Source organism: Corapipo altera, unplaced genomic scaffold (assembly GCF_003945725.1).
Source record: "Corapipo altera isolate COAL_440 unplaced genomic scaffold, ASM394572v1 2b, whole genome shotgun sequence".
Classification (NCBI taxonomy): Eukaryota; Metazoa; Chordata; class Aves; order Passeriformes; family Pipridae; genus Corapipo; species Corapipo altera.
Genome location: NW_020884874.1, coordinates 31,268,339 through 31,412,517, shown reverse-complemented (window position 1 = coordinate 31,412,517; position 144,179 = coordinate 31,268,339). Strand labels below are relative to the sequence as shown.

General features: G+C 41.0%; 4 protein-coding genes and 1 pseudogene across 6 annotated transcripts in view; 3 read left to right on the top strand and 2 right to left on the bottom strand.

Moving 5' to 3' along the window:
* The first annotated feature begins 23,676 nt into the window (after positions 1–23,676).
* LOC113942852 (plasminogen-like) lies at positions 23,677–40,856 on the top strand. Of its 2 annotated transcripts, XM_027633989.1 has the most exons (12): positions 23,677–23,808; positions 26,494–26,629; positions 27,243–27,349; positions 30,215–30,329; positions 31,351–31,514; positions 32,032–32,161; positions 32,274–32,392; positions 33,598–33,760; positions 34,620–34,750; positions 35,584–35,743; positions 37,186–37,376; positions 40,022–40,854. In XM_027633989.1, the coding sequence occupies exons 1-12, from the start codon at positions 23,760–23,762 to the stop codon at positions 40,087–40,089; spliced, it is 1,533 nt and encodes a 510-aa protein (XP_027489790.1). In that variant the 5' UTR covers positions 23,677–23,759; the 3' UTR covers positions 40,090–40,854. The 2 variants fall into 2 exon arrangements, with proteins under 2 accessions (XP_027489790.1, XP_027489792.1); XM_027633991.1 differs by lacking the exons at positions 30,215–30,329; positions 31,351–31,514 and having other exon boundaries at positions 40,022–40,856.
* Positions 40,857–51,131: 10,275 nt separating this feature from the next.
* On the top strand, positions 51,132–77,045 carry PLG (plasminogen). 2 transcript variants are annotated; one of them, XM_027670089.1, is made up of 19 exons: positions 51,132–51,264; positions 54,550–54,685; positions 57,026–57,132; positions 61,429–61,543; positions 62,379–62,518; positions 63,113–63,230; positions 63,353–63,471; positions 64,393–64,555; positions 65,101–65,231; positions 66,004–66,169; positions 66,891–67,057; positions 67,991–68,139; positions 69,540–69,633; positions 71,147–71,267; positions 71,989–72,063; positions 72,948–73,088; positions 74,200–74,306; positions 75,170–75,315; positions 76,270–77,045. In XM_027670089.1, exons 1-19 carry the CDS (start codon positions 51,216–51,218, stop codon positions 76,429–76,431), a joined length of 2,406 nt encoding a protein of 801 aa, XP_027525890.1. In that variant the 5' UTR covers positions 51,132–51,215; the 3' UTR covers positions 76,432–77,045. The 2 variants fall into 2 exon arrangements, with proteins under 2 accessions (XP_027525890.1, XP_027525884.1); XM_027670083.1 differs by having other exon boundaries at positions 63,110–63,230.
* Positions 77,046–77,665: 620 nt separating this feature from the next.
* On the bottom strand, positions 77,666–105,926 carry SLC22A3 (solute carrier family 22 member 3). Its single transcript, XM_027670099.1, has 12 exons — positions 105,770–105,926; positions 105,290–105,733; positions 96,068–96,171; positions 93,951–94,105; positions 91,398–91,563; positions 90,285–90,402; positions 85,525–85,622; positions 85,173–85,387; positions 83,179–83,287; positions 82,822–82,934; positions 81,837–81,936; positions 77,666–81,087 (listed from the first exon to the last, which is right to left on the bottom strand). The coding sequence occupies exons 2-12, from the start codon at positions 105,701–105,703 to the stop codon at positions 81,030–81,032; spliced, it is 1,650 nt and encodes a 549-aa protein (XP_027525900.1). The 5' UTR covers positions 105,704–105,733; positions 105,770–105,926; the 3' UTR covers positions 77,666–81,029.
* A 20,946-nt stretch (positions 105,927–126,872) lies between these two features.
* On the top strand, positions 126,873–139,116 carry LOC113942840 (annotated as a pseudogene).
* A 3,540-nt stretch (positions 139,117–142,656) lies between these two features.
* LOC113960063 (solute carrier family 22 member 2-like) overlaps positions 142,657–144,179 on the bottom strand; it is a 10,255-nt gene continuing 8,732 nt past the window's right edge. The window contains exons 10-11 of the mRNA XM_027669412.1: positions 143,290–143,389; positions 142,657–142,800 (exon numbers count right to left, since the gene is read on the bottom strand). Coding sequence (XP_027525213.1) covers positions 142,740–142,800; positions 143,290–143,389 — 161 coding nt within the window. The 3' untranslated portion in view covers positions 142,657–142,739. The remainder of the gene's footprint in view (positions 142,801–143,289; positions 143,390–144,179) is intronic.

The following is a 144,179-nucleotide window of genomic DNA, read 5'->3' as shown; positions in this document are numbered from 1 at the left end:
TTCCAGGTGGCATCTAACACTCTAGACTAAGCATCTTTTTTCATGGAGCTAGGAACTTCCACAAGTGAAAGACATTTTAATAAGCCCCTGAGACTCCAGGCAGAGCCTGCCTCTAGAGAGACTGGGTACTACTAGGCTTTGCCGGGCACTTTCAAAGAGTTTTCAGCACAGACTTCTGTTTGGAAGTCCTATTAGAAAATTTAAGTTAGAGAGAATTTACTCTAAATTCTGTGAAATTTTAGAGTCTTGTAAATGACAGCTTATCCAACTCCTTCCCAATTTACCTCAGTCCTTGCTTTTATGTTTTCACCAGAGCTGTAGGAGTTAAAAGCAGCCTTCCTGCTTGGAGTGGTATGTAGGAGATAAGCTTTCAAGATATACAAATTTACAATGAACTTTGATAATTTTTTATGTATGATGGCATGATACAATTCTCCAGTTGCAGAGAACTAGATTGAAGGTCTTTTTCAGTCCTGTATTCCTTATCATGTAACGCTTTTATAGCACAGACAACTGGAGTTGAACATGCAGAGACCATAATTCTGCTCAGAGACACTGTCCCTGATTTTCAGCAATATTATCTACATTTTAATTAAATGAAATGAACATGTTTAGTAAGACAAGAGTGCCTTTTACCTTTCCCAGCACCCAGTACAAACGTTTAAATATTATTTTGTAACATCTTACATTCCAGGTCATGTTTGGAGATTGAAAAATGGAGATTGGAACAGAGGAAATTATTAACTTCATTGGCCACATTTGTTTGCTGATGCGTAATTCCTGTGGGAATCAATAAAAGTTTAGGCACTCACAGACACAGCTTCTAGCCCAGTCAGCTAGGCCAAAAGGGGGATTAAGAAAGCTGTCTTTCTCTTGCATTTCTATGCTCCAATAATATTTCTTTGCCCTTGCATTTGAGTTAGTAAAGTTAAAGCCAGATATTTTCAGTATCAAGTTTGTGAAGTCAAATTGAGATTTTCAGATTTGTTGACAGACTTCCAGTCACTGAAGGAGCATCAGACCTATGGTACCTGAGAATTGCAAAAATCAGGGACCTTTATTAAGTCATTTGACTATTTTCTGAAAATGGTCATATGTAGATTTCAAACACAAATGTTAATAACTTTGTTCCACATTAGAGACCTTATGACATCAACAGAATCTGTAGGTGTAACCTTTTTCTTGAGAAATATCTTTTGCAGTGGCTGCCACAGGCATGAAAATGAGTGCCATGCTCCTAACAGGCTGCTGCAAAATTCTCTATGATTTAAGGAGGAGGTTAAGATATAGAACTCAAGTACCACAAAAGTGGTATCAGGCTTGAGAAATTAAGCTGCAATCAAGCTGGTGTGAAAATGGCTGGCTGGAAAAGCACTAGAGGAACTGCCATATTTGGATACCCTGTTATCCAGGGTCACTATCTCTTTATAATTGCTTTGGGGGAAAGGATAGAGTGTAGACAAGGATGTCTTTCTGATGTTCTTAGAATTAGAGTTTTAAAAGTCTTAAAATGAAGTTCTATTTCATTTCAGCTAAAATAACATCTATTAAACACCACTGAAATGTGGATCTGCTCCTGTATCTGCTTATCCTCTGCTGGTGAGGCCACACCTGGAGTACTGTGTCCAGTTCTGGGCCCCTCAGTTCAGGAAAGGATATTGAGGTGTTGGAGCAGGTCCAGAGAAGAGCAACAAGGCTGGTGAAGGGACTCAAGCACAAGTCCTATGAGGAGAGGCTGAGGGAGCTGAGGCTGTTTAGCCTGGAGAAGAGGAGGCTCAGGGGAGATCTCATCACTCTACCACTCCCTGAGAGGAGGCTGTAGCCAGGTCGGCATTGGTCTCTTCTCCCAGGCAGCTATCAGCAGTAGGACAAGCAGGCATAGTCTTAAACTGTGCCAGGGATGATATTAGAAAGAAATTTTTTACAGAGAGAGTAATCAGACATTGGAATAGGCTGCCTAGGAAGGTGGTGGATTCACTGTCCCTGGAGGTTTTTAAGATAAGTCTGAATGTGGCACTTAGTGCCGTGGTCTAGTAACCGTAGCGGTGTTGGATCAAGGGTTGGACTTGATGATCTCGGAGATCTTTTGCAACACAGTTGATTCTATGATTCTGTGATCTGTTGCTAAGAAATATTTCACAATTTATCAATCCTAATTTTAATCCTCCTCTTTTGAAATCCAAATGTTTTAAAAACAGTAAGAGCAAAGGCACAGAACATTCACTCTTTTCTACTACTACATTTTGATGACACTTTATTAGGCTTTTTTATTGCATCTAAAAGTAGAACTAAAATAGACTTTATGAGATTAAAATATAATTTTCAATTGCCTAGATCTTGCAGGGAAATGTAATCACATTTACAAAATGCTAAGCAATTTGATAAACTTTTAAAAGGATTTATATTGCTTTTTAGTTTATCCGTAGAAGTTTTGGGCATTTGGGGTAAATATTTCTGTGAACATAGTACACAATCAGCTTTTGTGTAGCATCAAAAGTGTTAGTGTGTTTTCCTTTAGACATTAAAAAGCCTATTTTTTTGTTGTAGCTGAATTTTTAAGGTACAGCAACAAGCATATCAATACATTTTGTACAGTTATTTAATAATTCAGAAATACCCTATGACAAACATAATAGAAAAATGATAAAATATAGCTCTGTGGGTTATTAAGAAAGTTATTTTATCTGATCATCCTTATTACTTCCAGTTATTGCAGCATTGTGCCACTTAAATATTTTTGATTAATCCATTTTCATTTCTAAGAGAAATGTCTGCAAATCAAATAGATCAGTTTATTTTTATTCTTGTCCTAATCAATTTTCCTCTGCTATTCCTGTGCTTATAATGAATACTTTTTGTGTTGAAATCAGTTTTTACATTTTTATTTTGATGTCCTTGTCAGATGGTTTAAGCCACATTTTCCTTTTCTTGCTGTTGCTTAGAGATTCAGTTAATTCTCACTTCCTCTTGAGTATGCATCCCACACAGATTCTCTTCTGTTCATCTTGAACCAGCTAGATTGCACATTTCTTTATGAGAAAAAATGAATGAGTTGCTGAACTGGAACTATTCCGAAGCAAAAAGGAATTTGAGATTAGAGATGCAGAGTCACAGATGGCTCACACATTCATTCTTTATAATCCTGTAAGGGGGTGTTAGAGAAGTGTTCTGCCTTACTGTTCATGTATTACCAATGTCCTCCGTGCTATCATGTTTGATTAATGCATAACTTTGCATATATTTATCCTCATGGTTCCTCTGTGAACAAGACATTTACAAAATAAGAAGCTAACATGCAAGTTAGATCTAACATCAAGTGAGATCTAAAATGGAATAGCTCTAAGTCTCAAGACATTGATTGGGAAGAACATTCTGCTATGCCCTAAGGTAATATTTGTCCTGAGAAGCAATACTCTGGAGGCTCTGTCTTTTCCCTGTTTTCTCCTATGTTTCTCACTACCTATTCCAGCAACACTACCCTGTACCACTCCCAGGACAATGAGCTTTATTTAGTTTGTCACCATTAATGAAAATGAAAGAAATAATTTTTATAATAATGCTACACAGGAAGCTGGAGATAAAGTCACATGCTGTCAGAAAGTGTAGCGGGAGAACAGCTTGAACAAAACAGCCTATTGCTCTTCATTTGTCCCCTCTTGGTTTCAACAGGGCCTTCATGTTGAAAATAGGACAACTTTAATGAATTTCCCTGTATAAGTACTCTTATTTTATTTTACTCTAGAATTTTATTTTATCAATGGTGGTGGAATGACATACATGCTTGTGTAGGACCAAGGTTTGAAATTTCCTAAATATGTTAAAGCAAGTGCAGAATGTCAGTTAGGAAAGACATATATAAAGTGATATTGATTCGTCAGCAGTGTATTTTGTTTCAGTTTATCCTCTAGAGTACAAAAAAAAAAAAGAAAGGAAGGGGGAGGATATGAGAGAGGAACAAAAGACAGAACTCTGAAGGAGGTGCTATGCCTGAACTGGGTGAGCAGCACACTTCACACATCAAAGTTTGTTCTTCTCATGTTTGTCTAAATATTATGAATTATCCTTTTTGAAATATCCATTATTAGTGTGATTTAAGCAATTCTATACCATAGATTATCGAAGACAGTTACTTATTGCTGAGGTTAATTTCTAATGAATAATTTCCTCCACATGTCTCTCACTCTTTTAGCACAAAAGTAAGCAAGCCAGATATGTTTTTAAGACACTGTGTAATTAGTCCCATTTTAATTAAAATGGTATCATGTGCTTCCAGTTTTGTGGTTCTCATTCAAGCAAAACACTCACTTGGAAAAAATAACATTCACACATCCTTAAATGGGCACAGGATTTTGTTAGTTAGGTAAGAGACAGTGCATGAAAAATGAAATTGTAATAGTATCATTACACTGGTGAGCCTTTTTACACTAGTATATTAATGTTACTATCATGCAAGAAGGTCTATTTGCTCTTCAGGTAGATTCACACAGGTATGATGCTTGTGTTACTGGAAACTCTCTGTTGTTTGGTCAGAGTCCTCTCTCTATATCTTCCAAAAAAATCAACGGTTTTTTATGCAAACCTCTTTTAAACTTTGTAGGTCAGAAACAATAGGTATGACAATAAAAATCAAATAGATCAGCTGCATGAAAATATAGAGGAGTACTGTTACCCTTTGAGACTGTTAAATTCCCTATAAACTGTGGATATGTGTCTGGTGGTTTTTAGGGGCACTCTCATGGCAATAGAGAGATTTTTTATGACAGCTTATCTTTTGGAAAAGTATTCAGGTAGACACATCAGATCCACAAGGGGAGTATCCATTTTCTTGGCTTTCAGGTTGCATGAACTAAGCCACAAACATTTTGGGGGAAAAAAACAAACAAACCAACCAGAAAAATTTACTTATTCTGTAAAGGTATTTTTCTGTTAGAGCTTTAGAGATGAAATTTTTGCTCATGTGTAGTTTGAAGAAAACTACTGCAAGAAACCTGATGGGAATCAAAATAGACCATGGTGTTTCACAATTGGTCTTAATACTACATTGAATTACTGTGGCATCCCAGAATATAAAGGCTAGAGATATACATTTCTTCCATTCTCCCCAATATGTTTTCTACTACAATTTTTATTTTCTTTTGTAAGTGTGCTGGTTTTGACTCCAGTGATTTCAATGGCATGGGGTTTGATGGCCAAAAACTCCACACAACACACCATATTTGCTCTCCTGAGTGAGCACCATAACAGATGGAATCCAAAGTCATGGACAAAATTAACTCAATGGACATTTTGTGGGAGATTTGTGGACATTTTATGTGCATTTTATGGGCATTATACAGGGGTTTCCATGGAGTAAGTGAATGGTATTTTTTTATTATATCAAAGCATGGGAAAGGGGATGGTGATTAATGAAATTGTATTGGATAGTGTGGTACCTGAGCATGTGTAAATGCTACAGAATAAGGGTGGAGAATGTGCTGGTTTGGGCTGAGGTAGAGTTAATTTTCTTCAAAGAAGCTGATGAGGGGCTCTGTTTTGGATTTGTGCCAGAAACAGTGTTGCTAACACAGGGCTGTTTTTGTTATTGCTGAACAGGGCTTACATAGAGTCAAGGCTTTTTCTGCTTCTCACCTCACCAACGAGTAGGCTGGGGTGCACAAGGAGTTGGGAGGGGACACAGCCAGAACAGCTGACCCCAACTGATCAAAGGGATATCCCAGACCATATGGCATCATGCTTAGTTCATAGAGCTGGGGGAAGAAAGAGGAAGGCGGGGAAGTTTGTAGTGATGGTTCTTGTTTTCCAACTGACTGTTAGGCATGACGGAGCCCTGGTCTCTTGGAGATGGCTGCACCTGCCTGCCCATGGGAAGGGGTGAATGAATTCCTTATTTTGCTTTGCTTCCACGTGTGGCTTTTCCTTTGTTTATTAAACGGTCCTTATCTCAGCCCATGAGTTTTCTCACTTCTACTTTTCCAATTCTTTCCACCATCCCACTGAGGGCAGAGGCTCTGGCCAAGTGCCTGTGTCATGCCTAGTTGCTGTCCAGGATTAAACCATGACAGTAAGATATATTTAAGTATGAGACAATATTCAGATCGTTCTGTGTTTGTTTTATTATGAATCAGGGATTTGCTTTACATATGAATTTAGAGCATTTTTATTGTTAAGACTGAATTTATTCATATGAATCACTAGATTGTTGTAGTTTGATAAAGTCCAGTTACTGTGCATAGAAGAAGAGACTTTGATTTGGCTTCTGCTAAGGGTGGGGTTTTTCTGCTTCTCTGTACCTGCAGTGCTTCTCCTCATACCTTATTTTTATCCCTTTTTCTCACTTTCTCCCACTCTCTCCAATATTGTTTTTCCAGCTGACTTTTCAAATTTTTCTTTCCAGTTTCTTCTTCAGCCTACTAATGCTACATTCTTGAGCGTTATGGAGTGAGATCATGTAAAAGTCTCTACTAAAACTCTGCTAAGCACCATTAATTGTTTATTGATGTTATGTGCATGCTGCAAAGCTTTCTCAGTCAGGAGTAGAAAGTAGAGATTTTTGATCAGAAGGGATCTGACACTGAAGGTTTTAAGTCTGCTGACTGACAAATGAGAGAGTACTACTTTTCCTTTTATCTGCAAGTAAATATAAAAATATACCAGAATGGAAAACAATTAAAGATATATGGTAAAATCAAACTGCTGGGCTCCATGTCTCTTATTTCATGTGAGTGGGGGGGAAGTGAAAATGAGGAGGAAAAAAAATAAAAGGATAACAATCTTTTTTTTTTAAATCCTGAACTATCATCTCCTAAATCTTACTTACAAAAAATTTTATTTGAAGAAATTTTAGAGCTGTATGTTAAGGTTTTGCTACCCTAATACAAACAAATGCTGTGTGCCAAAGTGAAATTGAAATGCAAGTGCTCCTACCAAGTACCATCTGTTGTATGAAGTCGTTCCAGACACCTCCAAAAATGCCTTCTGGTCTTTAGTCTCAAGCATTCCTGTGACTGCTTACCACTCTGATTTTTCTAAATATTTCCTGAACATTGGGGGGAAGGGGAGTTATTTTTTAAATTCAAACTAAGAGAAATTAAGGGACTGGTTTCTCCTGTTGATTATAAATGCTGATATGTCAGTGCAGAAGCTTGGATTACCATGGATCACTTTCTTTCACAGGAAAGAAATGCCAGCCCTGGAGCTTGGTGATGCCACATTGTCACAACAGAACAGTAAGGAGTTTCCCAAATGTGTATGTTTGTTTTGCATTTTTTGTGTTTTGTTAGCCAATTACTTTCCACACAATTGCCTTACAGTACTCAAAAGTAAAAGAGAGCATGCTTCATTAAAAAAGAAAAAAAAAAATCATGTGTTCAGACATTAAAAATTACTATCCAGTAATTTTTTCACAAAAATTACTATCCAGTAATTTTTTCACAAAAATCAAATTGTGGACTAAATGTAGATGAAGAGGATTCCTTTAAATTGCACTTGAAATTCTAAGAGTTGTCATTACTCTTCAAGAAAATATTGAAGAATATCAATTCAGACATATGGCAAAATAGCTGTCTGCTTTCCAAAACCATATCTGTACAAATATTTGCAAGAGCTTCAATAGCCTTTAGAGTGCTTTAGAGAGCAATAGATGGAAGAATTGAACAGTTCATCATTCATCAGTGGCCTGGACTGCGTTTTATATGACAAAGTAATCATAATGTCTAGCAGGCCTACCATTAGCTGTAAACTGTAATGGAAATGATAAGACAAATAGAGTTAATTTAACTGACTTCTTTTCAGCTTTCTCATCTGTAATTTGCCCCAAATCCTTCCAATGTGTCGTTACTTTTTCCCATATAAATCTCTGTTCAAACCTGCCAACAGTTCATCTCTTATTTTATGTTCCATCTTAAATTACACTTTTTAAACAACATTTTTTTTGTGTGCGTGAAATGTTTCTGTTTGTGAAACTGTTGGAGATTTTGTCACTGTTCTGATTCAAGATGGAGAAATTAATTGAGCTCTTTTAAATTCTTGGGGAGAGGAAGACCATTCCCCTCACTGTTCCATCTAGTCATCACTGTCCCATCCAGTTGTCGTGGTGCAAGAGCTTATGTGGGGAAATGCTCACTGAATTCACTGCCAGATAGGAGTCCCCACTCAAATTTACATGCATATGTGTTCATGGGTCCTTGGACCTAAAAATTATACAGGATTTACCTGTTTTTCTCTCAATTTCTGACAAAGAAAAAGAGAACATTTTTACTTTTGTGGTAGACCCCTACTTAGGAGAGATATGGTTCAGTTTAAATGGGAATTTTAAAAAAAAAGTGTATTTTCTGCAGTTGTATATATGTTCTTATGAATGTCAATAGACAGGAATGCTAGGTCATCGGGCATTGCTTAGCCAGTCAGAACATTTGTGCAGCCCACAGTTAAGACTCAACATACATGGCTAGGTTTTATCAAGAATGAAATGGACAGTTGCACTGCTTACTGAAAAAGTCCCTAGACTCTGTTAGCCCAAAACTATGTCTTGGCACTATGTGAGACCATGCTAGCCAGCATGGGCCAGAGCTATGCCAGGGAATGTCCTAATGTTTGAACAGCTTGCACCATCACGAGACAGTGTGTAAGTCCAGGCTCTGGCCACATTTAGTTTACTAGTATAGACGTTGTCTTTGTCCCCTCTTCAACAGACAAAGGACATCCTGATACTGAAATCATTACCAGTAAGGCTGGAAGGACTAGGAACACTGCAAGGACATTACAGCATGGGGATGAGTGAGGTACAAGGAAAAGACCATATATTTACCCAGGGAGTTTAGAGTACATCCAGCTCTGGGCATGGACAAAGATCACCCTCTCAGATGGGTTGTAGACATAGTCGCTGAGGAGAAGACAGTCTTTCGTGCAATTTTCTGAATCAGCAAGGGAAAGCATGATCCTTGCACTGTGGCAGGTTATACTAAAGGTCTGGCAAGAGTGGTGGATGATATAGGATTGGGGAGTGTGCTAGGGTAAGGGAGATGTCACAAGGTAGAACCACAGATTAATGAAAGCAAATTCAGAGACAAAAAGAAACTTTAGCTTTTCCTCAAGTTCACAGGATAAAAACTCTCAGTGAAGGGGAAGAGGAAGCTAAAATTCTCTGGAAAAGGACAATGCAGTTAACAAAACATTTGAGTACTGCAATAGAAAAAAGTTCTCAAACTTAGTCTTTTTTATGCACTGTTATTAATATGCATAATAATTTATGACTGCCCATCTAGACAATATGTTACACTACTGAAAAGTAGGAGGGAACACAATTGTACCATATTGATTGTTGACCTTTGGAGGTTACATCCTCCTGCCTATCAAATGCACTTACCTTCAGCACTTGTCTCAGATTCTGAAGGAACTTGTACAAAATGGATTTGACTGTAATGTGGGTAGATGGTGAGATAGCAAATGCACTAAAAATAATTTAAGATATATCTAGATCCAATTTTCACCTAATACAGTGAACTGAGTTTAAACTCAAAGTATCATATATATTCCTAACCTAATACTACCTTCCTAATAAAAACAGTCAGTACACTTCCCTTATGACAAATTTTTGTCCTTCAACTCTGTGGTATGAAGTTTTTCATCCTAATCCACTGAGTATACTTATCTTCTTCTATCCTTATTGCAAGCCTATAGAAAGTACATTGCTCTTAAAGTTTATTTTTCCAGTTATTTGGCCCTGTCAGTATGTTCACTAATTTACTATACTATTGTTTATGACTGTATTTCAAGTTTCTGTTTGATTTTCTAAGCAAATCAAAATACTCTGTTAATCTTTGTAGTTCAGTTCTTAGATTATTGCTCAGGTGATATACGCTCTAGCCTTCAACTAAAATGTAAGAGCTGAGAGGAATGCACCATGCCTTGACCTTCCTTTTATAGCACTGAAATTACATGACTGCACACCCCATTATGCATTCCTTTTTCTGTTAACTGATCAGGAAGACAGGCTGGAGAAAAGGACCACCCCATCATAGCCCTTGACTCCTAAATTATGTAAAGATCTGTCCAAAAACTAATTAGCCATTTCTAATCAAAGATAACTCCAGAAACACGATGAGGACTCAGAAGCCAGCATCCCTTATGCCCCACCAGTGATCCTGGGCAGACCACTTGGATGCACGGAGGTCCTGTGTCAAGAGTTGCTTTGAGTGCCTCTGGGTGTAGGAGTATGAGCAAATGAAGTCCATAAGAGAATGAGTTTGAATGGGTAAAATCACCTCCTTTGATGTTTAGTGAAAGGAATCACTTTCTCCTTCCTGAGTTTTGTTACATTGATCTCCTGCTGTGCAGATTACAATGCAGTACAAGAGAACTCACTAACTCCTGTTGAGCACCTAGTGAGTGCTGCTGCACCACCTCAGAAGTCAGTAACTTCTGTGGATTTCAGTAACCATGAAATACAATACATGAACATACTACATCAGATAAGCTCAGGAGTGTCTGTTCCAGATGCTGCTAAGGCTAATTACTTTAGCTGCTGTATCTCGGTGATGTGGCTGTCCTCCTTTTTCACTCCAGAGCAGAGTTCAAAGCTCTCTTGGGTGAATCACGTAACTGGCAGAGACAGGTAGAGGGAGGGCAAGCATGATTGCAAGTGAAGAAATGCAGTCTGACTCATTACATTGTGTTTGCAGAAATAACCTCTCACACTGTTCTATAAAAATATAAAAAGTAATGAAATTATTCAAATAATGAAATTACATGAAATAAAAGTCCAGTCTTAGCTCCTGTGTGCCTCTAGAGCTTTTATAGAGTCATAGAATATACTGAGTTGGAAGGGACCCATCAGGATCATAGAGTCCAACTCCTGGCCCTGTGCAGGATTCCCCATGTGCCTGGGAGTGTCATCCGAACTCTTCTTGAACTCAGATAGGCTTGGTGCTGTGACCACTTCCCTGAGGAGCCTATTCCAGTGCTCAACCACCCTCTGGGTGAAAATTTTTTTCCTAGTATCTAACCTAAACCTCTCCTGACTTAGCTTCATGCCATTGCCTCAAGTCCCATCACTGGTCATGAGTCAAGAGATTGGTACTTGTGCCTCCACTTCCTCTCGTGAGGATGTTGAAGACCACAATGAGGTCTTCCCTCAGTCTCCTCTTCTCCAGGATGAACAAAGTGACCTTAGTTGCTCCTCATACGATTTCCCCTCAAGAACCTTCACCATCCTTGTGGCCCTCCTTTGGATGCTCTCTAATAACTTCATGTCTGCTCTATAGTGTGGTGCCAAACAAAAACTGCACACAACATTCAAGGTGAGGCCGCCCCAGCACAGAACAGAGCAGGACAATCCCCTCCCTCGACCAGCTTGTGATGCTGTGCCTGATGTCCCCCAGGACATAGTTGGCCCTCCTGGCTTCCAGGGCAGTGCTGACTCATATTCAATTTGCCATCAACCAGGAACCAGGACCCCCAGGCCCCTTTCCACAGTACTGCTTTTCAGCCTCTTGTTCCCTCGTCTATACACACAACCAGGGTTGCCCTGTCCCAGGTGCAGAATCCAGCCCTTGGCCTTGTTAAACTTACAATAATTGTGCTCTTCATTTGCCCTTGTACAGTTCTGGTGATATATTCATTCCACTTTTGTGCCTCCTTTTTTGCACATTATTGGTTACTGATGTACTATCACTAGCATATTCTTTCTTCCTCGGGAAGACAGTGGAGAACCTTTATTTTTTCTTGTCCAAGACAGTTTTTTATAGTATGGACTCACCTCTTGGGGTCTTGGTTGTGCCCTCCCAAAGAAACTTTCTGTCTTTGTCAGAGTTTCTAGTTATATTTCTCAAATTAAGAACATGGTTGGAGCCAACTGATACTAGGAATGGACTGCCCTCTCCTGGAAAGCAGCATGAATATTCAAAATATGAGATTTCAAGTGCATCACAAATAGCATTGCTATTATTCTGAGAATATAATGAAGTGCCATCTCTAAAAAGAAGACTGACAAGCTGTCTCAAAATGTCAATACACATACTAGAAATGTCAATACACTCAAAAAAATCATCTGCATTCATAGCTTTGGGAATAATTTTCACCCTATGTTTAACTAGTACTCTGGGCTAGATTCAAATGTATATTGCACAAGACTTTCATCATCCTGCTCTTCTCCTTACAGAGTACAGAATAGTTAGAAATAATTTTTTAACACTTCAAACTGCCTGTGGTTTGGTCACATTAGTTTCCTTTTTTAAAAAATGTATTTTTTGTTCATTTTCCCACAGAGTTAACAAAGATACCAAAAGCCAGCCTGACTCTTATTTTTCTTCTTCAGCATCTGTTTTCTAAATTCCAATGGCCAAATTTTTATTGGTTATATTATAATAAATGTACAATGTACAGTAGAAGGAGAACAGTGGCATAAGACAGGTATTAATATAAAGTAAGTTTATTAATGCAACAGTTCACTTGCTAACTGAAAACCAAACTTGCAGTTTTTATCATTGAAGTATCCACTTTATACATATAATTTTATGTAATGTGCATTAGAAGATATAGCCAGGAGACTCTCATTATCTTTTTTGATTGGATAGTAGTGTACTTTCAGCACTCGCATTCTTAGAAGACTAACAGTGGTTCAACATGAATTTTCCAAGTGTCTTGCCTTCATTATCTCATAAAGATGCAAGGCTAAAACTTCTCTATTACCTGACTTAAAAAGCTTTCAAAGTCAAAGCATTAAAGCTTTACAAAATTAAATGTCTATATCACTCCCCTAAAAATATCACCACTCTTTCATCTTAATCACGATGCACTTAGTGCTTATGGTTTCACTCATGTTCTGCTTAATAATCTTACATGTATGTAATAACAACTGATAAAACTTTTAACTAGGTCCTTCAAAAACTTGCCTTTTTTCTATGCTGATTTTCTCCACCATTTTTACTAAAAGACTTACTGTAAATAACAAAGACCATCAGTGCATAGATATTCCTTTTTACTTCTCATATGAAAATCCTATAAAATGGAGAGGTGGAGAGAGAAAGGGAAAAAACCCAAACAACTCATATAAACAAAAAATTTTTTGAAAACTGGAAGAATTTGACAAAACATGATTTACTCATCCAGGCAATTTTTACCATCAATAATCACAATTCAGTAAAGAACTAGATTAGTTTAAGATTACTAATCTGATTTATTTTCATGTAAATTTTTTTCATTCCATTTTGTCTTTACGTTATTTCTATTGTTCCCTGATGAGTTATTTCTCTCTTATACACTGGTTTAGAAGGCATAGGCTGCATAACTTTTTAGTTTTTCATATATAGGCAGAAATATTTGACCTGTCAGATATTCTATAAAGGATTTTATACCTTCTTCATAAAACCTCTCTCCCTGGTAGGGATATTACCATCAGTAATTAGTTTTATTAAGTATTACCCTGAGTTGTTGCAATGTCAGACTCACCTTTGCCTGTAAATTAAGCTTTCTGGTTTATCATGGTTTTGAACGTGAAACACGCAAATATTTTTAACAATTATTTTTAGAAGTTGCTGTTTACTTTTAATATAATTAAACTTAAAAAAAACCCCCAAACCGAATTCTTTACATCAGCTATTGTACGAAAGTCACAAAATTGTTCAAAACGCTGTTTCGCTCTTAAAAAGAAATTTTCTAGGATTTGCTTCCTTAAACCAGATATTCTTGCTTAGAAAACTTTGTATTAAATCCAATCAGGAGTTTGGTGTTCTATGTGTGAGATCACCTCTATTAGTGAGAAAATCAAAATCTGTTACAAGTCCTGCTTTTCTTAGAAAATTAATGAAAAAAAAGAGTTTAAAACAACATTGAAATAATTCTAGATGATGTGTAATTCCAGGATCAGATTAAAAGTGTTGATCTCTGAATATTTATTATAAAATGGAATTGGTTAGCAAGATCAGATTTCAGTACTCTGAATAAGCCTATACAAAAAGATTTTCTTAAAAGTAAATAATGTGCTCTTACAGTGTGTATGAACCAACCTGCTCTATCTCACCCCTGTAGATCTCTTGATTCTTCTGCTACCACCTTTATTGTCCTAACCTATTTTTATAACTGCTGTGGTTGTAAAAATTATATGAGCTTGAAGGCACAAGAAGCACTTACGTGCTCAAAACTTCTTAATTTTTTCAACTATAATAGTTGATCTAACAGAAAAATATTAACTCCACCTATAAATCTTGTCTTGCCCATGTTCTTAGATCATGATCACAGCATGAATAAGCAAATAAAAAACCTGTTTCACCTTTATTTGCATGCAGTGAAACTCTGAGAATAAGCTGTGCTTCTATGTACATTTTTTACTCCTATAACCCTGTCTTTATCAATGTGTTTACTGATGTGGTTTGACTAGCTAAGCTTTCTAAAGGAGATCTAGCCGTAGCCTACCTATGACTTTTTGCTTAAGATGTACATAGATAAATTGCTACTCTGACTGCTAAAAATGTGTACCCTGAAAGTGGATGAAAAAGCCTGGTTTTTGCTCAGTGCGAGGAACAATTTGTTCCACAAGCCACACAGCTGAGCTGTTGAATTTTAAATAGTTTTCTGATCCAGCTGCACACTATATTTGCCAAACATATTATTATAGCAATACCAAATATCCTTAACTCTGAATAAAAACCTAGATGCTGCTTTAATAGTAACCCTCTTTCCTCCCTTCTTTTAGCAGTAGGTAAAGTTGTTGAAAGAAAAGACATTTTTCAAACATAGGTAATAGTTTATCTCCCTGTGTAAAGGGTGATTAAAGCTAGAATGCTTTCTGGAAGGATTCTCAAGACGGACAGCTAAATTAATTTCTAGTTCACTAGATCTAGTTGGCTTGTTTTGCATTGTTAGTGGGAAGCCTGGGTGCAGAATAGAAATCACATTTGCACAATGTCTCTGAACATCAAGGCCTCTTTCACAGGGTACATAAGTATGCATTGAATTTGCAAATGTAGGGCTAAACCTTAAAAAGGCATTTAGAAGTCCCCAAATCTGCAAGTATTGCAGATGATTGAGGAACCACACTGCTTTCTTTATCATTTTCTGAGTGCTCTGTCCCTGGATGTGTTCTCACACATGGAGGTTTAATTGCAGTGAAAGAGGAAAGGGACATTTTCTGTAACTGTCCAAAGGGACACTTTCTGTAATTGTCCCACCTATAGGTAGACAGGCCTCTCCTCCTTTCACGACAAGCAGCCAATTTAGATCCTTTTTTACACGAATACCTTCTCCTAGTATCTGTAGGTGAGAAAAGACAGAGCTAAAGGTTATAGTTTTCAGATTTCTCCAGGAAAAAAAGCATAATGACTCAAGAAATAAATCTGCATAACCTGACAGTCTGAAACCCCAGAAGTAGAGGAGAGGCCAGACGAGAACCTGTGCAACAGCTGCACAGAGGACAGAGGATCGTGGTGCTGAGAAGCTGTTTGCTAACTCATCAGGGAAGAACGTGGCATGACCTTACGTCAGAAAATGGAGGAGAATAAAAATAGTTCATTACAGCATGGGTTGGCCAGCATGTCCTAATATAAAGGGCAGTAGCTTCTGCTGTAGGAATTTAATGTCAAATAAAGTTGTTTCCAAGGAAAATAAGACTGCTATTAAAAGAGACTATATCCAATAGTGTATATTCTAAAGTGGTTTTAGAGGTGAAACAGTGTCAGCTCTTGTGATTTCCTAAAAACACATGCTTTACAGGAAAGAGAGTACTAAATTTATTAATTTTTTTTTTTCCCTAGAAAGTTGCCAACAACATGAGCTAAGTTTCAGATTTGCTGGAGAGCAGGAGCTGGGGGTGCTTGAGATCATTTTAGGTTGTGTTACAACTGGACAAATGATATATTGTCTTCATTTTGCCAGACATTGTTAGCTCCTACCTTTGTTCTGAGCTGACTGCTGACAGTTTGTTTAAATTAAATGTATGTTTTCATCATATTTGTTTGATATTTATTTATGCTAGTGAATTTCAGTCACTGACAAATGACCTGTGACATCATATGCAGCTGATCACTGCCACCTCTATCAGGAAGAAAGGAGAGGTTTGAGTGGGACCAATCCTTAGATGAAGAGGAATAAGATTTCCCTCAAAGGGAAGCTTAGTTTAGGACAGAAAAATAAATTGCGACACAGTACCTGAGAAATATGGAAGAAACAAGGTAAATGTAGGGCTATGTAGTCCATACATTTTACATGTAAGATATTGTCCAGCGTTGTAGCTTGTTTGTTCTTATGTACAGTTTTGACATTTACTTTAAACCAAATAAAACGTACTAATAGATGTCACAGCAGATTTTTATCTCTTTGCTCAGTGAAATGTCTCCACAAAATGAGTAAGTTTTTCCCAAGGGCTGTAAGAGGCAATTGCACCAGTTCTCCCTGTGCCAGTCCAGCTCCCAGCCTGGCACCACGCAGGGAAAGTCACATTAGACGTAAGCATAGAAAAAAAATCAGGGAAAAGGTCCTTGTTGGTGATGCATTTGTGCATCTGTGGGAGTAAAGATCAAAGGCAGTCATGTATCCTGAACTTTCAGTTTCTTCACTGAATGAAACTGCATTTGCAGATTTTTCTCTACAGAAATGTCTCTGACCTTGGATTCTCCTGCAGAGCTGGATGATAGGTTGGTCTGGGGAGGCATCAGGAGATGCAGAGGAGAGCGATGACTGAGTTATGGTATGGGTGCAAGATGGAGATAAATAAGCTGCTGTTTCCTCATTTCCCTGTCCTGTAGCTGTCAGGTATCACCAGCCCTGACTGTCCCTGCCCAGCCACACAGGGCTGCGCCATGGCCCAGGACACCATGTCAGCCCCTGGGGCCATCAGCCCCTGCTCCAGCGATGCCACAGCAGGGCTGGTCTCCATCTCTTCACAGCCCTAATCAGCCATGGACCCCACAAACCCAGGCCCACCTGTGTGGCCTCAGCCCATCCCCAGGGATGTGCTAAATGCCCAGGGCTGGGGCTGTCCTGCTGACTGCCAGCTGCTCAGTCCTTGTTGGGGCGGGATGGGCCCTGGCTGCCAGGCCCAGCCCTGACAGACCCATGGGGAGTTCCTTAGGGAGCAAAACGGTTTTCTCCATGGTCCTTGCCATCAGGAAAGGATTTTCACCTTCCTGTTTGATCTCCTACTCCCACCTTGGTTGTCTTCAGGTAGTGATCCCCGCACTGGGGAGGGTGCCACAGGCAATGCACTAGAAATGCCTGTCTCATTCAGGTGGGGCCCACAGGGTGACCACTCAGGTCCCCAGCACAGCCTTCTCCTGGCTGAGCAGAGACCAGCACAGTCTGCAGAAGCTGCCACACTCTACATTCAGCCCTGTGGTACTTACTCTCTCTCCAGCCTTGTCTAAGCATGTTTCACAGCAGGAGTAAGATGTGAAGTAATCCTGGGACAGGCTTTTTTATGAACTAAATTTGTGGAAGTGAGCCCTTTGCCCAGTGTTTACTATCTGCCAGGAGGGTATATATCACCATGGTGTATATATCAGCAGGTCTCTGGCTTTGTCTGCAGCTACAATGAAAGTGCTCAAGGACCACTTATGGGAGAAGGATAAACAAGAATAACACTGTAAACATCAGGGATGTAACCCTTGTAGCCCTTCTTGCATTGCTTGCGTGAACACTCAGGTGGGATAAGGAGCAGCCTGGCCAGTACAGCTGGAGCACAACTGAAGGAATCAAGTCTGGGGCCACATGCCACAGGAGTGGCCATAAGACTGTGGCTTGGTAGAGGGCTATAAGACACAACATTCATCTCAATAATGTCAGCTCAGATACTAGTTCTCAAACACCTTTTTGAGGAACTATGGTCATACATCTACTTGCTTTAGCAATACTAACTTTTACATTAGTATGTAATCCATATGTATCATTTATATGAATATTAATTAATGTGTATTATTTATATGTGTTTTACTTGAGATGTTCTGGATATAGTTCAAACTTAGTATTGCATCCAGTCGTCTGAATGCATTTAAGAAAAGCTTACCATTATATTTGCTATATTATGTAAACATAACCCATCCAGGAACTAGTAGGAAATATTAGGCTTATACTGTTCTGGCTTATTTTTTGCAACTCTGCTATTCTATTTGATGCCTTGTTAATTTCCCACATACTTTAAGATATCTTATGAAAGAACTGTACTAAGGCAAAAACCTTTAGGTTAGACATAGAAAAGCCTTAACAGTAAGGATAGTTTTTAGCTGCTTTCCTGGGAAGGGTGTCCTGGGAGGTTTTTAACCTGTGGTTGGTTGTTCAAGCAGCAGTCACGAAGGATGTCGTAGACTTGATTCTGTTTGAGGGAAGGGAGACCAATTAGGTGTCTTCTGGGGACCCGTTTCCAGCCCCTCAATTGGTATAGTTAAGGGTACAAATTCACACTTTGTGTGTATGCAGTACGTTTTGAATTAAAGACTCAGTTGTTTGTATCCACATGCTGTGGAAGAAAATATGGGACCAAACACTTGCAGGATGAAGTGAGCTCTAGGCCTATGCCTCAAACCTTCCCCAAAGGTAGAAAACTATAAAGATCTTCAGTTTTGGAAGGATTTAGGCCTGGACAATCAGCTGTTTATGACTATGGACAAGAACATGTTTCCTCTGAGTATACGCCATTGCATACTCAGTCCCTTGGGTGGGTCTCATTCATATACCAATATATGAGGGTCATATAGACTAAAATGAGTATCAGTCTCTTATTTATCAAAGTCATTTAAGTCAAGATGTTTTTCTGAGCATTTTATTGTCTGATAATCCATTAATGGGCTATTCCAAGTAAGGAGCTTTCAGCAGTGCTGGGAGAATGCTGGTAATGCCTGTGGTGCTGGTGCTGCAAAGCTGGGTGCATGAGAGCCTGAGGCAGGAGACCAGCTGCTGGGTGAGAGCCAGAGCCCAGTTCAGTGGATGCCAGCAGGACATAAACTCTCCTTCATCAGCTTCAGAACTGGCAGAGGCAAGGGATCAGGCCTAAACAAGTCTGACTTGCATTTCTCATCATAGCTGGGGGGCACTCCAGCTGAAAAAAACTGAACTGTCAAGGTGAGGCAACTCCAGAAGTTGCAATTATGTTGTGAAAAGCAGGGGCAAATCAACTGGGGGCAGGGGAAGCTGTCACTTGCATGAAATGATGTTGCTTCTAGGCTCCTACTGAAGACGTTTTCAGAAAGGAGATTTCTGTGTGTTCCCAGAGTGATTTGAAAGAGAATTTCCTTCTTTCTTTGAAGAGAGTTATTCTGAACAGTCAGTCTTCCGGGGGCAAGGATTCAGTGCGCTGTATTCTTCCCAAAGGAAACTGAAGTGCTCTAAGAGATGGCCCACAGCACTGAATTGAAGCCTGCCAGCCAAGCAGGGCATGTAGATATAACCAAGGTGGGTAATGGGCACAGTGGGTAATGGGCACAGTGTTGTGGGAATGTGAGTATTTCAAGAACCACAGAATCACAAAATATTCTGAGTTGGAAGGGACACACAAGGATCATTGAATCCAACTCTGAAATGAATAATCTGGAGTACTGGAAATGCAATATTTCCTCTTTTCATGTCTACAAACTGCAAGAAGTATATCAGTGGAAAAGGTGCAAAAGCCATCCTACAGAAAAAGGAGGATTATTCCCATTGGTTATGAAGAGTTGCACTACATCTGTTTTGAGGAATTGTTTAGGTGTCACAAATCTAATTCACAGAATTAGAAGAAAAAGACAACAAAAAGGATTATCAGTTCAACCATCATGGCATAAGAACATGTACAGATCCAAAATGTCTGTCAGATATTTATCAAACCTGTTCCTGAAACTTCTAGTTGTGAAGATCCCACAACCTCTCCAAACAAAATTTCAGGTCTTCCCTGAGCCCCCCTTTCTCCAAACTAAGAAACGCCAGCTCCCTCAGCTGCTCCTCATAAGACCTGTACTCTGGACCCTTCACCAGATTCATTGCCCTTCTCTGGACACACTCCAGCACCTCAATGTCTTCCTTGTAGTACAGGCCCCAGAATTGAACACGGTATTACAGGTGTGACCTCATCAGTGCCAAGTAGAGGGCAATTAAAAATTTTTCAAGGCCTGTTTAAAAGCCCTCTGAAGTCATCAGAAATATTTATATTTGTAATGCTGGGGCCCGAAGAACAGACCCTGGGCCAAAGTTGACCTATAGATGAATCTTTCAACCTAATATTATATTTAGCCTAGTATTGTATTCAGCCATATATCTACTTATTAACCAAGATGCTGTATTAGCCTTGCTAATACTTTAAGAGTACACATTTATGCTTGTTAGCCCAGCATATTATTAATAATTAGCAAGGCTTGTATGCGTTATAAATATGTCTTTCTTTTCAGCCAAGGCCATGAGAGCAGTAGGCCTCACATGGCCACAGCTGGTTCATCTTTGAGATACAAATGAATCCATAGTTCTATATTTAGAGACTAGTCAAAGCCATGAGAGCATTTGACAGTAGTTGATCCAAACTGATTCCTGATTTTCCCCTGGCCCTGGCCAGGCTGCAGGGGAAAACCAAGGAGAGAAAAAACCCAGATTGTTTTTCCACACCCATTGAGTGATGTAAGCTGGTTTGTTTAACACTGTATAAGCTGGACCCTCTCACAGCAAAGATGGAGGCTTCACCCTACGAGTGGGCGCACTGCATAGGATTTCCCAGTTACTGGGAAGAGATTCTCCAATCCTTCACTGTGATACAAGCCTCTCCAGCTGAAGTGCAGTCTTCATGATGGCAATGGATTACTTAGGCTAACTGATGATGTATCTCTGTCTTAATCACTTTAAGATAGTCTTTGTAGTAATGATTAGATGCATTGCTAAGTGTATCCTTTCATAAACCACTGCTTCTTTTGTAATTCTTTACTGTTTTGCACTGTAGTAAACTTACAAACTTATTCTTTAAAGTTAGTGTCTATGTTCCTTCAATCTGTCCTCATTCCCAGGGCAAAACAGATTGGCAAAACAATATTCCACTGACAGAATTTACTGAATCAGTGGCTTGAAGTATCTCTGTGAATAACTGACAAGTCTTCAGAAGTTCAACACTTGAAGAAAGTACACACTCCAAGCCAGTGCAGCACAGCTGCATGGTGTTCCCTAGCAAAAGTGTAGAATGAGCAAGCATGTACAAATCTCTCCTTCTCCAAGCTGAAAGCATAATGAAAGTATTTTATAATTTGACACTTGACATTCAAATACGTTTTTTTTGTTTTCATTACTGCATAGCTCTATATCTGGTTTTTTTTCAAATTAAGAACATTATTTTGAACTTACCTCTCACTTATTTGTTTATTCATATTTATTTTCCTTTTCAAGGGAGTAATTTCTTCTCCTTTTGATTTTTCTAATTTTGATGAAATCTGTGCTAATTTCTCACAAAATTTGTAGAGTGTTTTCCTCCAAAGAGATGCCCCTATTTTTATTTGTTTCCCAGTATCTTATAGTGATAATACTACATTTGGCTTTTCCCCCCTCACTCTTTCTCATTCCACACTTGCATGCAGTCTTTTCTACATAGAGTATTGCTTTGGGAAAATAAAACTTTTGAACCTATTAACATTACACGAGTTCAAACCAATAAACTTTAAACGTATTGAGATAGGAAGGAAAAGGAGAATCTGAGAAAGAAAATCAAAGCATATATGAATAAAACAAATTTCCTTGTAAGCTAGTACTGTGATATGAGCAAGCTTGTGGACAAACATTGCCTGACAATGTATCGAGAGCGTGTACTGACATCTTTGCTTGTGCTGGGGGTTTAATGTCACCCACTTTTTAAAAAAACTATCATGTGCTGCACCCTTCTGGACATTACCAGGACAGCACATTCTCCAGAAACCACACAGAACATCAGGTAGGCATAGTTTTCATGAGCGAAGATGTGATTTCATTTATTGCTAATAGAAAATTGGCATAAAATATCTCTGATTTTGATTGTTCTAAGATTTAAATTAAATCCAACAGAAAAGGCTTACCATGCTATTTACTGTCAGATCTAGAGTAGTTTCAGACTTCTGCATCTACAGTCTATGGCATTTGCTACCTGAGGACAGAGCAAGTAACACTGTTGGTGACAGAAAAAGAGAGACTTGGCTCCGTGCAGTTCATATCCCTGCTCATCATGTCCTCCTGCATGTCTTGATGACCCCACATCTCTCCTATATTAAGCTGGGAAATCTTCAGATCCTGCATGCCCTGCTCACTCCCAAATGGTCCTCTAGTCCTGCTTCTTCTCATTCACGTCCCCTTAATGTCTCTGTAAGGTACTCCTGCCTTCCCTTAGGGAGCCTGTCTCTTCCATAGCAAGGCGTACAAGGTGGATGTCCCCAGGATTCACCTATGCATGTTCTGACATGCTGGTTGGAGGTACAGACCTGCTGACTGGCCAAGCAGAAATGAGTGGTGTTTGCTCCCACCATTAAGTGTTCTTATGGAAAGCAAATTTTGGTTTCTTTTCTCTGTCCAAGCACTGATTTCCTGAAGCCTTGTAGGAACATCTGAGTTATGCCAGATATGGTAGAGGTTGAATGATATGCTCAAAGAATGACTGTGGAGGTAAGGATATGGATGAGCTGTTGATGTGTTGGCCATAGACACAACACAAAAGTTACCAAGATCAAATACTTGTTTTCCTACTGGTGTCACTCCTTTTGCCTTTTCTGACTGCAGGTTACAAAATGGCTACCTACTGAGAGCCCTCTGCAGTGTCTCAGAGCTGAGGTAAAAAGGCCACTTCCCCAGCCCAGGGTTCATTTCCCACCTGTGCCCTGGAGGTATGTACCTTTTGACCACTCCTTTTACCCCAGATTACTTGTCTAGTCATCGATGCTCACAGGGATGTGGCTGTTTTACACGGCCTTTCCAGACCACCATTCTCCCAACACAGAAGAGAATATGTGGGACTCCCACCTTCTTCCTAACTGTCGTTCTCATCTGTCTTCCCAGTCCCAGTTGAAAGCTACACTGACTGGCCAGTTGAAGCTCCTGAAGGCACTATGGCTGGGAATACATGGCTTGCCTTAGCTGAGCCCCCTGGGGCCAGCAGAGGTTGTATTGCTGAAACGCATGAGGCATTCTGCATATACCCTGAGGTCTGGGCAGACCTGAGATATTAGTGGCTTTGCCTGGAAAGCAAAAGCACATCATACACTGAAAAAAGTGAATGCTGCCTCCTAAGTCATGAACAACAAAAACTAAACCAGAAATGGGAAAAAGCTGATGGAAGTAATCTTTCCTCCGGAAACGGCATTGGAGGTTGTTAAAAACAATTCTGATACAAAGTTAGCATTATCAGGATCAGTTTTTGGGGGACTGATTTACATGAGAGCATAAATCAGATGCAGTTCCAACCTAAGCAGTGCAGGTCTGTGACTGAAAATACTTTTGGAACCTAAAGCCGAATATCCAGGACTATATAGAATTAGGTTGTGACTGAGTCCCAGTACTTTCCACCACTGTGATCCCCCTGTGAGGCCAAAGTGAGGCCAAGCAATCTGAGAACAAAAGCATGTCCCACAAAACAGGAAAGTGCCTTCACATTTCCCAGCATCCAGTAGAAATGATTGAGTCTGATTTGGTAATCCATCCAATTCAAGGTTGTTTGAATGGCCACATCATGGCAAGGGGGAAACTGCACAGGAAAATGATTAACTTAATCCTCCTGCCTTGTTTATTTGATGCTGTCTCACTCCAGTGCAAGTCAATAAAACTTTGTGCACTGACACACACAACTTCCAGCACCCGCCAGCGGGGCCAAAATGAGGATTAGCAAAGCTGCCTTTCTCTTTCTGTTCTTGCTCAGCTCAGGTAAGAGTCCTTTGCCTTCTCCTTACCTAGGTGAGACTGGGACCTAAATACTTGCAAGTTCCATGTGGTGAAGGTAGGCCCCCAAATCCCTGTGTCACAACTTCCCTGGATGATGACGGATTCAGGGCTTGCTGGCCAGCAAAAGCTGCTGCTTAATAGAATGAGAGCTGTGGTTGTTCCCAGGTTGTATTTGTTAGAGACACCAGAAGAGCAGCAGCCTTGGTGTCTCTATTGGGAACTAGTGACTCCTTGCAAAACTGCCCCATGGCCAGAGATGGGGGCACCCTTGGGAAGCAGCCTGTGAAAGGCTTCTACAAAACCCATAGCAGTCACTGAGAAGGTTATCTCTAATTTCAGCAGGTTTTGGATCAAATGCTAAGCACAGTGATCATGGTTTTCACCCTTTATGATAGGAGTTTTAAAGCTTTGAAATGAAATATTAAAAAAAAAAAAAAAAGGAAAAATTACCAAGTTCCTTTATATTCCAGAAATTTCAAATTTTTCAAACACTTCTAATAAAATGTTCTCCCTTGTTTTGCTGAAGGCAGTAGTTAGGAGCTTACTCTTCAGTAACCTAGATCACCTTTTCTAAAAATATGTCTAGAATTCTTTTTTACAACTCCAAAAGAAGATAGGTGTCCCACTAATGGTAATATATGATTTTTAAACTTATCTACAAATGCTGTAAATTATTATTCCACATGTAGTTTACATTTCAATCAGATTTTAATCAGATACCATACTCTCTAGTACTTTAAAATTGCATATAATTCTATGGCATTTAAATGACTTTTAAAGAGTACTGTAAAATACATATCAGTGTAGTTTGTATGAGTTTCTAATAGCTCAGACATTTAAGGTCAGAATAACAGGAATATATCACTGGGTTGTAAAAGACAACTGATTAAGCGGGGTTTTTTGTTTGCTCATTGTTATCAGCTTTAGCTGACTTGCTCCAAAGTGACAGTACACAACTGCCTTAAAACCAATTTTTATGTCTTCTGGATCAGTATTGGTCAGGTCTGGAAAGATACATATATAAAAGAAAAAATAGGTTTGTTCACATATATTTGAATATTCTGTACAATTATTATGTGCCGTGTCTGGGTTTATAAAGCTTTGGACTTTAGTCAGACTAATACATTCCCTGATGCATTTTTTAGTCTGTTGTATTCTTTTCTTAATTTTTCATTTTGCAATGTTTTTCAGGCAACTAGCATCACCTTTTCACCTTTTCTTTTTTGTTATCTAAGCTTCTGCTGATCTGAATTATCTTTTAAGATGTGTCAATTAAGTTTGGAAAGCAGTATTTTCCTGTTCTAGTCCCCTGCAATTCTGGACCGTTGGCCTTAGTTAACTTATGAAAAAAATTCAGGAGAGGAAGCAGTGGGTTACTGAATCCGTCAGGAGAAATTAGTAGGCTGGGCTATTGGTGCTCCACATAGTCCAGCTGTAACAGTGGGATTAGATATGGGAGGCCTCAGTGTCAGGGATTTCTTAAGACACGTGGTTTTTATAGCATCGAGCCAACTCTGCAAACAGGCACAGAAGATGCTCTCAGGCAATTAATCATCTTACTTTCATTAGTGGCCCAAATACCTTTTATTTCATATGAATATGTGTCATATGGAGGTAGGTGATGGATGACCTATATGTTGTGGGAATTAATTACACTAGAGTGATGCTGCAGTGAATTGAGCCTAATATGAGAGGGAAAATGAAAGATTCACAACATTACCTGTGAGAATACTGTACAAAATTATGAACATCCTGTATCTATCAATAATAATCTAGCTTGAAAAAAATGAAATAATTGAACCATATCACTTGTGTAACCTTGTAACCTGATGCTGGAAGTGGAAATAAACTCTCATAGAATTTAGGAACAGAACATAAATTCTTTATAGACATAGAAGGAAAAAAATCAGTTAGTTGACAAAATCCATTGTGAGCAACAATGTTTTAGAGCTGTGTTAAATGTATTAGCAGATACCTCATATACATCTTATGCACATGTAGCTTTCAGATATAATACTACCAATCATTTACTAATTTAAAATCTTGGGTAAATTTGTTGCAACAGAGATGCAGCTGGACAATTTCACTAGTAAGTCTGCTCAACTCATTACAATAAAATAATGGTGGCCATTATAAAATGCTATTTAGTAAGTTTATGACTGTGGTTTCTTGCTCTAGAGCAAGACATCTTGGTACAAACAACTAGTTAGTGACCAATAAAACTGCAGTGAGTGCACAATCCACATGAAATGTCATAATATCACATTCAGCTAATTCATTCTTTTTCAAAACTTTGATATCGGTATCACTTCCTCTTTCTCTGACTGGTGTTGACACCACTTAGTTTCTCTCTCTCTGTCCCCCCTCACTCTTACTTCACATTTCTTGTTCTTAGCTTCAAACTCATGCATAACTCCATTCAGAACTGCTTCTCTACATGTTTTTTCTGCTGTTTTTTTTTTCCTATGGCATGTTACAGTCATACAGCTGTGATTGTGTTGGGAGACAGAAATTACATTAGAGTTTATAATCTTTTACCTAGAATTACACAGCATAAATAGTGTCTTCACCTGTTCAAGCTACATAGAAAATGGGACTCAAATTCACAGATCTTCTTAACTGCAGAATTTTCATTTTTAATGTCTGATTCCTTTCCTTCCCTTTTAGTGAAAGGAGATATACTGGGTGACTATATAAGAACAGATGGTGTTTGGATACTAACTCGAAATAAACAGTCTTACAAGACAACTAACGAAAAAGAATGTGCAGAGAAATGTGAAGAAGAAAGAAATTTTAATTGCAGGTAATTCCTGTTGAATCTTAAAATTGTGTCATTGTGGATGTCTGCATATCAATGGTATTTTCCTACAGTTGCTCAGAACCAACATCCCCATTCTGCTACAGCTCTGCCTACAGCCTGTACCTTTAGTTTGTGGCTTATCTTCACCCATAAATTACCACAGGATCAAGTAAAGAGTGGATTGACAATGTATTTCTCATTCTATAGTAAATGTTCAAGTTCCCACTCTTATTCATTTTATGGAGAGCTACTTGTGCTCTTTTGCTAGATGCTGGCTTCTTTCACAAAAGAAGAATGAAATGTTTCTAATCCATTGTAGGGAAAGATACTAACCTGAGCAGCTAGAATGCTGTTGATAATGTTTTGCCAATGCAGTAACTAGCTTCCCACACAATAACTTATTCATATATAGTCTTATGTCCTGAATAAATGAGCCACTTCAGAACAATAAAAAAAGCCAGACTCTAACTCAGTGTCTCAAATACTGAGTGCAGTATCTGAAAGAAAGAAATGGATACAGGACAGTGCTATTAAATTAAAAATGTATAGAACAATAATTATTAGTTGAATAATTTGTATTGAATTTAAAATATTGCTTTCTTCTCAATTTCAACAGGGCTTTCCTATTCACCAGGGAAAAGCTACAGTGTTTAACACTGGCTGAAAATGCTAAAATGTCAGTGATGTTCGCCAGCAGGGATGCAGTTCTTTATGAAAAGAGAAGTATGTATACAGTAAGATGCTACTCGTTAAGCCTATTTTAACTTCATCCTTGTGCTCTCTGCTGCAGTGCTGGAGCAAACTGCTGCAGGTGGTGACAGTTTCAGTGAGGTGGGTGAATGCAAATTTTCACCTCCTCCAAAATTATTCCATGGAAGACAGGCCTGGTGTCACCAGCCTCAATGCTCATCCCAGTGACCTTCCTCAACACATGTAATCTAGAAATTTAGTCAGAACCTTCAGCTTTGCTGCTCATAGCCCCATTGGAGCCACCTCTTCCTGCAGAAAAAAAAAATCCTAGCTTGGCACCCTCTCATGTGTCAGGATGGATTTGTCTTGTTTACTTTTTACACTTAGCTGAAACTGTAGAGTGAGGTACAGGTCTGTCCCCCTCTCTCCTAATCCTCTTGGAAGCAGAGCTTTTCCTTCCTAGCCATATCCAGGACTAAAGGAAATGTCACCACATGAGTCCGCTTCAGGAGGAGACACTGTATCTTGTTCCTCACACCAAGGGACTAGCTCATCAGCCTGTAGGTGCCTGTTATGGCAGGGGTACAAAAGTGTACAGTCGTTTTCCTTCTTTTTTTTGCTAGCAGGAATACAAAACCGTCTCATTCATTCTGAAACTCACAGCTACCACTGCCAGCATCATTGTGAGGTCTCTGGATAATCCAAATGGCAGCATTTTGTATCTGTAATGGCCCAAATCCACCTCAAACCAGAGATACTTTTTGGAAGGCTGTTAGAAGTGAGACTCACCTTCCTAGAAGCAAGTAACCACAGTGTCACCCAGCCTGAACTTGAATTTGTAAATGAAGACATTTAGTTTCCTTGAACATCAGAAAAGTTTTCTATCCCCACCACAGCTCCTCAGCACCAGGAAATAGATGCTGTAAAACTCCTCTCTGCTGAGATATGATGGAATTCGGTCTGCTGGGAAAAAGCAATCTCCAGGACAATTTTGTGGCTCTGCCACTCCTTTAGGTTCACAATGACTGAACAATCTCACCTCTACCTGACTCAGAACTTGGAGTTCATAACAGCTACTCTGGTCTCAATCTTTGCTAGAATTTATTTTCCTTGGAATTGGATTAATACCTGTGCAAAACATCTACTTTGACACAAAAAGTTTCATCCATTTGTGAGTGTAATAGTTCGTCTTTTTGTACTAGGCCACCCAATGTTAGACACTCCATTTTACCCCACCACAGACACTTTGGGATCTGTATGCAGACCATACTCTGGATTGTCCATAGTTACAAAGGCAACTCCATGAATATATGTCTGTCTGTTACTTTCCATATGTTAATGGCAACACCTCCTTGCTAATAATTGGAGTAATTCACAAAGTGGACTCATTCACTACATTATGTTGAGTCAGATTTCTCAATCCCACTTTCAAAAGTGCATTTCCCTTTGGTTCTAATTGGCCTCTTGAGAGTTTAAGAACCATGGCATTTTTACTAGCTGAGTGGTCATCTGGGATGCTTACCTTCTTGTAGGGGTAATAATCAAAGCTTTGGCACTTAGTCACTGAAACGTTTCTGAAGAACTCGGTTAGAGTCATCTCATTCTTTGCAGAGCATTTTGTCCAATCAAACTTTAATTTTGTCTTGACATATAGTTTGACTTTTGATCTCATCCTTCTTTTGAAGAACACAATCAGGGATTATAGGCGAGCAAAGCAAACTCCTGTACAGGACAGAAAACTAATTGAGAATATGGAGGCCAAACAGAAAGAAGCTATGTCACTAAAAATGCTCTTCAAGAAGGATCAAATACTGAGGCCTAAATCCGTGGTGGTCTCAATATGCCATTTGACCTGGAAAGATACTTGGTTGTTTTCCTTCCTGACCCAGCTATACAGTCTTCACCCCCTCTCCCTGGCTGTCAGATGTGTCCAGCTTTATTATTTAGACAAGCTAAAATAATCTAGGAGGAATCTGACAACATCAGAAAGTCCATGGGCAAGGCTATGGACATGCTGAGACTTGGGTATCAGTGTTGGAGTAGCAGTGACTAGACTTTTGGTCCCTCCAGTAGTACCCTGACAAACCAGGCAGAAGCTCCCTTTCGGCAAGACATGCAGCACAGACATTTGTAGTCCCAGCCACACATTGTGATTGCAGTAACTATTGCAAGGTGTTCAAACGAGGCTCAGTTTTTCCTATCAGATTGGTACCTCATCCTTGCTCTAACATTTCCATTTTATATTTTGGGGTTTAGGGAGATTCTTCTTGTGCAAGCAAATTGCTGGAAGGGGAAAACAAGATCACTACCCTTAATAACTTTAGATTTTCCAGTGTCTGTTGCCAATAAAAGCATCATCAACATGATTTGCATTCTTTCTTTCTTGGAATTCCACTGGAAAGGACCTGAGAGTCTGAGGCTAAGAGGAATCAAAGTTTTGGGGGCCATTTATGTGACAAGTGTATTTTGATAACTAAATATTTTCTTTCTTGAAGGAATAGTTACCTGACACCCACACTGCAAATGTGCTTGTGAACAATGCCTTTCAAAAAATCTCCATCTGCTGGTGAAAGACATTCCTATTTACCCCAGTATTATGATAGTAAAAACATGCATTTTTGCATGTCAAAACCACCTGTAATTTGATACAGCTATTTTCTTCACTAAATTTTATTAGCTTTGTAAAAATGCTTCAGAAATTTTTCTCTTTAGTTTGTAACTAATTTGTTTTAAATTACATTATAGAATCACATATGTTTGCATGTACAAGAGGTTCAAAACATTGGTAAAGCATGGTTCATCATGAACTGATGAACTTCAGTTATATCTGCAGACTTTCAATTTCAAGACGTGCAATGTTGTAACACCATTGAATTAACAAAGCCAATTCCATTTCAGTTTACCTTCTAGAATGTAAAAGAGGGACTGGGAAGGACTACAGAGGAACAGAAGCCAAGACCTGGAGGGGTATTCCATGCCAGAAGTGGGCAGAAAAAATACCCCACAAACCAAAGTATGCCCTTGTTTATATTTGTCTTTATGGTGTTCTCACACTCCTCCAAGCTTCCCCAACTTCATATGTATAAACAGCCTTATAGTGCAAGTTACAAAAGGCAGTTATCAAGTGACTTTTTAAGACAGCTTTATCTTCATCTGTCTTAATGCTTCTGACTCTACTGGCAGAGAACTGCAATGATCTGGAAAAGGAAAGTATTCATTGTCAGGTAGAGAAATTGTGTCTAAACGTGAGGTGTCTTAACCAGATGAAATGCTCCTATCAACACATGATGAAAATTTTGCTATCGGTGACAGTGGGATCATAATTGCCCTGTTTGGTATGAAGTGCGGAAAAAAAAGCACTGATACCCGTCCAGCTCTATGACTCCCTACCTGCCATACAGACAGTCAAGAAAAAACATTAAGAAAAGTATCCAAGGGCCAAAAGTACCCAATCAGGTAGAGTTTTCTCAGGGCTGGCTGCCACTGGGCTCATTGAAGCAAGAAGGGAAACAGAGATTCCGTTTCCTCTGATCTGTGTTGGAGTTTTATCCTAATGAAAGTTGGATACACTCGTTCAGATTGTTTAAAAGCCATTTAGTCTTCTCTGGTAAGATTACTGCAGGAAAAAGCCTAGTGTCACCTGCTTCAGGTCTCTGCATGATCTGGTGTTTGGTGAATAGTCTTTAGAAAAACACAGCTTCTGAAGTAGCTCCATTTATATAAATGCATGACAGAGCCACACGTCACAGTGAGCAGATTAGATCAGACGGATGTAAGTATTAAAGGCATCAATTGTCCTTTGAGACTGTCATAGTTCTTGCAGGCTGTAAGATCACTCCTTATTGGCAATTGGGACTTAGGGAGAAAGCTACTAATAATGATAGTTACGGAATGTTTTTTCAGTTTTCATTTATGGCTTACAGTTTTCCTCATTTTTACTGTGAATGAATAAAGCTCACAGCTACCTCAGCAAATTGGACATTTCCCTTCTGCTCCACTAAATTACTGGTATTAAAATAGAATTTTAATTACAGCTATACACCTCAAAAACACCCTAACGCAGGCCTGGAGGAAAACTACTGCAGAAATCCTGATGGGGATGAAAATGGACCCTGGTGTTACACAACAGATCCTGCTACCAGATATGATTACTGTAATATCCCAGAATGTGAGGACCAGATCACACACACCGGAGAAGGTATATTTACTTTTCACAGAATGAATTTAAGTAGTTAGTTTAAGTAGGTAATATTATTCCTGCTACTTGTTTGCGTTTAATTATTGCAGATTGTTTTCAAATGAGAACTTAAATCAAACCGAACATAAGAATTTCTCAACACAGATGTTTTTTCCTAATTATCTTGAGTTATCAAAGTAATTTTGTAAATATGGAAGAACTGAAATTTTTTAATCATTTGCTGATATTGTCCTGCTCTTATCCCAGCAATTTATTTTAAAGAGAGTAAAGATTGATCCAAGTGCTGTGTTACATACTGAACTCCCATTGCTATCAGTACCTACAGATACGTGACAAATTTCTCCCTCCAAATGGCACACATTCCTAAAGCATTTTGAATTTGGCTAGGCTTCTGAATTATTTTCATCACTAGCTCGAGCAAATCCCTCTTTTTCTTTCAGCATATTCTTCCAGGAATAGATCAGGATCTGAATTCATGGGCTGGTGCATTCCTTGCTTTTTTTTCCATTCTGCCTAGGACCTACAGCGGAATGCATGCAGTGTAATGGTGAGGACTACCATGGAGAAGTGTCGCAAACAGAGTCTGGGCTTCAGTGCCAACACTGGGATGCCCAAGAGCCTCATATGCATGGATTTACCCAGAAACAGTGAGTCACACTCAGCACTGAATTCATTCCTACGGAGCCTGGGAGACAGAGCCTAATTGCTTCAGCTGCCCATAACTGATTCACAAGCTTCTCTTTCATTTTCAATGTGCAGCTATCCAGAGAAGGATCTAAAGATGAATTATTGCCGTAATCCTGATGGTGAACTTCGGCCCTGGTGTTTCACTACCAGTCCAACTAAACGCTGGGAATATTGCAAAATTCCTCGTTGCAGTAAGTCTGATTTCCTGAGATCACTCCAGAGGGTAGCTCTTCTCATTACATAATTACAATTATGCAGGGAGGGGAAAGACAAGAAATCTCCATTCTGAGTAGCTTGAGGATACCTCTGTGAAGGAAGGAAAGTGCACAGTGATACGCAGAATCGCTCACTAAATTTCAGTTATGTAAAATCACGTAAGGTCAGTGAGGATGTAGTTCAGAGAAACAAGTTCAGGCCTCGAGGAAACACCTGACTTATCAGTGAGTGAGCGTAACCCATTGAGCTGAGCACACTAAATCTGGATATTTCCAAAGCACTGAATAAGGAGAGTAGCATTGCTATTTGTAGAACTGGATGGCACTTTTAGAGAAAAAAAAAAAAGTGTGTTTTTATCTCTACAGCTTGCTTTCTTATGCATCTGCACTTGCCAGTGCTCTAAGCAGTGGCATGTGTTTGCTGGATGTAGGTCTCTTCATTACAGATGGCAGAATAACTATTTATAGACTTCTGCATGATAAATTGTGAAAGTTACCATAGCATTTCTATTCGGTGCTTAAAACTTGAAGTTTAGGGAACATGTCAACCTTTTAGAGTCATACTTATCTCCTTGGGAAATTCTGTATACAAAGTATATATAATAGGTATGTGCTGTAAATTCATTTTCCATTCGCCCTCTGCAGGTTCTAGGCCTCTGATCATCACTCTTACTTTCTTTGCTATTCCCCACGTGCCAGACCACTTCACTTTCTTTCTTTCACTCTTCCTTCTGCCACACTTTCCCAAGTCACTGACTCCAGAGGCTCAGCTCTGAAGGCTGCTTTGCTTTCTCTCAAAATTTCTTCTTGTCCCTTTCTGCCCTTCCACCCTACTTGTGTGTATAATATTCATTTCACTTGGTTTTACAAGACTGTACAGGACTACTTACTGCCTTTCCTGTTCTGCTCTCAGGGGACTGCAGGCACAAAGTCTGTCTTGACCCAGCGAAGTTATTTATTGACTGCTGTAAAAGGGCAGACACAGGACATTTGTCTAGCTGTCCAACTGCTCGTAAAAATGTACTTTTTGGTTTTGACATGGCTTTTAACTCAGGTCACCTCTGGTGAAAGAAAAAAAAATTGCACTTTCGACATTACAGAAAATAAAGGGGGTTTATATATTTTTGAAAGTACTATTTTCCTTGCCTTCCCTCCCCTTCATTTGTGTTTTCCTGTTACAGCTACACACCCACCAGTCTCTGGCCCAGGCTCCCAGTGTCTTTCAGGGAAAGGAGAAGACTATCGAGGAAGGATAGCCATCACTGAATCAGGAAATGTGTGTCAACGCTGGAACACACAGTTACCTCACAAACATGGCTGGATTCCTGACAGATATCCCTGCAAGTATGCCGAACCTCATCATTGTAACAAATACCAAAGAACATAGTTATTCCTTATTGAATCAGATGCAGAGACAAGAGGAGCCCAGTTGCTCCTCATTTCTGCTGATAAGCTATTTTCTTGCTGTTTGTCAGTGCTCATTACTTCTGTTCAAGTCTCGTTCTCCATCTTTTTCTGCATCCCTCTTTATTCTCATATATTTGTCTCACCTGTCTGACCCACATCTCACTGCAAAGTTATAAGTAGTTACTACTGAAAATCCCTTGGCTGTGTTTCAGCACATTTTCACTGCATTACTCTTCTGAAGAGTGATGCTCCAAGGTCAACATGCTCCAATACATCCTTTTGCTCCAAGGTCAGAGGAACTGGGTTTTCAGAGAATTATCGATGTGCAAGGGTAGCTGGGACTGACCTAGCTTATTACTCTGTATTTTGATCCTGCAAGTTTTCTTGGGCACGTGAAACCTTGTCCACTATCACAGGGCAGAGAGCAGCATGCACTGGTGCTCCTATACACTTCCAGGATCAGTCTGCCACATCCAGCCTTGCCTGGTTATTACTGTAATGTCAGGTACACCAATGGCTTGTGTTTCGAAGTCAGCTTTTATTGCTGTACCTTGACCTCAACAACAAGAGTAGAATGCAAAAGCATTGAAACAGTTCTTCATATATCTTCAGCATTTAGACTGTAAATTTGAAGACCATTAATTAGTCCCAAAACAGTGATGCATGAGGTAATTAAGCTCCAAAAAGAATAAATATAACTACTAAGTTGACTTCTGCATGCAGTAGTTGTTAATAGTCATGCACAAAACTCTTCTGGATTTCCATGAGTAGTTTAAAGCCAGTGTTTTTGTTTCAGGGGCTTAGAGGAAAACTACTGTAGAAACCCTGATGGAGAGAAGAGACCTTGGTGCTACACCATCAACAGCAGCGTTAGATGGGAATATTGCACAATTCCTCCCTGTGATGGGAGAGAACAAGAGAGTGCTGGTATGAATAGTGGAGTGTACTTGAAATAAGGACTTTAAAACACTGAGAGGTTTATTGTTTCTCACTGTAAATGTATTAAATATTTTTTCAGTCACTTTATCACTGTTGTTAATGCTTGTCTGCCTGGCATGTTGCAAAACCTGCCAAATATTGAACTGTCAGTGGTTAAGAAAACACAGTGAAGGATGTAAATCACCAGGTGACCCAACAGAAGAATTACTGGATAAAAGAGGATTATTTTTTTATATTCCTTTTTTTTCCCAAATGTAGGGCAATTATAGCAAGTTCACTGAAAAATTAAAATCAGGTTCAAAGACATGAAAAACTGCTAAATAAAAGGAACTCCCATTTTTTGAAAGTAGCCACAAAAGAGAGGACAGGAGCTTCCAAAGTCTTATTTCCAAATCAAAATCACATTGAAACATTCATTCATTTAAGGACAAAAAGTAACAAGAACGTCTTAGTGCAATAAAAAGGATAATGGAGAGATTGAAGCTTAATATAATGTCTGTTTGAGAAATTTATCATGGTCAAAATCACCAGTATTTCATCTGTGAGGATTTCTCATGTGAACTTTCTTATCTTTAATTCTAGCATGTTCACATATACCAAAATGAAACCAAATGGTGAAGCCTTCACTGAACAACATTTAACACATGATGTTAAGCTATGAAAGTTTTCTAAATAACTTTGGAAATGCCCTTCTGCTGCTGGTTGTTTGTATAAATGAGTCATTCCTTTTTGTCATCCTGTGTGTTTGATGCTTTCTTGTGCTTACTCAGTAAGAACATAAAACTATGACGCAAAAGACCAGTTTCTGTTGTTTGCTGCAGATGTGCCTATACAGGTTCCCCTGACAGAGGAGTGCTACCGAGGCAAAGGCCAGAGTTATCGTGGCACAACTTCTATCACTGCATCAGGAAAAAAATGCCAGGCCTGGAACTCCATGTTCCCACACAGGCATGAAAAAACCCCGGACAAATTCCCAGATGCGTATGTTTATCTTACCTTTTCTCTCTTTCTCTGAGAATGACTACTGCTTGGTTTGCATTATCTTTGTACATCTACGCTTTAAAACATTCCTAGGGAATGTATCTGTGAAAGAGATTTTTTCCAAGACATAGAAACATTTTCTGTTAATCTCATTTTTAAAAACTAATCATCTGAATTCTGAGCAAAATATAGCTGTGTCCCTTTACTCTTAAATCTGAGCTTCTGTAACCAACAGCAGGAGACTTGTATCCAGAGTCTGGGCAGCTGCTGAAATATGTGGTTTGTTTATGAATTTAAGACTTTTGTGGTGGACTTTCTCATTTTTTAATCTTGGTAGAACACAGCATTTATGATGCAAAACACACTGTCAGATACATTATGCTTTGAAATACCATCAAAGTGTTCTTTACAGTTGGAATTGTGCACCCAGAATTGCATACTGAATTTTCCCCCTTTATTTGTCTTCTTCAGGCTGAAAAAACTGTACCAGCAGTGACTAGATCAGTGATGAGCTAGCCATAATCACTAATGTGTCAGTTTTTAGTAAGGGTAGGAAAGCAACAAGATTTCAATTGCAAGAAAATCCATCCATTTTTTTACGTTTTTTATGCTATCACCCAAAATAATTAGAATTTTTCAGTTATATTTAGACATCAAAATACTGATGTATTGAAACTGGAACATCCTCAGGGGGGATGATGTCTTTCAAAAACATTTTAAAAAACTAAAATCAAATTGCGAAAAAGTGGAATTCATGTGTTCTATCATATTTGGAAAAAAAACATTTCAGTTCTTTTTTATTCTGTAACTGTGCTGTGATTCAGGATGGGGAAATACTGAAACTCTGCAAATTATTGAAGAGAGAGATTCTACTTCTCCCTGCCCCATGAAGCACAGACTTGGGAGTGGTTCCACTGAATTCAGTAGAAACAGGGTTTGGGAGCGTGAGAGGCGATCAAATAAGCACTTATTTGTCCTTCTTCTGAATGTTAAAAAGAACCCTTTGGCATTAAAAACCCAAAAATTTGAAAAGCATAAGGGCCCACCAGCAGTATGAATCTTTCTGCATATTTATTACTAATTCACACATTCACATAACTGTGTGTGCTTATACATATATATTGAGAAACTAAATTATTGGCATATCAGGTATTTATTTAGTTACTCAGCATATTGACATGGTACATCCAGAATATCAGCCAGTAATTGAATTATGTTTCCTTATGCATAAATGTATTCATGATTCTGATGTACATGTGAAATATAACTCTTCACCAGCATCACAGCCATAAATGTGTTTGCTATCAATAGGATACCTGCAATAAGTGAAAACAATAATAAATGTTTTTATCCTTATAGTACAGTTCCACAACTTTTTATCAGGATATTTCTATGCTTACTTCCAGTCTTACACAGCATGACTATTGACTATATTTTTGCAGGGATTTGAGGGACAACTATTGTAGAAATCCAGATGGTGACAACAGCCCATGGTGTTTCACCACTGACCCCAACACCTTATGGGAGTACTGCAATCTCAAGAAGTGTGATGATCATACACAAGAGCTCATACCAAATGATTCCCCCGCAACGATGGCGCAAGATATTGACCCGACGACACGCACCACATCTGGTAACAGCTGGCTATAAGTGTCACCTCCTGTAGAGTCTGTGGGAAAAGAAAATAGTAATCTATCAAAACAATTCTTGAGTGTTGTGGTTTAACCACAGCTAGAAACTAAGTACCGTACAGCTACTCACTCATTCCCCTATCCCTTCCTTGGTGGGGAGAAAAATAAAAAAAGATAAAACTCAAAGGTTGAGATAAGAACAGTTTAATAATTGAAACAAAATAACAATAACAATAATAATAAATATTGGAGAGGAATAAAACCCAAGAAACCCAAGTGATGCACTATACAATTGCTGACCAATGCCCATCTTGTCCCTGAGCAGCAAGTAGTGGCCCCCACTAGTTTAAGTACTAAGCATGTTTTTCTGTGGTATGCAATATCCCTGTGGCTAGTTTGAGTCAGCTGTCCTGTCCATGCTCCCTCCCAGCTTCTTGTACACCTTCTCACTGGCAGAAAATGGGAAACTGAAAAGTCCTTGACTTCCGGTAAGCACTACTTAGCAACAACCAAAATATAAGTGTGTTATCAACATTATTATCATACTAAAGCTAAAACACAGCACTGTACCAGCTACAAAGAAGAAAATTAATTCTATGCAAGCCAAAACCAGGACACTGACCAGGGCTGCAATGTAACAGTTACATCCCTCCAGCAGCTTTCAGATCTGTACAGCTGCATTTTGCAGCAAGTGCTCTTTAGTCAGTTCATGTCCTGCAGCCTATGTCATCTTAGTGTATTCTGAAGGACAACTTTTTCATCCAGGGGAATAAGAGGAAAACAGACCACTGTGATGTATTAATATAATACATCTCCCAGGATGCTGTTCGGCACCCTTACTGAAACCCAACTCCTACATCTCCTCTCTTCTTTATTATTATGAGGAAATACAGAACATTGCATATAACAGTACATTTTAAACTTTGTAAACCCCCTTTAACAATGACCACTGCGTCACAGTGATTCAGCTCACTGCCTACCTTGGTCTCTCAACGAACTTACTTATTTGAACCTTTATCTGTAATCCTTGAAACTTGCTTGACATAAATTTGAATTTTTACTTCCTAAGGGTTTGTGTGTATATGGGATAAACAACAACTTTATTAACCTGAGAGTTTTTGCATAATCGGGCAGAACATCGATTCCCACTTCCCCAAGGGCCTGCATGTAATTGGTAACCAGGAGAAATTCAACTCCATTTCAAGAAAAGGGCCCTTAGAGAACAAGTGTTGTGATGCAAGTGTAATTTGTTCAAAGCACATGAAGCACAAAGTATCTCTAAGTCTACATACATACAAGTTTACACAGTTTCTCTCATTCATACAGTTTTTTCATTCATACAGAAGTGGCCACTTTACATTCTCTCCTCACACATGCATACTTAGAATTTTTATTATGTGTCTATTTAAATCACATAGTTTAGGGTTTTGCAGTCGTTATTGGTTGTATGTTTTGCAATCTGTCACTTCTGGTAATCATGTTTGGCAACTGTACTTGTTTTGAAAATTTGAAAAGGAATTAATATGAAGAATATAAGGCTTAACAAACCTAAATGTCTTACCTGTTTATGCACATGCATTTTCTCTTTTCTCTCCCTTTTGTTTTTGTTTTAGAAAACCATAAGTTAATAAACTCAAAGATATATACACAAGTTACCTTCACAATATGTTAACATAACTTAAAACTTAGCATCTCCTGTAAACAACTAGACCAAGTTACCATCACAATAACTCAGTATATAAAACGAGTTATCATTACAACATGTTAACACAGCTTGAAATTCAGCATCCTTTGCAAGCAATCAGTTTAAGTTGTCTGTGGTTTCTAGAATGTGGTTAATTTTCAGCTTTTGTCCATCCATTTCTGTTAGCCGCTTTTTGCCTTTAGTAACAAACTTAACAAACATGTTAATAACAATTTAAACAGTCTCAGTTGGCTAGTGTGGAAAAAACAGATGTAGAGGTTAGGCAAACGCAGTTTCTCTGTAGCTTTATCTAGGAATGGCCTTTTGAAGTAAAGCAGTAGAAGTCATTTGATGGCTTTCAGTGTCTTTTTGCTTCAAAGTTGCATTTTGCTGGAGCTTGAAATAAAGGCAAAAAGTCATTTTGTGCTTTTATTGCCTGTTTACCTCAAGGTTGAAGGCTGTGTGTAACTTCATGTGCTGCGTGTTTTAATGCTGTAAGGGCAGAAGGGATCAAATACTTGTTTATCATTCTCAATGTTCATGTGAAATCTTTATATAAGTTATCAAGGAATCTTTTCACTTGCTGAAACAATTAAAAAACAGAGTAAAAACATTTAGAACATTATCTTAATAAGAAAATCAAACTCTTTACCACATTGGCACTAGAAGACTTTGCACTTGCAAATACAAAAGCAAGCGTTCAGTGGTCCCCATCATTCGTGGATATCACAGGAATCAGAAAAGTTTTATTCATTCTCACTGAAAGCAGTTTGTCTTGTTTGCTCTGGCAGGCTTCTAATGTCCTGGTTTTGTGGAGATAAACTCAAAAAGCAATTTTAAGGATTTTAGACAACAAAGAAAATTTTTCTTTCCCCATAGTGATGTAAGTTAAACAGTTAATAAGAGTTAAACTGGGTGATGGGGGAGATTTCAGTTTGTTATGCTTTGTTTTTCCTCGTCTAGGACAGGGACTGGGACAAGAACTGGAGACGACAGAATTTCTCTCCACCCAGTTGCCAAGCAACAGATGACCACTATTATGCAAGAAGCATCATTTTGGCTCCCGAAAGCTTCACTCCTCCCCCACCCCAGACAGGGGCAAAGAACAAGAAAATCCACCGTCCCCAGCTTCGAGAGACTGATAGTCCTGCGAAGGGCTTTCTTCTAACAGAGCTTCTATTAACAGATATAAATGTATTTAAGAATTTAACAACTTAAACAATTTCTTAAATGATTAATTAACAAGGTTGGAGATGCTTAGGAACTTTTAAAACACGTTATTTGAACTAAATTGTCACAACAACTGCTTCTATTCAGGTGTCCTTGAGGGTTTAACAACTTAACAAGCTCAACAATTTAACCAAAGTCTTGAGGAAACTGATGAAAACGTAAGAAAAGACCTTAAAGTTTCAATGTTCTTGCCAGAGGTCCTGAGACAGCAAGATACAAAGTTAATTTTGTATGCTTCTCGGGAGGCTCACAGCAAAGCGCTGTAGCGTTGAGTTGTGCAGAGTCTCACCTGAGCTATTTGCAGCTCAGCTTCGCTCTGTCACTGCACAAAGGGTGTGAGCTGTCCTCTCGGCCCCGGTTTTTTTTACTTGTTTTCCACCGTAGACGACAGAATTGCCCCCCCACAGGGGGTCTCTTGTCAGCGCCGGTTGGGGGCTGCTGTCTCCCTCTCTGCTCACGGCAGACCGTGCAGGGCTCTGCCATTTGTTGCAGTTCGCTCTGTCTCGGCTTGCCATGGTTTTAACACTTTGTTATGGAAGGGAAGGTAGTTTTTACCCTGTTTTTTTTACTGGTGGACTTGGTAATACCGGGTTAACAGTTGGACTCAATGATCTAAGAGGTCTTTTCCAACATAAACTATTCTAAGATTCTATGATACATTGGCAAGTCTGAAGACTAAGCCCAAGTCCAAGCACTAGCCTTAAGACCTTGTATCATAGATAAGATGCCATCCCAGGAACTGTGAAGCTTGCTCAGATCCAGCCATCTTTGGGGCACAGGCAAAATGAGTTCAAGCTAAAGGTTTTCAATGCCAGTAAAACCCTTACCTAAATTTTTTTCATAGCCTAGCATTAAAAATCAAGCATGTGGTCTCCTGGTGCCCAGCTCTCACTCCATCTATGCTGATGGTTGAGTATACCCAGGTCTCTTTGATCTGCTTTTACTGCAGCAGGAGGCAGTTTCTCATCCCTGCAGCTTCCAGCAGTGATGCTGGCATCTGTCCTCATTCAGTCCCAGCTCCCACAGACACATTTTTGGCCTTGCTGAGCTATATGCAAGGGGCGCCCTTCCCACCCCATTTGCCAGACACCACTTTTTAATAATCCACCTGTAAGTCAATGAATTCTTCTTCATGTGTGCATTCATAAAATTAAAAAAAAAATAAAAGGAATGGAACATGACCCAGACTCTGACTTTCACCATGAAAATTTTAGACATAGATTGTAGAGCTTTTTTACCCTCCCTGCGTTATTTAGCTACAAAACCGATGCTATGGAAATAATGCTTAAGAATAATCACTCTAATTCTACTGTAAGTCATCTAACTCATCAGAATTATTAAGATACACTTTTCTCTAGCATATACAGTAATTACTGGCTTTCCTCTCACCTTTTTCCCCTTTCTTACCTTGAAAGTTGTTTTTTTTTTTTCATTCAGCTTGCCACACGGTGGCAGCTGCTTCATATCTTCTAGTGATCACAGACACAAAAAAATGCTGCAAACCAGATTTCTTCTGGAAATGCATTAAGATGGAAAAATCAACAGACCATTGTTGCATTTAAGCAGTGGGAAAGAGGGTCCCGCCATGTCTTGCAGCTTGGTCACCAAATCAGCAGGGGAGGGAGAGCGGTCAGAATCCCACACCTAAATTTTGGGAATTCATCCGCAGCTCTACTGTAGTCTCTGAGGTCCTTGAAGGACCTTATTAAATCTTCCAACTTTTTTTGAGCTCGGATCATACCTAGCATCAACAAGTAGAGGGTATTTTACTCTGCAAAATGTTACTAAATAAATAAAAACAGATGCTACGTAATCTGAGCCATTGTATTGCTTTCTAGTTTTTCACCGTGGTGCAGTACCAATTGCTTATTTCAGTGTTAGCCTGTAATTACTTTACATTAATTCAAATTCTTTCAAGCCTAAAGTGTTTTCCGGGCAAGGAGAATTTTCCTGAAGCCAAAGCTGAATTTTCCCAAAATTTAGCTGGACTGTGCCTTTGCTGTCAGGAACTGGACGAAGGTATGGTGGATCTGCTTCTTCTTGTGATTAATTCCATCCACTCTCACCACCCTAGCGAAACTGTGTGCTGCGCTGTGCAATCAGCTAACCTTCCTAGGTTAGATGTTTGCATGGAAAAAACAACTACCCACTGCAGCGGGCAAAGGGGCATTTGGTATGGTTAACATGTCTGTGAGGCACTTGCACAGAAATCCAGCTCTCAGTTGTGGCACCAACAGTTCAGCCCTGACAAGAGTTCAGGAATTAAGAAATGTCTCAGAGGGCAAGGATGACTCAGAAGGATGGACAAGTGAAGCCAGGGTGCCACTGTGTGCCTTATCAGACTTGGCAGCTCGTGCTCCTGTGCACTCTGCAGCAGGGAGATGGAGAAAGAAAGGGTACCCGCAGGTTAGTCAAGCCTCCCAGAACCTGGAACCTGATCTGGGTGCTACCCAGAACAGTGGAAAAGGACTGCCACTGAAAGTGTCAGGAAAGACTGCGTTAGTATTTCAAGCAGTACTGCAGTGATCAAAGGAAATTACTGAGTGGGGCATGTTCTAGCAGAATCAAAAATCAACAGAAACACACCTGTTCCGTTAACTTCAACTCACCCAAGGTAGTTCCAGAATTTTTAGCAGTTGTTCCAATTTTCTGTGTATCACTTAAAAACATTCCACTTCCAAACAGAAAATGTATTGACCTAATAGCAGAAGAAATGTTCACTTCCTATGGACCTGTAATCTGAACAAGGATTTCTGTATTTTTTAGTCTTCCAGCTGAATGTCTGATTTAAAGTATATTATAAATCTTTATCTGGTATTTGAGTATTTTATTATTATTTTTATAAGGAACTCTGCAGAGATCAGGCTGTATAAATTTGTTTTGTGATTTTTTAAAAAAGCTACAGTTTAAAAAAAAAATTGCATACTCTGCTTACTCCTTAATATTTTCTATTAATTATTTAGGGTTTCCATTACACTCGTTCATCAGTTTCTTTTGCTCATCATGATACTGTTTGAAGAGCTGTTCCTTAACACAGTCTTTCTTAACAGCATCTTTTTCTTTGATTCCTTCCAGGTTTTGAATGTTGTCCTGCTCTCCAAGTTCCCATTTTCCCTCCATCCAGTCTACCCTTAGTTTTGTACCCCCACCACAGCCATAAGTACAGGCTACATTTTTAAAACATGTGGCCCATAATGTGGAGTTTCTTTCACTTTTACAGACCCAGGGGAGCTGGAGAGGGTGGTGGCTGTCTTCCACCTTTTTCCGTGTGATCAGCTGAACAGGCTGTTACAGGGTGACCATGCTTCAGCCTACAACCACTTTGGCAGCCTGTTGTTACCATTTACCTCACTAATCAACCTCTGAGACAGGGTTGGAGAAAAACCTGAGGTGTGAACTCAGAAACAGCTCCCCTTGCTGTGTCAACCAATGTAATACACGCTCTATTTGCACCAGTTCGACTCTAGTTGCACCAGTTTTTTGCTCAAGCATAGTACTCAGTGCATCTCCCCTAGTTCTCCTGTTGTAATGTAGCCCCAAAAGCTTTTCTTGAACGGTATGCTCAGGAAATTTGGATGCTTTCAGAACCTGTTGAGCACAACATTTCCCAGAGCACGTGAAAGCCTTGCTGCCATCTGGCACTTGCTTTCTATCCCCCATGTACTGTTGGCTTTGCAAGTTGTGCCAGTAGTGCTGTTCTTTAAAAAAACATTGGCACCAATTCTCTGCAATAACTGGCTGGACCTAGTTATTGTTCTTGGGGTTTTTTTTGGTTCCTGTAAGACATTCTTCAGGTCCTATGGGCACTGTCTAATGGAAATTTCTGGTATTTGATACTGACTTTTGCTAGTAGATACTGAACTGTGCCTGCTGGGTGTTTGCCCCCCGGGTGATGCTGTTGCCTGCAGACGTTTTGCACAGTCTGCCTGTAAGACACAGATTGCAGTAGCACAGATGGGCAACTTACTGCCCATGAAATCCAACAACCCCACACATTTGTCACTGAAATACTGCTGCTGTTTCTTGTAAACCAAAGGCTATTATTCTTGGTTTCAAAGCACAAAAAAGGCTATTCTCCCCAGACACTTCTTTTAGTGTACCTCTCAATACTTTTGGTTAGATTTGGGTTGACTGTCAGTGTAACAATTTTCATGTCATTATATATCACATTTGGAAACAGGATTTTTTTCCCAGGAATCCATCAGACTCATTAGGAGTCCATCCTCTTGCTACAGGATGTTCTCAAGGGCTGAAGACTGTCCAGCCTTCACTTTGCCATATTCTCCGAGTCTTCTTTAACTTGATTTCACAGTTGTTTAAGTTTTTTCTGTGTGTCGTCTTGTGACTTGGGGTATGATTTCAGCTTTTGTGAGAATGCAGTCTGGAAATCTTGCATTATTTTCTCCAGTTGAGGTTTTAACTGTTGTCTTGCAGCATGGGAATTTTCGTTTCACTATCAGTCATATGTCCTGGTTTAGGCACATACTGATATTTTACTTCTAGCGAGGTTTCTTGCATTTTCCAGTCTTTTGATGTTCCTAAATAATAAATCTATTTTTGTATTTACAGTTGACTACTAGGACTATGTCATTATCACTAGGACTGTGTCAATACATTGTCACAGAATGTAGGAACTTGGACCCTGATTCTAGTAGTAACACCAGCATTTTGTCATCAAATGGGACTCTGCATTCTTGGTGCACAAATACCATCCTCTTCGTTTCATCAGTGCTTCTTGGGTCTGCTTCAGTGCACTGTATGTTCTTACTCTGTCACACTTGCAAATGTACCATTGGATTTTTTTGGTTTGTTCTCCTATATTTTGTTTTCCTGTATTTTTAGCCTATAGATAACTGCATCATGACTAGGCTTCGTGAATGAAGATTTGAGAGATAACTGCAACACTCCAAACATTTCTGAGTGCTAGAAATGCTTTTTTTTTCAAGAAGGTATCTTACACAAGGTATTACAAGACTAATGGGTAGTTTGCTACTAGGAAAGGTGTTGCAGAGTTTGGAAAAAGTTATGAAGATAACTTCTTTTGCTTATAGCATCATCTCTTCAAGTTTTTGCCCCACTTTCATCCACCCTCCACCCCATTGTTTGTGATGAGCCTTATGTGTCTGCACTTCTCATGGCAAAAATAGAACATGATATGCTACAGTCTTTGGGACACATGGTGCATGTTAATGGTATATCTTTCAGAAATTAACTTTGCATTAAAATATAACAGGAACAAATGATAAAGCTCATCAGCAAATTTTCCATGATTTCTAATGCAAAATTTCCTGATCTTAACTCTGGAGTTTACATGAGAGTCAGGGAAAAAAGACTTAAGCAGCTTTTCCAGTGTTGTCTTTTGCAAATGCAAGCTGTGGAATCTAATGGCAAGGTCTTTTTGCATAGGAACATAAAAATTATTAAAGGATAAAGAAGTTTTATACAGCATCCATTAAACTGGAAGTGTCATAAACACTTATATAAACTGCTTGTAAACAAAGGTGTTACAGTAGGTTATACTCACATACAGAAACACATATACTCACATATGTGCGCTCACACACACACACACGTACACATGCAATTTGCCAAAGTATTAAACTAATTCTGAAGGTAATATTCTCATCTTGCTGAAATATTGTTGAAAATCTCACTGATTCAAATGGCTTGAAGTGATCAGTTGGACAGCCTCGAATGGAGTATTAACAATAACATTTGCTGCCTTGCCCTTTTAGCATTTCATTTTAATGAACAAGTTTAAACTGGTTAGAACATCCTTCCTTTATGCAAGTTAATGTTCCAAGAACAAGTATGGAAATAAACTGACATGTAAGTGACAAGCAGAAACTGCACTTGGAAATTTCAATATACACTTTGTGTGGAAAATGGAGGTGCCTTGTTCCTCTTTTCTGAAACTGTCAGAGAAGGAGCTATAAACATTCATCTTAGTGACATTTCTAGACAGCTGATTTCATCACTAGGTGGAACCACTAGTAAACACACCATTGCTGCACAGATCTTTGTATATAACTGTCTAAGTGTGTAGAAAAAGACCAAAACAGCACCTTAGAAATACCATGCATTTGCTGGGGTCTTTGGAGGCACTTGGACAACTATTGGGTAAAATGCAAAATCTCTCCACACATTCTCTCTCTGCTTTTCTAACCTGAAGTGGAATAGTAGTTATGCTTCTTTTCTTCATTTTCTCTCCCACATCCTGCTGCCAAATATCTGCCTCATCCAAGGACTCCCCAGTAACTCCAAACATTTTGAACAGAGTGGTCAAACGGTTAAATTGTACCATTAGGTGTGAGAGAGAGGACTGAGAAGAGTTCAACATCCGTCTCTCTGCATGAACAGCAGTCACAGCTGAGTCCTGTGATTTGGAACAGCAGAGACAGGAACTGCTTGCCTGCTAAACACAAAAAAGTGTAGCCATGACCTGCCGGGTACCAGTCTTTGAGGAGCCTGAGTGCAAACAGATACTCACTTTCTTTTAGTCTGTTACAAGAAGAAAACAGAACTAAACAGAAAAGCGGACACAGAGGTGGCATTTCAGGCCCTATGATGTGCTTCTTCCTGTTTGTGTTGTGCAGCCCCACATGTAGGCTGTGGCTAGCACTCACAGGCAGGGTGGTGATGGTAGGAGAATAATTAAATCAAGAAAGAACAAGTTTGCATGCAGGGCATGTGCTCCCACTAACAGAAAAATGGAGTAAGCTACAGCAGATCACTGCAGTAGTTTTGCGGAACTACTTCCCAAAGCAGTGCTAGTGCTGAGCACTACATGCTGGGGCACTCAAGCAGGACTTAAAGCTGTTCGCCCCATAGATCCCAGGCCCAACAGAGCCCAGCCACATAGATCCCAGCCCCAGTAGATTCCACAGAGTCACTCTGCTGTCTGCCATCCTTTAGCTCAGCTGTGGTTTCTCCAAAGTTCTCTATCTAGTATATGAAGAATGCTTTTACTCTCTTGCCTAGCAGCGGCATGATGAAGTTGTTCCTCACGTACAAAGAGCTGTAGCACACTATGTGCTAGGTGCTGACTGCTGAACTGGGCACTATTTGTAAGTGTTTACATCTGAATTCACTCTTCAGCCGCTTGCATGTGTTTTCTCATAATCACCTCCAGTAAAGGCTGCTATCAGATTATCTATGACATTTATGATCTTCACACCTATGTTAAAGGCAATTGCACAGTCCCCATTTTTCCAGATATTTTTTCAGTAATGCAAAAACCCAAGTGGCTAATTCTTTAGATCTTTCTACTGCTTTCTATTGCTCACTTCCTAACTTCTCTGCTTCTCATATGTCTATCTGACTTTATTTTGCTGCTTGCTTATATTTGGCAGCGGCCAGAACAAATGAACATTTCAAAAACTAAAGCTTTCACTGCTGGAAAAATATTGCCTCTCTATCTTCTTATGGTCACTGTCACTTTCCTTTCCTTGGACACCTTAGCGTCTAGGGTCAGAAATTGCAGAGATGACCTTATCTACGAGTTCTTCTGCCCTCTGTGTTCTTTCATGTGCAGAGCAAGGACAGGATGTATTTTTAACTTGGCTACCTTTTCCCTTTCTGAACCCCTTCCCACCTTACCTTCAGCAGCTCCTGCTGGTAGAACCCATCCACATTCTCTCTCTGGGGTTACTACCCAAAGTTCCCTCTGGCGCTGTGTACCAGGGCACTTTTGTTACTTGTTCTGGTTGTGTTTGAAAATAAAGTAAAAATACCTTCCTTATTTCCCAGCTGTCCATGGATCTATGCCATGGCATTACTCTTTGGAGCAATTGCACAAGCCCATTTAGTTCATGTTCCCCCCCAGTCTTGCAGATGTGCCCTTCCTTAGAGCTGCCTTTTGAGATTTTCCCTTCCTTTGAAGATTTTCAAAGGCAACTGAATCTTGCCTTTGGTCCTCTCCTCTTAGCAAGTAAATGATATCCAAATGGCTGTTTTCTGACATTTTCTGATTCTGAAATTTAGACAAATTAATGTTTATGTGAATTTATTCAAAGAGATGTACCCTGTACTGATGATGTTTGCAATTTCTTTCAGGGGGGATTTTTCTGAGCTTACAGTAAATCCAATTTCAAGGGTCAACTTCTATTTAAAAAGCCTCCTACTGTTGTTTATATTTTAACCACTATGCTAACTAATGTACCCTGACTCTGAAATAAGATCTAATGAACTTCCACCTCCAGGTGGGCCTCACAGTGATCAAATAAATGAGAACAAACACCACAAGACCAGAACTGGGGAAAGATTTAGACACTGTGTGGATCTATGAGGGAAAAGAAGAAAAAAGGCAAGGCACAAAAGGAGACAGATAAATCAACAGTTTACAAGAGATCCTTTCAAACACGATGCCTTGAGAGGTCACATCCTTGTCACAAGACAGCAGTGAGGACTGCCAGTCTGTCAGATGAAAGACACTTCTCCTGTTTTGAACTTTTCTTATGGAAAACTTACAGAATAATCATTTTTTTACCAGGAACAATTGCTGACATTATTCTCAAGTCCAGTTTTCCAGGATCAGATCCATTAAGAGAGATTAATAATATTTCTCCAAATCTGCATTATCATCTTTGAAAGAAATGGCAATATAAGTTTTCTATCCTTTCTTCAGAAATAAATCAGGAGCACCAACACCAGCATAGGTGCATTTTAATCAGATTCAAGGAAATGGTTGAGAGAAGTACCAGAACCAAGCCTAAAAGTGGCAACTGCTATAGGCTATAAGGAAGGAGTATAGGCTCTGAAGGACTATATGTAGCCCTTTAACATGAGGAAAGCTTGCAAAAGAGTTTGCTCACATAATGTGTGCAGATTTTCCCAGACTATCCTATACATGTGTTAACAAACCTTCGGCTGTCACAATTAGCTTCTTTGGTTTTGAAAACCAGTAAAAAAGCTAATCTGATTAAAATCTCTAATTCATAGCATTTGTCAATGAGTTTTACAAACTCAGTTAAGACTCAAGGCTTCTCAAACCTCTCCCATGTAGGACAAACAGCTGCACTCACCTACTTAGGCAACTTTTTTCTTAAACTTTAAAGACCAGATGTGCACCATAACACAGTGGAAATGGAGGTTACAGAAGCATGGGGAAGATGCCGGAGATGCTGAGGAGGGCAGGGTTGAGCAGAAAATAAATTTTGTATTGGAATAAGGGGAAAACCACTATCTGATAATATCTGATGGGAAGGAGGCACAAGGATTGGCGAGCAGATGCTGTCTGTAGCTGTGGAGAAGACAGTGGCAAAGGTATAGAGCAGGAGAGAGGGAAGTCAGGACTTAGAGGAAGAGTTGAAAACAGGGTTAAGATTGTTAAAAACATGTGGGGCTAAAACAGACTCGAATAGCTCTCAAAAGCCTGCTTACTAGTGAAGCCTATTTTGTATTCTGCTTCTTCATTTTATCCTTTCCCTATGAGCAATTGTTCCTAAAACCTGATAAACCTAATCCCACATATAATCGCACTATATCTGACCCGTTCTCTCTGTCACACTTCTCGTGTTTCCCTGAGCTGAGTCCAGCTCCCTTCAGCTCCTCTCTTGGGTCCATCTGCTTTGTTTCCCTGGACTAACATTAGTGGTATCCCAAGCCTCTGCAGATATACCATGTTTTGCCATTGTTTATATTTGCATTGATACAGATTCAATCACAGAAGACAACCAAATAACACGGTATTACAGGACCCTACAGGAGAAAAATAGCACAGGACCACAAGCAGGATGAGCTCTAGATTTTTCACATAATCTGTAAAATAAAAGCTAATCTGATTCTCATACTAGAATGCCTCTCTCACATATTTGCTCCTGCACTCCTAATTTTATCCCAAGCCCTCAATACAATGTAAATTCCACTTAAAGCAAACAGGATGACAAGGAAGTGGATAGCCTCATTAGTTTTTAGAAGGAACTCATGATTCTGTGAACTTTTGGCCTTCAATTGCAGAAGACTGAATTGCATGAGCCAGCAGTGCCCATTCAAGTCTGCTTTCCTTGTTCAGTATTTGTCCTGCTCCTGCCCCTGGTGAGTCATTAGCACATTTGATTCAGTAAGTTGTTTTGAAGCAACACCAGTGAGCTAACCCGCAAGAGAAGCCAAGAAATGGTGCTGCAGTGCAACTCTTCCAAGGTAAAGGCCACTTAGGAAACATAGAGTGAACTGATGTTGAAATCAGGATAACACACAGATGAGCAAAGTCTAACACCCTCACTGGATGAGTTCGTACATGCAGCATGAGGTTAAATGCCTGATAAGAAAGAACACTAAATTGCTATCCATGGCTCTTAAAGCTAATATTTAAGATTTAGAGTCAACTCTTAAACCTAAAGATTAACTAAAATGAAAATTAAGTCCTATTCCAAACAGAAATAAATAAGTCTGGGTCAGGAAGATATAGCAGAGAAGGAATTATTTAATAAACAAGTACAATTAAACTATTTTACAGAGTTACTATAATCTAGATTTTATAATCATGCTTACCCTGAGATTAAATAGAAGTTGTTCCTTATAAATCAATACAGGTATGCATGGCTGAACTTACTATTGGGACTCTAGTGTCAAGAGAAATTCAAATTTTGCCTGGACACATGATTTCCCATGCTTTCCATCAACATTATTTCTGTCTTTTCTCTAGCAGAGAAAGACCTAACCATTTGAGAACAAAAAATATCCTGCGAAACAAGAAAGTGCCTTTGCATTTGATAGCATCCAGTAGAAATGATTGAATCTGATTTGGTAATCCATCCAATTCAAGGTTGTTTGAATGGCCACATCATGGCAAGGGGAGAACAGCATGGGAGAATGATTAACTTAATCCTCCTGCCTTGTTTATTTGATGCTGCTTCACTCCAGTGCAAGTCAATAAAACTTTGTGCACTGACACACACAACTTCCAGCACCCGCCAGCGGGGCCAAAATGAGGATTAGCAAAGCTGCCTTTCTCTTTCTGTTCTTGCTCAGCTCAGGTAAGAGTCCTTTGCCTTCTCCTTACCTAGGTGAGATTGGGACCTAAATACTTGCAAGTTCCATGTGGTGAAGGTAGGCCCCCAAATCCCTGTGTCACAACTTCCCTGGATGATGACGGATTCAGGGCTTGCTGGCCAGCAAAAGCTGCTGCTCAATAGAATGAGAGCTGTGGTTGTTCCCAGGTTGTATTTGTTAGAGACACCAGAAGAGCAGCAGCCTTGGTGTCTCTGTTGGGAACTAGTGGCTCCTTGCAAAACTGCCCCATGGCCAGAGATGGGGGCACCCTTGGGAAGCAGCCTGTCAGAGGGTTGTACAAAGACACGGCTGTAATTGGTTTCAGCAGCCTTTTATCTTAGATTTGGGGGGTTTTCTCTTTTATTGCTAGGTACTGTGATCCTTATTTTGATTGTTTTAAAGTTTGCTAATGCTTGTACAAAAGAGAATCACAAAGAAAAGGAAAAATTCCTCTACACACTGCAATTTCAGTCATTTTCATAGCCACAATCTTAACAGGAAATTTTTCATTTCATGTGATAGGGAGGCCAAAATCTGGTCAGTGTTAGTTTTTGAAGTATTTTAAGTGCAAAAAGATATTTTGTGGAAGATAGTAGAAAAAGATTTTTAACACACAAGAACTGAATAGAACTCTTTGTATGTATGTATATATATATATATATATATATATATATATATTTGGGTTTCATAGATTGCCAATCTTGCAGAAATTTCAAATATAAATATTCTTTGTCCCGAAAACCTTAAACTCCAAAGAACTATGAGATTCAAAAAACACATCTTCTTTCAGGTATCCATATAACCACATTGTTGTGGTTGCAATAAAAAAATATAGTTATGAGTGTTCCAATGCATAGAAAAAGACTCAATAAAATAAACAAGCATTTCACATATGTAGTTATAAAATGTTTAAAAAGGTAACAGTTGGGAAAAGGTATGCGTATATTTTATCTAGAAATATTAGAGGCATACCTTAGCATAAAACCCTCTGGCTGTTATTTAATTTTAAGAATTATCATCTTAGTTTAAATTTGAGTTTCTAAGCATTGTTTTTGCAGAACAGCCTCAGTCAAATCAAATACCCTTCTCAAATAAATAATAACTTTATATGGAGGGAGTAATATAGAATTTAGACTTCTATGTGTACTACTACGCTTTTGATAAAGGACTTGCAAATCCTTTATCAAGTGGCAGTAAATATTTGCATTTCTGAACAAGATAATAATACATCTTTCGGAGACTTTAAAATTTCATAGATGTAGGAAAAATAATAGCAAGAAAATTTATTGCACATTTATGCAGATTGCATGTTTTCCTTTTTTTTCTTAAAATATTATGCTCTTCCACATAAATATAGCAGAAAAGGGGAAAAATGTTTTTATTAATCAAATCAATTATGATCCTGTCAATATTTCTAAAAGCAAATGCTGTAATAATAATGGAAATATTATTGCAAAATGTCAAAACAGAACAGAAATAGGGTTGCATGGAAGCTGTACCATAATAGGAGTCCTTTACTTGTTTTTCTCTTCCTTGTGGAGAGCATTGCAGCATCCCTATGATATTGTTTTAACCTAGTTTAATGTTTTCTCTCAAAACTAATTTCTTCCTAATGTTTTTGTTTTTAAATAACTAGTGGAATCAATGATTCCTCTGCCTGTCACATGAAATTTCAGTGTATTCTTCTATTTTTCAGCAGCTATCCTTCCATCCATACTGTTAAACTAACTGTCAAATCTTAGGGCCAAACTCTTCCCTAGTCTACGTGCAGAAAAAAACCCTCAGTAATTTCTCTGGTTTTGCAGCGGTATGAGAGGAAGCATAATTTGTCTTGTATCCCTATTTTATCAGCTCCAGCTTGTAAGTGCAAAATGATCTTTAAGAAAACACTCAACTGCAGGCTGAGCTATCTGTCAGATGACAGGAATTTGAGGCTCATGAGCCTTCTTCACCCTACAAGAATGATACTTGGGAAAGGGAGGAGCTGTTGCCTTTCCCAGCTGGAAAGACTCAGTGGAGCCCCTGGTCACAGGCCATGGGTATGAGTGGGACAAGGAGGCCTTTTGTCCCTCCTGCTGGCATTGGGCTATGGCCGAGACAGACAGGGGTCAGGAAAAATATAGAGAAGAAAGAAGTTCTTCTCTGGAGCATGGCTGTTATGTATGAGAGGGCAGTCGTGGTCTGGCTCATTCCTTGTATGCCTTTTATGCCTTTTATTCAGCAATTGCATAAAGCCAGGCACAAAAACATAGCTCAGGACTGAGATGTGCTGCAAAGACCATTGGCCATCTGTCTGTTTGGGGTTGAAACCACGCAGAACAGGTAACTCCCAGAGCCAAACATTTGTCAGAAGAGTCATTTGCTCATCTCATAAAAAACCTGTAAAAATCACAGGACTCATGCAAGTCTGTGAGCCTGCAGCTGGAAATCATGAAAGTCACAGTGCTGTGAACTAAAGATTCTGAACTAAGTGTTCAGACATCACATAGCTGTAACAGGGAAAGAAAATACTAAATGGAGAAATGCTTTATAAGGAGGACTGTACCTAAATATTTTTTGAGTTTAGCATTAAACATAGCTGTACTTTTTAGTATCCTATGTATTTCACACACAGCTGTAGCCCAGAGGTTGTTAGATGAATTTATTTACCAGTTTAATGTCTTGTGTTAATTCATTGCAATGGAGGACAACAGCTGCTACCTTGGTTATTAAGTAAATTCAATACAGAGTTACTACAAAAATGACAAACTGATCATCTGATAACTCCAGTGACCGAGGAGTAAGAGCTTTGCAAGAGTAAGAACCTTTGAAAAGAGATGACTCATAAAACTGAAGTCATTCTGAGTAGGTAGATACCAGCAACAGACACACATTGTTTCACATCTTTGAGTCCCGTTTCTCCACTTTCTCCAAAGTATGTGTGGCCAATACTTTCTTTTTGCAGCACCTCACTTTTTTTTGCTCCTTGGGTCACCTTCTGTGTTCCCATCACTTTATACCCTAGGTTTGTGGTACTTATGACTTTCACAATGATACAAAGCACTGTTCAAGCCACTTCTCTATTCCTCCTTACATCGGGTTTTCAGCGATGCTACCTTTTACCATACCACGAAGGCAAGATTTATCCATATTTTTTCACCATTAACCAAATTATTCTAGCAAATAAATGATGATGTTACACAACTAGGTGACAAAAAATTTAACATGAAAGTTCTAAATAAATCATGTCAGCATTAACAAGTTCACTCTTCCTCTCTTTTTCCTTTTAGTGCAAGGAAGCATCCTAGACCACTATGTGAGAACAGAGGGAGCTTGGCTGCTCAACCCAATGAAGCAAATTTATAAGACAAATAGCGAGGAAGAATGTGCAGAGCAATGTGAAAATGAAAATAAGTTTGCTTGCAGGTAATTTCCATGGGTTCCCATATATCTCTTGCATTGCAGATGATGGAACAATCTGCCTTATTTACCATCAGTTTGAGCTTTCAAGGGATTTCTTAGGAGTATGTGTGTTTGAGGTTTGCTGGAAAAACAAAATATGTATACAAATAGAATGCCTGGGACATATGGATGAAGACTGCAGAAACAGAGATATTAATAAAATTATGTTGAATTTTTATTGAAAAACTTTATGATGTCTTGTTGTACAGCTTGGCACACTGAAAACCAACTTAACATGGTTTTATCAAGGCTCTTGGGCTCCTTGTGCAATGAAGAGTCATAATTAGTTTCTCAGACATTAGGACAGAAATAATAGCAATAATAGCACTGCTTATGTTCATTGCATTACCTATCTTGCAGATAAATCCATTATTCTGACTTTTACTAGAATTTGGATTTACATACTATTTACTTTGAGGAAGAAATAGACACCTAAACCTTAATGATCCTAAACTCTACTTCCAGCCAAGCTCGCTCTCTGCACTTGCATTTAACCAGGCTCAGGGGGCAGGAAAGCACAAAAGGTGTTGACCAGTCTGAACCATTGGCCTTTGCTCAGGCTCCTACCCTAGCGGAAACTATTGCTCTGAGTCTAAGGCTGTACCAAAGCCTCAGAGCCCATTAAGCTCCAGCAGTATAGCCAGAAACTGGAGCAGTGAGGAGAGATACCCATTACTGCAGTGTGAGGCAGTCCTCAAATCTGGGGCAGGGGGGGTTTCTCTTCCAATTTTCATGAGTTCTTGATTTACTGCTTCTGCAGCACACCTTTTGAACTTAGCAGACTGACTGTCTGCAGGGCTGTTTCCACCACTTGGTTCTCCTTGGGGCTTTTATTCAGGGCAGGTATACCTGCTGACTTTTTAAATGTGCTGTGTAACTTTGTGTTTTAAATCAAAAGGGAAAATGAGACTTAAAGAGGTATAACTCTGAAGGATGACAGCAGTTTGCTGGCTGTGTGAAGTTACCACCCGTTCTCTTTGATTCAGTTTCCCCCCTCTGAAAACAACAGAGGGCAGAGCTTCAGTAGCAGATGGCTCAGGAGGGTAGGGAGGAAGGCAGAGAGGGCAAGTCTATATATTTACATTATATATTTACAGTTTTCAGGGGATTGTTTTTAATTTTGAAGCATATTCAGACACAGTATCATTCCTTAGCTTCTGCCTTGGATCTGAGCCTACCATCACCTGACACTGGAGTAACATCATGTTATTGCCTCCCTAGTAATTAATTATGTGAGATGTATTACAATCAAGCAAGAACAAGAGCTATTGGGCAGGAAGGGGTATGTGGGAAGAAAGGTAAATGTTAGGCAGAGTGTTCAGACCAGACCAGCACTGCAGTATTCTCACAACAGTGCTTCAGAGCAATCAGTTAGGATCAATACTTCAGACTTGTTATCCCACCTCAGTAGTGGGTTGGGCCATGCTCGTTAACTCCATCCCTACTTACAGATTTAACATTACTGATAGCTGGGTTTTATTGGGGGTAACAGCCTCTGGTGTAGTTTTGATGCAGGACAACCAGCCCTACCCAGAAAACTCATGAACATGGTTGTCAGCAATAAGCCCAGATGTGATCCCCCTCCTGTGGGGAGAGGCTGTTTTAATTTGCAAGTACAGACAGACTGGGGCCGTGCCAGCTGGTTTCAGGGCTATAGAATGTGCTTTGTCAGTATTTGCCTTCCTAGTATAGACCAACTCAGGCAATGCCATGCTGCTATTGCATGTTTTTGGGTTCAGAAAAGCCACCTCTAGGAATTACTTAACTTATCAGGAGGTTTCCTTAGATGATCCTGTAAAGGTTACACCATCAGCTCCAGTTCTGCATTCTTGCAGCCAAGGCACTTGCTGAAAAGACAAATGGCTGTGTCTTATGAAGTGCTTACGTTGCTTCATGTACGGTGATTCAGAACAGCTATCACAAGATAATTTAAGGTCCCGGATTGTTGTGTTTTACCTGCTCCTTGGTAACTGTATGTAGAATGTCTCACTCCTTGAATGACCACTAATTTTTTTTTAAATATAGTCAATGTGCCTTATGCATATATTCCCTTTATTCCTTGTTATAATTTGTTCTTGTAGTTCCCTTTCAACCTAAGTTTGATATGAACACTTAGGAATCAAAATCACCACTGAAAATGTGAGCTGCATTACTCAGCGATTTGAAAACCACACTCGATCTTAAATATTACTGAACTGTAGTGCTTGCTAAAATGATAACTGAATACTCAAAAAGGTGTTCAGGAAAATAAGCATATATTCAGTTACTGTTTCTTATATTGCTCTCTCCTCTTAATTCCAACAGGGCCTTCTTATTTACCAGTAAAGACCAGCAGTGTTTAACATTGTCTGAGAACACCAAAACAGCAATGATATTCAGAAGAACGAATGCAGTTCTTTACGAAAAAAGAAGTATGTCTATGTGTTTTTATATTGTTTCCCTGAGATACGCTTTTGTAGGGACTCATGTAACACTCGTGTAAATGGGGTCTAAGCCTTCACTGGGTCAGATGAAGTGTGTAGGTCAGCCCGTACCTCACAGCTGGGATTTGTCACATTGCTGGTATAACAATGGTACAGATTTTTTTGTTTCCCCAGATTAGTGCTCCACCATCTTTCCCACTCCCTAAATCCTAGGGTTCACAAGCAGGAAAGAGCACTATTGCTTGTGGAATGCAGAAGGTGCTGGGATAATGGAAATGCTCAGGAGTACCTTCTCTCCTCTTCTTTTGAACCAGCCAATAACCCATGTCTGCATCTTCTGTATCTCTGCTGAGGGGACTAGGAGAAGCTACTTCTGTTGGCAATGGTTTCTGATACAGACCTTTGCCCACAGAAAAACTGATGGAAGCTACCAAATAATTTCTTTTGTATCACTACAGAAAATTCACAGTTTATTTGGATGGGACTCAAATCAATTTTGTTTTAGTTTTTAAGAAGTATTGGAGTGTTAACTGTGCTTCAGCTAAAAATTATCTATTTTTATAATATTTTCATATTGTTACATGATGTTTGTACTCTTCAGTTAATGAATTTGGTGGCATTTTTGTCCTAATCTTATTTTTATGGCATAATTAAATGACATGGTGAATTTTTGTATTCTACTTTTAGACATATTTTATTGATGATCATCTTTGTCATAGATGAGGGTTATTTGACAGAAACGTATTTAGTTTCTAATACTTTCTGATAATAGGAAGTCTGTCTCTAAGAAATGGCAGCTATCCAATTTTTTATCCCCTCTTTTAATAATGTATCACCTTACACCAAATGCAGAAAAAACATTGAGGTTTAAGACTACTTTTTAATTACATGATCAAGCATGGAACTCTTGTTATATACAGACAATAAGGAATGTGATTTATTTTTAATGTAGCAGAAGTTCCATTGTGTTGTTCTTTGACATTAATAATACACAAGGGAGAAAAGACCTCCTTAGTGATCATTCAGATGTAAGATAATGTGGTAAACTTTGAATAGAATCAAAGTTTCTGTGTTAGGTGGATTCATGAACATTGGCCATTTGCTGGTTCATAACTTTAAAAAAATATTAATGCATTTGAGAATATTCAGAAATTGGAAAAAATATTACCTATCAAATATTGGACTACAACAAAAAAAGGCACACAGAAAGCTGAAACAAACCAGGTTCTCAGCTGCTGCAAATTATGCAGTTGTTTTGATAGACCAATTTTTAACCAAAAGTCAAGAATTACAATGACTGGAAGGTAAACTGCATCTTTACTTCTCTGATGACCTGTGAAGACTTGTATGATAAGATAATGTTACGTGTATAGCACCGGAAAGAAGTTTTTAGATAGAAGCTCAGTAGCTTTAACTGGATTGCATCTTAACATACAAATGAGATCTTGTTCAGACCTTGTGGATATAAGGAAAGTAATTTTTCACAGAAAGGGAGGGTAAACACTGGACCAAATTGCCCAGAGAGGCTGGGGAGCCTTCAGCCTTTCGTATATTTACTGGACAAAGCTCTGAGCGATCTCATCCAGCTCAGAAGCTGGCTGTGCTTTTTATGGGGGTTTGGACCAAAGATGACTGAGGGTCTTTTTCAACCTGATATTTTCTGAAGCCTACGGCCAGCTGCATTTTTTCTTTATATATATATATATAACTGAACAGGTAATTTAATGATTAGAAGATAACATTTTTTATTATATCCAGAAGCAGGTGGGAATTTCAATAAATCAAGTAATGCTAAGAAATCTTCTGCAGTTCCTATTGCAGAAGGAAAATGGAACAGATTGTCAAGTAACAAAGTTAAAAGACTGAGTGACTTATATCTAAATTATCATATTGGTTTTGCTTACTGTGAGGATCTAAACTGTGAGGATTTTGGTTTATTTTTGAAACATCCCTTGCATTTACTGAGGCTAGAACTGGTCCTGCAATATTCAGGGAGGATTTCTTACTAAATTTTTTGACATAGACCTTTAGTTTCTTGAAAAACAGAATCCCACCAGTAAAAGTGTGAAAAACTGTTGTTCGATGTGACCAAAATGTCCCAAAATTCCACCCCTACCTACAGAAACCAAAATATGGACCTTGGTATCATGAACATCAACAACACAGCCTATTGTGTATGTGTCAGATGGTTTCTCTGTTGCTCATCTTTTTGTTTGCAGAGAGTCTCAAATAATTATGTGTCCATTCTAATGATAACATCCATTTAATCTATTGTTACAGAACAGAATGGAAAAGGTAGCTTTTACCTAGGCAGATCACATCACTGTCTCCTGAAGCTGCTGCTGTTCTGATACTACAAGGAAATTCCTTTCATAAGTCCAGATGCTTTTGCAATATTATTGCTGAAACCAAGAGTATTTTTTCAGTTGAAGCAATTACTCAAGGAGACCTAGTTGCTATTTATCAATGCATTCAAAGGAAAGGATGACAATTAGTGCAAAACTGACAGTTTTAAAAGTTAATTTTTCCATGGTATGTACTATAAAAGAGAAAGTTAACTTTATCTGACTTATAGAAAACCTAAAAAGAATAAAAGATGCATTGGGAATTGTTATCTACATATCTCTTTGTAAATAGTTAACCCAAGGGACATGGGTTGAGCTTGGGGATCAAAGTTAGTCATTTGCCATCAGACAGAAAAGGCCCTAGAGGTTATATAAATGGTCAAAAGTTTGCACAAACAAAGAGAGTCAGCACTTGTCCAATTCAATGTTCAGTAATTGAGGGTTTTAATGTTATTTTATTGCAAAATTGTTTGAGGGATCCAAAAGACTTCCAGCTAAAGTTTCTAGAGTAAACTCTCCCCTGTGTATACATTGAAATAAAAGCATGACCAAAGGTACATCTCTAAATCCAAATCTAATCTACTTACTGACCCTTGGAAAAGCTAGACTTAATTTCAAATTCAAATATTCATTCTTTTCACTTTGGACAAGACAGGTCTGTCTAAAATGGCATTATTTCTCCAGATTTCTGTTAATATGCTTGTACGTCAGCTTTGTTACAACTTTGATGCTGAGAAAAACTGTTGCAAAACTGGGTCTCCACAAGTATTTTATTTGGACACTACCTAAAGACATTGAGACAAAACAGATCACAACCTAAAAGATAGATTGCTTCATTAGGGAAATGTTAAATGAGTTTCCTGCTTAGTTTTCCAACCCAGAGGATGTGTTGCCTAACAGTGACTGACCCTGACCTGCAGATGCAGAAGCTCTGAGGGAATATGCCAAGATCTGAATTCCTTCCTGAGTGAAAGACATGTCCTTTGCAGCCATCTCTCCCCTTGCAATCACAGGTGATGTTCAGTCCTCCCAGGAGAATCTTAGAGGCTGGGGTTGTGGTTGCTCCCACCTCCTGGGGAAAAAAATTACAATGTTAGGCTCTCGGTTCTTATTTAATTTAATGATTATTACTTTAAAACAATTTAATGTTTTAAGACTACTAACACAGACTCCAGACTCATTCAGCACTAAAATTCCCCTTGTCTTATACAGAGACAGGATTTCATTGCTAATTCTTTTAGTCCTTATTTTTCTTTTTTCATGAAGGTACTATTAAGTTCCAAAATATAAGACTGAAAAAGTGCATATATCATATGCACTTTCAACCAGGTATCCATTTCATACTGTACAGGAGAGAGTCATTGTTTCAGAATTAATTCAATCTCATTCATCACATAGTGAACTTTAATGAAAAAAATGTCATCTGAATTTATATGAACTTTAAAAAAATTGCTTATTTAAACTGGTAAAGTAGTATGTGTGAATCTGTGAATCTGTTTTGTGATCTTCAGCTGAATTCAGGTGACTGTTTAAAGGTTTGATTTTAATTACTGTGCATAACCATAACAACATCATAGGAGGTAAGAAAAAGAGAATGTTTCTATTTTCTTATAGTGCCTATTTAAATGTTAGAAGCATATTTTATTATTTAAACCTACTATAGCATGTTTCCAAAATAAACAGGTTGTGTTACACTTATTTCTCTGGAATTCTGGCATGGAAGATTTTGCTTTTGCATAAATTTTTCAGTCCCAATTAGTTCAATTTAGGCATCAGATAACTAGTAGGTTTTTATAATGTGAATTATTTTTGACAGCATAAGAAAGTCAAAATATGACTAAATGTATTTAAATATATTAACATGAAAATGGGGGGGTTTATGTGCTAGAATCCAATGGACATGTCATGATACTGATTAAATAAGCACATATCATTTCAGTTTATCTTCTAGAATGCAAGGAGGGAAAAGGAGTGGATTACAGAGGAACAGAAGCCAAAACTCAGAAAGGTGTGCGATGCCAGAAGTGGGCTGATAATTCCCCACATAAACCAAAGTAAGACCTTTTAATATCTGTTTATATATTTTCCTGAAATGTTGTTAAGCCATGCATATGTGCTAATTAGTCTTGTAAGCAATTTGTTTGGTATTAGAAATCTTCTTATAAAATATTTTTGTACCTATCTAGAATAAGATATTTCTCTAATCTGAATTGTAACTCAGAGACCTCCAAGTGGTGCTACATGATCAATAGAGACATTGTCAGCCTTAGCAGTTGCATTTAAATTTTGTGGTCCTTACACGACCAAAATACCAGATAGGTAAGCATGTGGTTCTGCTGAAATAAGAATTTTCCATTAATCTCATCAGGACTTCTCTCTTGGCCATAGGTATAACATGTGGCAGATGGGATAGAAGTACATAATTTTACCAGTGAATCCACAATTAACAGGGTAGTATTTCTTATATTTAATGAAAAACACCTAATTGGGTTTATTTAGTAACCTTCTATTTAGAATTTATAGTATTCAGACTACAGAGGACTCTCACATTCAGCAAATATCTTCTCCTTGCATCTCCCAGGGAACATGTCCCAGAGGAAACTATTCACTACACGCTACATGGTATCTTGACTGAGCAGTAATTGCTGGAAACCAAATTATTAAATGCAAGTATTAAAGACATGACTGGCCTTAGAGCCACCGTATTTCCTGAGGTCTATTGCTATGACACGTCTAACTCTTCAGCAATGGCACACATTAACAATTAAGAGACCTCTAAACACCAAGATCTACAAAACAGTCCTCAAATAAAGATTTAGTTTTTAGAGTTCTCAACTGAAGAATTGGGACACTTGCCTTATTCTGTAATCCCATTTAATTCTGTTCCAGTTATACCCCTGAAAAATATCCCAATGCAGGCCTGGAGGAAAACTACTGCAGAAACCCTGATAGCGATGAAAAGGGACCCTGGTGTTACACAACAGATCCTGATACCAGATTTGATTACTGTAACATCCCTGAGTGTGAAGGTCAGAATACACATACTAACTTCTTTCCATTTTTACAAGATCTGTTTTCAAGCATGTGAAGTTATTCAGATACTTTTAGTTTTAATTGAATATTTGTTCCAAACTTGAGTTTAGTTCAACCTGAAACTTTCTGAAGACATTTTCAACACCAAGAAGAAAGATATCAAAAGATCCTCAAATTAGCTATCCAAAATCTTTTTTTCCCTAGATAAAAAAATGGTATATGAGTGTATTCGCATATCATAGTCTTAGAATTCAATCACATGACAGTTGCTAGTGCAAAACTCAACAAAACATGACAGTAGCAAGGCATAGATTTTAAAATACGGCTTAGTAGTTTAAATTTAGCTCTTTTAAAAACTATAGTCTATTATGTTGGCTTTTTTAAATGAAGAACTATAAATGTAATCAATTAGCTAAAGGCATTTTACCAAGGAAAATAAGCTTTTAATTTTCAAAAAAAAAGACTGTCCTTCAGCTTTGTGCTTTGCTCAGGCTCTTGAGCTTCATGTCAGATGAGTATGACTGTTTATGGACCAATTCCTCCAGGGCTTTCTTCTCTCTTGTTTTCATTCTGCATTTTTCCTACAGTAGAGTGCATGCACTGCAGTGGAGAAAACTATCATGGAGTAGTTTCAACGACAGAGTCTGGGCTTGAGTGCCAGCGTTGGGACTCCCAGAAACCTCACTCTCATGGATACCTCCCAGAAAAGTGAGTCAGATTCTGTGATGGTCTATTTATTGTCCATAGTGGTCTGAAGACCACCCTGAACCTGACAGAATAATTGTTACAGCCATTAGTGACGTATCTTAAAACTTATTTTTCCTGTTCAGTTTTCCAGAGAAGGATCTAAAGATGAATTATTGCCGTAATCCCGATGGTGAACCTCGGCCCTGGTGTTTCACTACCAGCCCAACTAAACGCTGGGAATATTGTGACATTCCTCGTTGCAGTGAGTCTGACTTATAGACTTCTAGATACAATGACATCTAGATACAAAGAAATCTAGACAGCTTCGAATGAGGGTGGTGCAAGGACCTAGAACAAATAGAAGAGGCCCAAAGATAAAGGAAAGAATAAAAGACTGCTGAATTTTATCTCATAGAAAAGAATTAATCACCTTGAAATGAACCTTTGATAGCTCTTTTGAGGCTAGACTTTTTTGTCACAGGTGTTTCTAATGGTTTTACATGGTCACATCTCCCTTCCTTGATGTGTTTTTCCATGACCAGACATTTCAGCAGTTCTGGTGTTTCTTCTTGGTATTCCTCTTTTCAACAGCTTCACTCTTCCTGAAAATCCTTTGGCTTCTGTTTTGCTCTTCCAAATCAGTTCTTGACCTTTTCAGTTCTCTTTTTCCCTAAAGGCCTGTGGCTTACCATGATACTTTTCCTTGGGACTTCTCACGAGACCTCATCCTTTCTGTCTCTCACTACTCAAGAGTACTTCTCTTTTACATCTGTACCTACACCTGTATGTATCACTGATGGGCCTGCCCCTTTCACCCCAGTTTTCTTCACAGTATTACCACTTGCTTACTTTCCAGTTGTGTTCTGCTGGGGCTGCTGGCACTTTTATATCCCGGCTTTTGTATTCTGTAATGTATCTGGCTCCTGTAAAGGGGCAGATGCAAATGGTCTTCCAGTCACTGGACTGCTTGTGAAGAAGTTAAATGGGAGAATGAAAAGTTGAGAAATATATCTTTAGATCTTTTCTCTGCCTTTTGGGCTTTTCAAATATTGTGATATTTAAACCTGCAAAGAAAGCTAAAAAGCCCATGTAATTATAAATTTCGAAGTGTTTTGGTTAGTTGCTTTGGGTTTTTTACTGTCTAGAAGGCACTGATTAATTTTAGTTTATTTTTCTGTAATAGCAACACCCCCACCAGTTCCTCCACCAGGACGTCAATGTCTATCAGGAAGAGGAGAAGATTATCGAGGCACAATAGCTGTTACTGAATCTGGAAATACCTGTCAGCGGTGGAGTTCCCAATCTCCCCACAGACATGCTCGCACTCCAGAAAACTATCCCTGCAAGTAAGTGAAACGTCTCCGTTATTCAGTGTCTATGAGAAATACCAAGGCACAGAATTACTTCAGTTTTCTTCACCTATATTCCAAAGCTCTTCAGTTACACCCGCATTCATCACCTACTGGATCTCATATTTTTGAAATTTTTCCACATTTCTTTTTATTCACTTTATTCTTGGATACTAGTGTCTCCTTTTCTGACTTTCAAACTGCTTGATTGACTTTTTTCCCTGCTCAGGTGAAGCAATGTGGAGTAAGACAGTTATGATATTTTCTTGGGACTAGATTTTTTCATGCTATGTTCCTGCTGTGCTGCTCTTGGCCTCAAAGTACTAAAATTTCTTAATTCATCCATCAGTCTAGCAGGTGTCTGGTTTAGCACACCCAAAATTGCAATTATTCATATAGTAGATGACATCAGTAAATGACAGCAGCAATTACCCACTAGTAAATACAGCAGTAAACTGGGATGCAAGGAGCATTCTCCTTTTGTTCATAACCTTTGATAGATCTTTGTGAGAGACCTTTGTTAGCCAGGTTTCCTATTTCAGGGGTCTAGATGAAAACTACTGCAGAAACCCCGATGGTGAGAAGATGCCATGGTGTTACACCACCAACAGAACTGCCCGGTGGGAATATTGCAGCATCCCCTCCTGTGATGGGACAGAGCCAGAGACCCCTGGTAAGAACAGGAGACAAACAGAAGTGAAGGGTCATCGTGGTTTACTTTGAGAAATCTTGAGTGACTCTGCTCAGTTGTGTTATTGCTATCACTGCCAGCATTGCCATGTATCAGTTGAACACCTGGGTCTGATGTGGAGCCCAGACCGGTGTGTTCAGTCTGGTGGTTAAGTGCAGAAGGTTTTGAGTCACCTACTGACCCAGATCAGAAAAAATTGCAGTAACAGAGGTCTTTTCATTTTATCAAGCGGTGATTACCTTCACCTCTAAATTTTTAAATTCTCCATGGAAAAGTTAATCAGTTTTACATGCCAGTTCCTGAAAAATTCAATCTAGAGCAAAACCTAAGATAATTTAGGAGCATTGAACCAAGACTCCATGGAAAGCAATCAGAAGAAAACTCTCTTTACACAAGGCAGGTGCGTTCCATATGAGCCTGTGGCAAAGACACAGGCCATCACTTAGCCTGAAGAAGCAAGGGTAAGTGATAACATTCTTATATTAAGTATTTGGCTTGTTAGCTGAAATAAATCCACGTGCGTGACAGTAAAGTTGATGTACAAGTCCTCTAATCTGGTGTATCATTAAATTTTTACAAACATTTTTTGAAATCTTCCTTTTGATATACAGTCTGAAAAGAATTCTGCTACAGAGAGCATGCTGTGGTGGTCAGTGAAACACTCTGGCTTGTTGTGTTCTGTTGGCTTTCTGTGCTCATGTATACACGACAAAGTATTAAGATGCAAGAGACTGGTTTCTGTTATTCACTACAGCTGTTGATGTGCCTGAGCAGGCTCAAGTTACTGAGGACTGCTATCACGGCAATGGTGTGACTTACCGTGGTACAGCTTCTTTCACTCTCTCGGGAAAGAAATGTCAAGCCTGGAGCTCAATGTCACCTCACCGACACAATAAAACGGCAGACAACTTCCCAAACGCGTATGTGTATTTCCCATTTCCAGGTTTCACTGGGCAATGATCATCCATGAACTTGTTTTGATTTGTATCATCATTACACAACAATGATTTTAAAGCTGGGAAGGGAGTGTACTTGATAAAAATAATTTCTTCCTTTTCTTCTTTTCTTAATGTGGAAACATTTTCCATTTACCTTATCTTGAAAGGAACCACAGATGCCACTATTATGCTTCAGACTAATTAACTGTGTTCTACATTGCTTCTAAAACAACTAATAGTTATCATAAATTTTCCCTTATACTGAGCTTATTCATGAGTTTAAGTCTCTTTCTTATTGTCCACAGGTCATTAGAGCTTTGAGGAAGTTAAGTTGTTTTCTTATTCCTAGCATTTGTCATTTATTTATTCCAAAATGCAAAAAACTATTTCTTTTTAAAAGCTATTACTGTATTTGAAAAATTAAAAATAATAATATCTTTACTATACCTGTATGCATTTACTTATCTGGATTTTTAAATGGTATACTACTATAAGCATTAATTAATGAATAAGTACTTGGCATATTTTAAATACTCTGTCTTGATTTCTTTACGCTGGAAAAAAGATTTCAATTAGCAATGACAGAATGTACATGATAAATGATATATGCTAACTCTGTAATACACCTGCTTTCTAAAATGTTCTTTTGAGTTCTCCACAGAGCAGTGGCATGGATAGGAATATAATATCTTTCCATTTGTAGGGACCTGAGACAAAACTACTGCAGAAACCCAGATGCTGATGGCCGTCCATGGTGCTACACCACCGACCCTGGTGTGAGGTGGGAGTATTGTAACTTGAAGAGGTGTGATGACCATGAAGCACAGACTTTACCAAAACCACCTCAGACAACACTGGAAACAAATCCTGGTGAGAATACTTCCAGCTTCCCCTAGAGATGTTCATAACCAGTAAGCTGGTTTTTATGGAAACATCTTCACAAATTTTATGAGAATGAAATACAGGAAACTCTAAATGAATACAGAATCCACTCTCTTAATTTTCTGAGCATTCTTCTACAATTTTATAGCAGGGTTTCTGTATTTGATTTGGAACTAATATCACGTCTTTTACCTACTACATCTGGCAATACTGGAAACAGATGGCTACTAGTGTCCACACTACTATGGGAGAGCAACTAGCAAGGACAGAAAATGCAGCAGTGTTGGCATTTTGCTGACAACTGTTCCATGCATTCACATTTCCAGGGTTCCATTTCACATTAGAGGACAGCTGACTTTTTTTAATTCAGTTCATAGAATCATGGAATCAGCCAGGTTGGAAGGAACCTCTGAGATCATCAAGTCCAACCCTTGAGTAGATGGTTAGAGTACTGCAGCTTTCAGCTTTCTTTCTTTTTTTTTTTTTTTTTTTTGCTATGGCGCATTTTTCTGTTTAGAAGGCTAATAATTTTGGCTGAACATGTATTACTGCTTTTTACCTACTGTAAAATTTGTCATTAGACAGATATCAGTGTCTGCAAGTAAAACACTTTGTGTGTGCATAGTCTTTTGTAGTCCTGACTTCTGGAGTCATGAGGAGTCAACTAAATCTAAGCTTCTTTGATTTATGACTTCTGTGATAATGGAAAAAAAAAAACTTTTAAAATGCAAAGAAATTAAAATACCATTGTTAGGCACCGTAAACGCTATGTTGCCCTTCTTTCCTTGTCTACATATCATGTAAGACATGTAAGTCCTAGTAGTATTTCCTGAAATTTTTCTGTGCTTCGCCACCGTCAATTATGGATGTGGCCAAACAGCCCACAGCTAACAGTCATTTCCTTTTTTTCTTTCTTTACAGACTGCATTAATGGTAATGGTAAAGATTATCGTGGCACAGTAGCAAAAACTGCAAGGGGTAGAACTTGTCAAGAGTGGAGTTCTCAGAGACCTCATAGCCATGACTATTTCACTCCCACAACTCATCCAAGAGCAGGCCTGGATAAAAATGTAAACAACTTTTCATTGAATACTTCTTGTCATTGAGTTTTGGCTGTCTTCTTCAGGGTTCCTCAGCAAGCATTTTGTGGTCTTTGTTAATTAGTTTCTTTTCCTCAGTTCAATCCAAGAACCCAGTTGTGCTATTTCTTGCTGACATGGGCAATCTGTCTCTGTGGGACACAGAGACGACCAGAAGCTCTATTGAATGCTTCTGCAGCACAACCAAGGGTCTTCAGATGAGCTCTTGCTTTTTCTCACTACTGAGCGCTATTCAGACCACTCTCTGTGGGCAGAACCTCTGTCTCCTCTGACAGAAAGAGCACCTGGTCATAGATTTCAGTAGTAACAGCGACGGGTGAGATGGTGATGAATCCAATGTTCAATGCAAGTTCCTTGAGATATATAACTAATGGATTGTAGCCCCCTATCTTCTGGTAATTCCCTCTCCAGCCCTCCAGCTTCTGCCACAACCCATCATACAATGTTATACATGTACCAGGAGATCTCTATTTCTAACCTTCATCTCCAAAGTCCCAACACATGTACTCAGTACTAGTTCTCTAGATTTCCCTAATTTGTGACAAACTGTGTATGTGATATAAAGAGCTTGTTTGATGTTGCCAGATTGAACTATATTTTCACCCGGTACATGACTTTAGAGCTTGCTTTAGTCAATTATGTGATGGCATCATATACACTGCAATGAATTCCATCTCTGATTGGAGAAACTCCCTCTGAAAACCAGCCTGCCATAACTGCTTGGTTCTTACATTTGTCAGAGACTCTCGGTAGCAAATATTTTCTCCTTTTCCCTAAGACGTAGGATATATTTCAGGGTAGGGAAGGGAACTAGAAAAAATATGTGGTGGCATGCAGTTGTGTGAAGTGTCTGTGCTGAGCAGAGATCAGTCAGTATGCCCAGTAAAAAGCTAGAGTGATTGAGCTAACCAGGCACCCCACATCTGGGTAAACATTGGACCCTGCATCACCAGGTTGTGCTAGAGCAGCTTACACAATACTCACCTGCCCCAGAGTCATGCAGACAGACTGGATGTGAGAAGATCTCAGGACTGACCCTACTACTTCTACTAATTGCAGTGAAAGCAGGAGTAGTTTAGTGCTTTAGAAAACCTCATCTGGGGTCAAGATCTCCTACTTTTTGAGAGCTCAGAGGTCCAAGGTTGCATTATTGAAGCTTACTGTCTGAAGACAGTTGAAGAAATTTCATTTTTATTATCTTTTCCTAAAGTCACAGAGCAAACAGAAAAATTAAAAATAATTTGACAAAAGCGAATGAAAGTCACTTATAAAAAAGGAAGTAAGAAAAAAATTAATTTTATTTTGGAACTTTAATTGATAGGCTTTTTTATTGCACGGTTAATAGCTGGTGTCTTTGTTCTTTGTTACAGTACTGCAGGAATCCTGATGGAGATGTGAATGGACCTTGGTGCTACACAACAGACCCGAGAAAAGCCTGGGAGTACTGTGACATTCCCAAGTGCCGTAATTATTCCTTTAAAGACTAGTGTATCCTTTTTCTGTAACCTTTTATGACAACTGGAGGACATTCAGTGATTAGTCTGAAAGACTGATTGAAGTGCAATAGCTTTAGATTGGAAAATAAGGCTCTGGGGAAGTGATGTTCAAAGTCTGTGTCTGAAGTTTTAAGACTGGTGCTTGTTCTCTGAAAGCCTAAAATGTAGCACAAGATGTACCCCAGGGCACACTGAAGTTTATGGGGTTTTGCCATGTGTTTCAAAATAGAGTCATTCCAACAGGAATTTTCCCTGCTCCTACCTAGTCACCTGGCACAACTCTGTGTGTGGCGAGGCTGAGCAAGGCATGGTCTTATCCCAGCAAAATTTTTGCACTCCATGCTCACATGGCTCTGGTTCTATTCTGGATGAAAACCATATCAACCCTCCTCTGATACTGTACCATATCTGATGTCTGGAAAGTGCATCTAGCCCTAAATATTTAACCAGATGCCCTTGTCTCTGTTAGTAGTAATCAAGTCATTTAGTAATCTGAATGAGTTGGTACAATAAAGTGTAAAATGAGAAGGTTTTGCAACATTTTGGTTTCTAGTCCTTTCACGTCTGTCAACAACAAAAGCTATCCTAGGAAGAGAGGCAGTTTCCACTGAAAAGAAGGGTGACTTTCTTGCTGCTTTATCTTCTCAGCTGTGAGCAGAAGAAAATGTGCTCTGATCAAAACCCCAAAATGGAGCAAATAAGAAAAAGAAAGATATTCTATATCATGCACACAGAGTAGCTGTAAAAATAGTACTGCATTGAAAGTGTTTGACTGGGACTCTTAGGGGGGGAAATTATTGTATTCCATTTGCTGATTCACTTCTTTTTTAAATTAATAATTTTTTTGTTCAGATGTTCCTCTAAAGAACAGAAAAACCATGGTGTTTGCCGTTAATTTCATTAGTTAGTTCCTTTTGCTGACAACAAATTCTAAATTCTGTGTTGATAAGAGTCAGTTTTCCATGGCCAAACATGAACTACTCCTTTTGAAAACTCAGAGACATCTGAAGTACCAAATGATCCTGAGATAATAGTGGACAAAATTTTGTTCCAAAGAGACACAGTTGAATTTCACATTCTCTACCACCAAGATTAGCTTAAAACATCTACCAGTGCAACTTCTACATTGCTGGAATCTGTAAGAATACATTTAAAGATATTGGGAGAATTTATTTTTTTCTTTCTCTCTTTTTCCTTCTCCTTCCCCTCCTGTTTTTGGGGTTTTTTTCTATCTGATTATAATGTGTAATTTGCTGACCACTGGAACTGTATGTGAAAAAAAGTTACCCGGCATTTTTAAGTGATCCAGATGAAGGTAACCTAACAAAATATCAGTGGTACATGGTACAGAATTGCCTGAAGAGAATCAAAAGCTGAAGTGACAACTGTAACATGTTCACCTTCTAGTTTTCTGAGTTCATAGTGAATGAATAGCATATGCATTAAACTTCCTTATAGTGATTTTTTTTCTTATTCTGTAGCTCCTGCTCAGTATGAATGTGGAAAATCCAAGTTCAGACAAAAGTTGTGTGCTCAAAGGATTGTTGCTGGTTGTATTTCCCATCCACACTCCTGGCCCTGGCAGATTAGTCTCCGTACGAGGTATGGCCATTCCCCATTACATTAGACTTTGCATGCAAAAGAACATTGCCTCTCATATGATATTATAGTATGTGGTTGCAGCATTATAAAGTTGATTTTAATTTAAAAATAGCTCAAGGGTAAACATTATGTTTCATAATCTTAGATAGGTCATTTAGACAACCAAGAATGCTCTATTTTGTGACAAATACCCATCAGATCAATAAAACAACTAATTTCAAAAACATTTTTACTAGAAGGCAGAATGACTTTAAAACTGCCACTATGTTCTACAATAGAATCAGTATCCTGCGAGTAGAAGCAACAGTTTGAAGTATGGCTAGTACAGATCTTGATCATGTCAGTATTCGATCCTACTGGCAAAGTTATTAACAAAACTAAGAATCAAGGCTAGTTGCAGAGTTTTCGACTGTGATTAGAGCTAGAAAAAGCCAGAATCTCTGAAATGGTGAACCTCACTGCACACAAGGTTTTCCAGTAATAGGAATAGTGGTTAAGAGCAAAGATCTAGGTGTTTTCATACAAGGCTTTATAAAAATGTCCACAGAAGACTACCATCATTATAAGAAACATTGTCCAAGGAAAGCAAAATGTTTCTTATCGAAATTGTGGAATAATGTCTTTAGTTTGTAAAGGCACACATGTTAGAAAGATTACATGATTAGTTACAAGCAGAATTAACTTTCCCATCTGAAACCAATGCCTTTTTGCTCTATTACAGTTATGGCTTGCATTTCTGTGGGGGGACTCTGATAGATCCTCAGTGGGTTCTTACTGCTGCTCACTGCTTAGAAAAGTAAGTATTATTGTGGCCCACACCAACATCTTCTTATCCTAGATAGAAAATCACAGGAATAAAAAAAGAGACCAAATACCCGACCTGAGCTGGTTGCAGTTAAGAATTCAGTACTGCAAACAGTTGAGAATTGAGAACTGTGTGCAATTTTTGTTTGGCATAACAATGTAAAAAAAGCCATTAAACTATTAGAGAGCATCCAGAGGAGGGCCACAAGGATGATGAAGGATCTGGAGGGGAAGCTGTAGGAGAAGTGGCTGAGGTCACTTGGTCTGTTCAGCCTGGAGAAGAGGAGACTGAGGGCAGACCTCATTGCAGTCTGCAACTTCCTCGTAAGGGGAAGTGGAAGGGCAAATACTGATCTCTTCACTTTTGTTACCAGTATCAGGACTAGAGGAAACAGCATGAAGCTGAATCAGAGATGGTTTAGGTTAGATATCAGGAAAAGGTTTTTCACCCAGACAGTAGTGGGGCACTAGAACAGGCTCCCCAGAGAAGTGCTCAGAGGACCAAGCCTGTCTAAGTTCAAGAAGCATTTGGACAATGCTCTCAGGCGCATAATATGACTCTTGGGGTGTCTTGCATAGGCCAGGAATTGGACTCAATAATCCTGATGACCTCCTTCCAACTCAGCAGATTCTATAGTTCTATGATTCTAATTGGGCTGAGTCTATTTGTCATTCATTAAAGCTGAGTTTTGACTGAAAAACAGAGTGACCGTGATAACTTTTGCCAACTTGATTTCATGTGCCATAATAAGGGATTAAGTTTACACCAAAGCTGGCTATCTGGCTTTGATAGAACAAGGTGCCAAATAACATCATAAGTCATCTATGTTCTGGATGTGTGTTCATCAGCTCACCATGTGCAATCATTTCCAATAGGTCCTCACGGCCATCTTCATATAAAGTATACCTTGGATTACACAAAGAAGCAGCATTAGAGCCATCAGTACAAAAACTTGATGTGGAGAAATTGTTCAAGGAGCCACGCAGGGCAGACATTGCTCTGCTAAAACTCAGCAGGTACCCTTTCACCTTAAGCGTTCCTTTGTTCTGATGGGACAAGTTGACTAAAAAGTGGTTTCTGCTGGTGTTGCAGTAATGTGTGGCATTTCTGCAGACTCTGTTCAATTAGTGATTTAAGATCTTCTCTTTCTTGCCTTTCTGCAGAAGCGCCAGGGCTTCAGAAAGCGAGAGGGCTGCCTTGTTAGGGGAGGAGGGCTTAGGGACACTGACCCCAGGTGGCAATATGCTGGGTGCCAGCTGCTGGGAGGGAGACAGTGGCAGCAGAATAGGAGGAGATAATGCCTAGAGGAGCTTTCAGTGTTTCTACGTGCTTCTATTGTGATAAGGTAATGAGGATTGAAACATGCAATATTAGCACGATGGCGCTCCATGCCGTTTCTGTGCTGTGGTATGGAGATTTCCTCTTCCACCAGATCTGGACAGTGTGCAGGCAAAGAGCGTGTACGTTTGATGCAATACCCAGTATGGCCCTTCTTGCATCTCTTTTCACTCATCAGAAATGCTTTCTGTGGAACTGTGCAATCAAAAGGAGTATGTCCATAGAGCAGCAAGCAGATGTGAACATATGGTGGTTTGGCTTTGATTTGTGCGGCTGCAGTGCAGGTCCAAAACAGATGAAGGTTCAGTGTACTAATGTGGGTTTGTAAATGGCCTGTACCCACCCAAAGGCAAGTCAGATGAACTTAGGTTTTGCTGTGTGCTAAATGTCCCATTGGAATGTGAATTATAATCAGACTGGATGTAGGCAGAGCAAGCTAACACATTTAGCATGTGTTAAATGCCACTAATTCATACCCTTTCTAATAGCATTGCAATTAGGTTTTGCTGGCTATGCATTAGTCTAAGTCAAAGCACTCTCCTGGATTTATGTAGGTATTTTTAGTATCAAAATACTCTAACTGTTCTCAGTTTCAGACCTTTTCCTTGTGTGTATCGCTTTCTGAGGGATTTGAGCCTAAAACAAAAAAAAGTTTTGCACATCAGGAAAAACCCTTACCTGAAGCAAAGAATGTCAAGGACAGGTGGCTGAATCCATATCAAGTCTTTTTAGAAACCTGAAGGTGGTATCAAGTATAATTGTGCTAACGATTGTTCCTGTTTCTTACAGCCCAGCAGTCATTAATGATCATGTAATCCCAGTTTGTTTACCAAAAGAAAATACTGTGTTAGGAGGAAGAGAGGAGTGCTATGTCACGGGCTGGGGGGATACAAGAGGTGAGACAGCCTTAACACATCTAAAAGCTCAGTGTTTGGAGACTGGTATATACTTGAATCCAAAGTGTATTCTCTTTGTGCCCCACACAAGCTATTGATGAAAAACTCATTTCATCAAAATTCATTAGGTACTGCCATTCCTTCCACTCTCTCCTGCTGATATGGATTCTCCTAAACCACTCAGTGCCATGTAAACTGAAACCCTCTAAAGCAACACTGAAAGAGGAGTATGGGACCTAAGGAACCACTAACTCTTCTCTCTCAGTCCACTATGCTTTTCCTCAAAGTGGGCTTTTATCCTATCAAGGATAGTTTTTCTAGATTTAGGTTATTTCTTGATCACATAAATGTGAGTTTGCTTATTCTCTTAAATGATTTTTCCTCCCAGCCAGCCTGGTTCACATCTCAAACAAATACAAATCTCATTTTCAAAACCTCCCACTGGGTCTTGTTTGAGAAATGCATCAGTACCTTCTCTGCCTCCTTGCCCATCATGCCATTTTCAACTGTTTACTTCCTACCTCATCTCTTCCACAGAAAATTAAAATATAGAGAAATAAAATGGCTTGGGAATGGCTCCCACAAATTTCAGTGGGTACTGGATCCACATGGATATAGTGTGAAAGCAGGAAGGTCAATCAGTGCAGTGTAGATGTTGATGGGTGGTAGAGGGTGATAAGTACAATAATACTGATAATGCTTACTCTTTTTGGTATATCTTCATATTATGCATGGGAAGTACTATATACAGTGCATAAACACTATGGTATTTTACTGCTTATCCATATCCTGATGTTTGTTTTGTGAATATGATAATTGCCTTTGTCATTAATTCTTTTTTGGTTTTGTTTTCATTTGCAAAGGAACTGGTGGTACTGGTTACTTAAAGGAAACTGGATTTCCTGTAATTGAGAATAAAATATGCAACCGCCCTGAATTTTTGAATGGTAGAGTCAAAAACAGTGAGCTCTGTGCTGGGAATATTCATGGTGGCACAGATACCTGCCAGGTAAGAAAGTCTGTAAGCATCAGAGACACTGAGACTAGCTCAGTTGGTTGGAGCATGGTGCTCATAGTGCCAAGGTTGTGCGGTTTGATCCCTGTATGGGCCATTCACTTAAGAACTGGACTCAATGATCCTTGTGAGTCCCTTCCAACTGAGAATATTTTGTGATTCTGTGGTTTGATTGTAAGCACATTCAAATAAAATAGTGCTTTGCTTTCTGGACTATAGAGGCCAGGCCCAGAATTATCCTTGGGATGTGACCACGCTACATGGCATATAAGCTGAAAAAAGCACATGGATGCTGCTCTTTCCTTTCTCCCTTGTTTGCTGCTAGGAAGCGGGGCAGGCAATTTTCAGATAAGCCTGAACTACAGAGCACATGGTTACATACAGCTGCACAAGCCAGGTGTATGTGAGCCAACTTAGATTGACAAATGGTCTGATTTTTTTTTCTCAGATCACTTTACTTGCCTCAGCTAGACTGCCTCCAGTGTCCAAGCTAGCTCAGTTAACAACCTGAGATATCTCAGTTAGAAGTAAAGGAAAAATGCAGTGGAGCCTGCCATGCAGGCCAAACATGAGCCAAAGGAACTACTAATTTCCGAGTCTCAGTGCCACTGGATCATTTGGTAACAACAGGAAGCCCTGAAGATCTCAGAAAAAAGACGGAGAGAGGAGGTGCAGTTTAAGTGAATAAGGTCAATCAGATGCCTTCTCAGCAAATCCCCTTACTCCAAAAATAGATGTAATGCCTGGATGGTGTGAAGAGATGATTTTACAGAAGTGTTCAACAACATGCATAGAGAACTTGTGTCTGGCTAGAACTCCAGTGTTTCCTTATAACTTTTGCGGCCCTCACATGTAAGAGGTACTTCTGTTTCTGTGCCTCCTGTGAGAAGGCCACCCTTGCACATGGGTCTGTCACTGAAAGAATCATCCTGTTCTTTCTCTGTTTAGGGGGACAGTGGAGGACCTCTAGTCTGTCTGGACCAAGATAAATTTGTTCAACATGGAGTCACTTCTTGGGGCCTTGGCTGTGCCCAACCCATGAAGCCTGGTGTTTATGTTCGAGTCTCCAATTATATTCCTTGGATTCAAAGTGTAATGGAAAGCAACTGATCCTGGCTATGGACTGCCCCCTACTGGGAAGAAGTACGCACATCAGAAATACAAGATTCCAAGTGCAATAGTAAAGCTACAATCATTCGTAAGAAAGTAAAATAAATATGATCATCCATTTTAAATTGCCATAAATTAATAGTTATTGCCAAGAAATCCAAACGACAGTGTGTTACCCTCTTTCTATACGTTCTATGGTCTGCTATGTTTGGCAAGAGACTTACCCACCTCTGGATTACATGTCAAAAATCACGATCTTAACTGTAACTGGACACATGGATTTTAATTTTATATCAAGTTCTACAATGATGTTTTCTTCTAAGGTCATAATTTCCCAAGATGTTGTGCTTCCAACAAACGAAGAAAGGAGGAGAATTTTATTTTACGTGAATTGTCTGAGCCTCTTACCAGTTTGACGCTACAGCCCAAAGAAGAATCTCACACTACGTCTTATACGCATGTATAAGTTTTATTAAATACATCTTATAGCATCAAATATATGGAATGGAAAAAAAAAGAAAAGAAGCAAACACATTTGGTTTGTATTTTCATATTTTTTATTGACATGGACATCTATGTGTCAGCAAAAATACAAATGTTGCATCAAAGACATTAAGCAATGAATAAAAAATAGCCTCATCCTAAAGTTAGTCCATAGTAAAGTCAGAGAAATAGCTGTCAATCCATGCTGCAAGTAATGACAATGCATTTAACATTCTATAAAATTGTGTTGTCAATAGTACCCATTTATTTAATTGTATAACTTTATCTGACTACATAACTGTTAGATGTACATTTTTCTACTCTAAAAGAAAATCACGTACACATGTCTGTGGATACAAGAAATGAAAGCTTAAACCTTTAGAAATGCTTTCTAGGGAAAGCTCGACTCATACTTGCGAAAGTCAAACACTTGCTAGCTATGAACCCCTGCTCTCACCCTGCACCCCTTGCGTATCAGCTAGGGAGCACTCTACAGGCATGTGGGGACTCCTAGTTCTGCATGGGGTCCTTTCTGCATCCCCAGGGTGTGCTGAGTGTACTCCAAGTAACACAGCTACTTCCTGGGGTGGGATTTGTCTTGTCCATTTTCTGCAGTGAGGAGGTCCACTCCCAGGCATGCCAAGCTATGTGTCATTTTTTAATTGTCTTAATTTTTCGTAGGTATGTACATACAAAAGAGATGGGTTGCATCCCAAGAACATCCTCTTTTTTTTTTTTTTCTTTTTTTTTCTTTTTCTCCCCACAGCCTTAAAGGAAGATGAGAACTATAAAGCATAGTAAGGTGGCAGGATGATTTTTGAAGCTTTTACATCTGGAATCTGTTCTACATCTGGAGTCTGACTCTAGGAGATGCAATCTTCTCAGGGCATTGCCTTCCTGAGTGGGAACAGCTCTGATAAAGCACAGTGCACTCACCTATCTGGTCAGCAGTGTTCACTGAGCACAAATATCCTCCTGTATATTTTCCATATATATTCACTTTGATCACTAAGTTAGCCAAGAAATCTGTACAATACTTTCCTGACAAGAGAAATTCTGTGTTGCAGCCTGGTCTTTTATTTGTTAAGCTCTCAGTAGTGAATTCATGAAGGCGTGGTTAATACCTTGTTAATTCTCTGGCTTGTAGACAGAGAAACCAGTGGCCTTGCTGTCCTACCCAAACTATCTAGAAATGCCTGGACATGCCTGAGTGGCTACAGAAGTGCCATTTCATAGCCTTTCCTTCTGCAAGGGTGTCAGCGGCAATAAAAATTGCCACTTATCAGTAACCATTTGCACAAACTAGATGAAGTAACCCAGTATATTTGGTGGCAGCAGCACATTTGAGCAAATAGCACATTCACCATTTTGTTGGTCCAAGGAACCTCTTTGGTGGCGGCAAGAACACAGCTCCTGGGTTTCTGTGGTCAGGTTGTTCATGTGCCTTTGGTGATGGCAAGGTGATCCTTTGTCTGCTGTGTACCCCACATCTCTCACTGAGCCTCTAATGCAAGATAACTGTAACCTACAGTGTTTGGTCCCTACTTGAAGAGGTGCCTCCCACTGGGTTAGCAGGGTCACAACAGTCATTTTAGTGTCAACTCGTGCTCAGAAGAATACTGATGTGCCTCCTGAGAAGTTTATAGGACTTTCCCATATGTATAAAGTGGTTTGAGGCACATACAAATTTAGAATAACTTTTTTTTAAACCAGCATCCTGTACAGTAGTCTGCATAACCTGGTGCATGCACCTCCGTGCAGCTGGTTTCCCCTGGGGTTCCTCCATGCTGAAGCTCTCCCTCTGCTTCCACCACCTCATCTGTCCTCCCTCACCCACAACAGCTTAAACCCAACACAAAGGTTCATAGAGATGGGAGGATTTTTTGACTTACAAAATTCCTCTGTTAGGGATAAGAGTTAGCACAGGAGCAATTACCAAATACAAGGTTCACTGGAAGCCACTACCAACTATCATTTTAGCAGTCAAAACATATACAGAGGCTTTTTTCTGCTGTCCTTTACAAAATGAATTTTTAGCAAATAAATGCATCACATCTGATTGCTTCCCCCTGACTCTCTGAGGGTCATGCCTGCAGTGTGAACTGGCTGGGTGCAGGGAAGGCAAGGCTGAGTTCTGCACACAGGTGCCTGCACCCTCCACCCTGCACTGAGACACAGCACCTGGCCAGGGCAAGCCCGCAGCTTCCAGTTCAACACTGGTCTCTGCCAGTCAGCCTTGGGACATTGCCTTCAGCTATCTACAGAAGATTGTTGATGTAGGAGAAGTTTTTCCCCTGTAGCAGTAGCTCTAGTTTGGGGTTGTCTTCTAGATTAGCCAGATATATTGGGAGATGCTTGTTTAGTTTCATATCTTTCAGTCTTTACTGACTTCTGCTAAGCATCCCATTGACCTTTACTGTGCCTCAGAGGAAGTTAGAAACAGCCTTGAAAGACAGGCCTTTATCACTAACTGCCTAAAGTATGCAAACATTAGCCTGAGATTAGTATTAAAGGTCCTATTTTCCTCCAGCAAAGCTAGTGATAAGGGCAGTTGCTGTGAAAAGGCAGGGAGAGTTTGGAATTGTTGAAAGGCACAGTATATTCCTCACCACAGGAAATCCTCCTGTGAGGGCACCTGCCTATATATGTTCTTAGGATGGTGAGACTGGAGCAGTAATCATTCAGTTTCACCTACTGTAATGTAGTGCTACTTATTTGTGGTATGAACCTTCAAAACTCAGTCCTATATTTGTTTATGCCAAATAAGTTATTTTCTGAGCTTACATGGCCCTTTACAAGACCTCATTGACTTTCTTTTGTTTGTTTATTTCTCTGTTGGTAACAGGATACCTTTTGAACAACATATCTTTTCAAGTCCTTACAGGGAAGGGGTGTATTGTTTACCAGTCAGTGGCCAGGACCTAATGCTCGATGAAGGTCATACAGCAGAAAGGGAAGGCAGTCTGCCCCTGGTATCTGCTTGCAGAGCAAGAGAGTCAAGCTGGTCTGCTCTGTGTCAGCTTCAAACAGCTGGGATCAGCTAACACTTCCTTCTTTAACCAAAGCTCCTGTCTCATCCTTGCCCATGTTCCCAAGACACCCTTGTCAACAACCCAAACAATTTACCTCCAAGACAGAAAGATGATAAATAATAATAATGAACAGAATACAGAAATTGCAGTTACCTTGGCCGCGGTGAGGGTGAAGGAATTTGGTTTGTAGGGATGGGCAGAAAGCATGATTTAGAAATGCTCTTGAAAGAGGAGTTTGGAAAAGCATCCAACAGGGGAGAGAAGGCAGAAGCCCTTCCCTCAGACATATGGCAGTCACTGGCCAGGGGACAGGACAATAGAGTGTCATGTACCCCAGCTGGGTCTGGGGGAAGGCACTAATGAGCAGCAGGACAATCTGACCTGTAGAGCTAGTGCCCTGTGCGGGGTATGACCCTTACATAAAGCCATGGAAAGGTGAGGAAGAGGACTGCTGCCACATTTCAGAAAGCCCTTGAACAAGGAGAGAGGCAGGGCTTTTGTTGCAAAGGGTCCATGTGGATGACTATCAGACCAGAGAGACATTCTCCTGATGCACACTGCTGATTCCCACACCTCCCAATGAGAGAAAGAGCCACCCTGATCACTGCCCTCCTTCCTGAGCCATCATATCTTCTATTTGTCCAGATTCTTCAGGAGCAACTGAGAATGGGTTGAAGTACTCATCCTCTCCTCCTCAAAGTCGTCTACACCTTAAACTAGCAGTACCTTTTCAAACCCTCCCCATCCAAATGTGTAGCCTAACAAAAGAAATAAACAAATGGCTCCATTAGATAAAGAAATAAATAGAAGCTCACTGAGCTGGATAGTGCATCTTTTTACAGCTCTCTTGTTCTCTCCCAAGAACCACTTAGTAGTCTCTTCTTGCAAATAGCGTACTCAGAAAAAAAAGTATTTATTCCATATTCATAGAAAAATACACTACTTGTTTTAAATGTCCTTATGCTTAGAAGAATAATATGAAGTTCAATCCATATTCTGCAGCAGATTTTGAAGTGGTGGCAGGTGGAGAACAAATTCTGGATATGAGAACACAGTTCTTTGCTCAGTGCTGTCCTTCAAAGGTCAAATATAAGAGCTGGTGTCCTGGTGTTTCTTTTTCTTGCCACATTTTCCAAAATGACTGAAGAAACAGAAGGGGAGAGGGGTATAAATGTGCAAGAAGTAGGAAAATATGTAGTTCAAGTTGTAGTCCAAGCTGCAGTACTGAAACATTTACTTTTTACACAGAACACTTCCTCTTTCTTTAGTTTGCACCTTGAATCAGGCAAAAATTGTTGATGTAATATCCAAAGCCTCTGCTTGAAACATTAATGTATAGCACTATGTCCTCAAAATAGTTAGCCAAGGTGTAAATGTTCCCTGCATGTCTTCAGTGCAGTGAAGAGTCTCTCTTGCCCAGAATAGGAAAGCTGTGCCTACAACTCTTTAGCTATAAATCCATCTCATATATGACTTTTCAATGATGTCACAAATGGTGGAATTGCTTCCATAATAAAAGACCCTTCTTCATAAGATGTTTTGATTGAGGTAATGGATGGTTTTCTTGAGCAGAAAGTTACAGGCTATGCTTCGCAATCTCTCTCTTGCACACTATCACCTTCTGCTTCCAGAGATGCATAGGACAACTTTCTGTCTCTATGAGAAAAAGACAGATTTTATCCCCATGCATTTTTTTACAGCCTTCCTAAGTGGTACTGAAAAGTTCAGGTTTCTTTTGAGGAAAATGCCACTCACTCATAACATCAACCTAACTAGGGAATTTACTTTGACGCTCGGAAAACCTCAATAATTTGTGACAGTTGGTAAAGTTGGAGGAGAACATCCTCAGGAAACCTCACCCAAGTAAAAGTAAGAAAATATATCTCATACCTTGAAAGCTGCTCCACATCCTCCACTGTCTCTGGTAATGAGATTCCTTTTGTCTCTGGTAAAAGCAATACTAGGAGCCCACAGACAACTGCGAGAATACCTACAATGGACATTGAAGAAATACAAAAGCAATAAGAAAATTGTTACTTTTTTTATTTTCAGGGCTTATCTACTGAGAAAAGTTTATTCAGATTAAGTTTGAATTAAGATCTTTCAAGTGAATCCATTTCTGATTAACCTATTCTAGTCAAACACCTTCATGCTACATTAATTTAACCCACTACAAAATCACTTGAGGGCTAGAAGTTCATTTGCAGGCTGATTTCCCCTAAAGGGAAATCATAGGAATCAAAATTCTGTCTTTCCAATTTTCTTTTCAGCTAAAGTTGTCATTAGCACCAATTTCCCTTCTTAGTCTATTCTATTGATTTTGATTTTTCCCCATCACATCTGTCTGCTAGAAGTCTGGTTTAGCCACAGACTCCCATGTCCTCGTTGAAAATAATTTATTTTTTTTTCATAGAATTACTCCTCAGGGCTTATTTTTTTCCAAAATGCAACTGAGGGAAAGAATTTTACAGGAATAAAAAGTTATGGATAATACAACATCCATATTCATAACTGTACTTACCAAAAAAACTAAGTATTTTTTAAAGGTCATCAACCTCTACTCTTGGCAGTCTAAGCTTACTTTTCTGCAATTACAGAACCTAGCTGTAAGGTTTCTCAGTCTTAAAGCACCTCGCATAGTTTCTTTTCTGTTCTTTCAGCAAAGTTATCCAAGCAGACCTGAGCTCTTCCAGACTGTGCGGTGAAATCACACACATTTCACCCATTTGCCATTCAGCCTCTTGCTCTAGGCATGAAGGTCGAGAGGGGCTGGTCTGAGGGGAAGATGAGGCCACACACTAATTTTGCCCCAGAAGAAAAGCTCTGTTAGGAGGAAGATATTTAAATCGAAAGTACATTTTAAATCAGATCTTACTGAAAATAATTAGAGGCAGCTCCAACCAAATGGCTGCTAATCGGAAAAGCAGGAATGGGGCTATGATCCCACCTAGGTCACACAGACTTGAACACAGGGAAACACCAAAGTTTCTGGAAAAGACAAAAAGTACCAGATATTAGAGAGGTGCTACCAAACAGATTAACCAGCAGTTTAAAGAATAGAATGTAGACTTAGCTCCAAAATTATCTCATCAGCATATGCCATTCACACTGAGCAGTGGCTATTCAGCTGGGAAACTCTGGAGAAAATCAGGTTTAACTGAATAGCAGTGAAATAGGAAATGCAGAAAAGCAGAGGGAAAAGCTGAAAGATTAGTGGGAGCTTCTGACGTACCTCAGTGTTGTAGGGTACAATTCACTGTTCACTAGGTAGACGACTTCAAAAGCTATCGTGATGCTTAGTCTTCCCAGCGTGGCAACTGTCATTTTGAGCCATGGGATATCTGTTCATTCAAAAAGAAACACTACTGAGGTGTCCTTTGCCACACCAGCAGAGTATTTCTGAGAGCCCCAGGCCCTGTCAGCAGAAGTTATACCACAGGAACATTGGATCAGTACAAATCAGACTGAAAGGCCACTGCTGTAGATATCAATCTATACTGGCATTTATTGCTTTTGAGTGTCATGTGAGGCTGCTTTGAAGACTTATAAATCACTTGAGTTGACTGATTCAAGATGCTAGGGAGCATAACAGTATGGGTGGGAAAATGAACATTATAGCTTCCATCACCATGTCCAAATTGTGCTCTAGAAAGGAGCATTTATTTGTAGAGGGATATTATGCTGAGTCACCTCCCAAAGCCTTCTGACCATAAGGAAGCTACCTCTAAAACTGCATAGAATCACAGAATCATTTAGGTTGGAAAAGACCTTCAAGATCATTGAGTCCAACCATTAACCAAGCACTGCCAAGTCTACTGCCAAACCATGTCCCTAAGTGCCACATCTACACATCTTTTAAAAATCTCCAGAGGTGCTGTAGTAAAATAATTCTCCCTAGAGCTGATCACCTACTCTTTGTAATTTGTCTAGCCACTGCACATTAGACACACTCCTAATAATGCCACTCCTGGCCATCCTCCCCTTCCTTTCCTTGGTGCTTGTCTTTATACCTGACACAACTGGCACAGGGACCTGACGCTGCCCTGTTGGCTCTGCCCATCTCTCCTGGTTCTGCTCAGGCTCTTGTGGGTATGGTCTAAACACAACTAGGTAGACAGGGAGGCAAGTGAAAATAACATGCCTGAAACCAGTACAAAGGGGAACTTTGTCACTAGAGAGAGCTGCCAATGATTATGTTTTCTCAAAACTTCACTAGGAAGAACAAGAAAACATTTCAGTTTGCTCTAAACCAAAATTGAGACACTATTTCCCTTCCAAAACAACCAAACAAATCCCCATCAGATTTCATCCCATGTTGCAAGACACTGCCTTTGCCCTGAAAAGTTTTGTTTTCAAAATGTGTAAGAAAAGCAAAGGCTGGAAAGAACAAAATAAATCTACATTGTCTCCTTGGCATCCCCTCAGTCCATCAGATCCCCTTGGTGAGGGTGATGTCCATGTGGTTCCTTCCTCTGCCAGGGGACTCGAACTGTATGAGCAGCCCAGAGTGATGGGGCTCTCACAAGCTGCTGCTGCAGCTTTTTCCATCTGTACAAACAGGCTTTTCTTGAAAGCAGGAGTTGGACCTCAGGTGTGTCCCATCTGCAAGTATCTTAATCCCTAGGCTGCCCACTCCTTACCTTGGCAGGGTCCCCTCAGCACTTCACTGCTGAGAGAAGGCTGGTGGCAGCATGCTGCTGGCCCCAGGCCACCACTTTCTACCTCCCACTCAGGCCATATCACCCCCACACAATGCTCCTGCTCTAACCCTGGACCTGATGCTCCATGCTCAGCGCATGGTACGGCCCAAAATACATGAATGTGCTGGAGGAAGGTGTCCTGCCAGAGTAATTCCCTGATGGTGCTCTTTGTTTCCTTCTCTTGTGACAGCCCAAGCTCCAGCAGATCAGGTAGTCAGTCCTCAGTTCCTGTTGTCCCAGTAGGACCTCTGTACATTTCTAACAGATAGAAAATGATGCTGGCAGATCGAGTAGGCAACGTGGTGACCACACCCTCTGTGCCTGAATTGCCATGACCTGTGTTGGGGGAGCTGTCACAGGAGGAGAATGGGGCAGCCAGCATCCACTCAGCATGTGGCAGCTCTTCTGGGATGCACAGAGGTGGGGACCAGGGGGAAATGTGCAGTTTCGTGTTGCTTGCTGGCCTTGCTTAGGTGTCAGAGGGAAATCACTGACCTGAAGAGCTTGACACTGGGAAGGGAATTACCTTCTGGCAAGAAGGCAGTAATGAGACATGCAATGCCTGCCACGATGTTGCTTATTGCAAAGGGCAGGCGCCGGCCAACGCGATCAATTGTCACTATAATTAGGAAAGCAGCAGGCAGCTCCACAGCTCCTGAGATGAAGAAGTCTAGGTAGAGGTTTCCACCGACAATTCCTAGGCGCATGACAAGCCCTTGGTAGATCAGGGCACTTGCAAACCTAAACAGCAAAGGGAAAAAAGTGTTGATAGGCAAACAAATGATTGCAAGCAGCTGGAGAGACCCTAAAAGTCACAAGGGAATCTTTCTTTAAAATCCACCACCCTGGTAACAAATTGGACTGACATGGGCACTCACCAGGCATACATCAGGATGAGCGTACACCTCCTCATCTGGGGAGTTCTCACCAGGTCAAGAAAGGAAGGGTTGCTGACCTCCTCATTGCTAACAGTGATCTGAGGAGACAAGCGAGCAGTAGTCAGCTGTCAGCACTCAGGCAGGTAGTGGAGCAGAGTTCCTGTGTAAACACAGTGACCACCAATATTCCAGTCCAGTGAGTAAAGGTGTTGATGAGCCAGTTTGCTGCTTATAGCACTCCAGAGCAGTGCACAGATATGGGAACAGCTGATAACTGGACACGGCTGTGGGTTTTCCTTAATGATGATCATGCAAAAAATCAATAAAAAAAAATCCCCAATCTTAACTTGAGAATGGAAAAATTATTTTCTTGTTGTAAACTGAGACAAGTTGACCTGGATTTTCTTGGAAGGCAATAAGCAGTCATTGTCACATCAGGGCCACTGGGAGCAGAACTGCCTTCTACCAGAGGTGGAAGAGAGGGGACTGTGGTAGGAAGAGCAAAGTGATGGGCTGAAGGAAGCAAGGAGAGAGGGGGTGAGCAGCAAGCAATGGGCTTGGGAACATCACTCCTGGCACAGCTGGGCAGCAGGAAGAAGAGAGGAGTGAGAAACTGCACATCTGTGACAAAGCTTAGGTGCTTCAAAATATTCAACTAGTGAAATTCAGAGTGTCTTAAAATATCCAAGCACTGTGCTGAACATGGTTTTTACTCTGGAAGAAATAAAGCTACTAAGTATGAATTAATGGTCCTCATACTGCCTACAAAGTATAATAAATCTGTTCTCAACTTCCTCCAATACAGTCACAATGAGGCACTCCATGAAATCACTAGTTAGAAGGTTTAACACTAACAAAAAAGAGTAGAATTTCACACAGTTTGTGTTTACCTATTTTAGTTCACTACTGTAGATACTGTGGAGCCAAAATATTAGCAGGGTCAAAAAGGGATTTGGCACATGATGGAGGCTGTTTTTAACTCTGGCCAGCAGTTTTTAACTGTGATGTCCAAGCCAGGTGAGAACCCTTTTTTCATATGGTCATTTGGCAGGTGAGGAAGAGCCAAGGAAGATAAGGCAGAGGTGGTTTCAGGCAGGGACAAACCATGATACTGCCCAAGAACTAGCAGGTACAGCTGGGATTGCCATCAGCTCTCAAAGTAGCTGTGGGAAATATGGGCTTAAAGCTGCTGCACCGTTTTTAGGAGGATTTCAGGCAGCCTGGCTGCTTTGACTCTCAGCTATTGCCCCCTCCTGACAGGAAGCCTAAGAGAGCAGAGGAGCAAAACCCTCTCTGCTGCCCAAGCAGGTGCAGGAACCCAGGCAAATGATCCCAGCTGGTGGGGAGACATGGGTGAAAGGATATAGAAGCAGAAGGGAACATGCAGATCCAGGATGAGAACACAGGTAAAGCCAAAGGCATTGCCCGAGGGTCTTGTTGGCCCAGCTAGGGCTATGTCCAAAGCTTTCACCTTTATTTGTTTTTTATATCATAAGGTGGCACAGCTGGTTTTCAGTGAGATTTGGCTGAATGTTTTTACACATGACTTTTTCATAACTGAAAGCTTTTTAAGACAGAGAAGCCCCATATTTGTTTGAACTTCCTTTCTACTCCCTCTTGCTTTTCTACTGCAACTAGAAACAGAAGATTTCTTCAAATCACTACCACTTCTGCTGCATGCCAGAGCCCTTTGTGAGGCAGGGTGAGGTTGCTGGGTTTCTACACTGCCCTTGGACTCTCTCATAGTAGGGTTATAAAGCTGCCATGTCTGTTGTTTATAAGAACAGGCTGCGAGCCATCAGTTGTGACTTTGTGCAAATATGGTTTTAGTTTTCTAAAGGACTAAAGATAAATTCAGCACAACTGCTACTTATATTTATAAGTCTCAATAAAGTCATAATAACTCTAAGCATGACTGAGCACTTCTTTATGGATGAAGAAAAAAATCACTATGGAAAGTCAACTCTTTCTTCATAGGGAAAAAAATCCTCTTTTTGTTCTTTGAAGTTAAGGAGAGCTTTGCTATTCACGTCAGTCTAGTTAGGAATTCAGGGACAGGGCCCACATTTCCAAAGATACAGCATCTGAAAACCCCAGATGAAGTTTTATAACCAACTGCCCTCACAATTTCATGTTTCAGCAAAATTACATATCAGATTTTCCACAATAATTTTAAAAGATATATAGTTCTACACATGCTTAATTCTGCACGGGACAGTACAGCCGTGCATATTTATAACACTTACATATGTATGTTAATGTATAAAAGAAAGGTCTAGATATGTCTACATAGTAGGAAAAAATATGTATCTGTGTATAAAGGGAGGGGGGGTTGATCCACAACTATCTTAAAAAGGAGCTCCTACTCAACTAGTTGTGGTTCATTCTGGTTTTGGACAGAGACCAAGAATTAGAAAATTAGTTTGAAAAAAATCCCCATGCTAGGATAAATATGAGCAACTGGAAAAAAGGAGTTTATAATTTACACTTAATGAGTTCTGTTTGGAGTTGAACTGTACTAGTGTCATAATTCACAGAGCAAAAGAAGCAATTGTTTTTTCCTACAAAGGTCATCTGTGGTTTCTGCATGCCAACAAAAACTCAAAGCTGCTACATCCAGAACCATGTAAGGGACTTGGCCAATGAAATTCATACAGACGTATTAGAAAATATGAGACAAAGTGCGTTGATGGATAATGCCTATCACTTCTCACTTCTCCCTGTCTCTCCACACCTGCAGCACTTACCCAGAAATTCTGGAGTTGCTTCATGAAAGAGAAGACTGACATGAGTTAATGTGAGAAATACACTTGCTCCATTATTAATGTGCTTCCTGGAGATGCTTTCTTTCCTCCAGGCACAGCAAAAAGGATGACAGGCATTCTACATTAAAAAGGCCCCAGGAACAGATCCAGTACAAATCTGTATGTGTGGAGGTTAATCTGCTGCAGCTGTGAGTAGCTTAAGGTCATGAGCATGGATACTTTTGAAAAAAAATTAAATATAACTTAAAACAAAAAACAGGGAAAAACACACATCTTCTTTATGTCATGACGCTTTGAAAATGCCAGTATTTATAGAGAGGAAGTGGGTGTAGCAATGCAGGGATGAATGTGGAGGGGAAGCTGCAGCAGCACAAGCTTCCGGCTACATGTCTTGGGCCACACTCAGCACTGGTTAATGCTGACCAGGATGTGAGAATCTCACTGGTGTATATGCCCCAGTCAAAGACAATAATTCACAGAATCATAGAATGGTTTGGATCAGAAGAGACATTAAAGATCACCTAGTTCCAGCACCCTTGCCATGGGCAGGGACATGTTCTACTAGACTAGGTTGTTCAAAGCCTTATCCAGCCTGGCCTTGAACACTTTCAGGGATGGAGCATCCACAGCTTTTCTGGGAAACCTGTTCCAGTGCCTCACCACCCTTACAGTGAAGAATTTCTTTCCAATATCTAATCTAAAAATGCCCTCTGTCCATTTGAAACCATTCCTCCTTATTCTGTCATTTCATGCCCTTGACAATAGTCCCTCTCCAGCTCTCTCGTAGGACCCTTTTAGGTACCAGAAGGTGCTCTAAGGTCTCTCTAGAGACTTCACTTCTCTGAGTTCAACAACGCCAGTTCTCTCAGCCTTTTCTCATAGGAGAGATGCTCCAGCCCTCTGATCATCTTCATGGCCCTTCTCTGGATTTGTTTCAACAGGTTTATGTCCTTTTGTAATTTCTCGAAGTTTAACAAGGCCAACTACAAGGTGATGTACCTGGGTTGGAGCAACCCCCAATATCAACACAGCAGTGGAATGAACAGATCAAGAGCAGGCCTGTTGAGAAGGACTTGGGGGTGCTGGTAGATGAGAGGCTGGACATGACCCAGCAATGTGCACTTTCAGCCCAGAAAGCCACTTGTAACCTGGGCTGCATCAAAAGCAGCATGGCCTGCAGGTCAAGGGAGGTCATTCTGCCCCTCTGCTCCGCTCAGGTAAGACCCCTTCTGGAATACTGCATCCAGCTCTGGAGTCTCCAGCACAGGAATCTTAGAATCATATAATGGCTTGGATTGGAAGGGACCTTAATGATCATTCTAGTTGTCCACATTTGTTGTCACTCAACCATAAGGCCAATGCCACAGTAATCATGGTCTGAGAGCCAAACATTGCTACCCAGCACAGAAGAAGCCAAATGCTGCAATAACACAACAGTATTATTTGAAATGCATCAGTCCTTTCTATCAAGATCACATGCCAAAGGACTGTAACATATATTGCCCTATTTTGTAAACAGCAATCTCAGAAAGATCTTTCTCAATCGTGAATTCTGTGACATATTTTTCCCCTACTGGGATGGAAGTAAATTTACACTTAAATTCTAATTTCATCTTCTCTTTGAGCTGTAAAAGGAAGTTCTAGAAAAGGAGCCAGGAAAGTGGATCCTGGTATCTCCACTCTCTGTCAGCACTCACAGCATCTGCTGTGAAATACCATTGCCCCTCAGGCTAGTTTCTGATATTTCCCACAATATTTTAAATTAGGAGTGTTGCAAATGAAAGACCTGATTAATTGTTTTACAAATTTCTTTTTTTCAGCCCATATAATTCCAGCCAGTTCACTTTTACCATCTTGCAATTAACAAAGTAAGTGTGGGACTGACAAACTTGTCCTAGTGTGACACATCACAGTGTTGTTGTGTTAAAAACAGTGTCTGTTGTGTTAAAAAGAACACAGCTTAGAAAATCCTCTAGCTCAAACAGATGACTGTACCTCTGAGTAATGTGGTGAGAGAAATTTTCCATTGTGTTTTGCAATGTTGCGCATGATTTTTAATGCTTTCTCCCCCTTTTTGCGTGTAAGGAGCCAACGTGGAGATTCAGGAACCACCCTGTAAGAACACAGAATTCATAAATAGAGGTTTTACCCTGTACTATCATGAGTAAACCAAAGTCTTTTGTCTTTTACTCTGTGTTAACACAAAATACATCATTTTTCAGTTTTTGTGATATAGAAACTCTTTTGAGGACTGCTTTTCCAGTCAGTCTCCTGTAAAATATGTGATCCTTGTGGGCAAGAAAGAAGAAAATAGACTATATCAATACTCAGCAAAGCTGAAAAATAAGAAATCTAACTATTGTATTTGCACAATGTTTGTCAAAAGTATGACACCCAACAAGCAAAGAAGGTGCCTGTAGAACAGCAGTGAACAATAAAAGCCAACACTAAGCACACATAGTAACAGGTATTGGCAGATCAGGAAACTTCTAGCTGTATATAAGATAGACACACACACAAATGTATACATATTTTATAAATTGAACACAAAGCAATACCACCAATGGGTGTTTCAGTTTCTGCTAGCCTAGAGTTGAGACGATTAACAATTTAAAAGTTCACAGCAGGCAACATTTAAGGAAACAATGTGTAGGAAGAGGGTATGTGGGTTAGTTTTGCTGGATCCAGCCCAAAGGACAACCACACCGAGACAGGTGTTTATCATGGCATAGCATTCCACTTTCTCATTGGGACTTGTAGGGCAAGTTCAGACCTGAACTGAATAGGTAATGAGAGGTACAGGTGGGAACACATGGTTGATGGGAAAAGAAGACTTTGGTCAAGTTAACCTTATAAGCAGAACAGGGTTTGTGGTGAAGGACCAGCTGTAGCTGATCAGAGAGGCAAACTCTGGGTAGAAAAGTAAAAGTAATGTATGTCTGCGATTCACTGATAAAGAATTACAAATGCCAAAATCAACAAGATGCAAATACCTTCTTCATATAATCTACAACATCTTCCACTCTGAAGACTTGGGACCATAACACGAGTCTTTAGGTGCTTGAATAGCAATAGCAATAATAACAAGAGCAATGACTGCAACATTACCAGTAGTAGAGCAGGAAGATGAAGTTGGGTAGTGAAATGACCAGCTGGATTCCCTGCCAGGTGGGAATCAAGTATGCAATTCCAGGGAGAATCATAATCCCCAGGGTAAAGAATATCTGAATCACGATTCCAACAATCCTCTGATCGGAACCAACGATCTCTGTCACTGAGCAGAGAGAAAGCCAAAACAAACAGCATAGAAACAAACTTAATTCTAAAGAAGAATATTAGAGGTGGAACACAAGGAAAAATAGTACTGTATCAGGTCACAGGTCTGTCTAGCCCAGCATCTTGTTTTCAGCAGTGTAAGCATGTCACCAAGGCTGTTCAGGGCCAACACAGGTGACATCTCCTCATCAGTTCACCCACCATTCTTCAGTTGGAGGGTTTTCTGACTGCATGTTTACTACTGAATTACATGGGGCCAGAAGAGGGGTTTAACACTGCATCATGATCATGGGTAGTGGGAAATGGTTAGTAGTCTCCTTAGTACAGTTTTAGCACATGCTCCAGACAAGAGGATCTTTCAGGTAGGGACTCCATCCAGCAGGTGATATGGACAAGGAGGAAGAGAGTTTAACCATATCTAATAGCTGGTATAGATGGTTGCTCTGAGGGCTAAAGTATGATTCAGCTTGGTTTATTTCCTAGAATGATTATAGCCTTTTTTAAAAAAAATCTTTTGACAGATTTTTTATTTTGTGAATGTGTCTGATTGCTCTGAAACCTATGCAAACCCGTGGACAGGACATCCACAGTTGAGATGAGCAATGTACAAAGAAGTGTCTCTTGCTTGTTCCAAAACTATCACCACTACGTAGGCTTCAGAATAAAGCAGAGGGGTTTATGTTGGCTTACAGTACACAGAAAACACTTTTTTAATTTATTTTACTAAAGGAAAAACAATTTTACAGGTAACATTGATTTGTTTCAGCTGGCAATGCAGAGAAATATGACACCATGACTATTTTCATTAACCATTCATCATGTCTGCATAGCTCAGGGGCAACTTAATTGCCTAAACATAGCTGCTTACAGTGTCCCAGGAAGAGCTGGATTGTATATAAAAGCAAAGGGAGGTTCTTGAGGCAGCCTGAAACACAGATCAACAGCTTTGGGGATGTATTAATGGCAACCATCTTCCTTGTGCAACCAAACCTATAATCTGTATATGCCTCTTAAAAGATATTAGGTTGGTAAATACTCTGGGGGATCCCAGAATGTAAGAGTAGATCCCTGAAGGAATTTAGAGGGAATCACTCTCTCCCAGAGTTATGCACCTTGCTCAGGGCTGCAGTAATATACTGTGCCTCAGAATGTCATATCTCAGAACCTCTCCCTAAAGTCAGGCAGTCTGATCTAAGCATTGAAAACCATTCTGTACTGTTAAAGCTTGGACATTTTAAGGATGCCATGGGTCTGCCATAAAACATTTTGCTGGTTAGAGCACTTGCCAAAGATTCAGGATAAGATCTCAGTTTAAAATTAAGCAGTTCTGGTCCTTTCAGTGGATCTTGGACTTTAGCTGCTCAGCAGTGTAACTTTGTCCTGAAAAACAAGGTGCTTCTGGGCTTTAGATGCTAAGAGGACTAGATAGGAATGTTTGCACATACATCACCACAGTGGTCACAGGTCTCACTGTGTCTGTTTATATCTGGTTGCAATTCTGCTCTCATTCCTCTAAATTCCGCTAGGAATTTTAAAAAGTTGTCACAGGCCTCACAGAAAACACCAATGAGACAAGTTTTTGCACTATATAATGATGTTTTCACTGTGTTTTGGATTATCATAGCAGATAATGGCTGCTATTTTTGAATGGCTGATTTTCTTTTTAAGTAAATCTGACATTCCGTCTCTAGTAGATGCCTTCCTCAGTGTCTTGCTCTTTCATGCCCTATGGCTGCCTTTCTGAACCTGACAGTCATTCAAGATGCCAAAACAATATCCTTTTCTCGTGAAAAGTAAGCTTACTATGTGAGGAGCTTCACTGCTATAGACTGTAGACTGATAGGCTATAATCCATCAAAGATTCTGTAACCCTGCTCTTTTGATGCTATTTATAAATATGCTTCCTTCTTTTTCCCTTTTCAGGAAATAATAATCTTAATATGGACCCTGGAGTTCAGTCTGACACTAATTGAAGTATCTAAGCTAAAGAACGAAAGCAGCGATCAAGCATCTGTCCTCCCGGTGAGGAAAAGCAGTTAATTCCTCTTAGCACCTGTGGAAGATGTTCAGACTGCCAAAATTAACCATGTCCTTGTTTGTGAATCCAGTTTATTTGGGGCTTAATCTGTAGATTTTTATCATCTTGGTGATCTCCTATGTAATAAGAAAACCTTTATATATGCATATTCCGTTCCTTCACCTCTTAATTGTTGGAGAACAAATGCATTAACTAGGATGGACTTGGGATACTCACTGTCTGCTGACACCAGGGCCAGTGCTTTGATAACAAGAAAAAATATACAGAACAGATATAGTCAGACTGTTTGTACTCCAAAAATTCCTCACTTTTCCTAACCAGGAAAGAAAGAAGATTACAGCTCTCACCAATCACGTAGCATGTCATCCAGGTTCCCTTGCCAAACACGCCTTGGAGAAAACGGAAGATCAAAAATACAGTAAAATTTGGTGCAAATGCCACTATGATACCACATATCCCAACCCCGAGACAGGACAGCAGGTAGATGAGGATTCTGCCATATCTGTTGAAAAAGGAAAAGAAAGTGAACATCATGAAAAGACAGAAAGTTTTTTCTTTTTTTTCCCCTGATATTTCATTTTAATGCTAGATCTGAAAGTGCCTTTTTGACACCAGCCTTTTCCAAAGGGTGGTTCTTTAAAACTTTGTAAGGTTGGCCCTTGGAATACAGAACTCTTTTCCCAATGGTAGCTGTCACTATCTTTACGTCACTAATTTTAAAACTGGTGATGTCCTCATCAGGACCCCTTTTGTTTTAGAAAACTGATTGTCTTTTTGTACCTAAACTATGACACATATGTTACAATTCAGGTTTTTGATCTGATCGGGTTTTGGACAAGGGTAACTTCTGTTGGGAATTTCTGTTTTCGCACATTAGTCTCCTAATAATAATTGGAGCCAGCTGTATGAAAGTCAATCATTTCTACTTTAACTGCTCCATGTGATTTTCTAGGTTTTGTTTAGGTTTCGACTGTTTCTTTTCAAAGTCTGCCTAATGTATTCATGAGTCTCATTTTCCAGCAAGAAACATAATTATGTGCCCAAGGTAAGCCATAATTAAAAAAAAAAATCTCCCTGTAGTTTCATAGGAACTGTGTCCTGGAACAAAACTAGATCTTTTCTCCATTGTTTTTTTAAGAAGAAGAAACTGTGAAAACTGATATAGTTGTTTATATTACCATAAAGTGTTTGTGACAGTATTTGCTTGTTCATTTTGTTTCATGAGAAGAATTAATACAAGACAAAAACCAGGCTATTTTCAACCAGGTCCATTCTTTTGAGTGCTGCCAAGGAGACTAATGGTCTGGCTGCAGCACATTCCCCCAGTGCTGTCAACGTACAACATTCATAGTTCTGCAGTACTTACATTATGCTCAATAAAAAAACACTCCTAGATATATTATTTTATTTTAATAATTAGATATAATATCTCTGCTCTTTCACACTCTTAAGGCGCTAGTGCCAAATTGCCCAGCCAGACACTGAGAAGAGATATCTTAAATTAGTCAGTGCCATGGCCTCCTTTCTGCCTTGCTTTTTCCTTTTTATCATATCACTTGGAAAGATGAGGTTTTCCTTAAAAGTACTTTTGTTCGCTAGTTCAAAATTCGTCATCTGAGATGACATTATGGATAAGTCTTTAAGTATTTCTGCCCGCAAAGAAATGGTACTATAATTTATTATTATTAATTACTGCAGATTTGAAAGAAAAATAAAACAGGCAGAAAGAAAGTATTTTATGAACTGAAGAAAAATACTCTGCCATTGAAATAATCAGTGGTGCTCTCAGTCAGTGCATAGGTTGACTACTGTTAAATAGAGTAAAAAGCACAAACTAGGCTCCCTTCTTTACTTTCAGAGCAAAATAGAGCTTATGGGAGCTTCCCACTCTGGAGTAGGTTAGCTACTCAAGCCTGAATATTGCCCATGTCTTTTCAAAGAATCACAGAATTGGTAAGGTTAGGAGAGACTTTTCCCTGCTTTCATCCAGCCCTCTCAGAATTGAGGACCAATTGGCAGGAGCTATGACCTCAGACGTAAGCATGTGAGTCCAGCCTGTGAACGAAGAGAGTTACCACACTGAGCCCCTTCCTTCTTTCTTCAAGTAGCTGCTTGCTTCATCAGTGGTGCCTCTTAAACATCCCTCAGTAAATACCAGTCTAGGAAACTCCTCTGAATGCTTCCTTTCAGTTTCTCTGTCTTTCTGCCCTTCCTGAGTCCAGATGTGCACAGGAAACATTGGAAACCACAAGAAAAGCTCATTTCATGACATTTTAAGGTCCAGACAGGATCAGTAAGTAAGACTGCATAAAGTTTCCAGCCCAAATAGAAGCAAAGATTACATTGGCTGGGTTTTGTTAACACAGGTTGGGGACGTTTATGCAAAATGAATTAAACCTCCAAGATGTTGACACATACCTATCACCTGCCAGCAAACCAAATGATAGCAGAGCCTATACTGTACCTGTCTGCAGCATAGCCCAGGATGAATGCACCAGTCAGAAACCCCAGATTGAGGATGGCCTGTGAGAGATCCAGCATCCAGGCATTGCCACACACAAGATTATACTGTGGGAACAAGGGAGAGGCATAAAACATCTAGGTGGGTTATTTGTCACCTCAGGGCTAAACATTATAGAAACTGCATAGGTCCACACGGGAAGGGGAAATGGAAAGGAAAGGGGAAAGGGGAATGGGAAGGGTAAGTTCAAATATGCTTGCTCAACAGTAAGCACCGGTGGGCCAGGGAAGCGCAGCCATAGCAAGACTCTTCAAGTGGTTGTGAAGATACAGAGAGAGCTCCTCCTTGCCAAAAGGCAATTGTCACATCAATTGTCCAGATGTGGAAAGCAAATTGCTCTTCTGCAAAGAGTGCTGTTAAATATGTTGCCAAGGCAAAGTCATAACTTTAGTGCAGAATAAGGGTCCTCAGCTATTGCCAATGAAAACATCAGCTTACAGAGATAGCTTAATTATTTTTCTTAGTGCCTTCCAGATAAAAGCAAAAACATGTAGTCTCTGAGGAAACTGAAAACAGATCTCAGGTCAATTTCAGACACATTGAATATGTATTTTCTTTGTGTAGCTTTCCCATACTTTTCTATTCCTTATACTGCAGCATCCATAACTTCCTAGCACAATAATAGAGATGGGGATGATGATGTGTGGGGGCAAAGGGAAGGGGTAAGTCATTATGGGGAAAAAGCAAAGAGATTAGGAACTAAAACAAAACTAAAAACAAAGTAGTTCTGTGGACAGCATGGTACTGGAAATTACTTTAGAGGTTCTTGGAGAATAAAGGAATACTAAGCACTGCAGACCAAATGGAATCTGGGAGGTTTCGATCCATACCTGGGGTAATCTTTGGAACAATGAGGCCTCGGGACCAAGGCAAGCCACAGACAACAAAAACTGCCACTATTTACCCTAGAGAAACCCTTTTGCTTTCAGGCATGAGCTGTAAGGAATCTTTTCATCGCTAACAAGGTCACTGTAGCACACACAGTGTACCCCATTTGTGCTCACCAGCACCTATACAACACCAGTGCTCAAGCACTGTGCTTGAATGGAGTAGCTACAGGGTGAGTTGGAATGATTAACAACCTCTTCTACTACTCACAGTTCTCCAGACTCTAAAATTTGGTGTCATGATCCCAAGCTCCACCTCAGCCTATTTGCATGCTGAGTAGGTAATGCCCAGTGAGTATTACCTGGGCCTGAGATTTCAGAGATGCCTACACAGAACATACAAGGGGCACCTCATGTGTCTCCAACCTGATAGATATCTCATCTCTGCTGACTTTAAATAAAGTCCTGGTTCTGATGCCAACATCATTGCTCCGGGGAGTTTGACTGACCACCTTTCAACCAAGTCAAGCTATCAGCACCTGGCTTCCATTTCTGTAAATCTTGAGCAAGAGCTGCAGAAACTTCTGAGAAGAATAAATGCTGCTCTCAGCTGTCATACTCAAGGGTTATTGCAATGCTTTCCTAAAATAGCCTGAACATGGAGGAGCAATTTCAAATGCTGCTTAACCTCTTGCTTTTTGAAACTATGACGATCCTACCAAATAGTACCAAAAGGTGCAGCTTTGGAAAACAGTGGGCTTTTTATGAGGATGATCATTAAAAGATTTTTAGATCACAATGCAATTGCCTGTGCTGATGGCAGAGATTGGGACTCTCTTTGACCCTTTTTCAAATAATGTATTTACTTTTTAAATAGTTTGATCTCTCTGTACTGTAAACAGGCAATGAATAAACTGTCATGAAAGAAGGCAGGAGAACAAACAGGGGAAAGTATCTTTAACAGAGAGGACTCTTTCGTCTGTACAGCTATTTCCTATTATTTATGTGGCAGCTGAAACTAGCCCTTTGCTAACAATATAGTCAAATATTGTATTATTCTACTAAACAGGAACATACAGAAAACTTCTAAGGAGCTATGGGCTCTTTCTGAAGCTTAGTGACAATACACTATATTCTCCTAAGTTAGTCCTGCACTTTGTTATTTCTAACTATTAAAATAACTTCTGGTACAGATAAGCATTTCTGGTTGCTTGACGTAGCACCCAACATTTAATCATCACCCTGCTAGTGTCTTGTTTTTCATTTGCAAACATAACCTTTAGAGGGGAATGTAACCTTTAAAAGAGAATTGCACAGCCTGCACTTGTCAGACCCACTTCACTGCTTGAGCTGTGACCTGGTTTGGTTGTGTCTGAAAGTTATCCCTATGTGTGTCTCTTGGAGGAAAAGTATCAGCAACACCTTACCCAGAATCTTAGACTGCCTCCAGTTAGTCAGTATTCTCCTGTACAACACTCCTTCAAAACACCTCCCATGTTCCTTGCTAGAAGGCTCCACGAAAGGTAGTGGCATGGTGCCTCCTCTCTGTTTCTGAACCTTCATATGCCCATCCACACATGGGCTGATGTTTACACTTCTAAAACATGCTAAAACATTTATTGCAGTGACAGAGAAAAGGATATGGAAAAGTAAAGGAAAACCTTAGGTTTTTCTTCCCCTGATCTTAAGCCTATTTGTTGATCTGTGGTGCTGGCTATACCTAGACCCTGTTAAAACCCAGCTAGCTGGCTCCTGATTGCAATCATCAAAGGTTATCTAGCTCAGCTGGCCAGCTCCAGATAAGGACACATCCTCTTCCTCAGCACTGCTATGCTCCTGGCTAAGCCCCTCACTGCACAGGTGCAGGCCCCCAGAACAGCCCAGCAATCCATCTCTGCATTCAGTCCTGCACCTGCCTGCTTGATTTCTATCCACTGTATGACACAAAGCATTGTGTGCCTGAACACAGCCCCTTTCCGTTTAGGTTGTTGAGTAAAAAAATGTTGCACTGCCCAAATTGACAAAACATCCCCTTCTTCACTGCTTTCATCTTAGTCTTGGCAGTGAGCTGCCATCGTAAGCAGAAATGAGCTGCAGTCAAGAGACAGTCAGCAGGAACCAGCTCTTTCAGGACATCACTCTGTAGCATCCTTAATAGACCTGGGAAAAACAGTTTCTTCCACCCTGCCAGCCTTGCAGTACAGGTTGCAATACACCCCTGCTTGGAAATATATCCCTGTGGTGAACATTTTCATACCTGCTAGCAGCTTGAACATCAATGAGATGTTCAGATTTACAGTGGCACTGGTGTGACTTGAAGGAACAGTGCTGTTGTGTTTGCTGATCTCTACAGCAGCAGAAAACCACCTGAGTGAGATCTCTCTGGGAGAAGTAAGAGGTTTTGCACTGGTTCCCTGTAGCTCATTAGTGGTGTAATATCTGTAGGAAGGAGTGGCAACTGGCTGAGATGGGAACAGAAGAAATGTTTGTACATGACTAATGACTGGGAAATATGGGGCTCTGGTAACTTCTCATTTCTTCATAACTTTGGCAGAAGGTAAACATTTTACACTTTAGTTTGACATAAAGACTAACCACAAACTTGTAATTCCTGACACTCTAGAGACCTTTATTCACTGAGCAAGTCCCAAAACACTTCAGCACACCTATCCTTAGAGAAATATATTGCTTTAAATAACAACATGCCATTAAAAGCTCCTCAAAATGTAGCAACTTTGAGGAGGAGTTTCGAAGCACTTTACTGCCTGTTTCAATTAAATTTCAAAATAATGGATTAAAGCCTTTGATCTATGAAGAGCTCTACAGTGACTGCCCAGCCCAATTGCAACAGCATATTGAGAGCCCACACACGTTTTAAATGGCATTCATACAAGTGGCCAAACAGAGAATGGTTCTTTGACTCCCAGTGACAAACGGTTTAGGGCAATACTCACCATTTAAGGAAACCTGGGAAGATGTAGACTGTTCTTGCATGTTCCTTATTTGTTGCTGGGCAGTTCTTCTCCACCTCTCTTGTCCTCTGGCCTTTCAAACTGCTATCTTTCCCAAATCCTTACTGCAACAAACCCCCCTGCAAGTGCATGCAGTGGAAAGGGAGAAATTACCTTCTTTTTCTCTTTCTGTTAAAGCTTCTGTCAGAATGCTAAGGGACAAAGCAACAATACTGTCCTTCTTCATGTCTTGTTTCAAGCTGAGCACTCAACAGGTCAGGTGGAGTCAGTCTGTACCCTGCTGCCAGGGGCTGGGGCTGAAGCCCTGAGGGACAGATTAGCATTTAAAGCTTTGCATATTTAACTCCTATTCATGGCCTAGGGCCCAGCCGGTACCTTTGCGTCCCTGTCACTCAGATCACCTCATTCATTGAGTCTCCTAAGAGGGAAGACCTGTTCTTTCTTTCTTCTTATATCTGTATAGGGCCAAAACAAGAGGGAGGTGGGGAAACTGACCACCTCCTAAAGGCGGAAAAGCAGCAGTTGTCCTCAAAACAATAAGAAAAAAAATGCCCAAAACCTCAGCCAGTGCCAGCAGTCTCAATGGCAGTGGCAGAAACACAGCCCCAGTGGCACAACCCCTGCAAGCAACTGCTCAAACACCTCTCATACAGGGAAAGCTTAGTTAAAGCTTTGTAAGTAATTCAGCAATTGCTGCTCCCTTTGCTCCTCTGTCTGCCCTTTTCCACTTTCCCGCCACCAATTACTATTAATCCCACCATGACAATGGAAAAAAACAGGGTACGGCCATGCCAGTAACAAGAGTCATACTAGAGAAACAATTGAGGGTGAATTGTGTTGCTTATTGCCTTGGAGGAGGATACCAAAAGGACCAGCTGTGCTTTCTCCACCATGAATTTGGCTGCCGTATTATCTCCTTCTCTAAGTGACTATAAAAGCTACGAGACAAACATTTTTGCTTTCCTTATGGGTTTCTCTGCAAATGCTGACTGTTGTTTTCTGCTGGCGAGCAGAGGATTAAGGAGATTGATTCCCAGTAGGTGCATAGACTGTGTTCAGATGATCCCTTGTACACCTCAGACCTCACACTTTGGCAACAAAATATTGCCAGGTCTCAAAATGACATCATCTACAGCATGAAGATTTGCTGCAGACAGAGCATATTGGAATCTGCCCCTTCTGCTGAACTTCTGCCAACAAAGGGTCTAATAAATGCTGCCTAAAATATGCCAGCTGTGCTCTGGTTGCTGGTGACCACATAGACTTCCCTTTTCCTTTCATCCACCACCACAGGCCATTCCACTTGCAGACACAATTTTAGCTCGTGCCCATGCCTCTAGGAGTCACCAACACAAAAAATATCTGAAAAAAATCCCTTTGCACATTATTTCCAGACACCCTATCGCAGAGTGATAGATTTATCTCCACTGGGATAAAAGAACATAGTGCCAAAGCCCATCAGTATTAAAGATCAGTGACTGCCTCTTCAGCATGGTTTCCTTGGAAAGTTAGGTTTATTAACTTCTGTATGTCCTGGATATATATGTCCTTCAAAAGGCTCACCCAGAAGGAGACAGCAAGCAACACACTTCCTGTTTCAAGTGTTATGGAGCTCAGGGAGTGAGCTGGGCTCTTTTCCAGACCTCTGTACCAGACCATGAAGCTGTGGCCCTCCTGGTCCACTATAGCCCCTCAGCACCCCTCCTCTTCCTCCTTCTCCATCTGCTGCTCAGAAACACAGGCCTTTCCTGCTCTCCTCCCACTGTAAGAGCTGCTGCTGTCACCAACCTTCCCTCCCAAGCAGTGCCAGCCACCTGCTTTGATCAGCATCATTTCAGGTGGCACCAGCCGGCATGAGCCCAGAGTACATTTAGCTTGATAATTACCCCCTCAGCCCTCCTCTCCAAGCAAAATCTGAGAAGCTACTGCATTCCTGTGCTGCAGCTGATGCATGCAGCCCTGTCTTCCATTTTCACAAGATGTGCAAGACCCACTCAATCAAACTGGAGCAGATTGCATTTGGCCAAAGTCCTCTGCACAGATCCACTACCTGCAACACTGCTGTATCTTGAAATGATAGCTCAAAACCTTTGCATCAACCCAAATCAACCCAGGTCTGGTTTGCTCAACTTTAATTGGGCACCACAGCAATGGGCTGTGTGTGCAGCACCAGTGAACAACTACTCGTCTAACCTGGATTGCCCTCACAGAAAAGCCTGACCTAAAACAGTGGGGCACAGAGACCCTTAGGTGTGCCACTACAGAAGTAGGGACCTACTCTCAGAGACAGAGATCAAAAGAAGATTTTGAGAGGGAATCTTTAGCAATGTTCTGTTGCTAAATGTTTAGCAATGTTCTGTTTTGTTCTAGATCAAACTAGCTGGCTTTGCTGTGTGCTCCTGTGAAGATTTCTTAATACAATTTGCTCTTCTCCCAAATGTTGAAGGATGAAAGCCCTGGTATGTTCTCCCAGCATCCTGCTGTACCCCAGTACTGAGAAGCAGGAGTCCCGCACCAGCAGGTGATGCAGTAGGCACCCCAGGTGCTGCTTACAAAGCAACGCGTGCTTTTTATCAATCCACATTCCCCTTTTTCTTTTGCTTCCTTCTGCTGATGCTTCCACAAAAGCCTTTGCAGCAGACAGCTGAGAATGGCAAGTGAGCAACATGATCAATGAAATCAGGTACTGCAATGCCATTCATTTCACAACTCATCATAAATCAGTCCATTCAGCCACATGATTTGACTTCTGAAAGGTGCTCAGAACTTATTGCAATAGCCTGTAGTTTGGCTGCCAGATCTGCTGTGTGATATGACATCTTGTCCCAGAGAAACACACACCTGCGTTTACCCTCTACCTCCCCTGTCACAGCACAAATCCACACTGGGTGTGTGCATGCCATAGGCCTGGAAGAGCTCCTTCAGTACACTGATTTTTTTTCCCTCTCTTTTTCTCCCTGAACATATGTCTGTGAGATTGTCACATAACCCATCCTTTCAACTTTGTCTCCTTGGTCACTTCCACTGTTGATTCAGCGAGACATAAAGTATCAGAAATCTTTAGTTGAAAGAAACAAAAATATTTCTGCACATGTGGACAAAATGAAGCATTTACAAGTAGATGGATGAGAACAAAAGTCTTTGGTGAGTTGATTTAAAAGAGCAAAAATGTGCCTAAATTGAGTCACGCTTTGTTAGAGAAAACTCAGCTGTGAAAAAGGACATTAAATTAAATCTGGGATTTAAATTGTCTTTGCTGAATGTATAACTCACTAACAAGATATCAAGCTCCTTTTAGTAGCTGATCTCAAAGCAATTGAGCCAGGACATGCATGTCACAACCTTCCTTTTTAAATGAAGAAATCAAGCATTGTGGGATGTGATTTATCCCACAATGTTGCAAATGTTGCAAAACTGGAAACTGATTGCAAGTGCCACAAGTCACAGCCCAGCACCCTTCATCTGAGGTGCATCCAGCCAGCAAGACTCTAGGAGTCACAGTGACATTGATGATGCAACCTGCTGCCCCAGCATAGGGTAGAGACAGTCCCAGCCTGTCTCTCCTTGCAGACTGTTGCTCCACAGTTTTCCCAAAATGCACCTTTGGGGGCATAAGTGGGGAGTGCTTCCCCAGCATCCCTTCATCCCTTCTCCCTGCCCTGGCTCTGGAGGGTCTCCCCAGCAGAGGAGAGGCAAGAAAGTGCGGGTGGGTGAGGCATTTGTCTGAGAACATTGAACTTTTCACTTCTATTTATTGCTACAACACAAACATTGGTTATCTTCTCCCTTATTGTACCCAATGGCTCACTGGGAAATCACAGTGATTTTGCTGGATATACAAATTGCTGCCATAAATGGACTCTGAGCACCATCTTATAGACACAAACTACATGCTTTCATCTACAGCAAGGCTGAAGGGGGGAAAAAAATTATGAACAAAAGAGGAATCTCTGTACTTTTGTTTTTAAGGAGTTGCCAGGCTGGAGCTCCCAGGCAGCATTTGTCCTCCTGCCCACCCAGTCCCAGCTACCACTGCCAGCACGGGCAGAAACACATCATTATTAGGGACCAAAGTTTGACACCAGCTCCCTGTATGACATTTGTGGCCCTCTGAGCAGCCTTGATTTCAGTGATCACACACATAAGCCAGTTTTGAACCTTTGCCCAAGGGCCAGGGCCAGTCAGGTGCTCCGATTTCTCTTTTCCTGAACACAGACCCTGGCTAAAGCTGCTCAGATTGCGTGTGGTGCTGAAAGAACGAAGCTACTGCTCTGGAGAGACTTAAGCCTACAAGTGGATAAAGCAATCCCAGCTGGATGGGAGAAAGATGATGAATTGAAAAGTCAGGATAGGCATCTCTGAGTGTTTGCTCAGGGCTTTGCCTGCTGTGCCCTGCTGTGTGTTTTGGAGGACACAGCTCTAGTGCAAGTACCCAGTTAAAAACCACAGTGGGAGACTCATGAGACAGAGAGGAACTAGAGCCCTCAGCTGTACTGACACATTTTGCAGTGCACCTTGATGATTTCTGAGCCAATCCTTCTAAGTACATTGTGTTTTTCATCACTGCATGAGTGACAATTACTGTGTAGAATGACCTTAAAATACACACTCCTAGTGTGTAGACTGTATTTTGGAGCCAGACCACAGCCCATCCACATGATTACAGATTACACAGAGGATCTCCTAGGAAAGCATCTCCAATTGTCTTTGCAGCCTCACTAGGAAACCACTACATTTGTAAGTGCTTACCACTAGTGGTAATAGCCTGCGGTTCTCTGACACCAACATTCAGGAAAAGCTGAATGATAGCTTTGGGCAATAATGTGTGTTTGGTTTGGGTTTTTTTCTTTAGTAAGCACAATCATTTTTGCTGACTCCTGCCAGATCTCAGAAGGGCAGTCTGCCACCAGTTGTTTTTTGTTACCTACAGACTTAAACATTCAGTACTGGAAATACAAAGAACAGATAATATACAGGTGAGTGAGTACACTTGGAGTTTACACCATCAAAGTTTCTGGCCCAAAACTGAGCATCAGAAGCCTCAGCTGCAAGGCAAGACTTAAGTCTCTATTTTAATCTGACATTCCTCTAGAGACAGAACAATCTTTGTGCAGGGTATTTGGCTTTGCATGGGGCGCTTGGCTTTGGGTAGCCACCTTTCAGATCAGCTCACCTTTCCCTAAAAGCCTAATGCCAGCACTTGATCATACTCATTGTCCTGATTTGCTTATGACTCAAAATGAAACAAATCCAGAAAAGAAAACCAGCCACCAAAGTAACGACCCTCACAGTGCCAATCCCATTTTACTGCTGCAATCCCACACCAGGATGGATGCTGCTAATTAGAGGATGGGGGTTTTCCTTACCTCGCTGATGAGGGATGAGTGGGGCTGTTCATATACCCAGTTATCATGGCAAGTGGTGAGTGGCAGGTGGCCCGTGCTGTGATTGCCATAGTGGGTGAGTGAGCTGGCGCAGCTGACGGAGTCATCCCATGCGACATCCAGCCTCTCACACTCCCCGCTGGAAGACTTGTTCCCCAGGTCCAGGGGTAGTACTGTGAAGTTTCGTTCCTCTTCCAGCGACCAGCCACATCGTTTACTTAATTCAGCTGCCCCAGGGATCCTGCACCAGAAGTTGCCTGGTGCCCGCCCAAGGAAAACCACGCTTGCAAATAGGGAAGAAAAAGTTATGCCTGTCTGGCTAAGTAGGAAAAAGACCCTCTTTTGAAATCTTCCGAATTCCCCAGCTTCCTTCAAAACCTCATCAAAAGATGGCATTATGTGAGGTGGTCTGTCCACACAGAGACACAGAGACACACAGAGACACAGAGACACGCAGAGACAGACACTCGGGTGTGCAGCGCTGCCCGTAGCATGAGCGAAGCCGGAGCGGGGCACAGCCGCAGGCAGGCATGCAAGCGCGCCCTGGCACACGCGAGGAGACTCAGGGCATGTTAAGTGGCACAAGGCTTACACACAGCGGGGGAGAAGTGAGAGCTAAAGAGCGCAAATATATTGTAGGAGAGGAGGGGCGTGCATTTCCTATTAATCCCGAATGTTAAACAGATTATGTAATAAGCCCAGTTAACTCCTTCGGGCCCAGTGAGACGCAAATGCCAGCTCCCACTGTGGCTGAGATAAATAGGTGCAAGGATAAAGCAGAGAGTTAAATGGAAAAGAGTACAGAAGCTGTTGTAAAAAGCAGCAGCGAGTGATGCAGGCTCTGTGGGATGGCAGGGGCAGGAAGAAAGTTGTTCCAAAGAGACCTGTGGTCTTTCCTTCAGCAAATAGAAATTAATACTGTGGTGAAGTTTAATTACTTCTCCAAAGCACTACTTCAGTAACTGTACAGATTTAATTTGCAAGAGCCTTTCCCTTCTGTAGCATAAATAAAGTGAGTCACAAACCGCAACAGTTTTAAACCTAGGTTTTTTCTTTTAAAATTTGATCTACCTGTTCAAGAAGGCTTTTATATGACCTTGCTAATTTTCATTTCACAAAATCTTCCAAATATTTAAGAGAGAAATGACAGTGTTTCTTACTCAAAAATTAATGGAAAACAAGTTATTTCACTTTTTTACTCAGCCATTTCTTTGAGGGTGGGGAGAAGGGTGCATTTTGTATGCATGTGAGCACATCTTGTGCAGAACCCCCTAAATCAAATCAGATATGCAACAGTGGGTTTTTTTAGGCTTTGTTCAAGACCATGAGTTCCATGGCCACTCTATTGTATTGTGAGAAGGAGGAAAGGGACAACACCTATCAAAGATGTTTCCTGCAACACCTTATCTCTGGTTATCTACCACTTTGACCATGTGTGTCTATGGTTTTGAAGCAAAGTACAGTTTCTAAAACAGTTAGATCCAGATCAAGGAAGGCTTTGATTACAATACAGGCTATCTGACGCGAGGTTTTTAACAGACATGAAGACTGATGCTGTGCCATGAGCTCAGCAAAAATGTAGATTACCAGGTGGGTGCACTGCTGTGCTTGCATCAGACCATGATTTTAAGGGAATTTTGTTTGATGCCTGGTTATGCTGTTTTGTAGTAATCAAGCTTAGAGGCCATGAACGTGTAACCTTTGGGTCCAGGTCTGTGCCTGAGGAGATGGGGAACTCTGAATTCAAACAAGAGAAGCTCTTTTATCCCAACAGGGCTAGTTAACTAGGAAGTCAATCATGGTGAGATGTCAAAGGTAACATGTTTTTTTCTGACAGCTTCCAGTGTTTGGGGAGAAGTCTCTGTAGGGACCACCACAAAGATACAAAATGGGGACAGAACCTGATAATCAGCCTGTGCACTGCTCTCACAGCTCTGCTCTAGGGTTTATTAAACAACCACTGTTCTTCGAGCCTTACCCCAATAAAAAAATGTTGCTTGTGACTCTGTTGAATATTACCATAGAATCATAGAATGCTTTGGGTTGGAAGAGACCTTGGAAATCATCTAGTTCCAACCCCCCTGCCATGGGCAGGGACACCTTCCACTATTATACTAAAGAATACTATCTCAACTCTGAATCATAAGGGTTATCCCCTGTACACCATGTATGACTGTAGCTGTGCTTGGCATTTTACCTGTTTTGGAAACCCATTGGCCACTTCTCATCAGCAGAGTTAGACCAGACTCATTTGAGGGAAAATTCAGTCCACTTTTGCAACATTGCTTCTGGAGCTACTTACTTTCCCAAAAGAAAGCATGGTCTAGTAGCTGGTTGTCAAAATTTCACACATCTCATCCATTTTGCTCTTTTCATGCATAGCATATGCATTGCAGTCTATCAGACCAGAAGCCAGAAAGCCTAGCAGCTGAGAGAGATCAGCACTAAGGTCATGGTACCAAACATCTGGGAGTCTCCCTAACATTCCCCACAGCTACACTGCTGGTCATACAGGCAAAGATTCATTCAGCAAAATCATTTCAACTGTCTGGCATATGTGATGTCGAAGTGACCTTGGTTCCTCAGTGTTTACCCGTGTTTTCAGTTCTCCGTCCAAAAAAGCGCTTATCAATATTTGCCACCGTATCAGTGCACTGCAAGGCTCCAGTTTGTCAAAGAAATCTAAAATATCCCAGTGACAGCTGCACGAGAGTGTGCATTAGTAAATTTTTTCTATAGAAAGCAATTCCCAGCTTCCACATGGCTTTCCTGGAACTTTAGTTTTGCATGCTGTGAGAGCCGAACATATCTAAGGACAGGAAGATGATGGGTTTGTATACAAAGCCTGTAACTGTAACCTCATGAAAGAGTGCCTTAAAATCTTTGAAGACAGATCTCAGGGTCAAAGCATCATTTTAAACATTTTATTCTATGCATCCAGTAAAAAATTATGCTTTTTAACACTGGGAAAGAAGTAAGGGAAGAAAGAGCTAAGGAAGATGACCAGTGAAAAAATCAGAAGCAATAAAAATAGATGTGGAGAACATAAAGAGGGAGGGGGAACAGTGGAAAGGCAGCAAGCCAGGGAAAGAGCAGTTGCAGAAGTGGTGATGAAAGAGGAGCAGAGGAGAAAGAGATATAGAAGTAGAACTAAATTACAATCATGCGCATCTTCACTTGAAGCTCTGTTTAGAAGCCTTAATGTCACAGCTATTTCAGGCACAGAATGAAAACTATGTAGTGTAGAGAGGAAGGCACATACACTCCCTGTACACACGTGGCACTGCACTGCCATTTATACATGCCTAGATGACAGCATGAGATATTTGGATCAATACCTACTCTGACTGAATCCTAGAAAGTTAAAACTTTACTGCAACACCCTGGATAACCTTTGCCAGTGCATCAGATAATCACTTAAAAACCTCAAAGTCCTCTTTGAGACACTGTAGGCAATGGGGCAGTGACACCAGCCACTTTGCAGGCACCTGAGGACACCATCCTACTTAACAGCACTGATAGAGTTATGCAGTTCCATGATAAAGTTACGCAGAAAACCATGATCTAGGTTTGTGACCCCTTACAAACATATGCCTCTTGCTAAACAAAAGAGGGCCTGTGAACAAGCTTGGGCAGTAATCATTCACCCTGACTGTTATCTCGCTGCTTGCTAAAGCTTTGTATTGCACCAAATATTTGTCCCCCAGACAAAACTACTGAAGACTAGATAGCTCTAAGCAGCAGGGGTGCAAACCAGTCAGCTTCACTCCTATGGCCAGGAGACTGCCTACACCATCCTTTTCTTCCACTCTCTATGCCAGGAGTAGGGGTGGGGATCTCCACAGCCCTGCATTTGGGGACTACCCATGCCTACCCTAACTGGTGACCCTGTAGAAGAGACTGCAATAAGGAGCCAGGCAGTAGCAGCTCAAAGTACATTGCACAGATGTTAATGGCAAAGCTTGGTTCACAGCAGAAGATGGCAGGAACAGAAAAAATATAGGAGCACAGTGTTGGAGATTAAATAAATAGTGGATTTTTTCAGATCAGAGTGAGCCTCTTCATGGGGCAATTAGAGATGTTTATGCTCCCCTCTCTCACACATGGCACAATTACATTCCAGGTCAGGACACTAAATTACATGCAGCTTTTTCTCTGTGAGTTCCTGTATTTTGGGTTTTTTTGCTGTTTTTTTCCCCTTCACTTTATTAATCTTTCTTCTTCCTCCCACACCCACTTTCATCATCTTCTTTTATCTCCCCTTTCTCTTCTTCCAGATTTCCTCTTTTTTTTTCAAAAAGGTGGCAACTCTACTCAATGAAATATGTCCTTTCCCAGGCCTCCAGCTCAACTTAGTGAGCTGTAGGCTGACTTGGAGACATGGGAAAAGTCAATTCCAATCAACAGGGAATTCCACCTTTTGGCAATTCATGAAAGCAATGCACAATGCATTATACTCCCCTCCCTCACTATTTCCATGGACTTTAGGCTATTTTTACCATCTTGGTTCCAAGAACAAATATAAATAAATTTAGTTCTAAGAACTGTAGCGTACAACAAACAACAACCAGCGGGATCTGTACTCATTGCTAAGACAGCAGCTGAAACAGCAGAGGAAAATGGGGACATGGGAAGAGAAGGGAAAATCCAAACAAGGAGGGCGGGAAATGTAGAGAGTGAAAGGAAAAACAAAACAGGAGCAAAGAGGTTCCTGTTTCTCTCCTCACAGGAGAGGAAAACCAGACCAGTAGTGGCCACACTGAAGACAGATCATAGCTGTCATTTTGAGCACATGTAGGTAAAAATCTTACAGCAAGAGAGGAAGCCATTCTAAATCTGCAGCCTGTGCTCATTCTCACAGCCTCTGCTTTTCCTCCTGCTGCCACGGTGCAGAGGATGGGAGGAACACGGGGTTTAGGTGCCCACAGCCCCTCAGGCTCCCCCAGGCTCATTCCCAACAGCAAGGTCTCCCTCCCTGACACACCACACCTGTCCTTGCACAGGCTCTTTCTTGGGGTAAAGCATTCTCTGCTGCAAGGCAAGTGGGATTCTGGTGGGTCTGTGCTTTATTACCCAAATCCAGTACTGTTTTACCACCACAGTGCTTGCACAGTTCCTCTTTGCCTGTTGGAGAAGACCAGGTACCACACATTTGGGTGCCTTCAGACAGCCTTCCTCACTGACTTTAAACCTACTTAGGGAAAGCAGCAGAAATATGTTGCACTCCATGCACATCTGGGAACACCTGCTTGTTGGGATTTCAGCTCAGGATTTGAGACAGGCTGAGGAACTGAAAGGGCTCATCAGATTCTCCAAGGCCAGATGAAGGAAGGGAATACAGAGGAAAAGGAGTTCCTATACACACATTTTCACAGTCTATATATGGCTTCCCTCATCCTTTTGCTCTTCACCCAGTCACTCTGGAGGCCAGTGGAGAGGTTACACCAGGTTCTACCTTCCTGTTCAGATAAATATATCCTAATCCCACAGCACGTTTGTCAGGATCCTTGCTAATGACTCAGAAGAAACAAGTGTTTTGGCCATAAGATTAGACAAGCTGAGTTCACCAGAGGCTATTTCACACAATGGAACAAACAAGGTATTTTCCAGAGAAAGGTGTAAAGGCTTGCTAAAAAAAAATGAAAACATTCCCCCCTCATGTTATTAGACAACTGTAAATCACAAGGTTGTTTCCTCTCACAGCTGCACCTGCCTGAAGTCCTACTTGGAAAGATGGCAAAAATCACGTCGATTTTGTTTGTGATTCCTCATCATTGCATATCCCTTCCCTGTGATTCAGTTTCCATCAGGTTTGGAAGCAAATATTTCTAAATACTAAGAAAATGGCTTTGCATTAAAGGTTCTAGATCCATTTTGTGAGAATAAAGATGAAATTTTTAAACCTTATCAAGGATAGTGCCAATGCGATGAAGAGTTCTGGGGGTGCCCCTCTCTAGCTATATGCTTCCCTAGATATTTCTGAAGGGGGACTTCTACTAAAAAAAAAAAGGAGAAAAAACCCACACATGAAAATCCTTGCATAGTTTCTAGCATTAGTCTTTTTTGTCTCCCTTCAGACAGTTTCCCAGTGTGCTGTTATAATGAATATTCCCAACAAACCTTTTTTGTGGCCTTTCTAATGCATTTTTATTGCTGATAACTCTTGGGAATGTAAAAGGCCACTAAGCTGGTCAGTGTAACAAAAATGCTAGCATTCACACATACGAAAAAGTAATAGAGCAATTCTCCTATAACACCACTGTCCATCTTATGGGCAACTTTGCGTAGAAGCAGTATGATCTGATATAGAAGATAATTCAGGTTCAAAATACTGCATGAGGCTTAATATCTAGATGATCAAACTCCTCACAGGAGAATTAATATACATTTCATATTTATGTGAAATATTATTTAACCTCAGCAAATTCCATTTCTGTCTTTCCAAGACAGTAACGAATTATTTTTAACACCACTGAGAAAGAACGGAGAAACAGCTCTGCAGAAACTGAAAAAAAACCTGCAAGAGCAGAGTAAATTCAGAGCAGCAGCAGAGACCCAGTGCACTCCAAATGCATCAGCAAAAGTTCGAGTCATCCTGAAAGTATGGATGGGAACTAGTAATTCCTCAGTGCTTTTCTCTAATCTTCCTGTAGCTGTTTTTGGAAATCCTTAGTGGTAACAAGCTATTTATAGTTCACTCTGTTTTTGTAGTTTATCTCTGCTATAACATTGTGTCCTTTGTCCTAGCCGCACAATAACAACACAAAGGAATTCTTTACAGCTAGGTTCTCACCTCCTGCTTGATTAGCATGTTTTATTAATAGGAAGATGGACTGGACCACTTTCATCAGGGCACTTAGCTGGACATACATGCTTTCTGTTCAAGATCCAGCACTTAGCATACTACTTTAAATGGGTATTTTTGGATATGTGGCCCTACCACAGGGTACTTCAGTTGCTCAGTACTTTCAGTTGTTTTAATGTTTATTTGATTTTAAATGTCAGTATATTTATTACACAGGATTTATTATATTTTCCCTTCCATAATAAATGTTCCTGAGTGTATTTAAGAAAACATATAAATATGTAAATATCTGACGTGGAGATGCAAGGCAAGATTGATTCAATAAACATTAAAAAATCAAGGAATTGTTTTCATTCATCTGAGTTGCCAAATTCCTGAGCAACTAGGTGAAATGAAACAAAGGCCAGTTCAAACTGAGTGTATTTGGAAAGGGTGCAGCAGTTGAATCCACTTTCCCATGAAACAATTCTGCAGTGAGTGAATGGAAAGTGTAACACCTGCGTCTTGGATTGCTGGGCCAGATAAAATAATGCAGGTGGCACAGGAAGTCTTGGAGAAGTTTTCTGTATTTCTAGGCTGAGCTTTCAGTCATCAGGGTCTGCAGACCAAACCCAGACCTTAACAGAGGACCCTGCATAAGCAGATTACAGTGATCATAAAACTTGGAAAGGTGGTCCCTGGCAGTGTCACCATGATGCAGCAGGTGGAAAGCCCTGGGCACTGGGAACTGGAAGGCATTGTCTGCAAAAGACTGTTCTTCCTACTGGCAAGGTGGCTCCCATTGGCAGCTGACCTCAGCAGAAGGTGTGCAACTCTTGATTCAACCCTTGCAGCCATGCAGTAGCCAAGAGCTGGGACTACTGGATGATGAAGGGACACTATCAACCACAGACAAGCAATGGGACCACTGCTGATCCCAGTTCCATGCTGGCCAGCATTCCCAGTGGAATGGAGAATTTTGGAGGTCTTGGAAAGTCTGGGAGAGGGGCATTCACTGCCATGATGGGTAGCCCTCCTGGGGGGCAGGCCCACCATCCATCCTTCAGGATGGCTAATATTTCCAGTCCCACATATCTGCTCCTCTGCACTGAGATAAGGAGATGGGGAACAGGCTGGTTTTGGTAAACAAGAAGTTCCCAGACTAACTGCCAGCTCCTTGGAACTTAGATTTAGGAGACTAATACAGAGATGAACTTTATGAAATGATTATTTAGAGAATTGGTTCATATGGTATTTTTAGCAAAATGATAGCTGAAGAAAAGCAAAAGTGATTTACTTTGGGTTTGTTTAATAAATGAAAACAGCAATGTTACCATATAATTTCCATATATGCATCAGTATGGCTCCTGGTGCCATCCTGACCCCTGAAATTACTATACCCTCAAGTGCTATGTACAACAGCAAACTGCTTCTGGGCCAGTGGAGCCAAGATGTTTATGTTCCTGCATAGCAAGCAGGCACAAGCATGGACCTCATCCTCTCCTCAGATGCAGAAGGACTGTGGACTTCACCACCTTCCCATGGGGTGGGGAGGAGCAGAGCCCATCCCAGCCTCACTGCCCAGCTAGTACAAGCTGGTAGAGCAGGGGTGCAAGGTGATGCATGGGTCAGAGCAGTTGTGCATCCGAGGAGGGCTGTCTGTCACATTCTTCATGCTTTACAGGTCCTGGCTGTCATTCTCTCAGCCCTCATCCCAGCTTGGTGGAGATTTAAAGGCAAGTTCATAGTCCTCCTTCTGCTTCACAATCGTTTTCCTTCCGTCCTTCCTTTCAGCAGCATGATTAAAATGACAATTTTTTTATAGGAATGAGGAATGCCTCATTTTTCCTGGTAACAGCTTGGAAGCCCCTTGTTTATCTTCTGGAAGTCTAAGGTCTTGCCGGATGATCTTTCACTGATTTTTCTATATTCAAGGAAGTTTTTCTCTTGGTTTTCCCATCACATAATGTTTTGTTCTTACTTTATTCTGGTCCACTTCAATTTTTCCTCCTCTGAGAATGCACCTTTCAAGCAAGTCGAGTTTTCTCCCGAACAAAAAAATAAACTTGAAAACCTCTGTGTACAATATGAGAAATCCATTCTCTCGTTGCTCTCCTGTTCCAGAAAGCCAAGAATCCAGGGGAAAACACTAGCTTTGTGCCCAACCTAAGGAGGCCTCGGGCCTTGCAACCACAGTTCCAGCTGTGATCCCTCTTAGTTCATACTGTGCCAAGACTTTTTAGAGATTCATTGACTCGGGCCTTGTCCAGACTTCTGTGCACAGAGACTGCAGAATTTTTGCCAGGAGGGGATTAGAGCACATTCTTAAGAAGCATGTTTTAGGAAGCAATGGGTACAAGCTGAACCACAGGATGTTGCCTTTGAACATCAGGAAATACTGTTCCACTGTGAGGGTGACTGAACGTTGGAACAGGTGGCCCAGAAAGGTTGTGTAGCCTCCATCCTCAGAGATACTCGAAAGCAATCTGGGAATGATCCCGGGCAATCTGTTCTGGGTGGCCCTGCTTGAGCAGGGCAGGGGGTTGGACCAGAGGTCCCTTCCAACCTCAACCAGTCTGTGATGATTCTGTGTTTCTTTTTCCCTGCAAAGCTCCAAGCAACAGCAGTCTACATTACCTGTGCTAAGCCATTCTCCTGGAAAGGAAAGCTGGATTTGTCTAACTTCACCTCTGCCTTCTTATGCTGTTGTCAGAAAATACTGTGTGTGTGCAAAAAAAAGTACAGTAGTGCCAAATAGCAAAATTATTCCTACTGGTTGCATGCTGTAGTGGTGTCTTTTTTCACTAGACACTGAGTCTAACCCCCACGATGCCTGTAGAGATGGTCACACTAGAAACACCTGAGACAGACTCTGAGACATGCACCTCCAGCCTGTCACAGAATCATAGAATCATAGAATGTCTTGGTATGGAAGGAACTCAAAAGATCACCTAGTTCCAGCCCCCCTGCCACGGGCAGGGATGTCACCCACTACACCAGGTTACTCGAAGCCCCATCTTGCCCAGCCTTGCTGGCTTGTCACAGCTAGCTTGCTCTGTTGGGCTATTCTGGCAAAAGGCTGACTCTGACCTGTACCTACACAAACAAAATAACTGCACGAGAAGCTCTAAAGCAGCAACAGGAGAAATGGCAGAAAAGAGGAGGATTAAGTATATGGTGAAATGGAAGCAGTAGTTTAAAGGAATTAATGACTCAGGTAGAAAGTAGGGAGGCTATGCTCTATGCTGTCATACAGCAGGTTCCAGATACTGTAAAATCATCAAAACTGGGGGCACGAGGTTAAGAACAAGCAGAACAGTCTGTTTAGGCAGAGATGAAGATGGTTAAGGAAAAAGGCATGAAAGGAGACAGTGTTCTGTGCTACTGGTTTGCTTTGCTGTGAGGTGGCTGGCTGGCTCTGCTCACCCTCACCAGGTCTCCTTGGTTTCTTCTTGTCCCAGGCTGGTATTTGCTGCTGCCTCTGCCTCTCTCCCTGCCTGCAGGTGGGCTTGGTCTTGCTGAGAGCAAAGAGCAGCTTGAGGAGCAAAGACTTGCCTAAAACACTGTTAACCCATGTGAGCTGGGTAAAGGGAAAGATGTGCAAAGCAGGCAATAGGCATAGAGGGGAAGAGGGAATAGGCTAGCTGGCACAATGACAGTACAGGGCCAGGTCCCCATGGGAGAGCTGCTGAGCTCCTCTGGTGGCCCCACAGCTCTGCAGATCCTGAGGAGACATGGAAGGTTGAGACCAGTCAGGGGGCAGGGGAGAAAGTGGCAGTCACTGTGGACTGCTGGTCATGTCCAGCTCTGTATTAATTGCTTCTGCCTCCTGCTGAAGGCAGAGGCACCACTGTGCTACCTTTCCTAGAATCATGGCAGCCACAGATGTCTCCATCCTCACAAACACAGCTCACACTGGCATCTGGGCATCCTCTTCCCAGCTGCTGCAGCCTTCAACTCCTCCCATGCTTTGCAGACATAGAGTAACTATAGAGAAGCAGAGTGAGGTTTGGAGCCACTTCTGAAGGCTCCTAGCAGGAGGAGAGACTGGATTAGACCTCACCAAAGGATTGGAGAGGAGAAGGGCTTTCTGGTGAGTTAAGGAGGCAGATGTCCTTGTCCTTTAGTCCTCCCTGTGAACAGCTCAGCAGGCAGTTCTGACTGTCAGCATTGTGATGTCAAGCCATAACCTCAGGGTAGAAAAAGTCTGTCTTCACCAAAGCCATGAGTGTCCATGAGTCTCTCCAGCACTGTCCCTGCAGGCAGGATTTCAGAAGTTGGTCTCCTGCGCAGGGAAAAATGACATCTAGAGCATGACAGGGAAGCTGCTGTCCCAGCATTCTATTTACACCACGTCCGCTGCTGTGGTGTCCGTGTCACTGTGCCTGAAGTCAGGGATGGAACTGATGCTCTCCTGGTGCCAGTGGGTTTCCCTTTATCATTCCTTTTTCTCAGAGGAAAAAAGAAACACTCTGTATGCATGCATACACCTGTGTGTGTGTGCGTGTATGTGTGTCTGTGCATGCTTACGTGCCCATGTGTGTGTGTGCATGCTTTTGACTGAGGCTCACAGTTCAGTGGTGCCACACCGTTGTCTGGTGGTGGCAGCAGACAGTGGCAGGGTGGCACAGTCTGTTCTCAAGGAACGGCTGAGGTGTGTGTGGAGACCTGATGTAAGACAGGGCCTGAGGCAAAGGCCCCTGGCTAGAAAAACTGAATCATGAGGAGTGTTTGCACAACATGTGGCCAGTGTGACCCTAGGATCAAAGAGAAAAATGAGGACATGCACAGACAGACAGAAAACCCTGTGAGAGTTCAAGTACACACAGACATCAGCCCAACTCGCATGGAGTCACATCTTTCTAACAGCAAAACCTTCACCACATCACATTGAACTCAAGGAGCTGTGAGGGTGAGAGCAGGGGTTTACGTCACCAGCTGTCACCATGGTGAGGTGGGTACCACCTGAGCACAGGCTCCTTGTCAGTTGCCATTCCATGGCAGCAGGGAGGTCTCATCCCCAGGAGGAGAGCAAAAGCGGTCACAGAAATGAGGGAAAGTACAACTGCTCATCCAGGTGCTTCCAGGTACAGAGAAATAATACTGAAAATCAACATCATTGACTATTAATGCAGAACTAATAATGCCACCACCTTCCTATGGCATCCATGGGGATGTGGTGTTCCAATACACTCTCACTCATCCTGTGTCACCAATCACCCCTGGTGCCTGGCTAGAAAACCTTGGCTCATTTAGTTGGAGTTTTTGAAACTTCTCAGACATGTTTCAGCTTCTCACTTGCTATGCAGCCATTCCATTTAGCAGATCTAGGGGCTATTTTTTAAGATTAAGATTGTTTTTTCCTAGAGTTCACTGTTCCTGGAAACTCCAAGAAAACTACAGTGCAGACAGAAGTTTAAACAAAGTTCTTGCGTGATATCATATGACTTATTTAAAAGCTTTCCTCTTGACAGTGGCCACCTGTAATTATCTCAGAGCACACACCAGTGTTACAGGATGTTCTTGATCAGATCAGAGTTTGAGAGTCTGCAGTGTTGGTTTTCCATCTTCAGTAGCTGTCAGATTTCTTCTGCATTGGGCATGGCTTTGCTGTCTGTTGGCAGCATGGATCAGCCCAGAAGAGTGTGAACCACCACAGTGTACATCTGCCCTGGGAAAAGAGTCTCTGTTGAGGTCTACATTCCCAGCCAGACCTATCCTACCCAAACTTATTGAAACTCCTCCTGGTTATTGTCCTTGATAGCTGTATTTCCCTCTGCTATTCCCTTTGTGCCTATGGCATTCAAGAAAACAAGAAGTGAAGCCACACATACCCCAGACACCAGACATTCCCATGTATGGAAGTGTCCATACTTCCAGAAGGAGGTGCACTACCAGGAACAATATCAGGCACAGAGACTCTGGTCAGTGTGGCTGTAAGGCTCCTACTGCTGCATAAAAATTATGTATAAACATGCTCAGCTGTTAATGGTTTATCCAGAAAGTATTGAAGAGACTTAAAAGCATCTGCTGGCTTGGGTATGACCTGTCATCCAGGGGCTGGCCTTGAAACTGATGTAAAAGCAGAGTTGGCACAGACTCTATGTCACATGCACTAATTCCACAGAAACCTGTGTTTGCCTCCAGGTGATTTAGACCAGCTTTGAATGCTGTCTCACCCGGGAACCAGCACTGGTGTTATTGGTGTGGGACAATTCTGCTGCAGGCTGCAGAGCAAATATACCCTGAAATCAGGAGGAAAAGCTGAGATCACAGTATCTAGTATCTTCTGCTCTAAATGAGCAGCAGATGGCAGTTAAATATTAATGTTGTTATGATACAGCTGTGGCCTGGCCCTACAGTATTACATACATTATGTAAGTATTAGCACATATTTTGTTGCATGTATGACTAAGAATAGCCACTCACCTGGGTGGTCCCCACAGGTATGATTAACCACCCTGCCCACCCACTTCCAGCCTTAGGGACTCAGGGAGATAATGTAATGACAATATAGTCTCATAATTTCCTGATACACTCATAGTCCACTTACTCTTGTATTTATGGGAGCAGCCCAATAATTCAGAAGTTAAAGGTAATCTCTACTGAATAGGCATCTTGCACCATAAGAGATGTTACAAGGTCACTCAGTCCAAAATACCTCAGTGGAGAACAGCCTGTATACACTGTAAAACTGCCTGTGCTGTTGGCTCTGCCATCTCAGTCTTGGGAAACCAGAGTGGGACCAGTGCTGTTTGCATGGCTGGCCATGCAGGTCATGGGGTGTCTACTTGACCATCACCTGCTGAGTAATACAAGACCCTCGCTGCACACACATTTCCCCCATGTACACACACAGGGACATGCTACTGTTCCAGTATCTGAATTTGTGACTCTTTCTGTGAATCCTTTCTGCACTTTGTCCTTGTTTTTATCTTTATTTGACTTACAGGCTGAGCTTCTGCAGTCACTTGATTAACGTGTTTGACTTCATGCCTTAGTTTCAGTCCACTGAGAAATGTCTCTTCTGCAGGGACCTCTCCTGCCTTCATTTAGCCAATTCCTCACAAATCAAGAGCAGACCTGTTCTCGCTCAACAGTGTCCCCACACTGGATTTACGGTTCATCCATACGAAGTGCCAAGTTCAGTGATCTTGTTCTAGCCACTCCCTTAGTTGTAAAGTGGCTAAGCTTTCCCATGGATATTTCGCTTCAAAAGATGCTTGTTGAAGAGGCAACCAACCCTACAGATGCTCAAAGGTCACATCATGATCTCACTGAAGCATGTGGGCAGCTTCTTCTCACCTACCACTGCCCCAAATTGGATATCTAATTGTGACTATCACTGTCCTGTTGCTTCTTCCACGACCAATATCCATCCACTGCCTCATTTCTTACACTGGAGGCAGTTATGAAGGCACTTACTGCAGCAGGGAGGGAGGGGAGCACCAAACCTCACTGGGCAGGCAGCACAGCAGGACAATTACCACTGTGTGGGAAGACTCAACCAGAAAACGTTGCTTTCTGTTTCCTAAGTCCTATTACGCATGGCAAGCATTTGGTTTCAACCTCACCTGCTAGCTAGTTTCCTTGCTCTTGAATCTGACTCCCTCTACTTCTCTGACCAATCTCTTTTAGTCTACTTCTAGTTAGTTCCACTGAAATTTCGGTGGTCCTGGGGATAAAGTGAAGCAGAGCTGTCTGCATTCATGATGGGTTGGTAGAGTTCAGTCTCAATTCTCTACCAAAGACCAACTGCTTGTCTGTGAATGTTGGATCTGTATGTTTTCTTTGGACTTAAACTACTGAGGCCTTCTTGCCATTGCTCCTTTTTTATCCTTGTAGACCCTGAGAAACTGTGTTTACTGTGTTTGTATTGTCTCATTCCTAGCTGCAACTGGAATTGTGCCATCAATGAACTTCGTTGTCTCTCATAAACATAGACAGATGCACAAATGTTCATAAAACCAAATTACAAGATAACAAACCCCAAATATTTACAGCACAAGGTAAGATATGGAAATAAAACATAAGAGCAGGAACTCTTAGCTTCTCTAGAAGGGCAGACTTAGGAGCACCTAGTGCGACAAGTAGCGTTGGATACCTCCTCTTCTACTGGGGCTGCACCTCACTTGCACCTCTATGGTGTCAGATGCAGCAGACCAGAACATGAAATCTCACAGACCAGTGTGCTGTTTCTCAGCTACAATAGGGCTGTTTTTTAAAGCAATTTGAACAGAAGCAATAGCTTTATCCCCTGCTGAGCAGAAAGCCCTCCTAGAAACATAAATGTCCAGACTAATAACGATTGTGTAAACAAACATTGACAAACTGCATCACAGCTGTGTGCTTATGATGCTCAACTCCCCAAAGATTCAAGCTTGCGAAATATAGTTAAACTTGTTATGCATCCAGAAAAAAAATATTCAAACTCAAAGGCAAGAAGTGTTATATTAAATCTGTTGTACTGGTTGATCCCCAATTACAATTTTTCTAGGTTAGCTGCTTCACTGCTCTTTTTAATAAGTGTTGTGTGTTTGATTCTAGGCCTTCTGTCACGTAAAAAGCAATTTATAATCATGCCAGGAGAGATGGGTGTGTTTATTCATTTCACAGAAGTGTTAAAGTGATGCTTTAGCTGAGGACCATACAGAAAATCTAAGAATGACACTGAAGCTGAAGTCTTCTGGCACGGTGTAGGGGGGGAATTCTGTAATTGTTTATCTCTCATTAGACCGCATTCACACCCGTGATTCTAACAGCTGCAAGGTGATACACAAGGAGCAGGGCTGTCAGAAAAATCAGTTCTCATATTATTATATCACTTTTTATTCCATTGGGGCTGGTTTTGGACAACCCAGCACACTGGGAATAGTATTTTGCTGCCTCAAGGATCAAACTGGATTTCAGCAGGGGTCAAGCCAAAAGCAGGGGCTGCAGGAGGAGTCAGAGGGTCTGTCACAGATTGAGGCAGGGCAGAGAGGTGAGTTAGGGGACTTTGAAGGCGACCAATTGGTCTGGAAGGACAAGAGCAGCCTCTTGTCCATGCCCTCCTGTTGTTCTCTATCTTCCCATGGTCAGGACACTTTGCCCTATCACAGTCTTGTCTGATGAAATAAAGGGTCACCTTCTTCTTCACACAGCCACCCATCCATCAGAGAAGCAGCCCTTCCTCCCCCTCCCAATAGGACACCTCTGGATAGGTGCTGTCCCCATTGTTTAGAGGTGAAGAGAGGCATAGGCCAGGGCAGAGCTCCAGACAGCAGGGATCTGGGGCCCCCTGACACGGGAAATAGTGAGGGATGTGCTGTTCTCTTGTCATCTTCACTCTCCTCCCAGGCTGCTCAGAGCAGCAGTACTGGGAGCAGAGGTAGGAAGAGGACACCCCTGCTTTGATCCCTGCAGGAAGGACAGCCTCAATCCCTGACACCACTTTTGCTCCTGCTCTGAGTCAGGGTGAGGTGCCAGGGGTGGCTCCATGCCTCACATTATGCTGTACAGCTGTGATACCCTGTCTGAGCAGAGCAGTAAGTACATGTTTAATATGTGTAATCTAGGAACTTATTAAGCAATCACACTCCCAAGACCTTACTGCAAAATTTAATGTTTGCAATTAACTACATATTAAAGTCTTGCTGAACAGGGCCAGTTCTTGGCCTTTGTAGAAACATCAATGTCTTTTGGTTGTCCTAGCAGCAATTCTGCTTGCTACTTGACAGTTTACTTTCTCCTGTGTTTTTTTTTCTTTCTTCCCTTTCGAATTCACAAGTTTTCTTTGAGCTGTGTTTCACATGAAACCTACTTAACTCAGCTCTTCTTTCTTATCCAAAGCATGAACTACTGTGGGGCTGCTGGTCCAAGAGAAGCACCTATATGTGGGACAAGAGTCAATGTGTTTAGACCACTGCAAGACTGATCATGCCTGGGCTGAGAATAGTGAAATAAATACCATGTCAACCCTTCACGGTATGTTGTGACAGCAAACCCTACCTTTGCCACCTGCAGAAACGTATGTTATGATGCAGCCTTAGTCCCCAGGTTCACTTCATCCTCACTTGTTAATCAAGTCCCCTGAGTGGGATCTAGCCTTTTAATACCAATACTGTTTGCACCGCTTGTCTCATGTCGGTCCTGCTACCCTTAAAGCAGGTATCAGCAGTTCAACTGTGCAAAAGAAATAACAAATCTAAGACTTAGAATGCAAGCCTTTCGGGAATGGGGCTTGTTCTTTGCAGTCATACACAGCTGCTCAACAGGAAGCTGAAGCTCTGGGAGCATGGGCTTTCCAGTCCAGGTGGCTGTGGCTGCAGGCTGGGTTGAAATACAAGGATAACTGTGGATGGCCTGTGCTGTGCTTGTACCGTACCACCCCAGAGCTGGGAAGACTGGTCTGGCCAGGTCCATCCTTGGCTCTGTTGATGGATGTAGTTATCCCTTCCAGATAGCTCTGGGAGGAGTTTTGTGAAGTGAATGGTTGAGTGGGCTCAGAAAAATTCTCTGATCAACATTAAAAAAACCTGCATGTCTTGCCTGAAGTGCTTATCACACCCTTCAGGCTCTGTGTCAGTAGTTACAGAGCTGCTGGGACTCCTTTGCTCCCTTTGGTAACCTGTTATCACTGCACCCTTTGATAAGAATGGCTGTACAAACCCTAAGCACTCTGTGCAGTGACCTTGCCATCTCCTTGGGAAGTCAGAGCAAAGCAATAGGACCCTGGGAACCATGGTCAGGTTCACAACAAGCCAATCTGCCCCACGGCTGATTCTCTTTCCCTAGGCAGCACAAGCATCCCTTGTCCTGGCCCAAACAGCTCCTCACACAGTGCTTCAGCAGCTCATGGAGCCAAATGCCAGTAGTACAGGAGCTCAACGGTGCTCCTGCTCTTGGTAAAAGCCATGCCAACCTCATGACTGCAGAAATAGTTTTGTTCAGAGAACAAACTCCAGAAACACATCATGCTCTATGCCCTGGTAAAAGCCAAGGAGTGAGGACTGTGTGCTGAGTAGTCTTTGTCACCAAGGGACATATTCCTAGGTTACACAATACTAAGTGGTAATTAATGTTCAAGGAAGAAATGAGCTCAAGCTGTGACTTTTGGAACTAGACCCAAACAACCTTAAGCTAGAGGGTTTTGCCAAATATAGTGTGATTATCATCTAAGAAAAATGTGTTAGTAGCATATGAGCCAACCATAAAGTACACTTTGTTTCTCTCAGTTACAAAATAAGTTCTCACAGTGCAAATAAATATCAAGTGCAAACACGAGCTTTTTGAAATAACTTGAGCAGCCTAAAAACAAGGTGCATAGGCTCCCTCTATAGTCAGCTCTTAGACATCTAGCCCTCAGTGCTGACCTGAATTGCTAAGATCCCATGATGCAAAGTATCGGTGTGTCACGGATTCTTTGGAAGTCCAAATTTGCTTAAACATTTTTTGACGGGCAGGATTCACACAAGATTGGGTGTTGTCTAGCCACCTGCTGTCAGCCCCACCATGAGCTCAGCACTTTGTGCCCTGGTTAATTTGTCAGAAATGTCCCTGTGTGTCAACACCTTGTCCAGATCAGCTGTGTCCTGAGAGGTGTTCTAATGCTATTAACAGCTCTGGGTGCACAGATCTGCTATTAAGTACTGCTGTAGGCTCCTGCGCTATATGCGAATATATATCTGGAGGTACCTAGGTGCTAGATGTTCAGCTTTTACATGGTTGACATTAGCCCAGGTGAAGCCCTGCAAAAAGCTACAATACAGCCGGTCTCTCCTTCACCACAAGGAGGACGCCACCCTGCTTCTTCCCTCTCCTTTCCAGCTTCCCTCTCCCAGCAGCTCAAGCCATGTGGTCCTGTGCCTTCCCTTGTGCTGATTCTTCTTCATCCCTCTACTGAGCCCATACAACTGACTACTGCAGATATTTGCTAGGATCAGCCCCTGCCTACTTAGTGAGTTGACTGAACTCACAGAGTACAGGACCAACAAGTTCCAGAACAAACTGTAGGAAAGGCGATGGGACCTTTACACCAGGAAATCAGACTGACTTAGCCTAGCTGATGCACCTGCACCCCAATGCACAGGCAGTGCACCTGGTGGGTGCATGACTTGCTGTTTGTTTGGATGTTTCCAGTGATTCTCCATCACATTCCTCTGAACCTAGTATGTCCTGCTCAGGTACATGGTAGCATGTGATTATGGCAAACAGCATCATGCTCAGAGCTCTCTATTAAACATCTATGCTCTTAATATATCCACAGGAATCAGAGCTGTGATAAGGTCCAAATACATAGGTAAGCACTGAACCAAAATCACTACTAAATGGTGAGGATGAAAGAATGGTTCACTAGAAGGAAATCAATGAAGAAATGCTTACTTGTGCAAGAATAACATGTCAGGAGGCACCAGAATGGAAAATTGTTTTAGCCTAAATTCTCAAAGATCTGAAAGTCAGTATCTCTGAAAAGCTAGCCTGCTAGATCTCTCTGCCTCAGTTTCTCAGCCTTCAAGAGTGATTTTGTGAGAAGATTCTTTCAGATCTTTGAATTGGGGCTATTGTTTGGTAGCCAACACTTATATATACTACCATAATCAGTATGCTTTTAATCTGTTTGGGGTTTTGGGTTTTTTTTACAGCTGTATGGTAGGCTTTGTTTTGTTCAAATTTCACCCAACCCTTTGAGCCTATATCTAAAGCTCAGGAGGGTCAGAGCACAGGAACGTTTACCCCAGCTTTTGAAGACTGACGTGTTTTAAAGCAGGCATGGTAATGCTTCACTACTGCAGACTGAAAGGATTACTGATTATAGCCAGTAAACCTGTCACACCTGACACTGTTTCATGAACCTGCCACTGCAGAGCAATATGGGTTTTCTGCCAGAGGCATAGATGTCCTCTGCCAGCAGAGTTTCTCTGGCTTGGCATGGCTTACATCTGTATACACCATTCCCAGTCACAGAATCATAGAATCATAGAATCAAGTGGGTTGGAAAAGACCTCCGAGATCATCAAGTCCAACCCTTGATCCAACACCGCCATGATTACTAGACCATGGCACTAAGTGCCACATCCAAATCAGGGTGATCTTTTCTCTCCTGCCTACCAGAAACAGTCTGCCTGGCATCACTTCCCCAAACCTGCCTGGACTTTGTGAGGTGCTAGCAACAATCAAGCAAAACAGTACTAGGGAGGGTGGCAAAATTTAAGAAGCGTGGATATGGGACAGTGCTTGATCCCATACGTAGTCCAGTTTAGTTTTTCAGTACAGACGTCATCCTGGCAAGCTCTCATGCTGCCTCCATTCACATACACTCAGATACACCAGCAGAACTGCCTGCATGCTTACTCCCTGCTTTGTCCCCAGTGAAGTGGAAAAAACCACACTTAAAAGACATCATACGGATGCACTCATCCAAGTGACAAGAGTCACATGCCCTTACATTGGTGAGATGGACCGCTCAATTTCCCTAAGACTGGTAACACCATAACACAGGAGACAGTCTTATCAGGATATTCAAGGCCAGCTCGGGTGACAATAACAAAAAACCTTTAGACATCATCTTCAGTATGTGAAGATACTCATGGTCACTTCCACTGTAGGACAGTACTTTGCTTCCTGGAGATTAAAGAAAATGCTCAAGTGACAGTGGAGGTTTTCCAAAAGAAATAACATTAATCTGCTGCAAAATCAGACATACAACCTTCTGCCATGCGAACACCATACTTGCAGAATTCTCTCTTCTGACTTTCCCCAGCATGAAACTACAGTAGGCAAAATCAGGAAAGGGAGTAAAGAAGATTTTCAGATTTTATGCACTTCTTGCATTTAATTCAGTTTTGGCTAACACAGGCTTTAGCTGATAACCACAGCATCACATATGTGCACTGCTGAGTAGTCTGTATGCAGGTGGGTGCAAGATTTAAAAGCTGCTACTGCAGAGAGCTCTTTAACAGGAGGAGTAGTCCGTTCTCTGCTTCTGATGTAAATCAGACCTGAACAGAGATAGGTAAACTGTTCAGTTGTACATGGTCAAAGATCTGGTCTTTTCTTAGCTGCAAAAGATGTTTATTGCAAAGTAGCAGTCCCATTTGTGATTCATGACATTTCCTAGGTATGCTGGTCAACAGCACTTGTTATTAATAGCCCTTTAAAATATCACATTACTTATCACCTCTGTTTTCCTCATCATTTAGTTTTGTGCTTCATAAAACTCAGAGAGGTCACTGAGTGCTCCTCGGAAAAATTAACCCAGGGACAGCAGCCATTAAGTACCTAAAAGAAATCTGCCCTGTTATGTTTTCTCTGTGTTGTCTTCTTCTATGTCCACAAAGCAGCATGCAAGCAGTGATCTATGTCCACCGTAATTTTGAGGATAAGGTTTTTCAGTTGTACATATTTACATATATGAGGAAGAGAACCATATTGGTTTTATAATATTTACGGCCTCTGAAAATACTCGACAGCGGTATTACCACCTACCCCTTACTGTGCACTGATGGACTCTCAGTGACAGACTGAGATGGCCATAATCTAAGATATCAGATCTTTTATTTCAAGTATGTCAGATATAAAACAAATTAACAACAGAGGCAAAAGAAAAGAGCCAGAATGTGTTTAGAAATGGCATTTGAGAAACAAAGGCTGCAATGCATGGTTTGACAATTGACAAAGTTAATTATTAGTTTGTTTGTGAGTTTTGGGCAAACACTTCATTTGTTATTTAAGCATGCAGTAAAGGCCAAAGCCCTGGAAAGCAACAGAGGTAGATATTTTAATGAGTCGTGACATACAAAGATGCCAACCATGAATGACTTTTTAGAGCAGATAGGAGAATTTGACTTCTTCCAGAAAAAAAACCTCTTTGTTTTATGCCTGCTTTCTGCTACCTTTTTTCTTATTTAAGTGGGGATTTTTTTCCTGGGTTTCATCCCTGAGCACCATCGCCGCAGCCCCAGGGTGGCTGAGCTGAGCCAGCAGTGTGGCTGGAGTCTGGAGAAGCAGCTGAATCACACAGTCCCCAAGTGGGATGGCCATGGGTCCAGTTACAACAGCCGCTGCAGGAGGTACAAGGTGGACTGGAATGCAACAGGCATCAGCTGCACCAAACCCCCCAGCAGCCTTGTGGGCAATGGAGCACTGTTCCCCTTGGTCCCTGCTGGGATGGCTGGGTTTACAACTTCCCAGGGAGCTCTCTTGTGACCGAGGTAAGACATAGCTTGTTCTGAAAATTCACTCTTGTCTGCACAGCTTAAAGCTAGAAGAGGCTAGATTAGTAAAGTTTGCTTTTGGTGTACAGTCTGAGTCTTACTGCTTTTGGTGTACAGTCTGAGTCTTACTGCTAATAAGTAGTGAATACCAGAACTTGGTAGGCACTTGGAGCAAAGATTTATATACAGAAATAATGGGAAATTACTGCTTTTTTTGGGAGCATAATACTGCCATCTTCTCATCAATTAAGTCTTTCATCAATGGCTATTCTCATAATTCATTATTTCCATCAGCAAACTGAGGGTAGCACCCCATAGCCCAAACTGCACATTTGTGTGACAATCCAAACAGATACTCACTTAAAATGAATAAGAAGCAGAGGATGCTTTAGCAACAGCAGGGTTCTTTTCTCTCAACTTGCAGTATCTAAACCAGATAACCTAAAATATGAAAAGCTGTGCAAACCAACAGTCTAAAAGCCATGTAGAGATCTGAAGCATAGGAAGGACCTCAAAACAGATCTCTCCTAGTTCTCTACCAGTCTCAAATCTGTATTAGCTATATCTGAACCATGCCTAACAGATGTTTCTGTAACTTGTTCTTTAAAAAGTGCAATGTTGAATACTTCACAGCTTCTTTGGGCAGGGTATTCATATTTCCTTGCTTCACTATCGTCACTGTTACAAAGCAAGTCCATCTCATTTTCCCTTGGGACAGATGGGCTGGGGCAGAAAAAAGCACTCCAGCTGTTCTCCACACCAGGGAAACAAAGCTGAGCTGTTTGGTATGGCCCCTTGCAAACTTGTCTGTGTTAGAAAAAGACATACATGCTTCTTTCTGGGTTGAAGTCTAACCACACTTGGGTGAGTATTTCCAGCTGTAGAGAAGCTATTACCAGTTTGTCCTCCTCCCTTCACTTGGTGCACAGTGGTAACCTCTTAAAAGCAGGTTCCCAAGTATTCATTTACTGCAGAGAAAAGTCAGCCAAAATCCACTTTTGACAGCGCTAATGAGATGTGAGACAGGCATCTCGTGGCTCCACCCCACCAGGTCTCATAGTAGCACCTCCATTTCTCGCACCCAGTAAGCACTGCTTTTGTGCAGCAAGGTAATGCATGGTTTGAGACAGATCTTGGCGTCTGAGAAGGAAATAATGCTCCAAGTGTCCTCCAAATTTCAAGCAGATGGGTGGGGATGAGAAGATTTTTCTGAACTTATTTATTTGTTTGTTGAAAGTTTCTCTCCCTTTCTTGCTCTCCTTATGTGTCATTATGCAATCATTTTTCAGGGTGTAACCTTTTTCACAAGGTTTGAGAAAATCTGGACAAGATCTATTGCAGATGTCAGTTTAAGAGGTTAGAAGATTTCTTTTCTGGAGTCTGTTTACTCATTGGTGTCATTGGCTTCCTTCCTCCTCAAAGAGCCATGCTTTGTGGGGAATGTTCCTTTGCTTCTAACTGTGGTTGCCCTTGCAGTTTAATCCGGTGTGTGAGGACTCCTGGAAACCAGACCTCTTCCAGTCATGTGTGAATGCTGTGTTTTTTATTGGCTCCGTGAGTGTTGGCTACATAGCAGACAGGTACGCAGTATGTAGCCAGGTATGAGATTAACTGTTTCCTCTAGTTATCTGCTTTCTGCATGTTGTTGAACAAGATTCATGATTTGAAGGGAAAATTAATGCAGTCAAAACCTGATTCAAAAGGTCTGTGTGTCACTTACAAAGGGGTGAATGGTAGTTTCTAAGGCCCTGCTTTTAAAGTTGTGACTCAGGAATCCACGGAAATGCAATGGTGCTGCTCCATTATATGGCCCTGGGGAGTTTGCACATTCACAAGTGAAGGGATTTTATTTTCTCTCACAGCTACAAACTGCAATGCAAGCTCAGAGTCCGAGATGAAATTTTATCTCATGCACCAAACCTATTTGTTAATCTTTGCGATAAATTTGTTTCACATTAATTTTAACCGTATCCAGATGGTCATAAATCAGTTAATATTACTGTGGAGAACAAGAGATATTTATTTTGGCTGGCATTTATTATCATGCTATTTTTGTTAGTGGATATTTAATAATTTAATGGCTTTAATAATTCATACTTTTAACTGAATATATATCTCTGCCAGCTAGAAAACAAATGCCTTTCCAGTGTTCCAGTAAGCTTGTTTCTTTTGGAAACTGCCTATTTCTATCAGTGAGTCACAGTGATACAGGGAATGACAAATAACAGGGATGTACAAAACTCTATTCAAGAGCTCAATACTCAGCCAAGGTTGATAAAATATGTAAAGATCACAGTTAGCAAACAAGATCCCCATAAAAAGCTATTACAGCTTTGAAACATGGGCTGAGGAGCCATATCAGAGCATTCTTGAACTCATTAGCTAAATCATTAACCAGACATAAGCAATGACCTGAAGACAAGACAGGTGAGTCCTGTGAGCTTCCACTGAGATGGAAAATGTCGGAAAAGGAAGAGCAGATATGGACTCCTACTCAAAATGAACAGAGAAGAGGGGGACAGGGACCCTCTCTAGCCTCTTCAAACCCTATCCTACCAGGGCTGAGCCTTGTTCTTCTCTTCTTTCCCTCTGCAGGTTTGGCTGCAAACTCTGCCTTCTGGTCACAGTCCTCATCAACGTGGTTTTGGGGGTTCTGATGGCCTTTGCACCAAGCTACACCTGGACAGTTATCTTATGCCTGATACAGGGACTGGTCAGCAAGGGGGGCTGACTGACAGCCTACATCCTCAGTTACAGCAGTTTGCAATTACACCTTCTGGGCAGGAACCCTCCCTTCAGCAGCAGGGCCGACCCCCACTGGTGCCATCTGATTTTCAAAGCACTGTACATTACAAGAGCAGACAGTGACACTGTGCTATTCATTGCCAAACTGCACCTCTCTGCTTAAATGCAGGTGCTTATGACCCAAGCTTGCACCAGGTCATAGACATAAATTGAATAATTAAGAGGCAGCTCTGAAAACTAGGGAATGTTCGTAGCTGGAGAGCACACGTCAAAATGAAGGGCAAGGTCTAGAGACAAGAACAACTTGAAAATACTGTGAAGATGTATGGTACCTTCCTGGGAAAGGCAGCAAGTAGTGCTGTGAAAGGTAACACTTGCGTTTTACAGCCTTGGTGCCAGAAGGATTTTTGCTGCCCTGCATCACGTGCTTGGTGGGTAGAGAGGCTCCCTAGCTGTGTGGGAGGAGGGAGATGGAGGCAAGAGAGTGACATCTGTCTGTTTTATTTTGCCATTTGATTCTTAGATTGAAGAAGTGCATTGAGGAAAGCAACCTTTGCCCTGTGTTGCTGGGTGAGGGCCTGACACTCTGTAAGGCAGGGGTGAAGTCCCCAGCTGACTGGTGGAGGAGTAAGAACCGAGACTTGCCCTATGATTTACACCAGGGACCAAGACCAAGCTCTGCCTTCCCATCCAAATCCAGGCCAGTGTGCCATGACACAAGGGCACAGCTGAGCACGGGGGCTACGTGGGGTCTCAGCTGGCAAGAGTTATGTTCCCCTGGCTCTCCAAACCAATCTATTTCTGCTCATATACCTTGTCTTTGCAGTTCCAGAATTTGTTGGCTCAGACTACCGCAGGGCAGTGGGCATCACTTACCAGCTTGCCTTCAGCCTGGGACTCCTCATCTTCACCGCCCTGGCTTATGCACTTCCACACTGGAGGTGGCTCCAGCTTGCGGTCATGCTGCCCAATTTTTTTTTCCTTCTCTACTATTGGTAAGTGCCTGGTCTTGCAGCTGCCAGTAATGCCACACCACACTGATAAAACCAGGGGACTGTAGCTGAGAGCTGGTGTTTCTCCGTAGGGATTGGCTATAGCTCTACATGTAGGATTTCCAAGATGATATTGAATGAGATCTGGTCTTTTTCTTTTTCCTCTGCCCAAAGATTTACTCTGAATCACCTAAGAGGAAGGGACTACCTTCAACACATTGTAATGTTTCTGTGTTTGGGGTCCTTGATACACATCAAAAAATAAAAATGATTTCTTGAACAGTGCTTGAGCTACTGTCAGAAGGGAGTTTTTTTTAATAATTTGTTATAATTATTTTTTAATGTGATCAACACTTTTTTTTTTTAATTTGAGTAAAAATTCTCCTTAGAAAATTCCATAACTAGATCAGGGAACAGAACTGGGAGGGGTTTTTTTGTTTTATTTTTTTTTAAAGGTTATTTTTAACATGGAAGAAACTAAGGATCAGGTTTACAGCTATTCTTTTTTATATCCCCAGGCTATTAGCTATTTCTAAAATATGACAAGAGAATTTATCTCAGACTAATGTTTCCACACTATAATAAACTGGGTTTAGATTTAAAAAAAAAAAAAATAATTAGATTCAGGCTACCTTGTCATTCAAGTGAAGCACAAATCAGAGTGCAATCACTGGCAGCCACAGCTACCACTGAGTTCAGCACTGCCTATGGATCCTCAATACACCTTGGAATTCTAGCCTCAGCAACTCAGTTCCATTTTCATTTTCCATGTACCAGTAATGTGCATTTTCCTTCCCTGTAGCTGTCATGCTTATATGTGTTGCAGGTATCTGTCTGAGTCTCCCAGGTGGCTAATAGCTCAAAAGCAAAACGATAAAACTATGGAAGTTATTAAGCACAATGCCAAGGGAAATAAGAAGCTAACTCTTTTTTTTCCAGGTGACTGTACTGCATTTGCTGCACATCTGCAAGCCCTAAGCAAAATAATGCTATGACTTTAGGATTGTGTTTGGTTTAGAGTAGGGAGCAGGTTGGTGGTCAAAATCACTGCAGTTTCCTAAAGCAAAGGCAAGTGAATTTTCTTTACTTTTACTGCTTGAGACCTTTGCAGAGCATATTTGGGAAAAAGAGGCTTGCAAAAATATCCAGCAGGTAACGAAATTCTTCTTTTAAGTAGCATCAATCAAGAGGAAATTTGCCAAATCTCATTACTTAAAATTTCAGAACAGCCTTATTTATTATTTTTTTAAATGCTGCTTCACGCCATACACATGACTACAGAGATACAAAGACTGCCTGTATAAATCTTCATATTTCCTTTCCTCACAACACTCCAGAGAAGTTATTTTGCCCTCAGTTGCTTAACTGGCAAAATGAAAACTCTTATCCTCCCATCAATCTAGAGGAAAATACTCATTATAATGCTCACCACCCTCTCCCCCACCCACTGTAATCTCGTCCTGTGATTTATCCTCCCAGAATCTCAACTCTGAAGATGAAGATAAGTTGAAATCTTCATTTCTAAACCTGGTCAGGTCACCTCAGATCAGAAAATACACATTCATTTTGATGTACAGTTGGTAAGGATGGGAAAGCTTTTGCAGACCAAATGGAAGTGTGTGATCTGGTGCCCTTAAGTCATCAGTTGATTTAAGCCTATTTTGCTCCTGACCAGCTGCAAATCTCAATTATTTGCATAAACTTTCTCTCAAGGGGGTTGGCTTCATTTGCACCCTCTTCTCTGCCCAGGTTCACAAGCTCTGTCCCCTACCAGGGGCTCATCGTGTACATGGGAATAGCTGCTGGGAACATGTATCTGGATTTCCTCTATTCTGCTCTTGTGGAGTTCTCAGCCACCTTCATTCTCATGTTAACACTGGATCACATTGGCCATTGCTACACCTGCACTGTGGCTAACATGATGACCGGGGCTGCTTGCCTGGTTACGGCATTCATCCCAGACAGTGAGTTGTGCAAACCTCCTCTGCCAATGAATTCTCTCCCTGTCTCCTGGTTGCTGTTCTGGAAAATAGAAAACACTCCTTGTTAACCTGGCCCATGTCAGTATTGTGATCCAATGAAGGCAAATATCAGAAAAGTTAATTTATGTCCCACCATCAGCATTTATACCTACTAATGAGAGGCTTGAGAAATGGGGTCAACTAAATTTCCAAAATAGCATCAAATCAGATTGTAAGTCTGCAGGTACTAGGTCTAAGAGCATGCCTCATTAAGTCCACAATTTTTATCTGGCCAAAAGTTTGGATTTGAATGAACAAATCAGGGGTTTCATCCAAAAATCCACATGCTTTCTGTTTCTAAAAAGGAAAAATGTATAGGCACATGTACACACTTAAACACCATCTGGATGCAGTAAGTGCTTTCTGCCATCAACAGTGCTGCTGCCATGAATGTATGATGTCAAACAACCATGGTGGCAGACATTTGTCTTTGGTTTAGTTAAGCGTTCACTCCAAGACCATAGTCCCAAAGCAATGTGACACTCAAGGGTCACTGAATGAAAAGTCTTTCCTTTTGTTTTATGGAATATAAGTAGACTAAAACTACAGACATAACAGCGCCATGCAACTATGAGTTCGCAGGGGGTACAAGAACAAACACACAAAATGTTACATAAAAACTTCGTATGTAAAACCCCAAAGTGTCCAGACAATGGAAACTTAATTTAAGAACTGACTGAGGAGTGTAGTGGCTATACAAGGTACTACTGGGCTCTGCTGGAGGAGTGCAGGAGTGGGGGTCCTGCAGCCGCACAGCTTGCTGCCTGTGCCAGGGAATGGGCTACAGTACTGCCTGAGTGAGCACCTCACACTGGAGACAGGTGTGGACAGTAGCAGACAGAGGAGTCCCGGAATGACTCTGTGTGCAGGGCTAGGATATTCATTTATTTGTAGCAGACATCTGTAGCTCCAGGTGTTAAAGGAATTATAGATCACACACTGAGAGGCAGGGAAGCAACACAAACTTGTCCCAGCTTGAAAGCCATCAGAAGCCTCTGTGCAGAAGCACAGAGCATCTTGCTAATGAACAGATTTCAACTACCAAGTGATACAGTTTTATTGCAAGCAACAAGTGGTGTCCTCGTAGGCTTTTGGTTAGTGCACTGGATAACCCAAACTGCTTTGTATCATTGATTTCTCGCCTCTGTGACAGCAACCTAGCTAAGTCCCAAATCTTGGTTATTTGCTTGAATCATAAGACAATTGCATTATAAATTCTTTATTGAGTAAAACTGAACACCATCATGCACTGTCCACTTGACCTTTCAGGATGGAGACTGAAATTAAATATTTAAAGCTAGTTTATGTCAAAAGCAGATAAAAACCATAGTTTTGCATAGAAACCTTAATGTGCACAATGTCTTTCCAGCTCTTTATTAGTTTAAAATGACTGTACCTTGCTTGGGCAGGATGGGAATTACCATGTGCTGTGAAATTATATGTGTGGTAAATCCTGAGCTGTATCCAACATTTTTCAAGTTAAGGGCACCACCTTCTGTCAGCAGGTAAAAGCACTGGGTGTTTCTCTGTGACACACCAAGAGTCTGGCTCACAGCTGAGGATGCACTGTAGTGGAAGAGGAGTTTGCTTGTACAAAACATGCCTTGAGAAGGTGGAGGAGAGATGCTGGGTGGCATAGCAGGGATTTTAACCCTTGTGGGTCCTGCCAGGGCTCTGGGGTGCAGAGCTGGACAAAACACACCCAGACGAGCTGGAGACACGTGTTCACGTGTGTGTGTATTTGCATGTACATTGCAGGAACCTGGGAGTTCTCATCTGCTCATTGCTGTGTGACCTTGGTGGGATCATAACACCCTTCCTTGTGTACAGACTGGAGGAGCTCTGGCACGAACTGCCCCGGTCATCTTTGGTAAGACAGCTGCAATTGGCCAAAGATGAGATGAATTAGTTTGGTTTTTTCCCATCTTAAAAAAAAAAAAAAAATGGGGAGAGATGTGCTGCAGAGACCCGTTGGACTCACTACCTCCGTAGAAGTGGTGCCAAGTTCCCTTAAATATGCGCCAGCCACAACAACGCGTACAAGCGAGCGGCGGCGCGGGGTTTGAAAAGGCACCGTTCACGGGATCGCGGCAGCGCGGGAGGCGCGGCCACGGGGCTTACACGAGCAGTTCTTCTGGAGCCGGGACGGGACCAGAGACGCCGAAACCAGGGCAAAAAAACTACCTCCCCTTTCCAAAGTGAAATGCAGGGACCGAGACCGGGGCCAGGACAGTGTGAACTGCTGGCGAACGGCAGAGCCCTGCACGGAGCTGTAATAAAAAGGCAGCAGCTCCGGCCACGCGGAAGCCGGCGGGGCCGGAGCCACATAAACTGCAGACATAAGGCAGAACCCTAAACAGGTCTCCTGTGAGCAGACAGGGAGACAGCAACCCCACCCTGCACAAATAAAAGACCCCCTGCGGCAATGATGCTGCAGCCCGCAGTGAGAAGTAACAAAAGCCGAGCTGAGAAAGATGACCACACCCTTTGTACTAAACAGAGCAGAGCTGTGCTGCAGCAACTTAGCTGAGCCCCTGCACACCACACAGCTACAGCATCATGCTGTGAGCTCCCCTGAGAGATATATAAGCTAACGTGTATTTCTTGAAACCTTTGGTAAGAACACGGAAACGTTAAGGTTTTGTTTCTAAGTTTCATTAGTTATCTAGTGACTCTGCTTAAATTGTTAAGCTTTTTAAGGTAGTTAAAGTTGTTAAAGCTCTAAAATGCACCTCAATAGAAGCAGCTGTTGAGACAATTTAGTTCAAATAACGTATTTAAAAGGCTCTTAAGCATCTCCATGCCTTGTTAATTAATGTGTTCACCTTATTGCCACAGAAGGTGAATTTTCTTGGTTTTTTGCTCAGTCTCGAGGAGAGGGAGAAGGAAAATCTTCTTTGTTGTCTAAAACCTTTCAAAATTGCCTTTTGAGTTTGTCTCCGCAAAACCAAAACACTGGACACCTGCTAGAGCAAACAAGACAAACTGCTTTCAGTGAGAATGAAGAAAACTTTTCTGATTCCTCTCATATCTACGAATGATGGGAACCACTGAACGCTTACCTTTGTGTTTGCAAGTGGCAACGTGATAAAGGGTTTGATTTTGTTATTAAGATAATGTTCAAAATGTTTATAGATTGTTTTCTAATTGTTTCAGCAAGTGAAAGGATTCCCTGATAATTTATATAAAGACTTAGTAGGATTTCCTGTGAAGATTGAGAATGATAAACAAATATTTGATTCCTTCTGCCCTTACAACGTTAAAACATGCAACACATGGAGTTACACACAGCCTTCGACCTTGAGGTAAAAGGACAATAAAAGCATAAAATGACTTTTTGCTTTTGCTTCAAACTCCAGCTAAAAAAATCACCTCAACCTTCAACTTTGAAGTAAAGTACAGTTAAAAGCATAAAATTACCTATATTGCTTTACTTCAAAACTGACCATTCCTGAACAAAAAGCTACAGAGAAACTGCATATTTTCCTAACCTCTACATCTGTTTCTTCCACACTAGCCACCTGTTTAAATTGTTATTAACATGTTTGTTAAGTTTGTTACTAAAGGCAAAAAGCGGCTAACAGAAATGAAGGGACAAAAGCTGAAAATTAACCACATTCTAGAAACCACAGACAAACTGGTTACTTGTAAAGGATGCTAAGTTTCGAGCTGTGTTAATATATTATAATAATTTGTTTTATATGCTGTGTTATTGTGATGATAACTTAGTCTAATTGTTTACAGGAAATGCTGAGTTTTAAGTTATGTAAACATATTGTGATGATAACTTCTGTGTATATCTTTGAGTTTATTAACTATTGGTTTTCTATAACAAAAAAAAAAGGGGAGGGAAGACAGCACATAAGATGTGATACAGGTTTGTTAAGCCTTATATTCTTCATATTAATTCATTTTCAAATTTTCAAAACAGGTACAGTTGCCAGATATGACTACCAGAAGTGACAGATTGAAAAACATGCAACCAATAACCACTTATAAATCTAAAATGTGTAGTTAAAAAATAGGGACATAATAAAAATTCTAAGTATGAATGGGTGAGTATGAATGAAGTGGCCACTTCTGTATGAATGAGAGAAGCTATGTGAACATGTACGTGTGTGAACGGAGATGCTTCATGTGCCTTGAACAAATTACACTTACATCACAACACTGGTTCTCTAAGGGCCCTTTTCTAGAAATGGAGTTGAATTTCTCCTGGTTACCAATTACATGCAGGCCCTTGGAGGAGTGAGAGTCGATGTTTTACCCGGTTATGCAAAAACCCTCAGGTTAATAAAGTTGTTGTTTATCCCAAATACACACAAACCCTTAAGAAATGAAAGTACAAATTTATGTCAAGCAAGTCTCAAAGATTACAGGTAAAGGTTCAAATAAGTAAGTTTGTTGAAAGACCAAAGTGATGGAGTGGTAATTGTTAAAGGAGGTTTACAAAGTTTAAAATGCACTGTTGTTGTTGCACTGTTTTCGTGACTCGCCTTAAATATTTAGAGTAGGGGAGATGTAGGAGTCGGGTTTCAGGAAAGGTGCCGAACAACACCCTGGGAAATGTAGTTACTAAGTACTCTCACGCACAGGGGCAGTGAGATGCTCTTGGTGGTTGGTCAAGAGAGTCACTTTGTCACTTTGAACCGATGATAAAAGGTGTTGTTTGAACTGAATAAACGGATTTGGCTGTGCAACCCCCAAGAAGCTAGTCGGGTCTGTGTAAGTTATTTATGTATTATAATAATATGCCACAGAGAGGTACCTCAGAGATATCAGCAATTAAACTGAAAAATAAGAATCATGTAGATGAAAAGTGTTATTACCACTTTGAGGAGTCCTTATTCTATCATTAGGGCAGACATGTCTTAACGAGAATTAATTAGTGACTTGGACTTAAACATGGGCATGACCATTGCATTGCCTTTGTGATCCTTGTTCTGTGCTTGCAGCTGTGATTGTTCTAATAGACAGTGGCTTAGTTTTGCTTCTACCTGAAATGAAGGGAAAGGCTCTGCCTGAAACTATTGAAGATGCTGAAAATCTGCACAGGTATGGCATTAAGTAACTTCAGGGCAGAGAAACTCTCCTTTACATCTGCAAAATCTGCTAAAAAAAGCCCCATTTTTTATACATCTTTGGGAATCTAAGGGGTTTTGTTGCACACAGTGGATGGTTGTTGTGTGACCCATCCCTGATAGTAATATCAAGCTCTGGGTTCTTGTATGATCTGACCACAATCCGCAAAGACCTTACACGTGAGCCAGACATTAAGAGAAGGCATGGAAGGTGGTTTCATGGGCCATCTGAAAAGCACTGATTAGTGAGAGGACTGCTGATGCCCTCAGAGATGCTCCCACTTGACAGGGACAAAGCTGGCTGAGATGTGGTTTTAAATTTGTGGAGCAATTCAGTGAATGTCCTGTGATTTCAGTGCTTTTGACTTCTGGCACAACTTGCACCTCCTGGAGTACCTCCCAGGCTGAGGGTAGAGCTCCACAGATACTGAAAGAGTCACTTGAATTTACCGAAGCTCATGTGAAGGCAAAAGATACTTGTCCTGGTAGAAACTTGGGTGTGGAAAAAAAAGGACCTAGCCTGGCCAGAAAGAGATGGTGACATAGCACAGGGTAGAGCAGGGAGAGTTTGCCTCTAGGAAACATTAGGAAAATCATACATGCAACCACATGCACAGATGTGACTTTAGAAACCACCTACAATAGGAGATTTTACAGTAGGAAATGCCAGAGTCAAACTTACTAAAGGTACCATTGTGATATGATTTCCAGACAGCAGAACAGCTGCAACAAGGCCCACAGAAAGTCTCCAATTTACTCCTTATTCTGCTGCTCTTCAAAATAATCTAACTTCATTTGAACAATTGCCAGTGATGAGATATCAGTTAAACCTAGTTTTCAATGAATGTAAGCATACGGATTATTGAATGGATCACACTGTTAGGCACCAGGTGCATTACCTGCCTTTTCCGCTTTCGTTCCACAGGCAAGAGAGAAGTAAAGAAAAAATTACTTATCTCCACATTCTGACTTCTGAAGCTGCCCCCAAGTAATGGCCCATTTTACCCTGGTTCTGCCTTTGTTGGGGCTGGGAGGCAGAAAGGGGCCAGGAGAGCAGCCACAACAAGCCCAGCCCTCAGCCCCACATGCAGGGGATGAGCCATCCTACTCTGGTATCTTGGCGCTGTTGCACTCCCCCAGCTGCCAACACTCTGAGGCTTAGGGACTTCCCAAGCCAGACATTGTCTGCTCACATTTCTGCTTCACTCCCTCGCGGACTGTCCTGTAAATTTTTCTATTTGCCTTCCGAACACATTAACACTTCTTGTGTCCTGGGGCATCTGGCAGCAGCAACCCATATGTCGTGAGTGGGAAATTCATGAGGGAACACTTTCTTCTACTTCTTGTAAAACTAGTAGCTCATTTCTATAGGGAGCAGGAATTAAGTCATGAGCCCAAATCACCTGTTCCAACCTCCACCTGATTCTGCATGAAAGTAAGGTCGTAGGCAGTAGCTGATTTACTGTCATAATTTTCTCTATATTCCTAAAAATCCTGGTGCCGTCAGTCGCTCTGTGGCTCCTGATGCCCAGCAGATCAGCTTTGTGAGGCAGCTCCTGCTATCCAGCAGCAAGCACTTCAGGAGCCCAGAAGATATAGAAGCCCCTTTTCCCTCCTAGGTTGCTCCTCTTCTTCCAGAGAAATAAGTACAAAAATAAAGACTTTTTAAGCCCAGGCTAGCTTTTAAGATTTGGCATTCCAGAATTTGACTGGATAGTAGGCAAGCTGGAAAATGAAAAGGAAGGCGATGAGGAGCTGGAGGCAGTAAAGCCTCAGGATGTGGGAGGGGCTGCATACAACTACATCATCGTTAGGGATCAGTGATGGGGTAGGCAGAGGAAACCCCATCATGGACACCCTGGGGAGCAGCATGAACAATAATAGGACACTGTGCCTTGCATATTAAAGCATATTGATGTTTTCTTAATGCCCTGAGTTTGGTTATTTGCATGGCCAAACTCCCAAACAACTGTAAGGAATAAGGACCGAAGCAGGGGGGAAAGATGAGCCAAAAAAAAAGGGATATGGCTTTTAAAGTAGATCTCCCTCAATAACATGCTGGAAAATCAGTTCTGTAGTTCTTTTGAAGGTTGAAGGGTCCTCTCCACAGCCCTTAGGAAGCACTTAACATGCGATTCACATCATATTCATCAACTTGTATATATTCTTGGGATTTGAGTTTGTATCCTGATCAGTTCTAGTTGTGAGAAAAGGCCCAATTCCTTAATATTTTGGAACACTAATAGGATGTAGGATGACACAGTGCCATAGACTAGGGATGGGATTGGAACACTGAAGTGTCCAAATAACAGCTATACTTGCATGTTGGCATTTGGATTTAGGTGCTGACAGCGACAGCAAAGGACAAAAACAGTGCTTAGAAAGGGCTGCCCCTGGCCACAAGATCATCTGCCCATCAGAGGATGCCACAAAGAATGCCAGAAACTTTGAAAAACAGCAATTCTTTCCAAAACCTAGTTAGTAAGGGCTCGAGGGTACTCTGAAACATGGAGATTTTATATTCTCTTTGGGCACAGCTCTTGTAAAGTCCAGGTTTAAGTACTTAGGTGAGGGACAGGGTCTTTTTAAAGGGCCAGTCCCACTTTCATTAACCTGGACACTGCCGTTTGCATGCTCCTTGGGTTGCCAGAGTCAGATGGTGGTAGGCCCTTCCTTGGGAAGTGCTCCTTACTAAGCTCCAGAGACAGCCCTGCCAGTGAGCTGGTTATGCTCCAGCAGCCCCAGGAACAGACAAACTTCAGCTGCTATTAAGAGGAAGGGAAGCTGGTAAACTGTTTTATCTGAAGCAGGAAGTGAGCTTGTCTCATGCCCTGGAAAAGATCTACTCCTACCACCCACTCAGAACACAAAGCCACTCCACATTTTGAGAGCAACCATATGCAGCTGGACCTGATTTTACATATCTCTTAGACTTCAAGTCCAGGAAGTAATCCATAAATAGACAAAGGTCACCAGTAAGGAAATGAATGAAGCACATTTGCTCTTGTGCTCATTAAGGTGCCACCAAGAAGCAAATGCCATTATCACTTGTAGGTGACTGCAAAGCAAAAGCACACCACAGCCACAGTTGTAGCTCCTACTGTGGCAGTAGCAGTGCTCATGGAAATAAAACACATGCAATGGGGTAAGGGTCTCAAGAGTCAGCTTTTGTAGTTACTCATTTATTCATCTCAGTATTTGCTTTGCTTGAGTTGTTACTGCCTCCTCCATTTTCTTTCTGCAGAGTTTTCAACAGGTTTTGCATCAATGAACTGTAAGTCAGCTGTTCTGACAGATTTATTTTATTGCAGAGCAGAGACATCTCTGCCACCACAGCAGGAAACTAGCTCTGTAAGACACAGAATTACATCCCCACTGTCCCTCTTGCCCCTCTCAGGGCAAACTTGTTCCTCTCTGACCCTGAAGCAAACACTAGTTTTGCAACTGCCTGGGCCAAAGTCATGTCATTCCTGATCAGTCCCTATCCTTCTCAGGGCAACCTTGTCATGGCTCTGCCTCACTGGACAACATGCTTTCCTGCCTCTGAGGCCCTCACAGCAACACTGAACATTAACTGAGGCTCAGGTCAGTTGAAAGCAAGGGCAAGGTCACCATACTGCCACACTGGGAGGCAATCCTGGCAGAATTTCACCCTGCCTGCTAGAGTTCAGCATGCTTTGCTCAGATGGGAGCTTTGTCCCTGCAGGTGGGGTAGAGGGTAGAGGTATCTTGGTCCCTGCTCACAGATCCTTATTGAAAACCAGTGTTCCCCAGCAGTGACAGGGACCAGCAACACAAACAGCAAAGGGGAATCACAGGACCATTGTGCTTATTTTGCTTTGCAACCACAAGTCTGTTACATTTGCTCACTGGGATGGACTACGAAATTTGTGAAAGCTGCTGGGTGTTTCCTGGCAGACCCAGTGCTGTCCCTGATATTCCCTGAGACACAGGACCTCTGGTCAGGGTCCTGCAGGTCCCCAGGCCTGAGCCCAGCTCACTCCAAGGGAATGCCCCCGTAGGGCACACTTATAAGGCTATTACCTTATTAAATATTATGAGTCTTTCACCTGTGCACTCCTTTTCACACTCTGGAGTTGCCCCATGCCCATCTTATCCATCCCTGTGAATAGCCAATTAAATAGGAGAAAATAAAATAATTTTTTTTTAAAGTCTGTGCAAATCTATTGCAAGTTGTAACATGAGTGAACCAGGTTTGTAGTTACCTTGATTCGCCAACAGACATAAGTCTCTGTTATATTATGCTACCCCTTTGTAAGAAAAAACAAAGACAGACTTCATGGAGGGATGGATCCCACCATTCCCAAGTTAAGATCTCTCCCCATGTTGAAGTCCACAGAGCTGGTAAAAGATTTCCCAGCTATAAAATATATTTATGTATAGAGAGGGAAGCAACTATGCAGCAATAGGGACAATCCCCTCAGAAAACCCTAAATATTGTAAATAAAAAATACGCAGAGAAATAAAAAAATTTAAAAAAAAAAAAAAAAAATAAAATGAGGCAGAGGAAAGACTTTTCAGAGAGTATTTATTCCAATTTACCTTTCCATGCTACTGCCCTAAAGCAGACTACCCAGCAAGAGTTGCACCTTCTTCAGTCATGTTCTGCTGTTTTGACATGGAGATAGATTTTTTTGGCCTTTGTAGCACTTTGCCTGCAAGAATAACAAGACATGAACATCAACCAGGAATTAAGGTGTTCAGTGAGCACCTAACTTCAAGTTCTTCACCTGCTCTGCCTTCGCCCCAAGAAAATTATCTATTCTTCTAGGTTTGTTCTGGCTTCTTAGTAGATGCAGGTGCTTCACACACCACATGTGAAGCTGCTATCAAGACTGTCCTTTTTTTATTCTGCTATTAAGGTTTCGTTAAACACAATGTTTATTGTTGCACCACATTTGAGAGACTAGTCCAGTTTTATTCACAAGACAGTAAAGGCCTGGGATACTTTTTTTTAGATGCCTAGGTGAACATGTGGTAAAAGGAGTCCAAAGTCTGTCCAGTGAGAGTCTCAAAATTAACTATCAACTTCTTGGAAACAAAGAAGGCAGCCAAGTAACCCCTGGGCTTCCCCAAGGGCCTCTGGACAGAGGTTTTGCCCAATTTCAAGTGAAAGCTGGTAAGAGTTCATCTTCATGGCTCACCTGTGAAAGTTTTCAACATCCTCCACAGTCTCAGGCAAAACTCTTCCTTTAGTTTCAGGCAAAAGCAACACCAATCCACCCGCAATCAAACCAAGAATAGCTTCAAATCAAACAAGACACAAAGAGCTTGTAAGCATATACCAACTACAGCCCGACAGAAAGGACTTGTCAATGGCATTTTCTTATCTTCTTCATACAAGATGTGCACCTCAAGCCTCTATATGCAAAACTGCCATGCCACCTCTGGAGTATGTGGCTGCCATATAGAGACAGCGAAAAGACAAGTTCTCTTGTGACTTATGCACCAAACTAGGACACTTCAGACTGGACAGACAAACCTTCTGTCTTTAGAGGAAGGATTTATAGTGGAAAGAGCCCTTTCCATTGCAGGAGTATGCCAGAAAACATATTCTATTTCTATGCTATTCACATAAGATTAGAAAATACATACAGAATGTATTATCTCCTAAACAATGTGATTAACTTCTCCACTGATAATTTCTTTTACCCAGTTTGTACATATTTGGTATATATATTTTAAATCTACTAAGCACCTTCTAGATGCCCTGTTAAAAACTGCATATTTTTATTCAATACATTTTTCCATAAATAATGTGCTGCTCTAAAGACTCGGAAAAGTGTTGCAGACCCTGAACTGAGAGTTCAGGTCACTAGTCTGCAAGCACTTATCTTGCATTTATTTACCAGCCTCTTTCCAAATAGCTGGACAATAGCCAGTTAACAGACTGTAGGAATAGGTGAAGCATAACAGCCATACTTGTATTCCATTGAATAGGCAATTCTTTAGTTATGTGAAATTCTAGAGTTTGACTCCTGGACTGAGACAATATATCTCACAGAAGTGCAGTAATTCATCAGCTTAGAATCCA

Bases quoted from the DNA above. Each gene is read 5' to 3' on its own strand.
- PLG (XM_027670083.1), top strand. From the start codon at position 51,216: ATGAGGATTAGCAAAGCTGCCTTTCTCTTTCTGTTCTTGCTCAGCTCA. The intron at 62,519-63,109 runs GTCAGAATACAC...TTTTTCCTACAG, and splicing joins TAACATCCCTGAGTGTGAAG to TAGAGTGCATGCACTGCAGT. The intron at 69,634-71,146 runs GTAATTATTCCT...CTTATTCTGTAG, and splicing joins CTGTGACATTCCCAAGTGCC to CTCCTGCTCAGTATGAATGT.
- SLC22A3 (XM_027670099.1), bottom strand. From the start codon at position 105,703: ATGCCATCTTTTGATGAGGTTTTGAAGGAAGCTGGGGAATTCGGAAGA. The intron at 81,937-82,821 runs GTAAGATCTGAT...TGTCCATTGTAG, and splicing joins GCTGCCTCTAATTATTTTCA to GTATTCTCGCAGTTGTCTGT. The intron at 81,088-81,836 runs GTATGAGATATA...CTGTTTCTTCAG, and splicing joins GATGTGGAGCAGCTTTCAAG to TCATTTTGGAAAATGTGGCA.
- LOC113942852 (XM_027633989.1), top strand. From the start codon at position 23,760: ATGAGGATTAGCAAAGCTGCCTTTCTCTTTCTGTTCTTGCTCAGCTCA. The intron at 33,761-34,619 runs GTATGCCGAACC...TTTTTGTTTCAG, and splicing joins CCTGACAGATATCCCTGCAA to GGGCTTAGAGGAAAACTACT. The intron at 34,751-35,583 runs GTATGAATAGTG...TGTTTGCTGCAG, and splicing joins GAGAGAACAAGAGAGTGCTG to ATGTGCCTATACAGGTTCCC.